General features: G+C 40.6%; 2 protein-coding genes across 3 annotated transcripts in view; one reads left to right on the forward strand and one right to left on the reverse strand.

Moving 5' to 3' along the window:
• Positions 1 to 18,528: 18,528 nt before the first annotated feature.
• On the forward strand, positions 18,529 to 82,901 carry vopp1b (VOPP1 WW domain binding protein b). Of its 2 annotated transcripts, XM_030079926.1 has the most exons (6): positions 18,529 to 18,639; positions 22,653 to 22,798; positions 53,532 to 53,590; positions 68,793 to 68,870; positions 74,447 to 74,580; positions 80,614 to 80,816. In XM_030079926.1, exons 2-6 carry the CDS (start codon positions 22,748 to 22,750, stop codon positions 80,814 to 80,816), a joined length of 525 nt encoding a protein of 174 aa, XP_029935786.1. In that variant the 5' UTR covers positions 18,529 to 18,639; positions 22,653 to 22,747. The 2 variants fall into 2 exon arrangements, with proteins under 2 accessions (XP_029935786.1, XP_029935787.1); XM_030079927.1 differs by lacking the exon at positions 18,529 to 18,639 and having other exon boundaries at positions 22,551 to 22,798; positions 80,614 to 82,901.
• An 11,852-nt stretch (positions 82,902 to 94,753) lies between these two features.
• lancl2 (LanC lantibiotic synthetase component C-like 2 (bacterial)) overlaps positions 94,754 to 144,179 on the reverse strand; it is a 53,877-nt gene continuing 4,451 nt past the window's right edge. The window contains exons 3-10 of the mRNA XM_030079515.1: positions 137,354 to 137,471; positions 134,425 to 134,632; positions 133,087 to 133,234; positions 116,970 to 117,116; positions 112,753 to 112,935; positions 100,423 to 100,599; positions 100,013 to 100,085; positions 94,754 to 97,826 (exon numbers count right to left, since the gene is read on the reverse strand). Of these exons, the coding sequence (XP_029935375.1) occupies positions 97,750 to 97,826; positions 100,013 to 100,085; positions 100,423 to 100,599; positions 112,753 to 112,935; positions 116,970 to 117,116; positions 133,087 to 133,234; positions 134,425 to 134,632; positions 137,354 to 137,471 (1,131 nt within the window). The 3' untranslated portion in view covers positions 94,754 to 97,749. The remainder of the gene's footprint in view (positions 97,827 to 100,012; positions 100,086 to 100,422; positions 100,600 to 112,752; positions 112,936 to 116,969; positions 117,117 to 133,086; positions 133,235 to 134,424; positions 134,633 to 137,353; positions 137,472 to 144,179) is intronic.

Below are 144,179 nucleotides of genomic sequence, written 5' to 3' on the forward strand. Positions count from 1 at the left end.
TCCTGGAAACCAAACCAGAGGTTAAGAGAGTAACATCCAAACTTGGAAACGGGCATAACTGAGGATCAGTGGTCTAAAATACTTAAAAATATGTTGGACAATAAAGCCTTGCCCCCTTCTTGGACTTTTTGATGTACCCTCTCAGGATATTACACTGACAAAAGTACAGCTAAATAGCATTGCCTATTGAGCCCTCTTGGCAAGGCGGCTCATAATTCTGAATTGGAAGAGTGATACCCCCCCCTCATTTGGCGGGTGGATTTGTCAGGTCATGTATTTTCTCAAAATAGAAAAAATAAGGTATACACTGCGGGGATCAACTGCACAATTTAATGTAGTCTGGCAGCCATTTATCTCCCATGTGGAATGTTCAACTATGCTTCTTGTGTTAAAATGAGTACCTTATTGAATATGCAATTTATCCTATAAACTGGTGTTTTTTCTCTTCTGTTTGATTTTTCTTCTGTTTGTTTTGTCTTGTTTCTTTAATTTCATTGTATCTACTTCCTTATATTTAATATATGTAATATCGATCTTAAAATCCTAATAAAATAATAATAATAACTAGAGGATATAAAGTTTCTGAAGAAACTTTGATGTGCTTGCCTTGCGAGCGCCTAGACATGTGTAAAGCGCCAGCCCTATGCTGTTTGTGGGTTGTGTAGTGTTGTTGCTCTTGCCCAGGTGGGGAGTTGAACCCTGGTCTCCTGCATGGCAGGCAGAGACACTATCCACCGTGCTACTGGGGCTTGTGTGGGCGGAGCCAGAAATGAGGCTCTATGAAACACACAGCATGAGTGATAGTGCTGCTTCTGTGAAAAATCACCTAAAAGTAGTGGTCAAACAAATGCTTTCTTCTCAATAATAGTAAGTCCGAGCAGAAAATAAAATGTACCATGAGAAAGGCAAGGCTTTGGGCTTTCAAACAGTGTCAAAATTATTTCCCAACTCCCAAAAATTCCCCCCCCCTAGAGCGAGTTGAAAAAGTGTGTCTTTCTGCTTCTCTCCCGAGACTTTGCATTCCAGATATAATGGGAGTCTATGGGGGAGAGAGCTGGCACTCCTGCCTCGTTAAGGGTCACAGTTTAAAAAGTTGAAGATACTTTGCTTTTGTATTTACATTTTTCAAAGCAGAACTAGTTTTCCTACTACTTTCCAAAAAATTATGCATGTGGAGTGAAAATTGTGGCCAGGAGAGCAAGTTAAAGACAAAAGTTTTAGGCGAATTTTAAGGGCTGCTCCACTCTAGCCCTCAGGAATGCCACTCTAGCTCACGCAATACACACTCATTCAAAAGTCAGAGGCGGCTCAAAAATAACTCCAAACTTAAACTGTGTTTTATGGCAAACTAAAGCAGACATGAAAAATTGAAGATGACACACATAAAGTTGAAGGTCTGCTGAGTCATTTAAGCTTTGAATGGAGTCTGTGGGCCAAAGAATGAGGGAGCTGTGAGGCTTTGAAAATGCATGAGTGTCTGCCGATTTCCCATTCTTTTTCTATGAGGGCAAAATCGTGATTTAAATCGTGAATTATGAAAAATTGCAAAGTCTGATCGGTTTGAAAATTGACACACCTCTTCATCTCCACAAGATGCACATTTTTTGTATTTGATGCGTGGACGCAGGTCAAAAGCTCTGAGCCCTGGAGCCTTCTGAAGTTTTGGCCATTCATTTCGGATGGCTAGAATTTTCAGGAAAATTGGAATTTTGAGAATTCCATGAGTGGGATTCCTTATAAAAGTAATAGCACACCTCTCCCAATGGGGCCCCACATTTTCCCAATTCATTGTGTGGGCCTAAAACCAAAGCTGTAGGAGGAGTAGCGCGTCGAAAACGTGCAGAATAATAAACTATAATAATAATAAAAACTAGACTTTATAAAGTTTCTGAAGAAACTTTGATGTGCTTGCCTTGCGAGCGCCTGGACATGCGCTAAATCAGCAGCCCTGTGCTGTTTGTGGGCTGTGTAGTGTTGTGGCTCTTGCCCAGGCGGGGAGTTGAACCCTGGTCTCCTGCATGGCAGGCAGAGACACTATCCACTGTGCCACTGGGGCTTGTGTGGGCGGAGCCAGAAATGAGGCTCTATGAAGCACACAGCATGAGTGACAGTGCTGCTTCTGTGAAAAATCACCTAAACATAGTGGTCAAACTACTGCTTTGTTCTCAATGACAGTAAGTCCGAGCAGAAAATAAAAGGTATCATGAGAAAGGCAAGGCTTTGGGCTTTCAAACTGTGTGAAAATTATTTTCCAACTCCCAAAAATGCCCACCTTAGAGCGAGTTGGAAAAGTGTGTCCTTCTGCTTCTCTCCTGAGACTTTGCATTCCAGATATAATGGGAGTCTATGGGGGAGAGAGCTGGCACTCCTGCCTCGTTAAGGGTCACAGTTTAAAAAGTTGAAGCTACTTTGCTTTTGTATTTGCATTTTTCAAAGCACAACTATTTTTCCTACTACTTTCCAAAAAATTATGCATGTGGAGTGAAAATTGTGGCCAGGAGAGCAAGTTTAAGACAAAAGTTTTAGGCGAATTTTCAGTGCTGCTCCACTCTAGCCCTCAGGAATGCCACTCTAGCTCACTCCATTAGTGTGTATTGCGTTTGGAATTCCGACTTCAAACTGGAATTGCAGAAAAACGGAAAGTCTGATCGGTTTGAAAATCGAAACACTGATTCTTCTCCACAAGACGCACGTTTTTCGTATTTGGTGCGTGGACGCAGGTCCAAAGCTCTGGGTCCTGGAGCCGTCCAAACTTTTGCCAATTCATTTCCTATGGCCGAAATTTTCCACAAAAATTGGAATTTTGAGAATTCCGTGGGTCGGATTCCTTATAAAAGTAATAGCACACTTCTCCCAATGGGGCCGCACATTTTCCCAATTCATTGTGTGGGTCTAAAATGAAAGCTGTAGGAGGAGTAGCGCGCCGAAGGATTTGCAGAAAAATAAACTATAATAAAAAGAAAAACTAGAGGATAGAAAGTTTCTGAAGAAACTTTAATGTGCTTGCCTTGCGCATGTCGGGTTACACGCAACATCACCAGAGCCTGTCTACTGTATTAGAGTTTCTCTGATATCACGCGCCTCAGCTTCAAAACAAACTGCTGCGTGCTGCTCTCTCTCTCTCTCTCTCTCTCTCTCTCTCTCTCTCTCTCTCTCTCTCTCTCTCTGTCTCTCCTCGCCGCTCTACACACATCCGTGATACTCAAAGACACGCGGTGGTTATGTCATGCACAAGCACATGCACGGTCGGGCACGCGAACGTGGATACGACGTAAATCATGCAGTCCTCCTCCCTCCGCAAAATCGTTTAATGCGAACGGCGGCATTGCGCAATCAATAATCAACCGATAATAACAATCAACCAGATCTGACAGGTGCGCCGCGCACACAGACTGACATATAGTGTAGCACACTTGCAAAGGACGACGCTTACAAGGGCGTTGTGGTCGAGACGAGTTTACTCTCCATCTGTCAATCATACATAACAAGACACACACATTGCAGCCTGGTTCATAACCGCACGTGCAGCTCTTCTGATGATTACAGCCGAATGTAAAGAGCACGAACACAACAGGGGATCAACATAAAAACAAAGGCGACCGTCATGTGCACTGTGCTACGACATCAAGTAAAGGGGGCAGACTATATTAGTTACATTTTGCACTCCATAATAATAAACATCACCCACCGTCTGTTGACGTTAGCTCCGGGTCGCGGGAGCAAGCTAAGGGTAATTAGCGCTTAGCGAGCGAGCTAGCCATAACAGTTAGCTTACTCACGTCATCAAATAAATAATATATTTCCTTCGTGAGTCTCTTTGATATGTCTCGCTACCCCACTCACATACACTATTTCACACACACACATTTCCATGAAACTAAACAGTCTGCTTACCTGTCAATCATACATCACAGAAGACGCACACATTGCAGCCTGGTTCATATCGGACGCAGCTCTTCTGACGATTACAGCCGAATGTAGCCGAGCACGGCGTCTGGACGGACTGTAATTCTTGTCTTAGCGTGCCCTCTTGTGATAAGAAGTGGTATCACCACAATAGACAGTTCTCCCTTTCCCACAATGCACACTGAAGGTATGTCCCACAATAACAGGTATTTCTTATTATGAATCAAAAATAAAAATAAAAAATAAATGGGGGCTCCGGCTGTCAGTTGGACACAGACGGAGGAAGTTACCTCTGAAACTGTCAAGGTAAATAAACACCCCTTAAATGAAACAAAACGTCTGTTAATTAAAAGGAAGACATGATGAATGTATGTGTGTATTTCAATGTGACGTGCATACCGGGGGCAGTCGCGCTGGAGCGCGTTTGGGCTTGATAATGTGAGTGCAGGCCAGCAGCGGACTGGGGAGGGGGGAGAGAGGGCGGGACACAGCCACGAAAATGTAGTTTTCAAATTGATTCGTAAATAACTTCAAATATACAATTAACCTTGCTCTTGTGTTGATTTCATGGTAACACCCCCGGTGTTAGGCTCAGTTTTGACCCGTGTTTTAAATCAGCCATAAAATACCAACAAAAAACAATTATTTTTCATCCAATGTGTTTCTTATCTCTTGGTTACCTTGTTAGGCTTCCTTATACATGAAAAGATTGGTTTTAATAGTTTTATAGTGCCCCTTTGTGGGCCTTTGTTTTGACACCATAACCCTTGCTTTCAATATTAAAAAATTCCCCAAAAAAATCCCAAGAGAATTATATAGATAAATAAAAGGTTGTTATGCTACCTGACTATTACTGAGGGATATTAGAACACATCTCAAAAATGTTCCTAATTTTGTTTTTATTATTATTTTAATATTATTAACTATAATAACATCTATTTTGTATATATTTACAGGGCTGCCAGTAGAGGGAGCTCACGCTCTTTGGATGTAAATGTAGATACAGTCACTGATCTCCAAGACTGGAGATCAGTAGAGTGGGTGAAGACTGGAGATAAGAATCACATTCCAGCAGATTTATTTATTTATTTATTTATTTATTTATTTATTTAACTACCGTAAATCAGTCACAGTCACACAAATAGGCTCCATATTTTTTCTTATCTTGATGCAGAATTAGTGTTGAAAGTTGAAAGTTCATAAGCAGCCAAATGTTGCCAAAAGCAGGCCAATTTTGAAGTAGACGCCCAACGTGATTGTTCCCTGCCCAACAGAATTAAAAATAGCCCAATCTGCCAATCCTGGCAGGAGGAGAATTGAACTCCGCTCTCCAGCACGAGAGGCTGGAGAGGTTACCGCTGCGCTACTGGAGCTCAGGGGGGCGGGGCCCGAAATTAGTTTCTATGAGGCAGACAGCAGCAATGACAATGGAACTGGTGACAAGATCGCCGAAAACCACGGGTCAAACTACCGCATCTTTCTCCGCGATAGTAAGTCCGAGCAGAAAATGGATTGCACCACGAGAATCGTAAGGCTTTGAGCTTTTAAACCATGGTTTAATTTTTTTCCAACTCCCGAAAATGCCAGAGAAATGGCGAGTAGAAGACGTGTGTGTTTATGCTTTTCTGCCGCGACTTTGCTTTGCCGATATAATGGGACTGAATGGGGGAGCGAGCTGGGACTCCCGCCTCGTTAAGACTCGAAATGAAAAAAGTTGACGCTACTTTGCTTTTGTCTTTACATTTTTCAAAGCACAACTGTTTTTCCTACAATTCGATCCCAAATTTATGCATGTTGAGTGAAAATTGTGGCCAGTACAGCAAGTTTAAGACAAAGGTTTCAGGCGAATTTTCATGGCTGCCTCGCTCTAGGTGCTCAGGCACGTCGCTCTACTTTCCTACGTACCATTTTGAGCCTTGGCCATTAATTTTATTTCGTCGACTTCAAACTGGAATTGCGAAAAAACGGAACGTCGGATCGATTTGAAAATTCGCAAGCAGCTTCTTCTCCATAAGACGCACATTTTTCTAATTTGGTGTGTGGACCTAGGTCCAAAGCTCTGGGCGGTGGAGCCTTCGAAAGTTTTGCCCATTCATTTCCTATGGGCGAAATTTTCGGGAAAATGGGAATTGCGCAAATTCCGTACGTCGGATTCCTTATAAAAGTAATAGCACACTTCTCCCAATGGGGCCGCACATTTTCCCAATTCATTGTGTGGGCCTAAAATCAAAGCTGTAGGAGGAGTAGCGCGCCAAAATATTTGCAGAATAATAATAATAACTAGAAGATAGAAAGTTTCTGAAGAAACTTTAATGTGCTTGCCTTGCGCATGTTGGGTTACACGCAACATCACCAGAGCCTGTCTACTGTATTAGAGTTTCTCTGATATCACGCGCCTCAGCTTCAAAACAAACTGCTGCGTGCTGCGCTCTCTCTCTCTCTCTCTCTCTCTCTCTCTCTCTCTCTCTCTCTCTCTCTCTCTCTCTCTCTCTCTCTCCTCGCCGCTCTACACACATCCGTGATACTCAAAGACACGCGGTGGTTATGTCATGCACATGCACGGTCGGGCACGCGAACGTGGATACGACGTAAATCATGCAGTCCTCCTCCCTCCGCAAAATCGTTTGATGCGAACGGCGGCATTGCGCAATCAATAATCAACCGATAATAATAATCAACCAGATCTGACAGGTGCGCCGCGCACACAGACTGTCATATAGTGTAGCACACTTGCAAAGGACGACGCTTACAAGGGCGTTGTGGTCGAGACGAGTTTACTCTCCATCTGTCAATCATACATAACAAGACACACACATTGCAGCCTGGTTCATAACCGCACGTGCAGCTCTTCTGATGATTACAGCCGAATGTAAAGAGCACGAACACAACAGGGGATCAACATAAAAACAAAGGCGACCGTCATGTGCACTGTGCTACGACATCAAGTAAAGGGGGCAGACTATATTAGTTACATTTTGCACTCCATAATAATAAACATCACCCACCGTCTGCTGACGTTAGCTCCGGATCGCGGGAGCAAGCTAAGGGTAATTAGCGCTTAGCGAGCGAGCTAGCCATAACAGTTAGCTTACTCACGTCATCAAATAAATAATATATTTCCTTCGTGAGTCTCTTTGATATGTCTCGCTACCCCACTCACATACACTATTTCACACACACACATTTCCATTAATCTAAACAGTCTGCTTACCTGTCAATCATACATCACAGAAGACGCACACATTGCAGCCTGGTTCATATCGGACGCAGCTCTTCTGACGATTACAGCCGAATGTAGCCGAGCACGGCGTCTGGACGGACTGTAATTCTTGTCTTAGCGTGCCCTCTTGTGATAAGAACTGGTATCACCACAATAGACAGTTCTCCCTTTACCACAACTGAAGGTAAGTCCCACAATAACAGGTATTTCTTATTATGAATCAAAAATAAAAATAAAAACTAAAAAATAAATGGGGGCTCCGGCTGTCAGTTGGACACAGACGGAGGAAGTTACCTCTGAAACTGTCAAGGTAAATAAACACCCCTTAAATGAAACAAAACGTCTGTTAGTTAAAAGGAAGACATGATGAATGTATGTGTGTATTTCAATGTGACGTGCATATCGGGGGCAGTCGCGCTGGAGCGCGTTTGGGCTTGATAATGTGAGTGCAGGCCAGCAGGGGACTGGGGAGGGGGGAGAGAGGGCGGGACACAGCCACGAAAATGTAGTTTTCAAATTGATTCGTAAATAACTTCAAATATACAATTAACCTTGCTCTTGTGTTGATTTCATGGTAACACCCCCGGTGTTAGGCTCAGTTTTGACCCGTGTTTTAAATCAGCCATAAAATACCAACAAAAAACAATTATTTTTCATCCAATGTGTTTCTTATCTCTTGGTTACCTTGTTACTTCCAAAAAAAATCCCAAGAGAATTATATAGATAAATAAAAGGTTGTTATGCTACCTGACTATTACTGAGGGATATTAGAACACATCTAAAAAATTTTCATAATTTTTTTTTATTATTATTTTAATATCATTAACTATAATAACATCTATTTTGTATATATTTACAGGGCTGCCAGTAGAGGGAGCTCACGCTCTTTGGATGTAAATGTAGATACAGTCACAAACAGAGTTAAGACTGGAGATCAGTAGAGTGGGTGAAGACTGGAGATAAGTATCACATTCCAGCATATTTATTTATTTATTCATGTATTTATTTATTGAACTACCGTAAATCAGTCACAGTCACACAAATAGGCTCCATATTTTTTCTTACCTTGATGCAGAATTAGTGTTGAAAGTTGAAAGTTCATAAGCAGCCAAATGTTGCCAAAAGCAGGCCAATTTTGAAGTAGACGCCCAACGTGATTGTTCCCTGCCCAACAGAATTAAAAATAGCCCAATCTGCCAATCCTGGCAGGAGGAGAATTGAACTCCGCTCTCCACAATGAGAGGTAGAAAGCTTACCGCTGCGCTACCGGAGCTCATGGGGGCGGAGCCCGAAATTACTGTCTATGAAGCAGACAGGAGCAATGACACTGGTACTGGTGACAAGATCGCCGAAAACCACGGGTCAAACTACCGCATCTTTCTCCGCGATAGTAAGTCCGAGCAGAAAATGGATTGCACCACGAGAATCGTAAGGCTTTGAGCTTTTAAACCATGGTTTAATTATTTTCCAACTCCCGAAAATGCCAGAGAAACGGCGAGTAGAATACGTGTGTGTTCCTGCTTTTCTGCCGCGACTTTGCTTTGCCGATATAATGGGACTGAATGGGGGAGAGAGCTGGGACTCCCGCCTCGTTAAGAGTCGAAATGAAAAAAGTTGAAGCTATTTTGCTTTTGTCTTTACATTTTTCAAAGCACAACTATTTTTCCTACAATTTGATCCCAAATTTATGCATGTTGAGTGAAAATTGTGGCCAGCACAGCAAGTTTAAGACAAAGGTTTCAGGCGATTTTTCAGGGCTGCCTCGCTCTAGGTGCTCAGGCACGTCGCTCTACTTTCCTACGTACCACTTTGAGCCTCGGCCATTAGTTGTATTTCGTGAGCTGTTTTTCGTGAATTGCGAAAAAACGGAATGTCAGATTGGTTTGAAAATTCGCAAGCAGCTTCTTCTCCACATGATGCACATTTTTCTAATTTGGTGCGTGGACGTAGGTCAAAAGCTCTGCGCTCTGGAGCCTTTCAAAGTTTTTGCCCATTCATTTGAATGGGCCAAAAATTTGCTACAAAAATCGTCATTTTGAGAAATCCATAAGTCGGATTCCTTATAAAAGCAATAGCACACTTCTCCCAATCGGGCCGCACATTTTCCCAATTCATTGTATGGGCCTAAAACCAAAGCTGTAGGAGGAGTAGCGCGCCAAAGTTTGTCCAGAATAAAAATAATAATAATAATAATAACTAGAGGATAGAAAGTTTCTGAAGAAACTTTAATGTGCTTGCCTTGCGCATGTCGGGTTACACGCAACATCACCAGAGCCTGTCTACTGTATTAGAGTTTCTCTGATATCACGCGCCTCAGCTTCAAAACAAACTGCTGCGTGCTGCTCTCTCTCTCTCTCTCTCTCTCTCTCTCTCTCTCTGTCTCTCCTCGCCGCTCTACACACATCCGTGATACTCAAAGACACGCGGTGGTTATGTCATGCACAAGCACATGCACGGTCGGGCACGCGAACGTGGATACTACGTAAATCATGCAGTCCTCCTCCCTCCGCAAAATCGTTTAATGCAAACGGCGGCATTGCGCAATCAATAATCAACCGATAATAATAATCAACCAGATCTGACAGGTGCGCCGCGCACACAGACTGTCATATAGTGTAGCACACTTGCAAAGGACGACGCTTACAAGGGCGTTGTGGTCGAGACGAGTTTACTCTCCATCTGTCAATCATACATAACAAGACACACACATTGCAGCCTAGTTCATAACCGCACGTGCAGCTCTTCTGATGATTACAGCCGAATGTAAAGAGCACGAACACAACAGGGGATCAACATAAAAACAAAGGCGACCGTCATGTGCACTGTGCTACGACATCAAGTAAAGGGGGCAGACTATATTAGTTACATTTTGCACTCCATAATAATAAACATCACCCACCGTCCGTTGACGTTAGCTCCGGGTCGCGGGAGCTAACTAACGGTAATTAGCGCTTAGCGAGCGAGCTAGCCATAACAGTTAGCTTGAATAAATAATATATGTCCTTCGTGAGTCTCTTTGATATGTCTCGCTACCCCACTCACATACACTATTTCACACACGCACATTTCCGTTAATCTAAACAGTCTGCTTACCTGTCAATCATACATCACAGAAGACGCACACGTTTCAGCCTGGTTGATAACTGAATGCTGAACTCTTCTGACGATTACAGCCGAATGTAGCCGAGCACGACGTCTGGACGGACTGTAATTCTTGTCTTAGCGTGCCCTCTTGTGATAAGAAGTGGTATCACCACAATAGACAGTTCTCCCTTTATCACAATGCACAAGGTAAGTCCCACAATAACATGTATTTCTTATTATGAATCAAAAATAAAAATAAAAAATAAATGGGGGCTCCGGCTGTCAGTTGGACAAAGACGGAGGAAGTTACCTCTGAAACTGTCAAGGTAAATAAACACCCCTTAAATGAAACAAAACGTCTGTTAGTTAAAAGGAAGACATGATGAATGTATGTGTGTATTTCAATGTGACGTGCATACCGAGGGCAGTCGCGCTGGAGCGCGTTTGGGCTTGATAATGTGAGTGCAGGCCAGCAGGGGACTGGGGAGGGGGGAGAGAGGGCGGGACACAGCCACGAAAATGTAGTTTTCAAATTGATTCGTAAATAACTTCAAATATACAATTAACCTTGCTCTTGTGTTGATTTCATGGTAACACCCCCGGTGTTAGGCTCAGTTTTGACCCGTGTTTTAAATCAGCCATAAAATACCAACAAAAAACAATTATTTTTCATCCAATGTGTTTCTTATCTCTTGGTTACCTTGTTAGGCTTCCTTATCCATGAAAAGATTGGTTTTAATAGTTTTATAGTGCCCCTTTGTGGGCCTTTGTTTTGACACCATAACCCTTGCTTTCAATATTAAAAAATTCCCCAAAAAAATCCCAAGAGAATTATATAGATAAATAAAAGGTTGTTATGCTACCTGACTATTACTGAGGGATATTAGAACACATCTCAAAAATGTTCCTAAATTCTTTTTTATTATTATTTTAATATTATTAACTATAATAACATCTATTTTGTATATATTTACAGGGCTGCCAGTAGAGGGAGCTCACGCTCTTTGGATGTAAATGTAGATACAGTCACTGATCTCCAAGACTGGAGATCAGTAGAGTGGGTGAAGACTGGAGATAAGTATCACATTCCAGCATATTTATTTATTTATTCATTTATTTATTCATTTAACTACCGTAAATCAGTCACAGTCACACAAATAGGCTCCATATTATTTCTTACCTTGATGCAGAATTAGTGTTGAAAGTTGAAAGTTCATAAGCAGCCAAATGTTGCCAAAAGCAGCCCAATTTTGAAGTAGACGCCCAACGTGATTGTTCCCTGCCCAACGGAATTAAAAATAGCCCAATCTGCCAATCCTGGCAGGAGGAGAATTGAACTCCGCTCTCCAGCACGAGAGGCTGGAGAGGTTACCGCTGCGCTACTGGAGCTCATGGGGGCGGAGCCCGAAATTACTGTCTATGAAGCAGACAGGAGCAATGACACTGGTACTGGTGACAAGATCGCCGAAAACCACGGGTCAAACTACCGCATCTTTCTCCGCGATAGTAAGTCCCAGAAAATGGATTGCACCACGAGAATCGTAAGGCTTTGAGCTTTTAAACCATGGTTTAATTATTTTCCAACTCCCGAAAATGCCCGAGAAATGGCGAGTAGAATACGTGTGTGTTTATGCTTTTCTGCCGCGACTTTGCTTTGCCGATATAATGGGACTGAATGGGGGAGAGAGCTGGGACTCCCGCCTCGTTAAGAGTCGAAATGAAAAAAGTTGAAGGTACTTTGCTTTTGTCTTTACATTTTTCAAAGCACAACTATTTTTCCTACAATTTGATCCCAAATTTATGCATGTGGAGTGAAAATTGTGGCCAGTACAGCAAGTTTGAGACAAAATTTTCAGGCGATTTTTCAGGGCTGCTTCACTCTAAGTGTGACGTCACTCACTCTAGCTCTCTCCATTAGTGTGTATTGCGTCAACTTCGAACCGGAATTGCGTAAAAACGGAATGTCGGATCGGTTTGAAAATTCGCAGGTAGCTTCCTCTCTCAAAGACGCCAATTTTTCTAATTTGGTGTGTGGACCTAGGTCAAAAGCTCTGCTCTGTGGAGCCTCGGGAAGTTTTGCCCATTCATTCGAATGGGCCAAATTTGCCACAAAAATTGGAATTTTGGGAATTCCAGATGTTGGATTCCTTATAAAAGTAATAGCACACTTCTCCCAATGGGGCCGCACATTTTCCCAATTCATTGTGTGGGCCTAAAATGAAAGCTGTAGGAGGAGTAGCGCGCCGAAGAAATTTGCAGAAAAATAAAATATAATAATAATAATAAAAATAATAAAACACAACAATAAGATGTGTTGCCTTTCCAAGGCAAGCACATAATAAAAAGAATAAATATGCACAACAATAAGATGTGTTGCCTTTCCAAGGCAAGCACATAATAATAAGTATGCAAGATAATAAGATGTGTTGCCTTTTCAAGGCAAGCACATAATAATAAGTATGCAGGATTTTAAGATGTGTTGCCTTTTCAAGGCAAGCACATAATAATGATAATAAAATATGTATTTAATTTTAAAGTGGATCAGTTGATGACTCAAATTTCTGGATGGAAAGGCAACCCCTTCTCCCATCCATTGCTGCTATAAGGGATGAAAAATCTATATGCCAAATATGTGTTATCCCTGTGGTTGAAGTTGTGTTACCCAAGAAAGTTTTGTGAGATGCATTACATTTTTGAATTCTGAGTAATGTAATACTTTGATTAATAAGTGAGTGGTATGGAACTTTAATGTCAAAAGTGACTGCTAAAGCCATTATAGAGGATCTGAGTTGTAAATACATAACAAAAGAGCTACCTAAAAAGATCTTGAAATGGTCTTAAGCTTTTGCTATCTCTAGTATCACCCAATCAGTGAATACCACTAATCCTCCTAAGAGATGTTTGCAGAATATTAAAGCAGTGAAATTACCGCAGACTGTTGGTTTTATTGGTTTTATTCCACAGAATCCTGTGGAATGTTAAATCATTACATCTTTTTTGCATGCTCCCTTAATCTGGAAGTGGAAGTGGCTGAACACAAATGTATTTCCTTGGCTTCCTTGTGGTATCACCCTAAATATACTGTAACCTAAGGATGGGAGAGAGTGGAAAATTTGCTTTTCATGTGACGTGGTTAAAGTGTTATGATATTAATGGATGGTCTTTATGGCCAATTTGGAATAAATTATTCACAGCAGGGGGTGAAACTCTTGTGATGTGTGTTTGGCAGTGTCAAAAATATTATTAAGCTGGATCAATTTCAAAGGGATAAGGACATCACAGTACTTAATGAGCTAAACTGCAGTCTGGCTTGAGCCATTCATGTTTTTGAAGTATTTGCTGCTGGATTATGTTCTGAGGAATAATTTTGACAGAGGAATTGACTTAGGTTCTAGACACAGCCTTTTTACCAACGTGGCAGTGGTTGACATTGTATAAGCTGTTGTCTCTTTCCTTGTCTTGATCCGAACTTATATTTGAGACGTCTTTTGTCCCTTTGCTCTCAATCCAGCTGATATATACAGTTTGCATGCACATATACATATGTTTACTATAACATATTTATTAAAATATATTAAAGTATACATTTGTGTCCTGTTACTGGACTTGTTCCTTCCCTATCCCTTCGTAAATATCTGTGTGCATGTGCATCAGTAAAAAGCAATTATCAACTGAAAAATATTAATGTTGCCATTTTTCAGAAACATTTTCTTCTGGATTCTGTTCAGTTTATTTATTAGGCCTATAAGGACAAGTCAGGTAAAAATGTGAATCCTACTGATATTTGTCTTTTATTAAAACTCACCCTGCCTTTAGGAGCTGCTAACCCATGCAAAAGAATGTCATTAGAATGGCCTTCAGTGCAGAGTTACAGACTCCCATGATGTTGATTCAGAGACTTTTCAGTCCTGATAAGAAAACACTGAATAATCATCATTTCATAAACATTGGCAAGACCAAATTTAAAGATATTGGATATCAACAAAAAATAATGCCAGCATCTTCAATTAAAAACAATATTGGTGCTGTTCTTTCGAAAAAAATAAAAAACCCTTATTGGTCTAACCTTAGTTGAAATGGCTCAATGGATAAGATAGTGAAGGCAGAGAATCATGTAGGAGTGACAAGAAGAAAGATTGTAGAGAGGAAACAAGACAGAGGAATGGAGGAATTTTAATGGCTTTCATAGCCCGCTATGAATGCCATTAGGAGCCATTACCAGAGGAACACTTCAGACAGGTCCTATCCAATAAGTAGCTGTTACCACACAGACACAGTAATAGCGGAGAGGGAGGGAGGGAGGGAGGGAGGGGGAGGGAGAGAGAGAGAGAGAGATAACTAGTTACATGTAATTAAATTACACAATAAATGTGATTGCAATTTGCTGCAGTTACTGAGAAAAAAAAGTAATTTAATCACAGCTACTAATCAAAATGCTGGTGATTACAACGGTGTTACATCTGAATATATTCTTTTTGGTAAAGAGCTTCTTTGTAGAAAAGTGTGACAGTATATCAGGGCCATTGTAGGGGGAAAATGTCGCTGAAAGACTGCCGCTTCATCATATTTTCGAATAGGTTGGCTGGGACAAAATAAACCAAGTTAACTTTCGGTTTTGAATGACTGTTTTTTTTTTTTACAGATGCTGTTTGAGCTGTCATAATACGACGGATTTTTAGGGTCACATTGAGCATAAAAAATATTTTTTGAGATTTCCAGAATAAAGCCGTAATATTACGAGAATAAAGTCGTAATATTACGAGAAAAGAAGTCATAATATTACGAGAAAAGAAGTCGTAATTTTACAAGAAAAAAGTTGAAATTTTACGAGATTAAAGTCGTAATTATGAGTAAAGGATATCCGACAATGGAAGTTAAACAGGCGAGAGCACAGGCAGCCTCTTTGGCGACCACCGTCTCCGGTGTTGTGCCCGGCCACACAATTAGTCGGTGGGCTGAAGGACGCTATCTGCTTTCGTTTTGAAATGATCGATCCTCAGTGATAGGTTTTTTATCAAGTTTTTATGAAAATGGAGCTTATGTTTGATAAGCTACTCGCTATGGAATGCTATACTGCAAACCAATCAACAACAAGTTCCGGTGTCAACTGACTTGAAGTCTGCCAATGAGATTTGTCCAAATAGGAAGTAAATACGGCTACAGAAGCGAGGATACTGCTGTCTGGTAAGGTTTAAATATCTTTTTAAATCCTTAATTTCATGTTAAGGCAATACTCAATATGCTAAATCTTTGTAGTCACTACTGGACACCCGCACAAACAACTTTCATCGTATTTAAATAGCCTACTATTAACGATAGCATGCTAGCACGATAGCATGCTAGCATGTTGTAACACCAGAATGTAAATTAGGCTCTTTGGTTTGTAGCTCTGTGGAATCAAACTCTGGACATGTTTGTAATCCAGACAAAACCCAAGACTGTATTACAGCAAAGTTAGTTTTATCCTCATTTATGTAAGTGACCAGACAAGACAGAGACTGAACGGCGTTTTAGGTGCTTGAAAACGCAAACTTTTGAAACCGGGTTCCAGAGTGGAATTTTTTGATAACGCTGCTCTCCCCGTCGCCGTGTAAACTGGCAATACGCAATTCTTGTGAAAACGATGATGACATGGCCCCACTTCTCACGTGACTATGACGTTTTTAGCCATGCGCGAACAGGGTGGACTATCGAGCTGTTTGTGCGCAGGCGCACGGTGCTACTCTGTGGTGTTACATTGCAAAGTTCACCGCCACCTACTGGCCTGGCATGCACACTACAGCATTTTCAGTTGTTTTTGCGGATCCGTGTGAACAAGGATCGTCCTCACAGCGTAAACATGGAACTTTTTAAAAACGCAAAGGAATGAGTTTTCCGTTTTCATCAGAACTGTTGTCGTGTAAACGGGGCCTTAGTTTAGACAGTTGCTTTTTTAATTTGCCCATAGGCCAAAAAAAACATGCCTACACATAGGCTTAGTTTGAAATATCACAAAGACATGTCTGTGCATGATAGCCCGTTCATTTTGCATGTACATCTCCCTTCCACACATAGTGTTTTTTACAGGAGCAGTACACAAGCTCCAAGATGCCAACAGGGGCTGGGGGTAGTGTCATCCAGTCAATCCCAAAGAAGTCTCCTTCAATCTTCCAGCCATGGGCCGTTGGCGGGGGTATATCTGGCTGACTCTGCAAGCACCTCCTGTATATGGCTGCCTGGTTGTTTGCCTGCTGAGAGTGTTTCCCTAAGGCATCCCTGTTTGGTGGGAGACTTCTGTCTGTGCACTTTCCACCCTTGAACATTTGACCTCTTGCATAGTAGACATCTCTACAGCCTTTCAGGTCACAGAGGGCACATGTAGGCTAAAAGCTTCAGTTGCTTCATACAGTTCTGTTGTGGGTTGAAAAGATGTTCCCAGCATCCTTAATGTGACACAGTTGTTCTTCGTTGTCACCACAAAACAAGAACTTAGACCACTGTTTGGGTATTTTCTGTTCAGCTGAATATATTGCATATTTAAGTAAAACTATGCAAGCATCATCTGCAGAATGTACTTAAGAGTCCCTGATACCTACAAAACAGAGTATAAAGAATGCAGAAGGATGTCAGTTGACTACAATATATTCAGCTGAACAGAAAATACCCAAACAATGGTCTAAGTTCTTTTCTTATGGTGACAACAAAGAACAACTGCAACAGTTTCTTGTTGTTTACATTTTTGTGTTTTTAATTTGTTTTGTTCTTGCACTCTTATGTAAAGTACTTTGAATTGCATTGTGTATGAAATGTGCTATACAAATAAATTTGCCTTGCCTTGCCTTACCTATTATTAAGTCATGCTTCTGAACAAATCAAGTTACACACCAAAAGCTTACAAACTCATCAGTTTATGGTCTATTATAAATAAATGACAAAAATTAATCTTGAATATTAGAACAATATGAGAAGATTACATATAAAAATCACAGCACTGGTGATTTTAAGCACCTGCAAAAGAATTTACAGTCTGGTTATACAATTATATTTTTCAACACAATCTCCCCCATGAAGCTGATTGGAAAACTGAACACTCTGGGCATCAGTACCACTCTCTGCAACTGGATACTGGACTTCCTCACAAACAGACCCCAGTCAGTTCGGATTGGCAGTCTCTCCTCCTCCACTCTAGTGCTCAACACCGGAGCGAAAAAAGGAGGCAAAGACACACAACCCTGTCTACATCAATGGAGCTGAGGTGGAGCAAGTGAGCAGTTTTAAGTTCCTGGGAATCAACATAACAGAGTACTTGTCATGGACTTCACATATCTCTGCCCTGGTTAAAAAAGCTCAGAAACGGCTGTATTTCTTAAGGAAACTTAAGAAAGCAAAATTCCCACGCCAAGTTCTTGTCAACTTCTACAAAGGAGCGATTGAAAGCATCCTGACTGGAAACATCACAAACTGGCATGGGATGTGCACGGCCCAGCAGGAAGACCCTGCAACGAGTGATTAAAACTGTCCAAAACATCATTGGCACCCATCTACCAAGCATCAGTGATATCGGGGAGGTGAGGTGCCTGCGCAGAGCCAAAAGGATCCTTAAAGAAAACACCCACCCCAGCCACAGCCTGTTCACCCTGCTGCCATCAGGCAAAAGATACAGAAGTATCCGCTGCCGTACCACCAGACTACAGAGCAGCTTCTTCCCTCAGGCTGTGAGACTACTTAATGCACCATCTGCACTCCTCCATGTTTAATAATTTTATTTTCTATACAATCAATTAATCAATCAAGAGGGAACCACACTTTAATTTCATTATTCAACCTGTTGTATAATGACCAATAAACTTCCTTGTGTCCTTGTATATTACATAAACGTATTGATGATGATGATGATGATTCTATAGCCTACCATATATATGAACGCAGTTGTTCGTTCTGACCACAGACTGTAGGAATTTGACACAAGAATTAAATAAGACGAGCTATCAGTCTGCTTCCTCCCGGTTAGCATGTTTACATTGGGGTTGTTGGAGCCAAATGCTTGATTTATGTTTGGATGAATGTTTTATTTATTTATTTATTTATTTATTTATTTTTGGTTTACTGTTATTATTTGCCTGATTAATTATGAGATACGGACAGGAAATATTCTGGTTTGAATTATTGGTTGAATTGATGGTAATTATAATGTTGTGAAATTATGGGTAATTTTGGTGGCTGGCGTGTCTTTGTATTATTGATGCCTGTTCTCACCTCCGCCTCCTCTTTGTAGACAGGTGACTGCAGCACCTGTGATATATTAGGGTTGGCTATTGGGGCCGGGCAGTCTCTCGGTTTCAGGCACGCAGCCATACGGTTTTAGACCGCTACTAAGCGTTGTTTTTTGTCGTTGTTTTTTGTCGTTGTTTTTAATCAGAAGATTTGATCTGTCTGTCACTCCAGCTGCGGTAAGAAGTCTTACGTTTTTGATCTGTCTGTCACTCACGCAGCGATAAGAAGTCTAAGTTTTTTTTTGAAAATAAATATCTCGAACCAGAGGAAAAGTGTCTGGATTTTATGGCCATTTAAAAACAATAGCGCTGTAGCGCGTCTGACACGGAGGCGTGTAACCGAGAAGCAAGAGCGTCTTTTATAAGAAAAGATTGCGCTTACAGGGGTCCTACTAGCGCCGTGCGCCATTGGTTCATATTCTCAAAGCTACAATCAGATTGGTTCGTCAGCTTCAGTTGTCCCGCAACTTGCCTGAGCAGAGCGACAAATAAAAGTCAAGTTTGTCAAAATCAAACCAGAGTGATTTTGCTCATTGAGTGAACCTAGGTTTCCTGATATATCTCTCCTGAAATAGAGACAAGAATGACTTTATTCTCGTAAATTAACGCCGTTTTAATATTACGACTTTATTCTCGTAAATTTACGACTTTATTCTCGTAAATTTACAATTTTATTCTCATAATATTACGACTTTAATCTCAAAATCTCGGATTTTTTTTTTCTCAGTGTGGCCCTAATCCTCCTTCGTAGTCATAAACCTCTAGTGGTCAGAAATTGCTTACTGCAGCCTTAAACATTTTCTTTCCTGTTTACATCAATGCATTCCTGAGTTGATATTTTTTCTATCATTCTCTTCTTCTCAAGACTGGTGTGTCAGGCTTTGGATTTTGTGGGGGGAGACTTAGTGACCTCCTGAACATGTTCCTGAAAGTTCTTGAGTTTTAGGAAAACGCCTACAGGATTTCCTAAGGTTGTCCATCATCACTTTTTAACAAGGACTGATATTGCTGCCCAAGGGCCTTTATGTAGTAATCACAGGTATGGTACTTTATGCTGACTATAACTACTATAGGCTAGTACTAGTGGCTAGTGGTTTTGAACGTTTGGGCTATTTCCTACAATTTACCCATATTTTACATCACAACAAACCATTTTCCAAAATATGTGTGGGGTAATAAAGATTTCACAGTGTATAATCAAAATGCCTCTATTAATATGCATGAATTTTTGGTTGAGGCACCCACCCTATAATATTCTGCTTCTGTGGCTAACAATGTTGTTGAATGGTGTATGTGTAAACCAAATGCTACTTTTAGGAAAACTAATGACACCATCTTTATTATGGTGATGGAATACCAGTGAGAATACAGTTTGCAGTCTCTGAAAGTTCAATTTCATATTGTAGTGGAATGAATGGAAACCAATGGCTGGATGAGGTAGGAAAAATGATATTGCAGGGCCTGAAATTGGCTGCGGGATTGCGGGATTCACGCACATTATCACTGATTCCCGCAAATTCCGATCTGATAATGCGAGCAATTCCCGCACACAATTACAGCGATGTGTAATAATGTTAAATGAACGTTGCATCGGAGCTGAATGCATAACATTGATCAGACTTCTGCTCGCCATAACACAAAACAAAGAAGAGTCCAGACTAACGCAAAACAAAGAAGAAGACGTCCAGACTTGGCGGGCTCTCTCTCTCCTCTCATTCACAAAGCTAAGCCTCCCTCTGCTGTCGCAGCGTCGCCCTCGCTAGCAAACGAGTAGTTGCCAGATTTTATTTATGGGATTCAATGCTGTTAACTGGAAGAGAATGCAAACATGGACGAGACGAAATCAATACCCTTAAACACTGACTGTGACGAAATTAACACGCGTTTATTTTTTGTTGACGAAAAAAGACGAGACGAAATCTACTTCATTAACTAAAAACTTAATAAAATGCGTCTTTCCTTTTTCGTCATAGACGTTTAAATTACAATCCAAAAAGCGCATTCATTGGATGCGCGTTAGTTTTTCTCCTCCTGCACTGCTGTGTGGTCATGCCAGTGTGTGTGTGTGTGTGTGTGGTTGAGCTGCACTCCCTTCTCCGGGTGCAGCTCCGGCTCCGCCTCCCACGATGGGCGGCGGTCCGCTCGTCCTTCTCCAGGGTGCAGCTCGGGCTCCGGCTCCTGCTTCCACGATGGGCGGGGGTCCCACAAATCTTCCATCTGAAAGAGAAAGCACAAAGAGTGAGTTTGGTCCCACACTGATCCAACAAGTAGGGGGCAGTAAGGCGCGAGCCCGTCGGTTCAGCCCGGACAGTGAAGCCCGTCGGCTGAGCCCGGACACTGCGCCCAACAAGCCCGCAGGTTTGTCGGTTCAGTGTGGAACAAAATTCTACACAACTCAAGGTCTATTTATGACCTCTGCTAATGTGATGTGTCACCCTGTGACGTCAAAGAGAGAACAAAGTATAATTTAATTCAATTTTCATTTACAAATGTGATGTTTGGTTGATGACGTCACAATGGCTTGAGACGGTGTGATGTCACAAAGAGAAAGAGAGACAGATGGTAATGATGCCGATGATGATGATGATGAATGACGGAGTTGCACCTCAGAGAAGGGAGTGCAGCTCAGTTCTCTCTCTCTCTCTCTCTCTCTCTCTCTCTCTCTCTCTCTCTCTCTCTCTGTGTGTGTGTGTTTTAGTCTATGTTATCACATGCATACTACTGCTCATTCATTGGTAGCTGAATTGTTAGGTCTGTTTGATAAGTAATTTACATTTTCAAATAATAATAATTTAACATATTGTTAAATTTTAAAAAAGCCAACATGATGCAGGTCAAAGACTAAAAAAGACTTGACTAAAACTAGACTAAAATACTTTGTAATTTAGTTGACTAAAACTAGACTAAAATGCCAAGACTGTTTGTCGACTAAAATGTGACTACACAAAAAAGAATACAAGTTGACTAAATATGACTAAAACTAATAAGGGCATTTGACACAAGACTCAGACTAAACTAAACTAAATTGAAAAATAGCCGACAAAATTAACACTGACAAGTTGTGCACCTAGATCCACTGGGTTCTCAGCCAACGGGCAGGCCATTTTCAAGAGAACTGATTGGTCAGTAGGTGGGGCTTTTCTACCTGCTGAGCTCTTATCCTGAACTTAACCTGCTCCAGAGCAGGTTAGGTGTTCAGCGTATGTTACCACGGCAACGTAGCCCTATAAAAAGTAAGCCACCTTTATGGTACACAAAAGCCAGGGTTAAGCCTGAAGTTAGCTCGCTAAGCCCAAATCCAGCTTTATGGTACAGGCCTCTGAAGGGGAAACTGCTCCGAAAAAAAAACAACAACAGAAGAAAGGACGAGCAGAGGCGCTAATGGTGGTGCCAGTGAACCCGAAAATGACCCAAATCCTCCGGATCCTCAAAAAGGTAGCGGCGGTAACAACAACAAAAACAAGCAGAACCTGGCAGCAGGTGCTTTGCCATCGTGGATGCAGACGCTACAGCTCCAGAGGCAGAAATACCTGAAATTGAAATTGTACTGTACTTTATGATAACTGTCCTACGCATATACTTATATACTTGTATACATATACTTTTCAAAAAATTTATGTTATGGTAACTATGTAAATTATTAAAACCATGGGTCAGAGAAAACCATGGTTTTACTCTCTGCCATAGTGAACCATGGTTTATTTTCATAAGCAAGCAAGCTGGCTAGCTCTTTATGTTGCCTTTTTCTGTCATATTAAATGTTATACTGCCACCTAGCGATGATAAATAGTCTAGATAGTAGCAGTACACATATCATTATAGATAACTGCACTGATCAGGGCCAGGGAATGCGTGTCGCCATTGGTCCTCACAAGATACAAACGTATATAGCGTGTGTGTGTGTGTGTGTGTGTGTGTGTGTGTGTGTGTGTGTGTGTGTGTGTGTGTGTGTGTGTGTGTGTGTGTGTGTGTGCGCGCGCGGGCGCGCGCGCCTGTGTGAAAAGAGGCGTGGAATAAGCCAACACCACAAGCTAATGCAGCTCCCTATCATGCCATTCATCTCTGTCTGTGGGCCGGTCTGACACTCGGGCTGCTTTCATCGCTCCTGTCATCCAAGGGACTCGCTGTTGGACAGGCTGGAGCTGATCTCTGGGTGTCATTATCTGAATCACCTTTTGGTTGACTTCCAGCAGCGGGATGAAACCCACATAGTGACAAAGGAGCTTCTCCTCCACGTCTTCTTTTCCTACACCAGCGGAGGTTTTACTCTCCTACAGGCGGAGATATGAGGAATCCACTGGCCGGCATAGCCCTGACATTCTGGCTATTTCTGGAGGTGAGCGGCACCGAATATTACCGGCTACTCAGTATTATTAGTATTGTTCGTAGGCCTAGTACCTCGTCAGATATAGTATCAGCGAGAGCCTCTTGGCGTAACACAGTGCCATTTCACAAATGTAAAATGTCCAAGTCATTTGTAAAGACAATCAGTCGTGTGGTTGGGGTTTCTCCTCTGTCTGCCAGCAGGCTGCCTGTTATGTAGCGCCGATGCCTTTCGGTATCATATGGAGAGAGTGTATCGCCAAATGCTATTCGACAATCGGCTAGTTTTAGCTTTCCTTGCTTATTGGCGAGGGCACACACATCGCACAGCGTAAATGGAGACAGTTATCAAATAGATGGGATCATGTAATAACTTCGGCATATAAACCCTCCAATCTAGCAACACTTTATTTTAATAAAAACCCAACTTTTTAAGAAATGGTTCGCGCTGCCCTGTACCGCCCACCACACTGTATTTTACTGTACAGAGCTGAGAAATAACAGGTGAACTAAATCGAAAAGTAGAGACAGGCTTTGCTATTGTTTGCTTAATAAATAATAAGTATACCGAATTTAAGAGTGTATCCCGATGGTTCAGTGAGAAGCTTGAGTCCTGTGTGGACTTTGGCCGGTCACATTTAATCGCCATGTTTTCAAATGGAGTTTGGTGTGCGGATTCCACACAATAGAGAGCGGCACATACCGGGGCTACCTGTACTGCTGAGCTCCTTTGTCTTTGTGACCAGACTCCAGTAACTATATTTTCTAGGTTAGGCTACTAGGCCTATAGACTGCTGCACACATGGTATAGATGGAAGGCTGAATACACACACATTTGTGGACTGTAAGCTCCACTCCTTTTTCTTTGTCTCACTATGCTCTCATTTTGCACAGCTTCACATTTTAGTTACTGCAGTTCCTTAACTGAGGGTTGTATTAGTTATATTTTATTACACCTCCCCAGTTGCTGCTCATATTGATAATTTGTTTTCCAATGCTGTGTTATTAATTTCATCAGTCAATCAATTTTCTCCATGTTTTCTAGTATTTTGTCTTTATACCTCAAACTGTGCAGTATATTTTGTGGTGGAACCTATAGATGCAATACAGTAATATGCTTGGGCTGCAGGTACCTTATTGCAGAGTAGGATATGTATTTAGTTTCCTTCAACTTCTCATACATTTTGGACATGTGTTCTTGGCCTCTGAAATCATTTCCAGCAGGTGGGATGGAAATGATTTGCATGTTGTTAAGGATTTATTGATCACGTGAGGTGGACTAGGGCAGGACAATGAGAGGCAGTGTTATTTTACTGTTTTCTTATGGTACAAAACATTGTGGTCACATCTCCCCTCTCTTTCCATGTTTCTCCTTGTAGTCCAGGACCTCTGGCACCCATGGCTATTCATGTGTTAATGATTCGCAATCGCAAGAACATCCATTCTGAATATGGGTTGCCCACTAGTAATAAAGCCCCTAGCCCTGGTACTAATACTGACCAGCTGTGCAACAGTAGGGTTCTGTGATATGGCTTGGCTGACATCAATAATTTTGGGTTTGAAATTGCTTTTTTTTTTTTTTTTTTTTGTTGAACTGGAAAGATGACAGTATTAATAATAATGAAAAAAACTTTTAGAATTTTATTCTGGCCATTCAATTCAATTTTATATAGATAGCATCAAATCATAACAGAAGTTACCTCAAGGTGCTTTACAGAAACCCAACAGATATTGGCCAATCCCATGAACCAAAATCTTCCCCAAGAGCAGGCACAGGGCGACAGCAAAAAGTCACTGTGGAAAGGTTTCTGAAACAGCATGTTGGACCCTAAAACTCTCCATTTGCACCAGGATACTACTAATAGGTCAACTGCCAACATTCTGTTACTTCTACTACTGCTACTGCTACTAGTAATAATAATAATAATGATACTATACATGTTAATGCTTGCATGTCTTGAAAATATAGAATCTGATCAAAATGTCTCATTAATATCAATTCAGGTTAGGCCTCCTGTAGACAACAGGTGCAACATTATCAACCCCACATGTAAATGTGGGGTTGATAATGTAACACTTTTGCCCAGCGAAGTTCATAGTAGCACCTGAGGGTGAGCGTGACACCTCTGTCTGACATCTGAGAGGCCCAAATGGGAATTGTGGGCAGATGTTGCATTCGGTTGTCATGGGAGACGTAGTTTTATCTTTGAATCTCCTGGGTTTCAGTTGGCTGTTTTCATCTTCAGTCTGCTTTTGCAATTTTTCTCTGTATGCAAGCATGCATGCACACACACACTTGTGTTGAACTTGACTTAATTGATAGGAGAAGGCAATCAGCAGGTTCTGTGTGGACAATGTTCTTTTTTCCTTTGCCGATTCAATCAGAGGGAAGTGCCGTTGAGTGGTTTCAATTTTACAATCAAAAGAAAATATACATAACTTAGATTTTATCATGTCTTGAAAATATAAAATCACCCAACAACTCTGACTGACATCAAATGGTACATCTGTACATCTGTTGTAACAGATCATAAATAATGTCAAGCCTAACTAAAGAGATTGAACAAGACAATTGCAGACAAAACGTGACTTAGAATATCAGATGAAATGGTGTAAACTATTCAGTCAGTGTATTCGGGAACAAAAAACACAGGGAGCTCCTCGACTGAAATGCAAACAGGGAATAAAGTGAACAACTCCTGCACCTGTGCCACATGCCCAATTAGCACACCTGTGCCTGTTTCCAGAGTGTGAACTCCACTTCTGACAGTTTGAGTAGACAAAGCCTTTGAAGACTCCTACTGATAATATTTCTGGAGTGAAGCTGTCTATATTTTGTCTATATTCATTTTTTAAAATTTGTATGCATAAAATTCCTCTGTATTCATGGATGAATGGCTGGAAAATCCTCTGAAACGGCATTTAGAAAATGGGACACTAAAACGATCAAGTTCACAACAATAATAATTAAAATGTGTGTACAGAATCTGATTAAAATGTTTTGTCAGAATCAGTTCATGTTAAGGTGTTCTCATAGACACCAAGTGGAGTCTCTATCTGTTCTACAATAAATATATAATGTGACTGGACTGTATCTCATATTCAATAAAAGTCCAACACCAGCTCCATATATTACTACTTTGATCTCTCCCCCACATCTTATCTTTCTCATCTTAATTTGTCTCTTTGTAAATGAAATGCTGCCTGCTCTGTTCCTCTAAAGCCAAGCAACCCCAGAAAATCAGTTGTAAAATCAATCCATGGGAAGCATGTTATCATCTTCTGGACAGAGAGCTGCATCATTCTGTGATTTAGTGAAGAAATTAGAGGAGAAGATGAATACATTAGGTGAGAGAGAGCAAGAAAACTCCCTATGTCTCCCTTGTAATAGCTGTTCCAGTTTGGTCAGTATAGCTTTATTCCCCATACCTTATGTTTTAAAGGGATAGGAAACTAAAATATGTAATTTCTCATTAAAATAGTTTTTATTGTCATCTCAGGGTATAGAAAACCAGGAAAAAAATAATGAAAAGAAAAATCATGAAAGTGAGAACCTGAAGTCCTTTCTATGCAGAGTGAGGTCTATCAGTTGACTTTTACTGATTCAAACCTGCAGTTCTGCTGGGGAATAAAAGCCACTTTAACACTTGAGTGTTTCCTATCCAGCAGGGATAGGGGAAAAAAAAAACAATTCACTGGATCAATGGATTTTTTTTTTTTATTACTGAATCAATTTAAAGTAAATAAAATGGAATCATATGAAATTAGATGACCTAAGAAATGGTTGGTACCAAGCATGTCATGCTAGACTGTCATCAAGGGAGCTAAATATTGTTCCAAATATTGTTCCAAAGTTCCATTTTGGTGAGGAAAAAACTGGCATGGCCATTTTCAGCGGGATCCCTTGACCTCTGACCTCCAGCTGTCTGAATGAAAATGGGTTCTCTGGGCAGCCATGGCTCTCCCCTTTGCACACATGCCCACCTTCTGCTAATCCCATGCAGTTTGGGCCACAAACCCTGCAGTCCAAAAGTGTTCTTTTGGCCTGTTGTAAAATGTTGTGTTTGTGCAGACTGGGGCCTAAACAGTGTTGGAGTTGCATCAGTTGGGTTTGACTGGAAAGCTGAGACTCTTGTGGATTCAATGAGCCACATTTGATTCATGTGTGATGATGTTAGCCCCCATAGCAGCCATTTCATTGACATAAAACCATTTTTTGAAACTTGACGTCACTGTATAAAATGACCTGATGTGACCTTAAGGATGATCACAATCTCATGAAACTTATCACCCACAAACTAGAGCATCATCCAAAAAACAATAATCTCAATAAATCATAATATGGAATTGCAGTACTTTTAGAATTGCAATACATATCGAATTGGCACCCATGTCATCCCAGCCCTACAAACTAGGGCTGCTGTAGTGGCTAACCTTGCAGAGTGTGTACCATGTATCAATGCTAAGTCCTTACCATAGCCTATCAGCCTGAGTTGGATTTCAAGCCAAGCCCTTGGCCGCATGTCATCCCCTCTCTATCTCCTTTCTCTCCTGTCTCTCTCCACTGCCATGACTTAATAAACGAGAAATGCCAAAAAAGAAAATTAAAATAAGTGTGGATCCAATCCATGACTTCTTCATGTTTTTATTCCTCCCACCCTCATTTTATTGACAGCAAGTGAGCTTGTAACAGTCTGGGTTCATGTTTCTTGGTTGAGGTAGCTTGGAGAGTGTGCAGGAAGGAGATAAGCAAAAGCCCCTGAGTTGAGAGGCGAAAGAATGGCCAATCAGGCATCTCACACAGATTCCAGTCAAAATCTACCTGCAGGAATGAGAGTAGTTCAACACTTCTGGAATCATCACGTCGAAAATGTGGGCATTGCAATTCATGAGAGCCGGATCCAGGCTAGTTTTAACTGGGTTTACCATCTCTTTTGGAAGTTTGACCTGTTGGTCACCTTAACCAATATGTGATGGGATCACATCACAATCACTGATCTTGGCTATTACTATTAACAATGACACTAGAGCATTAACCCAGTTTCTTGTAGTGGCAAGTGGCTTTCAGCCTCTTTTCAGCCTCTACAGGAGCTGTAAGCAGAAGGTACTGGAAGACTATTAGAGTTCTTTCTCCCTTCAGCCTTTATATGGACATATTGTTTAATGGTAATACTTTACATTGGCCTTAATTCAATTTACTAATCTTTGCACACAATAATGACCTGCTCTGCAAGTACTTAAGGACAGGTTTGGTGTTGTTAAAGGTAGGCTGTATTTCTTATTTCTCTACCACCGTGCATGTTCGGAAACACTACAGACTGCATTAAAGATGTAACGCTTAAAATCGGGCTCCAGTTGAACTATATGGAGCAATTAAGCCATCTGCAAAGTAGTGCTGGAAAACACCCATAAATGTTCTTTTTGGATTCCAAACAGTCTTCAGTCCATTAGCCTTGCTGCTACAGGCTGTGTCTCCTCTCCTCTATCTCTCTGCTTCTTTCTCCTTGCTCTCCTCATCCATCTGTTATGGTTCCAAACTGTTGTATTCAGGCCTAAATGAGGGCAGCCAACAAAATCAAAATAGTCCTCATTGATTTCAAATTGTGGAACATAGGCATTCATTGTCAGTTGTTTTATGTAAAAAAGAAAAGATAAAAAGGTGAAAGTTCTCTGGTCTGCTGCCCTTGCATTTCTTTAAAAAGAAGCCCCCCTAGTCTACAAAACCCAGTTTATTAATTCAGTGATAGAGCCTTTTCATGAATTGCCTGCTATAACCACATAATGTGTTGTAATGTGTCATGAAGGACTGACGTCTGAGCATTCCAAATGCAAAACGGAACAGAAGATTTGCATTATAGCTCGGGGACATGGGTTGATAGCTTTACATCAACAGAACTCGAATTGAAGTAGAACAGACCTTCCTGCTCAAATCAACATTGCAGGATGGTCGGAGCAACGGCCATTTTTTGTGCAGCATTACCACTGCAAAGAACTGTGGCCGCTGGGGGTAATTATTGATGTTTATTTGTTACTAGCATATCGTTTTGGTTCAAGAGAGTGTGATGCACTTTACTGCCCTATACATGCGTTTTCACTAGCAACTAACCACAATTTTTTTGTACTTAGCAAAATGACCACAGCAAACAGTTCAATGTTCGTTCTTCCTGAGTCTGATTTATGCCCTCTCTCTCTCTGTCACCATCAAATAAAGCAGAGATGCCAAACTAATAGGCTAATCTTCGAGAAACTGACTTGTAGGGTAAAATAATTGAAAGTGATCGGATAATCATTTTGAGATGCGACTTCCTTCAAGTTCTGTCAGACTCAGATCAATGTAGACTGAGAAATCATGCAGCCAAGACTGAACCATCGACCCACCAGCATGTACATGTATGAGTTTAGCTGAGAAGATACAGGAGCATTACTTGTCAAAGTTGCAGAGGGCACAATATTACAATGGCATACTAGGGCCACTGCAGGGAGAAAAAACATTACGTAGCTGGGGGAGTGAGGGATAATATTCTGAGAAAAAAACTCAAAATTTCTGAAATTCATAATTCATAAATAAGTCATAAATGTATGAGAAAAAACTCACAAGTTTATGAGAAAAACACTTGATAATGCTGAGATTTTAAACTCACAAATTTATGCGAAAAAACTTTCTTCCGCTGTGGGATTCAGTCAAGGAAATCCTGGTGATTTGAGCCCAGAATCACAATCTTCTCCTCAGCATCTGGACTTTCAAGAGACATTGCTGTGACTTGGGCCCATTCAGAAGAAAACAATCTGGTGATTCTGGGCTAAAATCATTGCAAAGTAGAATTTGATGTGGTTATCAGCTGCAGGCCTGATACACAGCGAGCAGCAGCATCTGTGTGGCTGATCTAACCTTGCAGAGTCCAGCCATGTGGCTCCTTTATAAGTGTAAGAGTATAACAAATATAAATATGAGAAAAAGTGTTTTTCTCGCAAATTTGTGACTTTATAGTGTCAGAATTTTCAATTTTCAATTTTCTCATAAATTTGGGAGTTTCTTGCTTGTAAATTTACGACTTTAATCTTGGAAATTCAGAGTTAATGTTTTTTCTCCTTACAGTGGCTCCAGTACAGCAGCATACAATATAGAGAGAATGGAGGCTTTTACAGTTTAGCTGCTTTGTCATTCTGCCTGATACAGGCAGGTTAAGGGGATATGCTTGTAACACACACGCACACATGCGCACGTGCACACACACACACACACACACACACAAATATACACACACAGATATCTTGAGGGCACGACCACATTCCCTTCCAGGGGCGCTCTCTATATTTGATGCTTAGCAAAGCATCTTGGTGGATGAAACATACCATAGTGTTTTCAGTGGCTTCCTACTGGCTGATCTCTTCTGTATACACTGTTGTGTTACTGTCTATTTATATTGGCTAGTCTATCTTTTATAGCAATACAGCTGAATCAGAGCTCTATAGATACTTATTCTGTGTCTTATGGAAGAGGAGGTTTGCAGGTTCGGGCATTACGTGGCAGTAAATGCTGTTTCTTTTGACTGTAGGTGTAGTGCCTTCCTGGATATGTCTGTATATCCTAATGGTAACTGCTGCTGAAAAGGCTGCCGATTTCATTTTAGGAGTGGTATTGCTGTTTAAGGCAGAGGTTCTAGAGGTCATAGACATTTCACTGCTGAAGCACAATTTCTGATGGTCCTTTTTTATTATTGTTTATTTTCCAACAACATATTAGATCCTATGACAAATAGAAAATGCCCAACAACAAAGGGAAAGGCAGCAACTCTCCAGAATCCACTGCAGCAGATCGATTTAAAGAAAAAAAACAAAACAAAAACGATTTTATTGTTGAAAGACAACCTTGTAATGTTTAGGACACTGTGAAATGGACTCTTACTTCTACTTACTTGATTTTACACATTTCCTGTTGAAACAGGATGTTTGGGCGGGACATGATAGTGGGATCATTCACAAGTGCAAATCAACAGGACATGCAAAAATGGAACTCAGTAACAGCAATGCATAGCAAAAAGGCAAACTCCTGGTCACATGGCAGGTAACCAGGAAATGATGAACAGAACATCCATGTGTATGCTCTAATTGCAGCTTTTGCTGTGGATTTGTAGTGTTTTCAGTTCACTGAAACTTTTTTTTTTCACTATTTACTTAAATATACAAACTAAGATGACAGTATTTTGCCTTTGTCAATCACCCCTCCACAAACATTCTTTCCACTGCTATTTGCTGTATTTGTTTTGAGGCGAAATCATTAGGATTCAGATTTGGGGAAAAAGCGGGCGTGGCCTAAAACTGGAAGTGTTTTTTATCATCGGATTTTGACTATGAAGAAGTATAAAATGACTGAAATTCCTGTTTATTAAAACTATTAAAACTGACTAATGCTGATACTTAATGTTAGGCTCCCAATAAAGCCTGTTCATTACTAAACATGCAGACTGCAGCAGCGCAGGTTTAGGGAATCCACTCTAACCACTGTGCAACCATTCTGCACATCAAAGAAATATAGCTGTGAAAAAAAGCAGCAGAAATGACTTGTGTCTCTCGGTGAACTCCAGTCAGCGCTGCTGTCCTCATCGATTCTGCTGTGGATGACTGACAGTGGTGGCAGCCGTTCTAGTTTGAATTTGAGAACTTAAGAGCCAGTCACTTGCAGGAGGGTGTTTCCCTCATTCAAGTTGGGTTAAAAAAAATGTATCTTATGTGTACTCTATAAAGGCGAACTTTTAGAAAAAATGTACAGAAGAGTAATTTATTAATCAGAAAGCCATAATTTGTTACTTGCCAAATACGGGTTCGTGTTGGAGTGCATCCCTACAAGGCAGAACTGACTATGCAAGGCTTTAACACTTTAGATCAACCACTGAAACATCTGCATTCATGCTGGTTGTGATGCCACAATAAGAGTCCTAATATGTTGGCTAGGAATTGTGATATTGTGATTATAGCGTCATTCAAATTGATTTCTCTATTTGTAAATAGGATGTTTTTCCTGGTTGTTAGTTGACCCAGTATAAGATGGCTGTCTAATTAAAAAAAGGCTTACAATCAATATATAGACTAGGCAGGTTAAGTGAGGCAGTGGAAGACAATGTAATGGATGTGGGAGGCAGAGAGGAGTACATACTATGCACTATATTATCTGTTTCCATGCCGCTCTCCATGGTGCTGAATAAGCACACTGCCGGGGGCCAGATGAGTATACAGCCCAGTGCTCGGGTCAATAGCATACATGCTGTCTCTATAACTGGGTCATCAAAAAACTACACTACCACCACTTAGTCCTACTGTAAATCACTTCATTTCAGTAGGGTTTACATTGCTAGGTCATCACTTTTCATTCAGGCCCCGTTTTCACAGTCACAGCAGTTCATTCCAAATATAGCCAGTTGTGCAGTGTGCTTACATTTGTTTCAAAAAGACAAATTAAAATAGCCTGCCTATAGTAGCACATTTTAGAGTTGACATTCATAGCAGTGTGCATTTTCTAAATGTTTATTGTAAAAATGAAATTAGTGCCTGTTAGGATATTGTAAGTAACATATCCTCTTTACGCATTTATTCATGTGATAAAATATTTGTGTATCTGGAGGCTAGGGGTGTGCAACTGCCATCCTCTGTCCCACCTAAATGACACCTTTGTTAACAGTACTTCTACTTGGTAATAAGCCTTATCACCCTGCACATGGAAGGATTTGTCATTGGTTTTGTCTGTGTGGGACAGTGACAAAGAACAGCTATAAAATAATGCTCTTCCAGCTGTTTTCTTTCTTCATCAGCCCACTGCAGGGACAGATGAGGTTACAACACAACTCATAGTCCTGATTTTTACAAAGTATTTTCCTTTTCTTAAAAAAAAAGAAACAAATATGATTGTCTTGCATGTCAGCCTTAAGTTTCATCACTGACAGAAGATTTTCCAGTGAACAAATCTGTGCCAATTTATATTTGAAAGGCCAATTCCAGCAGATTTACAGACACACAGTTTTACAAATAGCTGTGTGTGGCAGGAGGTTAAAGGACCACACCTGTGATTTTGAATGTTTGGCTCATTTACTACAATTTGCCCACATTTTACATTGCAACATTTTGCAAATCATATGGGGATACTGAAGATTTCACAACATATAATCAAAATCCCTCGATTTTCGAATATGATTTTTTGGTTGAAACACCCACCTTATAATGTTTTGCTTTTGTGGGTAACAAAGTGATCATCATTCATAAACCATGGAACTGATAATTGGCTGTGTAAAGCAAACATTTCCCTGAGGACTACTTTCCCTGGTGGAGGGACCGTCTCTGTCCAATTTCAAGGCATCAAAACACAACAGTGCTGCTGTTTTCTGTTACAAAGGGAAGCAACTTAGATCCACATATTACAAAGACAAATAAGAGCCCCAAAGGTGAGGAGTTACTGTTGGGTTGCTTCTCACAATTAATCGGGGTGCTTACTACATTTAGATATTAGCCTATACTCGACTCTGCTGTCTTTAAAAAAATTAAAACTATTCTATAAGGCTTATAACTGCTAATTACTTTTTTTATGTACTATTTGTCCTTATCATACACATATCTAATTCTAGAGGTGCACTTTTCTTCTTCTTCTTCTTCTTTCTTATTGAGAGACTGTTTCACTCCGCCCAGTTTCAAGTCATCAAAACTCAACAGTGCTGCTGCTTTTACGAAAACTAATGTGGGCAACTTTATTACGGTGATGGAATACTAGTGTGAAGAAAGTCTGAAGTCTCTGAAAGTTCATTTTCATATCATAGACATACATTTTGCACTCAGTAGGCTAAACATGCAGATTAACTGGAACAATCCTTTAACATAGGAATTTACACATTTGTATTGATTTATGCAAAGCTATGCATATGCATACAAACCAACTTTTGAGCACACATACCTGCACACACAGGCCTGTGGTATTAGTGTAATACTCAGGGTTAATACCTTGCTAAACTGGACATGGCTTTTCTGACAGGATGGCAGCACTGTTTGTAATCCAAGCTTCCCGGGTGCTAAGAGGGAATCATGTAATGGGATTACAGGGGGAAGTAGAGGGTAGTGTCAGATATAGGTGAGCTAAACTGCTGCTTAGCCCAGCAAGCTTGACTGTCTTGCTAAATTTGAATTTGACTCTGTTGTTCCTGGAAGGCATTCAAAACTGCAAACCTTTCAGTCCAGCTTCTACGTTTCACACAGCCAATCAAATGATGTCTGTCATTAACAGTCAGTGCCTGCTTTATGCTGCATTTACACTATATGGGAACAACAAGAGACACATTCTTCCTGTTGAAAATGGCTGTTCACTCCATTTTTAGCTGATAAGCACTACTCTGGATAACTACTAATTGAGAACAGATGATTTTGGAAGGGACAGGATTTCTGATTTCCTAAGTTATCAACAATTAGCAAATAACTGAGGTCAGGTATGGGCAGCTTCTGTCTAAAGAAAACCTTTAGCACGGAATCTTGATTTGCTGCAAATTCAAAATGTTTGAATGCCTGGTCTCTTCCAATGTGGTGCTTTTAACCAGGTTTTAATCAGGGTTTATTTATGTAGCACTTTTCATACAAATACATCCTACACAAAATAAAAACTAAATAAAAGTAGTAATAAAATTAGCAAGATATGAAAAAGGAAAATAAATAAATAAAAACTCCAAACCGTAGATTAAAAGTAAATGAATGGTTCAGAGTGCAAGATAAAACAGTAGTAGGTACAGCCTGCATTAGGTGAGCTTGTCCAGCCTATTGCTGCTTAAAGGAATCTGCTGGATCGTGAACTGCAAAGAAAATGCCAAAGGGGCCATATTGTACAAACCTATTTTATCTTGCCCTTCTGAATGTGAGTATTTTGTCATTTTGTTTTATTGTTGAGAAAATACAAAAGCAAGCCTGTCCAATAAGGCAGCAAATCAGGGCAGTAGTCATCACAGAGTAAACAGCCGCAGAAAACAGCCTGTCCTTTACAATAGAATGACAGAAACAATCATGACAAAAGTGTTTTTTTCCTAAAGACTTTTATTTACTTATTTATTTATTTATTTTATTTATTTATTTTTTTTTTTTTTTACAAAAAACACAGGAAAATGTGTTAAATGGCTTAAAAAAGCAAAATACTTTTTTATTTATTTATTTACTATTAGTTGTGACTACAAATGCAGACTATGGCATAGACACTGGAGTTGAGGATCGAGCCACATATTTTGTCCAAACCTGACCCGAACCTGAGAGCATAGTAACCGAGCCCAACCCAAAACTGACAGGCATTCTTATTTTGTGTCCAAACCCGAGCCGAGCCCAAACCCGAACATTTACCACCTGAAATAGCCTATGCATTGCCCTCAGCGTTGTCACTTAAACTCCAGAACTATACAGGAAGTTGCCCAGAACAGATAATAGATTTGTCATTTTTATTTATTTTACACCAGAGTTTCACTAAAATAACGCTGACGTGACTGAACCAGACCCGAACCTGAACATAATTTCTAAATTTTTGTTTGAAACCAGCCCAACCCTCAGGTTGTCTATCCACACTGTAATAAAGACACTTAAGGTTTTGTGTGACAGTTTTCACGTTTTTCTGTGGTTAAGTACTTGTGATGTGGGAAAAGTAATTCGCATTTGCACCGAAATTTCTTAAAAATTAGCTTGAAACCTCAACACCTACTAACATACACACCAGAAAAGGAGAGTCATTCAAGATTTCTTTGGTTATGATATTGATTCTATATAGAACTGTAATAATTCACATATAAAAAACAGCCATACAACTTAGATGTGCAGGGTCAAATATTACTATAAACTACCAATTTGTGCCCCTAACAGAATTTTTTGCAGTTGCGTGTGATTATGATGCATGGGTGCCTTGATATAATTATTAAATACATTTGATGTTGATGTTTTTGAGTAGGGTGTTCACTACTAATGCATTTATTGTACGTGTGTTGATGTCAGACATCTTTGACTTGGCCAAAAATTATTTTCAGTATAATCCTTTCGGAAGTCTCACTTGGAAGTCTTAACAATTCAGCCCATTTTCACCCTGCCCAGTCAAATTTCAGTGATGGCCTGTCTGTTACCATCAGAATCAGAAATAGTCTATAGATCCCTTGTGGAAAATTGGGTCATTTGTGGTTGCTGAAATTCTCAAGAGAAGAATTAAGTACAAGAAATAGAAAAAATATATATATGAAAATATGTGCCTTGGAAATATGCAAAAAAGCATGTACATTATGTATAAATGTGTGCATGAATCCTACTTGTACGGTAATTGTAGTTGTGAAAAAAAATATGTTCATTATGTGCATTTAATCATGTGCATTAATCCTACAAAAAAAAAAAAAAAAAAAAAACAGATCCTGATATGCTAATGAACTGTTAACTGATTTAAAAGAAAAAAGTTCTGGATTCCAGCTTTAAATTCTAGTCAAGATCCCAAGGTTTGAAAAGCTATCCAATATGTCATGTTAAATTACTTGAGGGAAAAAAATCTGGAAAAAAAATGTCATGTCGGGTTTATTTCACTCTTTATACCTTTACTTTATACCTACTTAAAGGGATAGTTCACCCATTTTGAGAAAAAAAAAAACACTAACCCTCTAGCGGTTATGTAGGTTAGTAGCGGTGATGTGGTGGTTATATTTAAGAATGTTAGCTGGGGGGAAGTCCAGCTCAATGGCAGGAGGCTAACAGTTAGCATTTGGAGCATCCAGCCAGTATCCAGCACTCAGTAACAATGAGAGGAAGATAGCACCACTACTGTCCTACAGAACAGCTAGGGGGAAATATCAAATTTTTAAAAATTGGTGAACTATCCCTTTAAGGGATAAATTAGAGATCAAGATCTCTGTGGTGTAACTAAACAGAAATACCACTTTAATGTCACATTATTTTGCTACAATGTAATATGTAGTGTAGAGCAGCACTATAGAGCAGCTTACAATCTAACACTTGTTCAGCCGGTGCAGTAGCACTTTAATATGACATTTAATTTCTTGTGTGTAACCAAGTGGTTCAGCGCCCTCAAACTGATGCCATGTACAACCTTCAGTAGCACCATGAATTAGCCTTTACACCATCTGTCCTGTCCTGGCGACAGACTCTGTATGCCCCATGGCTTCCATTTATGTTCCTGTTTATCCCTGCCCCTCAAACAACAAAGAGAAGTTTAGACCTTGATTTGACCTGCATAAGCCACCATACATCCACCCCCCCACCAGCAGCACCACCTCTCCATTCTAGACAGGCCTAGCTGTGTGTGCAGTCATCCGATTAATAAGCGATCTATTTCGAGGCTTGCAAGGATGCTGTTTCTGTGCCTGTAATTAAATTGTGATTGCATTTAGCAAGTGCTATAATGGCTGTATGATCAACATTTTATTAGCTTCAGCGAGCGTTCCGTCCCTTCAGAATCCAATTGAGGATTTGAAATTGAAATATGACCTGCACACTCAAAATGTTAACACTGTTATTTCACACTCAAACAACTGTTAAGATTATTGTTTGTGACCATTTTGTATTGATTACTCATAATATTTATATATTATTTTTACTGAATGTTTTTCCAGAGGCTTCTCCAATCTTCCATTAATACAGTTCAGTCAGTCAACTGTTGAAACATATTTTTTCTGTTTTTTATCATTCCCTGCAAACTCATTGAATTGAATCATATTCCACCGTTCAATTTCAATTTCAGCTCCACCACTCGCTGTTTTGTATGTTTATATTTTAAATCATAGTCTAAATCATAATTTAAATCATAGTATGGAATCAGGAAATGCACTGGTATGAGGCTGGCCCAGCAATCTATAGACATTATATTGATATCATGATATGTAGCTAGATATCATCTTGATTTTTGGATATAGTCATATTGTGATAAGGCATAAGTTTTGTCCTCCTGGTGTTGCATTACAGTAAGGCGATGTAATTTTCTGAACTTATTAGACTGTTAATCTTATCCACATTACAAATGACTGTTTATCACAAATCTTATTGTGTGAATATCTTGTGAAACCACCAGTAGTTATCTGTACGGTATTGTCACTGTATTTATATGGAGGTATTTGGTAAAAGATAATGTGATATTTGATTTTATCCATATCGTCCAGCCCCAGACTAGCTCTAGTTGCAATGCCATGTCAAGTTATCAGAGCAAACATGATAAAAACAAAATAATACAGAGTAATGCAAACATAATTAAGCAGTCAAAATCTATCAAATTCGTTAAGACAGCTGCATAAAGAATTTATTTGCTGAGAAATGAGACTCAATAATAAGACAGCACACAGGTATGTCTGGCTAAATGAAGTTCTTCCAACTTACCTCTTTATGTTTTGAAAAGTGTAAACAAATGTAAATAAGAAAATGTAAAATTGTTAAACAGCTTATGCCTAAATAGGCCTAAATTCTGAGTCCTTTTTGTGTGACCCCCTAGAATTTTTTCTCGTGGTTGCAGCATGGTTTTTGTAGAGGATTTTCAGCTGCAGCAATGCTACTGAGTACCAATAGCGACACTATAGAAATATGACAGGTGGCATTGCATTTGTGTGCTTCTGTGCTCTGTCGGCAAACCGCACATTGTTACTTTTCACTTTGAAGGTATGTCGAAGGTGTAGAAACAGGCTAGTTTTCATCTTTTGTACTGACAGGGGGTTCTATGTTAGATGACTTGGTGAAGGTAATACACAAACTCAGCTGACATAGCATACCAGGATACAGCAGCACTCGTGTTGTGTGTTGTTATTTCTGTAGAAAACACTGAATACTTGTAAATGGCCAGATTAGACATTGGAGGTGTAGCTGATATTTAGGACACTTAGGATGGGCCGCTTAGTTTGTGCCCTAAGCAAATAACTTCACCCAGATCTATGGACTTGGACCTAGGTGTGTGTGTGCACTAGCTTGGGGAAGGAGGTTTTATGCTATGGCTTTAGAGGCTTTTAGTGCTTTAATTGTTGCACCACTGGGAAGAGAGAGCTGAGTCCTAAACAGCTGTGACGAAAGTGATTGTACTCAACATAAATATGTCTGCTGTGTTTTAGTTACTTCCATTTCCAAGTTGCTAGCAGACTTCTTGTGTTTTGCAGATGTTGTATGTGCCATCTGGAATTATTTGTTACAGTAAAACTGCTGTCTAGTAGCTCTGGAATACTGTCAGCAAAAAAATCTGCACATTAATGAAAACATTGCTGGATTAAAGCTGTGAATTTCCGATCATGCAATGCACACAAGTATACAGAAAGATTTGATCAGTAACACGTACAGGAGAACCAATTAAGTAATTCTATGAAAACTGTTAAACGAAGCAATGTCCCTTCCTCCCCGGGGGAAGAGAGATGCAGCAGAAAGTGAGGACGTTCAGGATGTCCTGATAGTTCAGTTGGTAGAGTGCTTACCACATACCACTAAGTCCTCGTCACGGCGCCTCCAGTTTGATTTCAGCCGAGGCCCTTTGTCACTTTGCTGCATTTCTTTCTTTCTCTCTGCCCTGCCTTCCTGGCACTCTCCACTATACCTGTATAAAAAAGCAAGAAAAAAATCATCAAAAATCCTTTTGAGACAGTTTGAGATGCCCTGAGTCTTGTTCAGTCCATGAGTGAAAGAAACATAACTGCATTTTCAACAATGAAATACTTCCTCTGAAAACACTATTAAATGTCATAAATAATATTTGATAACACACAAAGTTAGTGTTGTCTAATAAATATGCTCTACATATGGTGCATTATAGTCTTTTTCTGGTAGTCTTTGTAATTCATACTATTACCAGCATAACTTTCATGTCCACCACTGCAGGTATGTATGGGAACGCAGGTTAGGCAGCAGCAGTGCATTATCGGACATGTCAGTATGTCTAATCTCATCATAAATCAGAGCAGCACCCTTCATCCAGACAGACGTGACCACAGAGGTCTGAGACAGACATGAAGATGATGCCAGCTCCAAAAGCCAGGATATGAATGAGCTTCCCTGAGGGATAGCCAATTTTTGAGCCCCCTTCCAGTGATTTCATGACCCCAGTCATTTTTGAAACTCTTCCTGAAAAGGTTAATCTTAAGAAGTGCTGTATGATTATCTGACCAATCACAGTGCAGCAGGTTAATAGGTTGTGCTAGCTGTCTGCAATTACTTGTTACTCCCATTTTACCATGTAAATCAATGATTTACCTGCTAGTCCTGTTTGAAATCACTGGAGGGGGCTTTAAATGGCATGGAGGAGACAGAAAATCGTGATTTAATATTTGCTTGGTGGACAAGAATGAATGCATGATCTTTCAGATACATAACAGTTTCTCTGCTGACTAGCAGGCTTTCATTTCAGTATACTGTTGAGGAGAATTCTGAGAAACATCAGGTAATTAGGTGAATAATGTTTCTTTTTGAGAGGGGCAACAAGATGGTCAAGTGAGGTCTCAGGAGATGAGATGAGCACGGCATCTAAGGTTTGTGGTTTTGCTGCAGTCAGAGCCACAAGTGGGGCAGTGTGCAGTGGGCAAAATGCTTTAAGAGGCAGTGGAGCTTGGGGGTTGAGATTGTCCAGAGCTTTGTGGTCAGCATTATTAAAAGTTGCACAGGGACTGCATAGTACCCAGTAAGGAATCAGTATTTGTTGACTGCTCCATGGCAATGACCTAGACGAAGCTGATATAGCTAGTCCAGGGTTTGCACTCTTTTGTTGGTTGCGCTAGACAAACAGGTGAAGACTTCTGAGGCTGCTGCAATCTTGCTGCTAGGATCAGATTTTGCATTAGATGTTGAGTAAAGGATCAGAGACCAATTGATGCCTGCCTTGGCTTGGTCAGTTCAGAATGTCAAGAACTGGGTTTCATTTGCCAGATTTCTCTCTGCATTACATATTTGAATGATTAGAGTTGCAACACAGACACGTGCTTGAGTGATGGGAGTGGCAACTTCTGGGGAGACATCCAGGCAAGCTTGGATGTCTGGCCAGTTCACTAAGGAATAGTCACGATCTGAGTCTGACATGGCAAATGCCAGAAAGATACAAACTAAGATAAACGACCACTTTGTAGGAAAGAACACAGCAAAGATCAGTATCAGCATTGGCAGCTCAATTGACACCGAGATTGATTGGGTCCCTCATGGGTGAGAAAGAAGTTGTTTAAACTCAGTCGATCAGACGATTTGAACCAAATGGGGCTGGCTTCTTAAAAATTTAAACTCATTTGATAACAGGTAGGGTGGAGGGATAACTCTGAATGAAGTAGAATCAAGGAGCTGTGCCGAACTGATAAGGCAGGGGCAGTAAATGAAACTGTATAGGAGATATTTGAAAATTAAAAAGGGCCATACCAGCCATTCTGCCTGTTTAGCATAATATCTAGGCAATAAAATGTTTTTACTCCTCCAATCTTTGCCCAAAGCAAGTGATGACATTTTAAAATTTTTCCTATCTTATATAAATTTTAAATAAATAAAACAAAATAGCCCCCAGGGAAACATTTGATATACACAGCCAGTTCTCAGTTCTGTGATATATGAATGCTGACGACTTTGTTAGTTGCAGAAGCAGATTTTGATTATACGTTGTGAAATCTCAAGTACATCTGCTTGATTTGCATAATGGTCTGCTGCTATGTAAAATGTAGGTAAATTATAATAAATGGGCCAAACCGTCAAAATCACTATTATGGTCCTTTAAGTAGTCTTCCTGATTGAACTTTTACTGTGCTTCATGCATTGATCAAAATTTCCTATTAGAATTAACTCAAGGGATGTTCATAGATAACAAATGTAGCACTGATTAATTCTATATTAAGTATGTAATCAGTCACTCTGCATCATGTAAATTGTATCAGAGATAGATGACACTCACTGGACTATATAAGACTTGAAAGAAATGATGAACATTGGCCTGATATATCAAAAAACAAATACATGGGACTAACTTCACTCAGGCAGAGTGAACAAAAAGTTTTGTCCCTGTGGGAAAGTTACACGCTTTAAACTAGCTTGAAACAATTTAGAAAGTCCTGCAGTGGAGCAAAGCGCTTTCAGTAATGACTGAGTTTCCACAGGGGAGCTTCATTTATCGACCCCTCTCCATTCATGATCACATCCATACTGCAACTTGAAAGGCAAAACACATCCTGGATCACCACAAACTGCTGGTTCTTTTAGGCTTAATATGCACTCTGGTCTGAAACCATTCACCCTCTGAATGTCCCCAAGCCAAAACCCATTTTGGCCACTTTTAAAGCAGGAAAGCAAAGACTGTGGTTGTGTAATGGTCATTTTTATCCCCGGGGAACACAGAAGGACATTTTCTTCCACTATCAGCGGTTCCACTGAGCCCCAATTACTGAAAGACAATGAACAGTACTGGACGGTGACCATTACTGACAGAGTGTTGGGGACTGAATAAAGACTAGGCCCAAACCAGTGTAAATGGATAAAGTCTAGTGTTGAAGTTCAAGCTGTGTCCTGCTCTTTCCTCACCACTTGTTCACGCAGTGTGTTGATGGTTTAGTTTTATAGATGTTTCTACAATAATGCACTTTAATTTGCTTCATTTTGCAAAATCATATATATGTTATGTTGATGAGACCGTCTCCATGAATTCTCACCATGGAGAAGACTTGGCATTGCCTATTAAAGGACCATACTAATGATTCTGCATATTTCATGTAATATCTACAAAATCTTCTGCCAAAGCTAGCTTTTAGCATATTTTCAAACTCCGATATCATTTCATCTTTTATCCTGCCAAACCAAATTATTATTCAACCAAAAATTCAAACTAAAAAATGGAGGGATGTTTGATTTTAAGTTGTGAAATCTTAAGTAGCCCCACATGATTTGCAAAATTATTTGTTTCAGTGTAAAATGTAGATTATTTGTGAGTTAATTGTAGTAAATGGGCCAAATGTTCATCACTGGTATGGGCCTGGAGATATAGTTTTGGATGTAACCACTATTTCTAAAGCTGCACACCTTATATGTAATCAACTAAATTACATCATCAGAGGTTGATGACACTGATTGGACAGTATCTGGTTTTTAATAAAGGGCCTCATATTTCTGCCTAGTAGTGAGATTAGAGACCAGAGAGGTAAAGTTACTGGAATATAGAAGATAGATGGATAAATGTACACAATATCTTGTTTAATAGTATAGACCATATTGACACAAGCATTTTATGTTGGTAATGAAGATGAATCTATAGCATTTTAATCAGTGGTGATAAGATTCTTTGATCTGTTCAGGTCCACTTTGTAATTTTAGGATAGTTAGGTCGGGTGGGTTTCTGTCTACAATTTGTGTGGTGCAGTTGATATTCCTGAGAAGCATGCAAATTGGCAAAACAGTTTACTGATCTAACACGTTTTGAGTTCACCTGAGGCAATGTGCTGGGAGGCTGTTTTTCTCACAGAGTGACCTTGGTTTTAACTCCCACTGTTGGCAGCTAAGCTGGGAGAGCTATCTGGTCAGACAGCCAGGCGGGCTACAGGGGTCATCATGCCTCTATCCTGCCATCTCTCTCTGTCTGTCTCTCTGTCTCTGTCTCTCTCTCTCTCTCTCTCTCTCTCTCTCTCACTGTCTCTCTCTATATTACACACACGCACACACACACTCACACTAACGCATACACATACACATACACACACAAACACACATGCCTCGTTTTTTCCCCCTCTCTGTTCCTGCTTTTACTTCTTAGCCAAAATTTCTCAGTATGGTCCCATTCTCCACCAGCAGCCTGACAAATAACCTATTGTGCTGCCATTTTGTGAGCCACCAAACAACCCGCACTACCATGCCAACCACTCTGCTCTCAAAGGAATAGAGGGCAGAGATTGGCAGAAATGTGGTGGGATTTTGTTGTGTGCACTTAAAAAGAAAAGAAAGTTAAAGCATCCCTTATTTTTGAACAGTGAAAGCTTGGCCAGAATAAAAGAGCGTCTATAGAGGTGCTTTGGTTCGACATAGAGTCACTACCCTAACCAATCATTTTGTTAAGTGAATGTTCGGATTCTTACCTGTATAGTGGTATTTGCTGCTACATGGGAGTGTGATACATCCAAGTCTGGTTCATTAACTCCTTCCCTGTCTTGAGAATGGGAGCTTCACCAGGAGTATACTTCTCCAAAATGTAAATAGATATAGACCGGAAAGACATGATTTTGAGGGGCAACATGAAACACAGCACACATTTGTTTTGGTGTAGTTACTACATTTCTCATTTCAGTCTCCTGGTTTCCAAAATGGTGGAACTATTTTCTGCCTTAGCACTGCCGCTTTATCACCCCATTTAGGTGAATATGTGGCCAGAAGGCCACTGCGTGGTGATACAGTGGCAGTGCTATGGCAGAAAATAGTTCCACCATTTTGGAAATTGGGATTAATAATTCATGACACTCATAAATCATTTGTAATGATATAAAAGTATGCACTTTGTGCTGTTGATCCCAAGTCAATTTTTTGGTGAAAGAGAGGCCATTTTGCTCAGTTTCAAGTCATCAAAACACAACAGTGCTGCTGCTTTTAGGAAATCTAATGTGGAGGACTAATGATGGAATAGTGGTGTGAAGAAAGTTTGAAGTCTCAGAGTTCATTTTCATATTATAGTGGAATGAATGGAAGCCAATGGCTGGATAAAAGAGAGGAGAAGGGAAAGGAATATATACATTTTGAAGATATTGAGCTAAACGTGCATGGTATGGTCCTTTAAACATTTTCCAGAGAGGTAATTCATTTAGGCAAAGCTAAAAGGCAGACCTTAAACATTACTCTATAGCAGTGTGGTTTTTTTAGCAGTGCATCCATTGCCTATGATTATATTAAGCTTAACCTATAACAAGGTAAATAAACTGTTCCTCCTACTTGGTAAAACTGCTAGAAGAGAGATCCACCAATGTGGATAGGGAAAACATTAGGCTACTGCATACAAGAGCTGAAAACTTACTTCTTGTTGTTTTGTTTTATCTGTCACAAGTGGATGTTGCATTGATGGCTCCTTCAGGATCAAAATTTTGCAAAACTGAATGTGTGCTAGGGAGTCAGGGTTGAGGGCATTACCATATAATTATGCATAAATGCTCCAGGGGAGGTCTGTAAATGCCATTTCAGATTATGTAGATTACGAACAAGTCAGATTTAGGTAAAAATTAATGAGAGGCCATGTCCTCAGTCGGTCATCAAACCCCACCCAGAGGACATTAAAAATGTTTTGTTTTTTTAAAAAGATCTACAGAGTGACAGTTTGAGTTCATCATACTGCAACGTTGCTGAGATCTGACATGAACTCAAATATGCTGGTCAAACAAATAGGCCTAAGCCTCATGGAATCTTACTGGTAGAAGAAGAAAATATGTCCAACCCACAGAATTTGAATTGGAGTAGAACAGATTTTCTTGGTCAAATCAAAATAGCAGGATGGTTTCAGCAGCGGTCATTTTTATGCGCATTGCTGCCGTTGTGATGAACTGTGGCCATAACTACCACTGTCCTCCAAATGGTGGTAACTAATGTTTACTTACTACTTGAAGCAAGCAGCCGCAGGACATCCTATCTTCTTGGTTTTGAACCCAGAGTGACACATTTCACTTACCAATTTAGTTGTGGGGCTGTGACATCCTTATTACTTCCAGAAATGCCCATGAGTCAACAGTCTCTCAGGTAGTTTATAACCACTAAAAACGTTGGAAAACCATGGAATCCACAGGGTTGGAATTCCAGGAAGTGTTTTCGGATGAGCAGGTCTTGTACTTCCATCCACGTCCATGTTCACCAGTAAGCTTTCAAAGGGGAGCGAAGGGTGGAGATGGGAAGGGCATGATGGTTATTTGAGTGTTTGCAATTCTGTAATCCTAAGTGTGACCAAAATCGTTCAATGTAATCAAATACATTTTTCCCCCCACTTTTTTAAAACGTAATTTAAACTCCTGAAAATTAAATGCGTTGTGAGGTTGCAAACCCTTCAGGTTCATTTGTGCCTTTACGTACAAAATAAATAGGCCTAAGACTGTTTCAAACAATTTAACCGTCACTGCCCACATACTTTGATGCGTCCCTTATGTTGCATGATGCATGGATGATAAGCAATAAATCCACAAGAGAGCAGCTCAGAGTCAAAAGTTTCTTACAACAAACATGGTAACGGTGGAGGAGGTCATAATAACGGACCTGCTGTAAGGTGCTGTTGTAGATGGCGGTGGTCTGTGAGGTCATTAAACACATCACAACATGTGGCTGGACAATACTTAGTGCTGGGCGGTATGACCAAAAATGTATATCAATGGTGTTTTTCAAAATTATAACGGTGTCACGGTATATAACGGTATTTTCTTTTTTTATGCACGACTGGGTGTTAAGCATATTTTCTAATGATTTAGAGAAGAATTGCTCCAGTAAATTAACTTAGAATGACCTATTTTACTGTCATGAGGAATGAATACTGGACATTAATGTCCACCGTAGTATTAATACAGGTTTACATGGCAACAAAAAATGATGGAAAGAGGTGGCACTCATGATTCTAATGAAGTGAAGGAATCAGAATGCATGACAGTTGCAGTCAAAATACAGAACCTTTTTATTATGCAAATGTAAGGTAACGGACTTTGCTTCAAGTTGTTGAGGTAGGTGTCACATTCAAACAAATAAATTTTAAAATAAAAGTATGCAACTTGCATTAGTAATAGTATTGCTCAAGCCCAGACACAGTACACAGTGTTCAAATATTGAAAATATATATATATATAAAAAAGTGCAACTTGGCTTGCAGGATTATCCTGTAGCATAGAACCAATATTCACCCATTTCAACTTTATGGACAAGCTTCATAAATAAGGCATCTCAGCCATTACAAATTTTGAGCAAGAAAAACCAGACGGTCCACAGCATCTGGTTTGAGTGCGGCTCTGTGGCATGTGACAATGTTGCCACCAGTGCTGAACACTCTCAGATGGAGCGCTGGTGGCAGGTATGCATAAGTACTGTCGAGCAAGCTTTGCGACACGGGGGAAATTTGCCTGATGGCATCTCCACCACTCCAAAGGGTCTGCATCACTGTCGACCTCTGTGTTCTGCAAGTAAGCTCTCAGCTCCATCTTGATGATTTCCTCCTCTGAGAGTGTGTTTCCGCTGCAGCCCATGCTGCTGGTGCTCTGCTTTTTGAAAAAGCTGGACAGTCTTTTTTCTTTTTTCCTCAGGCAGCGCAACAGTCCTTGCTGCTGCTGCAGCACCACAAGGCCCTGAGAGAGGGTCTTTCTGTTGATCATTCAGTGACTTGATTTCTTCTACTGGTCTGGAAATTACGTGTTCCACCTTTTCCTTCTCCATGTAGGTGGTTCTGAATCGTGGGTCAAGTAAAGATGCAATATCAAGTAGGTCTTCTGTGTCCGGATCTGAGTATTTCTCATTCAAGTAGGCTAGGGTGTTTCTCTTCACATCCTTGGTCAGTTCAGTGCTGTTGTCTTCCTCAGCAAGAATGGCTGTATTGAAGAGATGAAGTACTGGCTTGATGTAGGACATGCTGACATACTGCTCTCCAGACAAGGCATCTGTGAATTCCTGGAGTGGGCTCAACACCTGAGAGAGAGACAGAGAGAGATAATTGTCATTTCCATATCAACAAAATTAAAAAGTGCATCCATCCATGTAGAGTAGAAAAGGAAGAGAAAAAATAACCATGTTAAAAATAGATATGGCTATAAAACATAAGAGCACATAATAAAAGAAAAAAAAAAAAAAAACATCCACACACCTTGTTAACAGCCTTCAGGACATCCATATCTTGCCAACTGAAGACCAAGTGCCTTGATTTTCTGTCAGCCTTTAGAACCTGGCTGATGGCTCTCTCCTGCTCAAGTATTCTTTGTATCATCATCTGACGCGATCCCCACCTGGTCGGCGTCTCAGTTTTGAGCACATGCTTTGGAAGACCCAGACCCAGTTCATCCTGAGCCATGGCCACGTCCCTCCTTTTTTTCCACTAGTAAAAAAAGGAGCGACCTATTACAGATTCAAAATGTATAGCCCCCAAAATACTCAATACTCTGTGCTTCTGGTACAAGTTGGGGATTGCTGTGTGGCTGAAATATTTTCGACTGGGTAAAACATATCTGGGATCGAGCGTGTTGATCATCTCCTTGAACCCGTCTTTCTCAACAGTACTGAGCGGTACCATGTCTTTGGCTAAGTGGATGGTGATAGCGTTTGTAATTTCGCTCCACCGTTTGCTTTTTGGCTCGTAAGCAGTCCCTCTTGCAAACACGTCTTTGACGGACATCTGACTCGTCTTTTCTTTTTTAGTGCCACTGCCAACATTACCTAAAGACGTGGAGGACGCAGATCTGCATTCTTCATATTCTATGGCATGTTTGCGGCTGAGGTGGTGAAACAAATTACTCGTGTTGCCTCCAGCGGCTACAACTTTAGCCCGACAACATTTGAAAAAGACCGTCGTTTGATCTGTGTCGGATTTTTTGAAGCCGAAGAACTTCCAAACCGCCGACACAGCTCCTCTTTTTGGTAAAAGTTCTTCATTTTCTGCTTGTTCTCCAAACTCACTGACACTGCCTTGGTCCATTTTGTAGCTGTACCGGAGTCCCCACTGCTTACTGAGTGCAACTGCAAAAACAGTCCCCCCTCCAACGATGTCCCGTGGCGCTACTTTCCGTGTGCTGTTCCCAACGTTATGTACACTACACACACACACACAGACACACAGACACACACACACACCGCTATTGGGGTATCTGAAAAATTCATATCATGAAAAAATATAACACCGGTATTTGGTATGAACCGGTATACTGCCCAGCGCTAACAATACTTTTCTCTAATATTACCAATGACAGAAATTTCTTCTTCACATCTCGCTCATAGACCAGTTTCTCTTCAACTATTGGCTACTCTGCCCCCCGGTGGTACTGCTCCATTTCATCCATATTCGCAAGCTTCCTGAAAACGTGCACAAATACGGACAAAATGAACACAGAGTATGGACAGAAAGCTCTGTCCATATCCGTATTTAACACTGAGCATAAATGAGCCTTTAGACTTTCCATGCACTTAAAAATACATACATATATTTCCATGCCAGAGACTGACTCACTGTTTCCTGTTCTTGTTCTGCTCAGTGGCATAGCAGCTGGATTTCTAGAAGCTGAAAAGGTTGATTGAAAAAGATGAAACAGGCTAAGAAACCTGAAGAAAAAAAAGATACTATCATTGAAATTGCTCTGTTCTGCAACACAGAGCTCTGGAAGTGCCTTTGTCAAGAACACCACAGCTTGTCTTGTCACATTGTAAAAGGAAATGTTGGGTGTTGGTTAATGTAATCAAACACTTCTGTTTTACCTGCCTGAGACAATGATGTACCTGCCGATGAAACGCCAAGGTTGTGCGCAGAAAAATACTGCCGCTGCAGTACTTAACTTTCCGCAGCAGTGAATGTCATTTTTATCACCACTGGGAGTTAATTGAGTTCAGTGAGTAACGCAAGAAAGCAGTGAGCGTGAATGTCATTGCAATTTCATATCCATATCCACACGCCGCATGTTTTCATTTGCCAGGCGGCTCAGCTGAAGTGCTTATCTTTGAAACGATGTCTTGGCTTTAATGAAAAGCTCAGCTTGTAGCGATGCTGTATATGGTGTCTGCCACCCCAAGGCTAGGAACGGCCCTGCATATCTTCACTATGACTCAGTGCATTTCGTTTGCATTTCTCCCTCTGCTTTCAACTGCCTCTTTCTCTCTGCTATCTCACCTTGCCCCTCCTTTTCCCACTTTCTTCCCAGCGGCCTCGGCCTCTCTTCTACCCCTCTTTGTGGGGCACACATTGATAAAGCAGAAAATCTTCTCTCTACCACTACAAAGCAGGCTATGCTTTCACAGAAGGAGATAATTTCAAACACAGCTAATCAAAGATGCTCTTCAGCCAGCTGCTGAGCTAATGGTTAGCTGCTACGCTGGAGCTTTATCAATTATGAAGTGACAGCTGCCGCCATACCAACCCATTAATGGAAAAAGGAGGTTTTGCAGCAGCAATATGCAGGAGGAGCTCTGCTCAGTCTGCCACTGTGCATTTCATTACACACCAACTCCAGCCAGTTTCAAGTAGAACTATGAAAATTGTTCCTGATATGATGATGGAGAGCTTTATGCCTGCCATAGGATTTGATTGACAGAAACTTGGTGGCTGCGGTGGCAGCCAAAGTTTCAAAAAGGATATAAATCATATTATTATATCATGAGGTCTTTTTATCTCTTCTGTAGAACAATTATATGCTGAGTCATTGATCAAGAGTTATTATGTTATGCATAACACCAGGTGCTTGTACTGTACTCAGATTACTTTTCCCACTAACGAGGTAATGTAAGGGATTATGTTTTCAATTTTCAGTAACCACATTTCAGTTACTGTTCTAATAAAATTCTAATTACTTGCGTTACTTAACCATGGGACTTCAAGTGATTTATGGTAAATTGAGCACTTTAGTAACTACACCAATAAGCAATAGTATAATATTGCTTTGATATTGTCTACTGAAGTGGGCTGGATTGATACACTGCTGAGAAAAATGTGGCGACACATCAGAGAGATCATTTGCTATCATTCAGAAACAGTCCTGCTATGAATTCTCAGTGGGGAGAATGAGCTGAGGTGTAGGCCTAGTCTGGTGAGAGTTTTTTGTGCCTCCTGTCTGCTGGTTTAGGATTGGATTTGTTATACATCTTATTTATTATAATTTAATATGCTAAACTGATCATAGATCAGAACTTACTTGATTTGGTGTCCAGTGTTGCATTCTACCCCTGATAAGGAGTGACCTAGGTTTTAAAGAAAGTAAAGTAATTAGTAATCTAATTGCTTTTTAGAGAGAGATTAGTGAAGTAATGGGATTGCAATTTGTACAGAGTAATGAGTAACTTTATTATGCTTTTGGACTAACTTACCTGGTCAGAGAAGTCTGCCTTCAAGGCTTTCTATTTCTCTGTTTCCTCTGTATTTCTGCCAGAAGGTTTAGGGTTAGGTTAGACAGCATTTCTGGCAGAAAGCCCTTAGGGCAAACTTCTCCCATGTGCACCTTATCCAACACTGGCCAGGCGTGCCAAACTACAGCAACTGAGAATTACCAAAATACATCACATCTTCACCCCTGTTACAATAGATAACCTATGCAACAACAACTAAAATAATGAGTTTCTTGAATTTTGAACATTCTGTGCCCCTTTTTAAAATTCCTATCAATATACAGCTACACCTTTTTTTTTTTTTTTTTTTTTTTTAACCAACTATATGGTGTGGGTGGAATATCTCAAACCCTCAAACACTGTACTGGATTCTTCCATCCCATTTGGTTTGGGTTTGTCTTTAGCTTAGCCCAGAGATTCTGTTGTAGAATATCGGTGGTCAACGTGAACCTTAGTCCTACTGTCTCTTGATGATGAACCTGAGGCAGATGCTGCTGCAGAATGATAGAATGATATGTTTCAATCCCTTTTACAAGAACATCAACAGCTTGAAACTCTGTGCCAGTAGGTGAAATCTGGACTTCCCAGTGGTGCATCCGGGCAAGCACCACGTGACAACCTAGTAGGAGCTGTAGGCTTCTGTAGCAGTTGGTTGACATGTCTTTTTCATTTGGGGTCAGGAGTCTGTACACTGCAGGATATTGGTCACAGGAATTTACCGGTGTTCACTGCGGTGGTTTCTCAACAGCAGATTCAGATGGCATGGAGACTCTTAGCCTGCCGTTCCCTTCGTTTTGTTCCTCCTGTTGTTGTTGAACTGTATCCTTCACTGATTGTTGTTTCCGAGGGTCAAACGTTGTTCAATGGTCACTCTTAAGCAACAGATTGGCAGGTGATTAGGTGAGTAGTGGCATGTTGGTTGTTGCGATAAGTGAATCTCAGGAAACAGTGCAAACACTGTTCCTTGACCTCTCAGCAAGACCATTTGTTGCAGGATGGAGTGCAACTTTCAACATACTGCATGCTGCACACCATTTGCTCCTCCATCCTTTTTTGGTACTGGCACTATGGTAACTGCTTCCAAAACTCAAGCAGAGCATCCAAGTCAGCTTCCGCTTTGGGTTTGATAGCATATATGGCAGGGGTTTCCAAACCTTTTCATGCTAGGACCAATATGTAGAGGATTAATTATTGTGAGACCTAACAGTTATTTAACAGTAGTAAAGTAGTTAAGCTTTCAAAGCTTTGCTATTCATAACTGGAGGAATTTCTATATGTACTCTGTATTTATTTATAAAACATTGACTTACCTTGAATGTAAGCAAATCAATAAAAGAATATGTGTTGGACAACTTGTGTTATTTAAAATTTCTACTGAATCCAATGTTGCCACATGACAAGAATACACCTTCAGGTCCTTGACAGACTAAAAACCATAATCAGTATATGATTCACTAAACTTACGTGAAACATCATGGTCAGCAGTGTGTGATAGCATGGCATACACTGACAGTGTGTCTATGTTACATGATTAAAAACATTTTCATCCTCTGTTAATAAGGAAAGAATGCATTGGTGCAGCCTTCCTATGAGCCACCTGTCCCTGCTGAGAGCCACAAGTGTTTCTGTACCCATAGTTTGAAAGATCACTGGCCCATGGCACTGGTCTGGCTTTGATGAACTGCAGCTTGCAGCTTTCATGCTGCCTGGCCCATCACAGAATACCTCCTCCTGCTTGTCCAGGGTAGCCTGCAGGTCTCTGGAATATTGTGCTATCTGTTCAACTACTCTGCAACTCTGACCTTCTGCAGCCACATATGTCCTGCCATGGCAGGTGATGGAAAATGGAAGCTTCATAGTTTGGCCATCAGTCATTCCTTTTATTGCCGCTGGTTGTCCTTTGTATCCTGAACTCCGCATCAGTTTGCAGTGGGAGGTGCCTCGTGAATTTTCTATAGACTATTTTTTTGATTCAGTGTTCCTTCCAGCATGGCTTATGCCCAGTAGCCCTTTGAACGCTCATCCACACTTACTAATGTCATCTTATTTATGGTCAGTTGGTCCTCTGAGGAGTTACAAGCCTTTGTGGTTTTATGCTCAACTTTGCATTCATATCTCTTCTTTTTATGTTTTGATGATTTAGTCTTTTTGTTTCTGCATGCACACTCAACATTTTTTCCATGGCTATGGCAGTCCATATCTTTACACCAACACACAAAAGCAAGATGCCTTGACTTGCCTCAGTGAAAACATGGACCCTGTCCACTTTGCTTTCCACCACTGTCTTTGTGTACTCCCTATTATCTTCAACTGCTGGGCCTCCTTCAGGGTTATTTTATAATGATACTATTATTTATGGCATTTTCTAGAGTTAACTCACTCTCTGTGAGTAATATCTTTTGTGCTGCTTCCCTCCTCCGGCCACATACAGACTTGTCTCACAGCATGTCATTCAGTGCATCTTTAAATTCAGTGTTCAGCTAGTTTCCTTAATGTAGCAACAAACATAGTGATAGTTTCCCCCTCCTACTGGTTGAGTCTGTAAAGCCCGAATGTCTCTGTAAGGTAAAAAGTGCTTCCTTACTTCCATGATGTCTTTGTATGTTTGGTTGGCTGTAACAAATAATACAGCTAGTAGAGAGACTTTTGGTCCTATACACTTAGAAATGTAGGTACTATCAGTCTGTAGTTAATGGAACTACAGGCTGGGTACATGGTGTTTGTTTTAAATGATTAACATGATCTAATCCTCTCTATGACAGGTTGTTGAAGCCAAAAAGTACTGCTGGTATTTTGAGGGTGGATACCCCATCTATTTCATGTAAGTACCATCTCTTTCTCTCTCTTTCATTCTGTAACAATTTCCATCATCAACATTCAATTCTGTGCTCGTTGGGTAATCTCTGTCCCCCCCACCCTCCCTGTGCTCCTGGGTTTCAAAGAGTTAAATACACACCCCACTGTTGTTTTTTTTCTTCCTCCTTTCTCCTCTTCACCATACCTTAACAACCATGCCCTCCATCAGCTACAGTAGTTCATCACTATTTCCTTTGCCAATACTGGTTTGCTCTCTGGTGCCCTGCAATACAGCAAGGACACAAAATCACACTAATGCATTTCCAGCAACATCAGTGCTAAAAACTGCAGACCCCACCAAACACAGCACTGACTGCTATAATTGTACACTAGATATTTTCAGCTCGGTCATCCCTCTTAGCCAGAAATCAGGTTTTCAAGTCAGCTGAACAGTTTCTAAACATCTACCATGCTTAGTACTGACTAATTACACAAGTAATGGAATTACTGATTACGCAGTGGCAAGAATGGAGAAAGCCACTCAAACAGAAGGTAGGTGGCATCTATTCCACATCACTCAGAGTCAGCAGAGCAAGTGCTAGAAGAGACTGTGGTAAATAGTTGGTGTTTAAATTGCAAGCATAGATTTTATTTATCGTACTTATTTAACCTTTATTTAACCAGGTATGTCCCACTGAGAATGCAAGATCTTTTCTAAAAAGGGACCCCTGGACAGCAGCAGTTCCAAAATGACTCACAACGAACAAGAACATACAATATAAAACATACAAAACAAAACATATGTAATATATTTGGCTAAGAAGGAGCGCAGTTACAAAACTCCAGTGAAGTCTGCCTCCATACCTTTTACTATTTTATAAAAACCCAAAGCGAGATCATATGACGGAGCTGCAGATCAGTCCGCAGTTGGGTCCAGGCAGCAGGGGCAGAGGATCTGAAAGCTGTTTGCCAAGTTCAGTGTGAACCTTAGGAACAGTCATTAGTAGGGGGCCAGTGGAGCGCAGGCCATAAAGGCTGGTTAGAACTGAGATATGCCCACAGATGTAAGTGGGAGCAGGCCAGGAATGGACTTATAGATAGTTATAGATGAGGGTAACAGACCTTCATTGAGTTTTTCAGCACAATTCACCAGTGTAAGTCTGACATTAATTGTTTGTCTCCTTCTGTCATCATTGTTTGTCATGCTGCAGCATAGTTTTGCAGACACTGAGACAGAATTGAAGGTAAATGATGATTTATTGCCAGCCTGTGGTATGGTAGTGAGTTGGCTGGAGTTGATAGGTGATGAGGAATGGAGCTTCCAGGCTGAGCTCATGGGCAGGCGGTCCAGTGTGGAGAGGCAGTCTGGCTGGAGTGGCGGGGCTTAGCAAAGAGACACAAGGGCACGAGAAGGATTCTTAGCACAGGGAAAACACATGTTAAATGAAGGCACGAGGAGCAAACTGAATTAGAGTTAAACTCCTAGAATATTAACTCAAGTAGCAAAGTATTGAGCAGCTGAGAGAGTTACTACCTCGGTGGCAGAAAGAATAAGCTGGTGATACATGGAGGGAGTGCTGGGGTTATTATGCTGTAGGCTTGGTCTTAATGAGTTGATTGTAGGCAGGTGTGTAGGTGAAGCAGGAGCCACAGAGGGAGTGGGCCATGCCCACGTCACACGCACGCGCGCACACACACACACACACACACACAGCGAGAGAGAGAGAGAGAGAGAGACTAACAAGGCAGGAGGAAAATGGATAGACATAAGGAGAAAACTGAGGCCAGCCATGACAAGTTTTGGGCAAATGGGCTTTTTGACCAGCCAATGTTAATTCTTTCATCTTTTTTTTTTTTTTTTACATTTTTATAATATTTGTCATGATTGATTGATGGTTTGAATGCATATGAGTGCCAAATTCACATTTTTTGTGTTTTGTTTTGTGTTGTGTTGTTTTTTGTGCCCCAAAATGAGTAAAAATGTATTTAAAAAAAACATCATAAAAAATTACTATAAAATGACCAGAGAGTAAAAAAAAAACAACCTCAAAAGATAATAGAAGACCATTACCAAAGATTCCCACAAAAGTTCCAAAAAAGTAACAAATTACAAGAAACAAACAAACAAACAAACAAACCAAAAAAAAAAAAAAAAAAAAACCCACAGGCATTTCAAAGAGTTAATGTGAGACCGTGAACGGAAGATATTTCAAAATATTTGTAGACTGCTAACAGAGCTCTGGTGCAACTTTGCAAAGTGCAGTTGCTGGCTTTTCTTGAACAGTTGTAATTAACCTTTACAGCCTGACTTAATAAATGTTCTGGTATTTGGGTTCTGTGCTGTTCAAAACTGAATGGGATTGAGTGAACCTGAGAGGCAGGCTATATCACAAATATGGGTTAATAATGATGCATACATGTAACATAGTCAGAATTATTAAAGGGGTCAGATACATGAAATACTAAATCTACTCACCACCTAGCCTGATACTGGAACCTTTGGCCGTTTTGTCATCATCAAGGTTCAGATTAAAAGTCGGAGAGGATTATAAAATACTTTGAATCCCAGCTTCCAAAACAGGTGATACTTAACTTGTCTGATTTCACTGTGGTGGCAACATCATTCTCTTTCACAAACCTAATTTTGAACCATTCTCAGCATTCTTTGACCAGAACTTGAAAAGTTGATTCCCAGCTGGGAAAAATGGATACAACAGAGAAACTGAGGAGAGTGCAGTGGTCTGCCAAAGAGACAAAACTGTTGCTTTCAATTTGGACATCTCCTGAATCTCAGGAAAAGATGGGAGACTTCTAGACTAGAAAAAGTAAATTATCTCTAAATTGCTGAAGAGTTGGTGAAAGCTAAGTTTGTTAGAAGCCAGGACAAAAATAACCAAAAAAGAAAAAAAAAAGAAAAACTAGTGAAAAGTTGGGCTGGATGGGGTGATGGGGGGAGTATTATGAACTCCTTGACAACATGCTGGGTCACAGAGCAGCAAACCAGCAGACTGGGGCTGAATTCAGCCACAGCAATGCTGGAGTCAGTGGCCAACCACCATGATGCAATTGCTCCACTCCAAACTGGGGCAAACACAGACTGGTTTTCTAGTTAGCACTTTGGTTCCCAGAATCCTGAAAGGAAGCAGTTCAAGAACCAGAACTGTGCTGTCTGTCCAGAGCCATCCATCTCTGTCTTACACACAGACACATGTATACATACCTTGTTATTTTACTGCTGCTTTACAATGCAGATACCCTGGCACTCTCCATAGACTGATCAATCACAGCTTGTCACTGTTCTGCATGTCTGGCTCTGATTCAGCCAGGCTTGCCATTCAAAAGTGAACTTTTTAAAGTTGTGTTTGCGAAGCAGAAATAGGAATATAGAGTGATATTAAGATTGCTTGGAAGTTTATTATATGTAGGCCTAGCAAATATCAGAGGTGCTGGAGGCTCTGTGGTGATAAAAGAAACATGAACTAGGCTCTATACAGAACTCAAGTCAGGAACTAAATTACAGGAACCTTAGATTAGAGGGACACCTTGACTTCTAGTATTATAATCTTAAGAGTTTGTAATCTCACAATAAGTCTCAGCGGAGCTGTGCATCCTATCTCTGAGTTTAAAAGGGCATCTGGCACAGTTCCTCTCACCTGCTTTTCAATTTGTTTAGTTGCAATAAATACTTCTTAAGACTGGAGTATTTTATAACCAACCCGAAATTTCATCCACAGCAATGAGTGAACAGGTAATCGATTGTGATCTCCAGTCAAAGTAAATAAAGCTCTATCCTCTACCACCTGCAAGACAAGCAATACCTTAAATTCTTCTCTAAAACAATTTTCTAAACAACAGAGCTACAGTGTAATCAAGCACAGCTTTATGCTTTTGTGACACCGGTGCAAAACTGTCACAAAAAGGACTGATCCTACTGTTAAGTACACACATTCTAGAATCTCTTTAGAATCAATATCAGGGATATAATCTTCCATATTTCCAATTCTAGCATTTAAATCTCTGCAACTATAGATAGCACCCACTTCAAAAGGTTGACAAATCAGACTTAACAATTGACAAAAGAACAATGAAACTTCACTTCCCCAGGGTGAATTTTCAGGTGGGATGTAAATAACAGAATATAACAAAACAAATATTCAGATATCTTATGTTGAAATGATGAAAAGGCCTGTTGTGCCAAATTTTTAGATAATTTCAATCTTATATTCTTGAAACAAACTGGATCTTACTAACAACCCTATACCCCCGACGCTCGAAATTCCTTGACATGTTTTCCTAATTCAGCTAAACCATACATACCCCTCCAGATCAACGACATTTTCCTCTTGAAGATCAGTCTCTTTTAGGGAAATATCAGGATTAATTGACTGTATAATTGATATTCTGAGATCACGGTTTACTTAAGGCCATCCATTGATACTCCAGTGTAAAAGCGAAATATGTTCATGTTGGCCGTGCGAGTATGGAAATCTTCATAGTCTTCTCTCCTTTTGTTTCTTGTGTCATTTCGCCTCTTGCCGGTGGCTATCTCACTCCCGTGGCACTCCATCTGGATCTCATGTCTGTCCTGGTCCTCTATCTCGAGGCGGTCTTTTCGTATTTTACGGCTATTACAGTCTTTTCTCTGATTCTGCTCATACCGTCTCTCACTGCTGCATCAGTCATTTCCCAGCTTTGTTTCATTCCATTTTTCCAGATTCGCCCACTTCCTAATGAAGATAAAATCATCTTTCCGAGAGGGGATGTCCTCTTAGCAGTGTTTTAAAGTTCAGCCCAATCATCCAGTCAGTGTGAGATTTAGCTGAATGTAGAAAAACTTATAGATATCTGGAGTGGTCCCTCAGTTTATGCTTTTGGCAAAGAATAGCAATTTATTCCTCTGTGGATGCACACTGAACCTTCACCAGCTTTAGTCGTGCTGCATCCACAATTTGAGACTCATTCCCTAGGCCTTCCATGAACAGCTGCTTAATCTTAAAAGAAAATTTGCCCCATCTTCTGTTAGCAATCCAGCCACAAGTACAGGGTCACATCATGGTCAAATCTTATTTTGGGTCTTACAGCTGCTCCCTCAGAGCTTCACTTGATCTTCTCCAAAACCTGCATGCGTGATTATAGATGGCTATCATCAATATCAAGTGTTTCCTTCATTTCTCGGCCATATCATTCAAATTCTGACATCGCCACTGTGGGGTTTTCTTTTGCAGAGATGTGTTTATGTGGTCGATCTTGTCATTCATTTGTTTCTTAAATGCACTCTGCATGTCATTTTACAGTTAATCTTCTTTAATTCTTCAAACAGCTGTGCAGTGTCCTTGGTTTTCGCAGTCATCTCCTCTCCAGGGGCCAGATGTGTAAACGTTGCGTACGTGTAGGAACATATATACGCTATTTTCTGCACATAAATCGTTATTTATAAAAAAGAACATGCAGTGAGAATGTGCGTACCTTCCCACATACCTCACACCATGCATACACAGAGTTCTGGCTGCGGGCTGCTGGAGAAGTGGTAGAAAATAACATGAAAGGGTGAATTTATGCAATATTATCATTGTAACTTTATTACTTCAATATACTAAATGCCCTTAATATCCAGTTTCATTGTGTGTGTGTATGATTTTGTACAAACCTATTTGTTTTTTTTGTTTGTTTGTTTGTTTGTTTTAAATCATTATAATATTTTTGAGTGAGAATATGTCTGATTGCTGGGTGGATTGATTTGGAGGCACATGTGTGTCATTATGATGAGCTATAAACAGTCTGAGCCGTGTGGAATGACAGTGATGGCGGCTGTGGTGCTGTTAAAGGAGCATATTGTCCTTTTAGTTACCATGTCTAAAAAAATGAATGAGCGGCAAAAGGTATTTATATAGAAATGAACCAATTAGGAGTGTGTCAACCTTCACTGTGGAATTGTGTGCATGAGGCTCGTGCACATGCCAACAATTATAACAAAACTGAGATTTATAAACCAGAAGCATGCGTACACATGGCTTTATAAATCTGATGAAAAGAATGTGTGTGCATATTTCTGGCTATGTATGTACACACAGTTTTAGTCATGAATCTACACAAAGTTTTAGGCATCTGGCTCCTGGTGGTTTCTTGTCTGAACTATGGAGATGTCTTATATCTGATATTCAATTATTTTGGGCAGGCCACAGCACCCCTGTGGTACTGACTATTAACAAGACAGATACATTTAAAATTTACCCGGGCTAACCTCAACAACGCAAAAAGGCTTACAAAAAGAGGGCAAAAGCAATAGAAGGGCAAAATATAGATATATTTCAAACTTTTTTTGTGCTGGTGCGCTGGCGTTGCACACACCAGAAGCTGCCTCCACTGTAGAACTCCGTTACACCAAGAACTGATGAGAATGTAACAGAGCTCACAGCATATCTGTACCATTATATGAAATATTCCAGTTCTTTCCAGTCTCAGTTGCAAGATTGATATTCATATTTCTGTGTTTGATTCTAGACTCCAGCTGATACCCTCTCTTTTCACCCAGACCGACCACGGTACTCGAAAACAGCCTGTTTGCCAGGATGCTACTAACAGAAAGCTAGCAACATCAGCATGCTCGGAAATCAATACACCAGCACTGCTGAAAGCAACCAACCACAGAAATCATGTGCAGGCTGGCAGTATGTCAGCTGCAGTATGTGTGTGGTGTAGTGTGCGGATTATATTAACCTAAGCATGGGGATTATATGTAAAAGTAAAAAAAAAAAAAAAAAAAAACGGCAGCCCAGTGTATACCATTCCACTGCACTGTCTCTCATTTTCTCTGTTCTCATTTTATAAAATATGAGCACAGCAGGCAGCATTCCTAAATTAACACCTAGTATGCTTAAATATCTTGCTCACAACACTCCAGTTATTAATAACAGACCGCTATCTAATACTGATGAAGATTGTGACTGGCCAGGCATTGACCAATGATGGCCTTTGCAGACTAAACGTTCTTTGTTATGAAGTGAAATTAGGCGTGACAGGCTTTTGCAGTCACAAAGCTTTTCAGCTCTGTCTTTTCAAACATACAGTAAATGTAATTTATTTTTAATTGGATGAGACAGGGAACAAGAACGGATGTTTGAATTATAGATTATAGTCTTTGTTGATCAAAGAGCGCACACAGACGCATTTGTATATATATACATATATATAGATAGATAGATAGATAGATTTATCCACGTATACATGTGTCAAACTAAAACTGGGTATTAAATGTCAAGGTGTGAACAGTCAAAGTAAATCAGCTGAGCTCTGAAGAAACCATCAAGCTTCTCTGGACACGTGGTATTTCACTTTTTTTTTTTTTTTTTTTTTTTTTTTATAATTGGACAATGTGAAAATAGCCTTGTTTGGATTATTGATTATACATCACAACATGGCATCACAACATGGCATACATATACATGGCAACATAATCGTGCCCTCACCTTAACCCAAGTGCTTTTGGTGGCTAAAGGTAACAAAACTGGCCAAAATACTAAACAAATCCTAAAAAAAAGCCATTAAAAACTTCAAATTGATTGGTTCCATAAAAATACAAATTTTGATTATTGGGTCATTTTGGTACCAGTGATGAAGGTCGTTCTTTTTATTAAAAGACACAATTTTTGTTGCCAAGCTTGGTGTCCATATAAAGCCAGCACATTTGAAAGTTCTTCAGACACAAAAATGGCTAAAACAAGGAACCTAACACAGGAAACACGCCTGAAAAAAAGATTAAACTGTCAAGAATTTAGTTTTGTTCGTTTTTCTTGTAAACTATAAACAAAATATATATATATATAATTTGTAGTTGTTTGTATCTGTCTAATGCAGCCACACCTTTTGAAACACAAAAAAGATTTTTCCACAAATATTTCATGATAATATTTGAGATTGTGTAAAATTTTAAGGGTGTCCGAAAACTTTTTTCCACCACTGTACCAGGCATTTGGATTAGAAACATATTTGTGATACATCAGAAACATAATCTGTGACAAATTTGTTTTCCGCAAAGCGTGAGAATGTAGAATAGTTGTAGGGGAGCAAGATTGATTAGCAACATATTTGAAAGTATAAAAGGAAACTGAGGCACTCCATCTTCAGGTAAAAAAAAATTATAGTGAATTTTATACTGAATGTATTGGAATTTTTTACCTTAAGATGGAGTACCTCAGTTTCCTTTTTTCCTTGGTTGTCTGCACTTTTTACAAAGAGTATAGGACTTCCTTGGCTTATGTTTGAGATCTACTATTCACCTGCATAACTGAAGAGCACCTATAAAGTAAAAAGCCCTATAACATCCAAGTAGCGCTTCCTTTCTCTCTTTTTGTAAATATTTGAAAGTATGTCAGAAACAAATCCAATCCACAAACACGTTGCCTGCAGTTTAGTTGGATGCTTTTGTTCTGATTTCCATTATCTTTTAGGCATCTTTATATTCTTTTTTATTGTTTTATTGTGGGTTGTTTATTGTCAAGCACTTTGACTTGCATTTCACTGGATGAAAATGTGTTATTTACATATTTACATATGACAGAAAGCCTGTGTCGCTGACAGAAGACTGAAACCTGTCATACCTTGCTAGCTTGATATGGCTGTCAGTTCTGCCACATTCAATCTGTCAATCTGTTATTTTGCTATCACATCAAAACTGGAATTGTTTTTTTTTGTTTGTTTGTTTGTTTGTTTTATTTTGTTTTGTTTTTTTTCCTTTTTCCTTTTCAGTTTTTTAATTTGAAAAGGCAAAATTTTCATGAATGCTGCTGATCCTACAATAATGTATATGCCTTTTTTCTTCTTCAAAGCAGTTCACTACAAGTTTTAGAAAAATGAAATAAAATAAAAACAATAAAATAATGATATTATTTTGTGTCAGATAGTAACTCTGGAGAGACACCAGTATCATACTGGGTGGTAGGGCTCAACTGCAACATGTCTTTTTTTTTTTTTTTTTTTTTTTTAAATAAGGAACATCTGCTCACAATTTAAAAAATTTTGCAGCACTGAAGAAATGTAAGGGGCACAGTTACAAATTAAAAGAGTCAGGTTTTATTAATAAACAATGAAGTGACAGTTTGCATTTCAGTACTGAAGTGCAAACACTGTATTTCTTTTGCATTAGTGCACACAGCATTGTGTGCTTCTTTTAAATATTGTTTAACAGCCATTACAAATTCTGTATTAGCTTGGCCTCTTCAAAGTATTTCCCCTCCTGAATCCTCCTGGAGTTTCCAGCCTACTACTGACCAACACACTGATCACAACAGCAAACAAACAAACAAACCAGCCTACAGTCTGGCCATAATGGTTAGAGGAGAACTTTATTCACACAGGTGCTCTTGTTTGATTTTCTCAAACACAGATGGAACAAATCTGAGTGGAGCATGCATGAGGTCCATTATCTCGCCAAAAAGATTTTTTTAATTCATTTTTTTGTATTTATTTAACACAGAGGGGTAAAATAAAAGCTGCAAAAATGTCTACGTTAACACCACCAGCTTTACAAGTAAGGAATAACTGGCCAAAGGGGGGTGTGGCTGTGGGGGTGATTAAGTTTTGCTGAGTATCCAACATGTGGACTTTGCTTATTGTATTTGCCCAAATTGTATTCACCTCAAATGGATACGACATGATGCATTTGCAGTATTTGCAGTATATTCAAAAGCAAAGTGTTTATTTTACCCAGGACTGGACTAAAATGGATGCATTCATACTTATTATTACTCAAGGACCAATGTAAATAGGACCAACTACATACATAATTTTCCCCAGATGTAATTGCTGTACGGCTGAGCAGAATGTCAAACTTGTGCTGATATCACAATATAAAACAACACCAAATCTGCATCACAAAAGTAAAATATGCATATTTTGACAGCACACACAGTACAGTGACTGAATGAATCATCACACCAGCTTCACACGGTCCAGAACACATGTTGTGAAGCGCTCAACAAGCAACAATTATCTTTGACACAAAGTGAAGTGCAGCATTGTGCAGATTTCTTATTCCACTTACATCTCTTGCAAAAGTCTGCTGCACTCCAGCACATTCACGGCTGATCTGTGCATTGATTTCTGCACCCTCCCCACTGACTGCACCAGTGTCCCGTTTTGGGGTGAAGATGAAGGGATTAGCCTGACTGATATGTCACCAAGTTTTTGTATTCTCCCATAAACAGCCTCCAGTCAGCAAAGAATGGTGAAGCCTTCACCTTTCTGGAGTTATGAGCCATTTAGGGGACCAGTAAAAATGTCTATAAAACTCCCTGCAGGAACAAACTGCGGAAGGCTTTCCTTTTGGGATATTGTAGTTGCCTCAGCCCAGTCGCCAGGAAAAAATGTGGGCATTTTATATTTCTGCAAACCTAGGACATGTTGAAATGTCACGTTTTCAAGTTCTCTGATGTAGTATAAAGCCAGCAAAAACCCTCTGTCATAAGGGAGGTAGAATGAGGGATGGCACAACAACAGGACTTTGTCTCTGCACACTGGGGTTTGAGTCCCGTGTCAAGAACAGCCATTCATTTTGAGTGGCTAAAGTAGCTAACATCAGCAGTCACATGACATTGATGCAGGCTCCACCACATTGACTATAAGTCTCAGTATTGATATGCAACATGTTTTTGGATCAGAAATGATGACATTTCAACATATTTTGGTTTGCAGAAACGTAAAATGGCAACATTTTATTCTGGTGACTGGGTTCAGTTGACTCATTCGACTGATGGCCTTTGACTCTGAACATGGCAGCCGTCTGGAGGCTTTTTTACTTTCCATGTCTAATACAGTTGAACCCTGGCGTTGACCGCCTTGGTTCGGTTTATTTGGCTTGGTGAGAACACCCTAACTGAACCCTGATGCATCAAATGTTTGAACCAGAGACTGATTGAAGAAATGGTCTCAGGTCGGTGAACCTTGAAGCAGTTCATTTGAAGTGAGAAAGGTAATTGTACCAACACTTCTGACTGTAGGTTGAGAATGGAACTTATAACTTAATAAACTGAGCCTGTTTTAACAGTATTAAGCTATAGGCGTGTTTGTTGAAGCAGGATTATGCAGTTACCCATGATGGATAGAAAAAAATAATTTTAGGGGGGAACCTGAGCATAACACTCTAAACACTATACACAACAACATCAGAAAGCCCAACACAACCACATGGTCAGGTTGGGACCCAGGAAGGAGGCGGAGTGACAGGTTTCACACAGTCCAGTCTGTCCATCTGTCTCCCATCCAATCAGCAGTCACCACCTGTAACTCAACATACTAGGAACGGAAACACAGCCAGAGTGAGCAATCCCACTCGTAGGCAGGGAGGGTGAACAACAAAAACACATTCACATACAAATACAGATACAAATGACCATGGGTCGTAACAGCATAACATTCTCGATATGATGTGTTAATGGATTTCCCCCCTCAGTCAGTTATAAATAGCACTCTCATTAACATATCAGTCTTGTTGGCTGAGCTGCTGACTGTTATAGTTGGAAAAATGGAGCAGAAGTGAGAGTGAGATTCCTAAGAGTAGAGTAAGGTCAGTATGTAAATAGGTGTGAATAAAAGGAGACGATCCCTGAGATCTCCCTCTCCTCTCACTCTCTTGCCTGCTTTCTGAATGTCTTCCTCTCTTTGTTTATGTGTTTACTTGCTTCTATCTATCATTTTTTCGTTGTTGCTCTATAAAGGGAACTAGTATTTTGACATTAGCACCATCTGTCAGGGCTGATGAGTGTTTATGTCCTTTGTGATATGGCATTTGCTTTGTGTGTTTTTGAAAGTGAGAAACAGGGAAAAGGTTTGTCGGGGGAGAGGTCATGAAGTTTGGGGTCGACCCCCTCTCACAATCATTTCCCCTGTCATGACCATGACCACCAGGTGAATGCAACCAAACAGACGCTCTGTCAAATGCTGTTATGTTCAAGTTCACTGTCACCACATTCAGGTTGGGGCGTTCCAGACGTTTGGGGTCGACGTCTGACCATCTTTGGTTTTCGGTTTCAGTGGTCCTGTACGAGTGCAGTGCCTGCGTCGCCTCTGAACACCGAGCCTCAGAGTAATAAGGGCAAAACAGAAATGTCAGATTAATTCTGTGCCTTCAGTTATAATGTTTAGTTACATGAGGTCTGAATAAGAAAATGACTCATTTTGCAGTGATTTTATCGCTTGGCACCATGCGGTTTTAGTTGATTTGCTGACTAGTTCTCACCCGAGTGACCGTCTGTGTGACATTACTGCCTCCTCAGTCCTTCATCCATTGCTCCAATTTGTTTCCACTGCTGACTGTGTAAATCATTACCTCATTCAAAGAGCGTTCTCCTTCTTGTGTGTGGTGTTGGATGATGAACTGAACACATGCTAACAACATGAGAATGTTCAGTCCATCAGCAGGTGAAAATCTCTTGTTCACTGAACAGGACTGATTCAGTGAAGGAGGCTGATTCAACACAGAGCGACTCAGCTGCTTACCTTTCAGTTCAGTCCCAGCAAAACTGCTGCCTCCCACTCACACAAACTTAGAAGTTATGCAGAGATAATCCATTTTGTGAAATGTGTGACTTTTTGTGCACATTTGTTTGGAAGGAAAAAACAACTCGCCAGCTAAAGTCGCGCATCTTCTTGTTGAAAACTAAATGTAACTGGCTGTTATGGTATCTAGTTGTCAACTCCCAAGTGTCCCAGTGCGCTGTGGGGCCACTGAGTTGTTAAGTTTATTATGATGAGAGGAGAGAAACTAGCCACATGATAACTGACAGCAAAATGCAGTAGAGACTCACACTGAGCTGAAATAAAACATAAGTAAAGGAAACACTGGAATCCAAAGATTGCTTTGAAGATTTCCAAATCCTGTACAAACAACGCAAGGCAGTGACCTTCCACTGTAGTCGCTGAGAAGCCCATAGGGTTGCTGCTTGAACTTGGCTAGCTACAGTTGGAGAAATGTGGATAAAAAGCTGCTCAAGACATCTAGATATTTTCTTTGATGCAGCCATAAAACAGTGGCATCTTGTGGGACAGCATAGGTTTGAGCAAAGAGCAGTGAGAGATGAACTTTCTTTTGGAATCTGTTGCAAATCCCACTTCCTGCGCTTCAGAGATTTTGCATTGAGTTTTTTGGAAGAAATCCATGTATATTTAAAATGTCTTCAATCTGGTGGACATCCATTATGTAAAGGTGAATCCAGACTGTTGCAATTACTGTTACTTTTTAAATGCAGACCACCTCTATGAGCTGTAATGAAACTCAGTCACAGGATCACAATCAGCTGTGCTCCATTTGGACGTGCTGCTCGTCACTTCATACGTCGCAACAATGGCAGAGCAAAGGGATTAAAAGGAGTGTGGGCAGAGCTGCCAACAATAAATGAACCATTATTGGCTCTTTATCAAAGCCAAACTTAAAAATCATCTTTGTTCTTTTGCAGCATTATAATGGTAATCCAATGACAATATCAACATGATTAGAATAAGTGCTGATGCGTCAGGTCATTCAGAAAGTGAAGTTAATCCTACATGAATCAAAACTACAGCTAAAATTAGGTAGAGCCATTCATTTGTGTTCACTTCTCTTCTCAGTTCCCTAATTAGTATTTTATTTGACTTTTCAGAATGTGAGTGCAAATAAAGAGTGGTCCTTCACAGCTATCACACTGTGTGTCCTTGTTCACATGAGAGCATTCTTGAACTAACTAGTATGACCCTGTAAAGTAACAGCCTTAAGCTGTGTTTTTGAAGCCAACTTTCATCTCTTCCGTTTTATTTTTTTAGCTTTTCTTCCTCTGCAAAAGGCATATCCTCCCCTTGGTTCAGCTCTCTGCATTTAAATCGAAATCACCGTGGCCAACTATGGTTTCACTTCATAAGGCTCATAACAGTGCAGTGGAGCCAGGCTCATTTGAATTCCACCCATTTGTACACCATTACAGTCTGAAAACCCAGACAAGGGAAAGCAAGGCTTAGAAAATCATGATGAACTCATGAAGTGCTAGAGGAAGTTAAACCAGAGTGTGGAGGTCTCTTGTAGACCAGTGATTCTCCAAGTGGGGTTTTGGGGGTGGAGGGGTGGGGGGTACCCAGGGGACCATGTGGGAGGCCTCTGGCAAAATGAGGAAGAGTTGAATTGACTCTAATTCACTGGAAATTGCCCCAATCAGAGCATGTATAAAATTGAGAAATGTAATTCTGGGTTTCACTCTCCACAGCTACAGTGTAGACAGTTCTACAGTCCATACTAAAGTAAAAACAAAATTTGATCAAATGCAGGTCTATTTGGAGGTGCATCCTGTGATGAGATGTCCTGGTAAGGACTGATGCTCTTCATCACAGTCTAGTGAACTGCACTTTTTTTCTTTGATTTGTGTGTTTCTGTGGTTTCGTTGGGTTTAGGTGTGTAGTAGCAATACATTTTGGATGAAGCTGTCTGTCTGTCCTTTGTAGTAATGTCGAGTTGCTTTAAAGTTGAAAATGTTCATGGCAAAAAATTTCCATTATTCAATGGATAAAGTTCATGGATGAAGGTCTAAATCCTGTTTTAGAGGCACGTCCACCTAGACAAGAATAAAACTCTTAAAGAAACACTGGAAACTTATATAATTCAGTCAAATTTAAGGCCTGGGGTATTGACACAAAGTAGTGACATCTTCATTCCTAAAATATTGGTATTGGCCTTGAAAAATCCATATTAGTTTCACCCTAATTGGGAGTATGTAAGACAGAGGGGGGATGGAGAGGGAAAGGATGAATCAGAGAGAGATATGGGAAATATCACCAACATTTATTGACATGGGTGTTCATATCTTTTGTAGAATGGATGATATTGTATATCATATTTACTGGGTATGGGAGTTAACAGGAATTGCATTGTTTGGTTTAATACTCTTTGGAAGGTGTTTGGATCTCCTTGCTGTCAAGCCTCACAGTGCCGGCCGGACCCTTCAGTAAAGCATCATCTCAGGGTCGAGCTCTGCATGTGAACAATGCCGTCTGTAGGCTGAATACAAATGAGGGATTGTTAAAAATGAAATAAGCCTGTGAGCTGATGAGTGTGTATCAGCTCACAGTGCATGTGTGTGTTTGTAAAGGTGTGTACGTCACACTCCTTTATATGATGTATATGATTAACTAACATAATGTAAATGTTGGTTGCATTAAAAAGGAACATTATTCTGCAAATAAACAGGTGGATGTTTTTGTGTGTGTTCCAGATGCCGTTCCTATGAGGACTGCTGTGGGACACGCTGCTGTGTGAGAGCCCTGTCCATCCAGAGACTATGGTACTTCTGGTGAGTTCGGATTTCTACAGCTGCCTCTCCTGCAGGGGTGGGGGGAGTACAAAAAATATACAGCCCAAATACAGTGGGTTCTGTTACTTGTCCGCTATACTACTAAATACTAATCTGATTGGTTTTTCTGACCCAAAGCTAGCTTGCCTGGAGGTTTACCTTGTAATATTCACACATGGCACTTTGTTGGCCAGAAAATTGGCTCTAAGGCAGCGCTTCCTAACCCTCCTCTTAACCACAGCCCTAAGCACAACACCAGCCCGGGCGGCAGCACTGCTCTGCAGTCAACAGTGAGGGCAAAAAATACTGGAAGCAGCCGTATCCCGGATTCTTTCCTCCCCTTCATCCTCCTCTGATGACCAAACATAATTTAAGTCCAATGTTGTTTTTGGAAACGTGTCCATCACCTGGTCAGATCTAACCGTTGAATAAAAAGACGTAACAGTCGCTAACTCGTTGAATTACTGGGCTCTAACCATCTATTATCAAAAAATCCAAAACAGATGTGGAGGTTGTGCATCATCGATGCAGATGTTATGGATTATTGTTGTGGATCCCTTACACATAGTGACATTATGAACTTGACGTTCATAATGTCATGTGTGGGTTGGGAGTTTTGCGGTGGTGATGTCCATCTGTGGACTCATCATTCTGTGGTTGTTGTTGTAGGTGGTGCCTGTGTGTTTATCCTGTTCTACCTGCTCCTCCATGAGCTGGTGCAGTAGACTATGACACTATTCTAGTGTCATACACCTAAATATGGGATCCTGAATAAAACTGCAATGCTGAGCCCACCCTGCTGCAGCTCCGGCTTATAGGACCCTTCAGCTCCCAGCAGCGTTTACATGCAGTAAAAGGGTCATCCTGCCCCCTCATTGTTCAGCCAGTCACAAGGCACCAGCCACTTGGCGTTGGCCTGGCTTTCCAAACCTTGGTGAGTGTTCAGGAAAACACATAATTGTGACATCAGCTGAAAATAATAAATATTCAAGCCCAGTAATGGTCTCTTTCTTTCCATTCCTCTGCTGGATGTCTTCGTGTTCTGCTCCCTTGAAAGGTCCTTATGTGAGACCTTTGTGCTCTTCACACATCCATCACTGATTCAGAAACATATATCACTTTACCAAGATAAAGATAAAGATCATACTGATCTTTGACAAATGATCAGATATTTGCTGGTTAGTGTGGTTCAACTCTCATATAATGGAGGCTCCTTTCTGATCATAGTAAGTCATTATGGTTTTTTTTTGTTTTGTTTTTTTTTTTAAACTATTATTTTTATATCATATGTCTGACTAGAGAAATTCTGCCAGTGACATGGTGTGGTTTTTGTGGGTGCTGTATGTTGTTGTATGTATGTTGTATGTTGTTATGCATATTGTTCATCTCTCTCTCATCTCATCTCTGCGCCCTGTGTGATCTCATACGACAGGCCAAAAAATATCCAAGCTTCACGCAGCAATGTCCAAACATTACACACACATCCAAACATCACACACACGCACACACACACACACACACACACACACACACACACACACACACACACACACACACACACACACACACAAAGCTCCCAGTCATATTCAGAGCAACTTGTACCAGTTTTAGGAGATGTCATGATCACTGCTGACTTGTTTAATTAATCATTCACAATTTACAATGAATTATTAAAGAAGCAGTGATAGTATACAAGGGTGCAGGGATGACAAGAACATCCCAGCTTACTGTGTGGTTCATGGCACTCTTCAAATAAATCAGTAAATATAAAATAACAATAAAAAAAAAAGCCTTTGGGAGGAAAATGTTTTTCTACAAACTCACAAAAGCGATGGGCAGGGAAACCACTGCAGTGTGCAAAAAACATTTTATTACAGCCTCAAAATACGCAGCTTTCCCAGCATAAGAGGCTTCTGCAGAGACAACAAGAATGGCTTTAATCAAATGTTTACTGCACATTGCAATAGTTTCCCTCCCCGCTGTTTGTGTGGTTGCTTTTGGCCTTTTGGGGAACCCTGATTTCCACTTTTGGTATTCTACTTTCTACAAATTCCAAAATCTAATATGGTGAATGCTGTTGATGCAACAGGCAAATCTGAGTGTGGATAGCTTGATATGTGCAAGGAATTTCATTTGGCTACCAAGTTGTGGTGCAGGAGATATGACAGGATATCAGCATTTTTAAATTTAGCCGGTAATTGTCAACCACTTCTTACCCCCCTGGGCCGATCAGTGTAATTTTGGAAATGCCGGAGGTGCTGTGCATCAGTTGCTCATGTTTCATCAAAATCGGATCAATGGTGTCTGAGTCTGGCGATGTTGCATTTAACAGACCGAAGAACTAACGAATGGCGACAACCAATCCATAACCCCTCACACTGTCACCCCCACCATTAGATTAAAAAAAAAAAAAAAAAACTGCTCACTTTGCAATCCAGTGTAGCAAAAGCTTGCTCTCATACCCAAGAGCATATGCCTGTTGTAGAATCCTAAATGATGCATGAAATTGGCCCTCCATCAACAATTAATCCACACCAGCAAAGCAATTAGCCCTTAACAACCACTGAAGTTATGAGGGAAGGGGGTCGGGTACATTTTCCTTCATCATCCCATGCTTGTTGTTTTGCCGTCTTTGTGTTTCACATTTGTATTTTTAATTTGTCTGCATCTCTCCTCTGGTTGCTTTTATACTTCTCCTACACTCTCAGGCCAGTCTCATGGTAATTCATGCAATAGACACAAAACTTAATCTAGAGTTGTGGCCCTGACAGGGATTGTCCATTTCTTGGTGACTGTATTTCAAGAAAAAACTGTAACCTTGTAATTGAATATTTTTAACTCTTAAGAATTTGTATAAAACCAAACGGTCAACTAAAAATGAAGAATGAATAAATGAATGAATGAAAATCAAGGCCAAAAACCTGCAACCCACAACTACCAATATTTGGTAATATTTGCTGACTTTACCAAAAAAAAAAAAAAAAAAAAAAAAAAAAAGTTGGCAGCTGGGCCAGTCAACATAATGACCTTTCTCCAACCTTAACCATGACCTTTTTCTAACCTTAACTATGACCTCTCCTAACCTTAACCAAGTAGTAGTTGTTTGTTGAAGCCCACTTCCAAGTGGCCATGTATGACACAAAATAAATTTATCTGCATATGCATGTGAAAAGGAAAATTTATGTTCAGAGAAATTTCACAAACTGCTGTGAGACGCTGTTGACTGTCTGCAGATTTTGTGTGGCTCTGCCTTGTTTTCCGTCTCCTATTCTCTCTGGCTTTTCCCTCACTTTTTCTTATTCTCACCGACATGCTCCCTCTTTCTGTCATTCTTGTTCATGCCCCATTCTCATTCTCCCTCTCTTTCTCTTTCTCTTTCTGTCATTCTCCTGCTCTCTCTGGTCTCACTCCCTCCACCTCTCTGAATCAGATTGATGCTTCACCATGGAAACCAGTTTCACAAGCTCTCTGTTTTGACTGGAGTAGGTGTTTTGATGAGTTGCTTGTGTGTGTGTGTGTGTGTGTGTGTGTGTGTGTGTGTGTGTGCTGGCATTTCCTCCTCAAGTTTGCTTAGTTCATTTGGTATATTTCTTAAACTCTAAATAATTAAAATAAATGTCCTCTTACTTCCACAGTTCCATTGCATCTTATCAGTTAATACGCCAAATGTGGGCAATAGGCCAACATAAAATGAGATTAGATAAAACTTTAATGAACCCTGCTGGGAATCACTGCAGCAGTGAAAACAGAAATAATAATATAGCCATAAACGGCATTACACATAATGCAACTGTTTCAAGATTTTCAAGCGAAGCTTCAAGAGACGACTATATGGAAATGTATGGATGAAAATAGAGAAGAATATGTGTCCAGCAGAACTGAACAGAATGAGCCTAATGAAAAGAAGAAAAACATGGAACCCATGTACAAATAAATAAATTAATTAATTAACAGAGAAAATAAATTAGTAAAAAAAAAAAAAAATTACCAGACAGTAACCAGACAATAATAAATGAATTAACCCAAAAAATAGGGGAAAAAAAGCAAAAAATAAAAAAAAAAGAAGGAATTAACAAATGTTACCATAACAATACTTTTAAAAAAAAATTACAAAATAATTTTAATGTAAATATTATGTTTAAATATTTAAAATTAAATTGCAAGAAAAGGGCCATTAAATTATGTTGATTCCATCCTCAAAAGTGTCATTTTTTTGTGAGCAATGGTCTTCAAATACCTTGCTTACAGGACTAAAATTGTAAACAGTGCAAGACATCTTCTTCTGCTTTCTTCTTTTTGTTTTATTTACAGTATTTACTAATTTCCTGATCCTTGGAGTCTTTGCCGTTTTGTCTCCATCTTTGGAGCTAAGCTAATTCTCCATTTCAGAGAGGACTCCTCTTCCTTTTCTTGTAAGATTCTTCTGATTGGCTTGGCTGCCAGTTGCTGTCAAACTCTCCTGCGTTGCAGCAGGACTTGTATTCCTTCCTCTCTGTGTTACTAGCGATGCTCACAGTGGTGTTTTCTTAGTTGCATCAGAAAAACACAGATTCCAAATGAACAGGCAGGGTTTTTTGGGACATAGAATGCTTGTTTCATTCTGCATGAGGCAACTCAACATTTTACAACTTGTCGACATCATAACAAAAGGTTTTAGTTTTCTTGCAGAATCAGAATCAGAAATGCTTTACTGATTGGGCCAGCTGCAGTTGCTCAAAATCTCAACAGAAGAATTATATTAGAAGAAATAAAAAAAAGAAATTATAAATGTATAATATGGGCATTAGAAATCCATGAAAGTATGTGCATTATGTATAAAGAATGTGCTTCATGCATAAAGCTGTAACAAAAGTATGTGCATTATGTGCATTGTCTAAATACATGTTTTAGTCCAAACAGAAATAAGAAATTCAGTAAATGTTAAAAAAAAAAAAAAGTATACACCATATGTACACATGGTGATTGCACTGTTGAACTGTTGTCAAGTCCTACAGCTATAAATAAAGGTACAGTTAAATGGTTAAATAAAGAGTTAAACAGTGTTAGCAGTGGAGTGCTTCTGCGGTGGCAACATGAGGCATGGAAAAAAGCAGCCAACAACCAGACAAGTGATTATAACTCGTCCAAACCAGTTGGTTATGGAAGGGTTCAACTTAAAACCTAACTCAGCCCATCCAAAACAAACATGGTGGAAAAAGACATTCAGGGAAAAGTGCAAGGAGAGCGAGAGCAATGCAACACGCGGCCGTCCTGGTGGGCGCCTGCACGTAACAGTGATGGACACATAATCACATGCACACATTTTTGATCTACAGCATTTACATTTCCCCCGTATCAGGTGACATGTAAGTATATATTTGCTCCAAGCTGTAGCTGAAGGTGTGTTTCTGTGTGTGTTTGTGCTGCTGTGGGGCAGGTATGAGGCTGTCCCTCTGGCAGTAATTGTTGTGCCGGTGTCTCGGTGGCTGTGCTGGCCCGGCGCTGCTGTCTCTGTGGTGATGCTGGGTCGGTGAAGTGTCTCATGTCCTTGTGTTTGCAACAAGACAACACAAAGTGTGTCTCTGGTTCTTTGTCAGGTTGCTGCTGATGATGGGAGTGCTGTTCTGCTGTGGAGCCGGCTTCTTCATCCGCAGAAGGATGTACCCGTCCCCTCTGAGCGACGAGCCAGCCTTTAACGTGTCCTTCACCAGGCAGCCTGTCACCACGCCAGGTACCGCCAGCCTTCCCCTGTCCCGAGAGCTCACTTTAGGCCAGCACTCACACACTCCTATCCCCACGCCAAGGTTATTAGAGTCTGGCATTTTTCCATTAGTTGTTTTTTCTATTTTGTTTTGACTTTTTGTTTTGAATTTCACTTTAGTTTTAATTTGTTTTTAAAGTGGGTTTGCTAGTTTACTTTAGTTTTTTTTTTTTTTTTTTTTTTTTTTTTTTTTAATGCTTAGTGTTAGTTTTTATTAGTTTCAGTGTTAGTGTTAGTCTTTTTTCATAATTTGGGGTATTTGTCAGGGGCAACCATAAAAAAATCAGAAAAGGTATTGTGTAATAAAAATTCATCACACATAACACCATTTTAATCAGTGTATTCACTGAAGACAGAGGAACAACAAATAAACTGACAGAGATGAAAACGAAGACATTTTCTTTATAATTTTAGTTTATTTTAGTTAGTTATTTTAGTTTTTTGAATTATGATTTTTTTTTGTACAGCCTTATTTTCATTTTTATTTCATTTAACAAAAATGTTTTTCGTTCAAATAGTTTTCATTATTTAGTAAGTTTTCACTAATGATAATAACCTTGTTATATGCACATAAAAAGGCAATTGTAATGGGATGAAGGTAAAACTAACAGCTGATGATATATTCTGGTCTATTCTATTATATTCTGTTGGAGAGTAAACCCACCTAATATCAGTTTACCCACCTCTTTATTTGTAGACGTTTACCACCTTTGTTGGCTGATCTAAACCTTTAGGATCTAAATGCATTCATTTTCAGTGTATTGATGGTCATCTGACTTATGACCATCACTTTTTATTACCACACCTCTGTGTCAGTCACTGTGGCACTGTGGCACAAGGTAAAGTATCCATGTAGAATGGCACAGAGTCAAACTTAACAAGTGAGGAAACCAGTGGTGAGAGTGAAGGCTATGATTACAAACCTCCACTTGGAATCATTTCTACTGTAGTGAAATTCTACTGTTCCTCATTTTGCTGACGGCTCCCTGCTACCTCCTCAAGGACCCCTGAGGGCCCCTGCCACTTTGAGAGCCGCTTCCACTGACCATAGGAAACTACAGTGACTGTCTCCCAAATTAAGCTTAAGGGATCGAACTAAGGAGAGAAAAGGGAGGAGGCAGGCAGACTGAGAGAAAATCTATATCTGATGTTGTCATTTGACCATTTCATTTCATTATGCAAGACCATTAGCCACAGTCATCAATTTCTTGCTGCCACCTTATAGTTCCTTTGATTCTGAGACTGCCTGTTCTCTTTTGTTGCAGAAAAAGCTTTGCACATTGTAATCCAAGATCTTCCATATTTTATAGAGTTTAATCTCAACTGTTGCTTTTATCCTTTTAGTGCTATTGTCAAACCAGCATGAAAAATGTGATTAATACAATAATGGATAGTCAAGACTCCTGTAAGCACCATATTCTAATTATGAATATAATGTGTGATTATGCTCTTAGTTGGAGTAAATATAATCACAGTGTAAATTGCGCTGCTATTCCTAGAGATCAGTCAGAACGTTTCTTTAAGAGTGGTTTGACTGGCATTAGGAGACCTGTCAGGACACATGTACACCTTCAACACATTTAAAGTGTGATCTCTAGGACACTCTTACGTGTTGTGTTGTATAGGTGAGTCCACATGGTACTGAAATTTCCTCATTAGTGATCCTCCCCTAGGCTGTTCATCCACAATACTGTATTTTAGTGTCTCTGTTCTCTTTCATAGCACAGCAAAACAGCTCCCGAAATAACACTCTTAGCACCCAAATGACCACAAACAAAGTGGATTGTGACAACAAGGCCTGGTACCCATTTTTTGTGCAATTACAATTACTTTTGAAAGTACTATCAGGCTGTTTTTCCCTGGAACAAGGCTACAACATTGAAGTTTCCTGCAGACGCTATCTACTTTCCAGTTCAGCTAGGAAGATAACAAGAAAAGAGACATTTAATTTCCTCAACAAAAAAAAAAAAGTTGTTGTATTGGCATAATCTGCCTTCTTTGTATTTGTTCATGTGCTATTTTGGAAGCTGTTTTGGGAGCTCTACGTGTTATTTTAGGAGATGTTTTGTTGTACTAAGGAAGTGAATGGAGAGACACAAATACACCCACACGCCCAGGTAACTCAACAGCCCAACACTCTGCCAGAGTTTGATTTTGCCTGAAGAAGAGAACCTGAAGCCTGCTAACTACCTTCAGACTCAATCAGCAAATCAGCCAGTGTTAATGTTATGGGACTCACTGCTGCTAGGAGATAATGTAATTTAACTAGATTGCAAATCAGATGTCTTACAAGGCTGTCTCATTTACAACACAGTATGTTATTGTTTTATGTTATGTTCATATTTAGATACAGAATTATGATGATACAGAATTATATAAAAAAGTGAAAAATAGATAGTGCTTGGAAATTCCTAGCTGTAATCACTCATGGACTAGCCTGTCAGTCCAACAACTAGAAAATGCCACATTTTGCCCACTAAAATTAACAAAGTCTAATTTAATAGAAATGAAATACAATTAAAGAACCTGAAGTACTGGTGGTGAAGGTGATTGTGAGCCATCTACCTGAGTTCCTGCTCATCATTTTGTCACTAGCATGCTAAGACAGTAATACAGTAGATAAGTTGCAAAATCAGATAACTTTGGGGAAATAACAGAGTCTAACAATTCTGTTGCTGAGAACAGGATTAGCATCTTTTTAAAGACAGAGATGTGACGGTAAGGTGTATGATTAGGTAAAAAGTTATATTATCTGGTGGGTAACACAGGTAATTATAATTCTATTCTAAGTAAAGTCATTCCATCTCAGGATAGTAAGTTTGATTTCATTTCATTATTGCTATCTATTTTAGTGAAGAGAGAAAACATGGTAGACTGAGATATGTAAAATAATAAGTAGAGAAAAAAAGCCTCTTCAAATGAGAAGAGGAAAAAGTCAAAGTAGAGGAAGAAGAAGAGAAAGAAGGTGATGGAAGTGTAATAAGTGTACATAAGTGTGACTTGATGAAGCAAGCATTCAAATCCAGGATAAAATTGCAGAAATGTGCCATGGAGGCACTTCACACAGATTGTATCAACTTTCTGATTGTATCAGAAAGTTCCTCAAGAAAAAATAAATCTAATTTGAATTTGAATTCACAAAGCCTCTTAAGTCCATTACAGAACCTAAAGAAATTAATAAATATTTTAATGAACTGCTTAGGAAAATGTTGAATTTCTTTGTCACAGTTGTCAGTTACAGATTTCTTATGTAAGAAATCTGTTGTGTTATTGAATGAAATGCCACCTCCTCCTTTCATGCGGGGTTTCCTGCCTGCCTCTCAATTCTAATTCAAATGATCAAAACTTGAGTTCCCGTAATTTTCCTAAACTCTCAAACTTCAGTCTTGTGCATTTTCCGTCACTGTCTCTTCACAGTTCGACCTTAAAGGATTTTGCCTTCACTTCAAACTGCGGATTTTGGGGGAAAGTAGGTCAACCAATCAAAGCTCTCTGAGTGCTAATATGAAATGAATGGAATCTTTCCCTGTATCAGTCAGCCGAGCAGAAAATTGACTGGAGAGCTTCAGTAATAACCTGAATGCAAAACCCTGTTCTGCAGAGTGACTAGACACTAGAAAGGTGACCCGGAGGAGGAACTCACAACTAGTTTCTCTCTCTGATGAACTCAAATAAATAAAGCCGACACCACTGCCTGCTTGTTATATTCATTTTTGACATGTTGTCCTGGGACTTCAAAGGATGGAGACTTACATTCAGAACAGTGGAATATACCAAGCATTCAGATTATCCTTTAGTAGGGATAAAAGGAATATTTGAGGAACTCCCAGTAATGTAACTGTGTCAATGGTTGCTTAGAAAGACGGCAGCCCACTGTTTGACTGAAAAAGCCCTTTGAACTTGACTAAACTGTTAGCATGTTTGCACATACAGGTGGAGTAGTTTGTCACAAGGAAACATGATTTTTATGATGTAGTTGCTGTAATTTCACATATTTCCACAAACAGTTTGTTATTAATCGATGTATGTTAGCATACCGTATTTCACCAATTAATCGCCCGGGCGTTTAATATGCAAAATTGACTTGGACCCCGGGCGTTTAAAAGAACCAGGCGGCTATTCGCTGCAGACCTTTATTTATGTTTGCACCAGGATATTATCGTGATGACAGCTACTGTCCAACATATTTTCAGTCGGTTGATTTAAGATTACAGTACACCCTTTTGTTCTAACGTTAGCTAGCGCTCTTATTTTGACAGAAGGAACGGAAGTGCCGCACTGTTATTGTGCGGCTAACTGTTTACTTCTGCAAAAATAAGGTGAATAGCCTTATTTTGGGTTACCTACATATAATGCAAATAATCGCCCTGGCGGTTATTCGGGTGGGCGTTTAATATGCAAAATGGGTGCAGACCCCAGGCGATTATAAGAACCCGGCGGCTATTTGCGGCCGGGCGATTAATTGGTGAAATACGGTATTTAGAAGAAGCTAACCTGATGAAATTTCTCCAATTACGTCGCAACCTTAATGCTTGTACAGGTAGTTTTGTAAAGAGGGCAGAATTTCATTGAAATTTTGAACTCAAACAGTTCAAACAGCACCCACTTCAGAGTCAGTACCTCCTTCCATCCCTGGGAACTGGTCCCAGGTCCCATTAGGAAAAGTGCTCTCAAACATCTTTCCCAGTGGGAATTCCTTCTGGGAAACACGTACGATTTCTGAACCCCCAGTTGGCAGAGAAATTGTAATCGTTTATTTGATTACTCCCTTGTGCTATTTCATTTTGTGCATCACCAACTTTTTTATGTGAAACTTGGTTAAAAATGACCAAGTGGATCTCTCACACACACCCTGGTGGGAACTGTAAGGTTTAATCTGAGCACTTCCAAGTTCCCAAGACATCTGGAACACAAGGCAAGGTAGGCTAGCTGAGTCTTTTTGTGGAGGGGAAGCGAGCGTGCACAGCAGCCGTGCACGGTGTGTGCTCATAAGACATGACTGACTGAGGCGGCAGCACTTCCTCGAGGTGACTGGCTCTTTCATTCACACTGAACTGATTTTGACAAATCAGATTACAACCCCAAGAGCAGGCCAGAGGATCAAGCTTTTTCTTCACTGTGTTTAGTTTGTCTTGGACCCTCTGTGTATAATGGTGATTTTTATAAAACTGTGAGGGGAAAAGTACACCATTTTCAATGAAAAGGACTAGAGAGAAACACAAGAAAAATGCACTTCAAGAAAATCCAAGTGGAGGAGAACCTGCAAGTGCCTTTCAGCTCTAAGCCCTGAAGATGAGACAGAGTGACAAAGAGCACAGCGCCAGCAAACTGACCGACTGAGATGGTGCTCAAAGAGTTGAGAGAATTGAAATGGGACAATGCCGAAAGGGTGAAAGTTAAAAAAGAGGGTATTAATTAATCCCACCAAAGCACTGATGAGGCTGAGGGATGGGTGACAGAACGTGGAGGAGACTAATATAGAGTGAAACTGAAACTGGCAGGGGGAACATGACAGAAAGGTTGAGACGAAAGAACAAAAGCTTTTATAGTGAAAGAAGAGTCTTTGAAGCTCTTAGTGCAAGTTGAGTCAGGATGATTCCTTTCCTTTCCTTCTCTTACTTTCCCTTACAATTCTTACCTTTCCATTCCTTCCTTTCCTCCCCTTTCCATTCCTACCCTTCCCTTCCTTTTCTTACCTGCCCTGCCTTTTCATTTCCTCCCTTTCCCTTCCTCTTACTTTCCTGTGCTTCCTTTCCTTGTCTGTCCTTCCCTTCCCTTCCTGTCCTTTCCTTTCCTTCTCTGTCCTTTCCTTACCTTCCCTTAAATTCCCATCTTTTCCTTTCCTTTCCTTTCCTTTCTTTTCCTTTCCTTTCAGTTTTTACCTTTCCTTTTCGTTTCCTCCCTTTCCTTTTTGTTTCCTCCCTCTCCCTTCTTTTTCCTTTCCTTTCCCCATCTGTCATCTGTTTGATTGAGTAGTAATTCCTTTTCTCTCCTCCCCTTCAGTTTCCCAGCAACCAGGAAGTATGCAGGGCTTTGGCGTCAACGGGATGACAGGCGACCAAGGTGTTGCCATGACAACCCCCGCATACTCAGCACAGCCTGGCTCCGCCCATATGATGATGGGCTCGTACCCTCCACCTCCATCCTACTGCAACCACCCACCGCCGCCCTACGAACAGCTGTTCCGCAACACCGACAAGAAGTGACGTCGAACGCAGCCGCGAGGAAGCGTGTAGAGGTAGCTAACCAGGCTGACAATCAACAGGGCAAGAGTGAGGAGAGCAAGACGGCGACGGGTGGCTGAATTTTCTGGAAAGTCGTCATTCAGAGGAGGGAAGAGGAAACGGCAGCAACTGTTTGAAACTGCTTTTCACCTTCTGGATGGTGGACTTGGAAAAAAAAAAATAGACGCAATCTCTTGTCCTGTGGAACAGACCAAGACTACATCAACAAGCAGAGTCCAAACACACACTCACACTCACTGACACACTCACACACACTTGCCTTTTATGGAGCGCTTTATTTTCTCTCTTTTCATATGGATCTACCTGTATACACTGACCATGCCAGCCTTGGACTGAGGACCTGCGACTATGGACCTTGGCACCTCAAGATTTTGGATCCAACTTTGAAATAAAAATGCATTCACTGTTGCTTTCTACTTTTACAATACAGCTATAGCAACTCATGTTTCAATAACTGTACATAATGTGATAAAAAAAAAATGCAGTTAAAGCTCATAATGTAATATGATGCTGGAAAATTAACTTCTGTTCAGATGTGTCTGTAGGTGTCAAAAAAAAAAAAAACATTAGGTATAGCACAAAAAATACATTTGGTAACAAATTAGATTACAAACTATTTTCTTTTTCTGTAAAAATTGCAAGTTTTATTTATGAAGTAATAATCTACAAAATATATAACTTGTTGCATCATTTGACTAAAGCTGATAATAATAGTAATACTTACTATTATCACTAGCAGTTGTAGTAGTTGTTCTTCATTTAATTTATATTTCTACACAAAAGTTAAAAGTCCATAGCAAAAGTAAAAAGAAAGATGAATTCTGTAAAATAAAAACAGCATTGGTGAAAATGATCATTACTATTGAGATAAAAAAAATATTAGATTTAGTAAAGTCCAATTGTGTAGACGATGTTTTGTACAAAGGGTTTTAAAAGTGATTTCAAGGATGATGATTTATTTTGTGTTCCGCATTTTACTACCACATGAGCTCTTTATTCGATTCTGATTTGTTATTATATTTTTATTACAATATGTGCAGTTATTGCACATATTGCATATGTGCAGTGTGAGTTGCTAGAGTAGTCCGACTTTGAAAACCTTACTCTTTTCCCCCATTCTGCTGCGATGAAGTCTGTATCTCACCTGTGACATTACAGACAGCCCGGTTACATCGTCTACGCACGGAATGCAAATGCACAGGCTGACGTCAGGGCTCACGTTCCATCTGTTCCATCTGTTGCACTGTCACATGATTGAGATAGGGGCACTGAGTGAAATATGCTAGTAAAGAGCAACTGCACGTGTAGAAGAAGACATCATTTCTTATGTTCCTATATAAACAAATGGCGTTGGTGGCAGATTTTGAAGACAATATGTCAGAATTGATTTGTATCGTCTTTTCTGCAAAACTCTTGGGCAGTGAGCATCATGTAAAGCACACATTCCTCCACTATTTTAAGCCATTTTTAAACCTCCTCTCTAGCATGGTATCGCCTTTGTAGAAAAAAAGTATGTAAAAGTTCAGACTGGACCTACAGGAATGTGTGTAGAATGTAGGGATGCACCAGTCTGCCTGTTTTCAGTCCCAGTCTGATTCTGATAGCTGGACTTGGGGTATCGACTGGACACTGAGAACCAATCAGATACCAGAGCTCTTTTCTCTTGCTTATTATTATTAGTAGTGGTAGTAGTATTGTTGTTGTTTTTTATATTATGTGCAAGGTTACTTTAGGCTGTTGTAAAGCACACAAAGCTTCTTTCTGAAAGAGCTAAATCCTTAAAAATGCATTAAATTGAAATGTATTCCAAAGCAATTTATTCAAACTGTAGGTTCAAATAAGTAATGTAGGCTTCACGTATGAGCAGGTGTAGGAATGCAGATTGCTATGGCAACTCCTTTAATCTTTTGAAAATTAAAAAAAAAAAAAAATCAAGTGCACAGATGCATTATCAGCTACTAGTAGAGGTCGCCCTCAGTAATGACCACCACAACCTAATTTTCTAATTTGACTGCAGTTCCGGCACACACCACTGTGGCGCTGTGCGTCCACAATGCATCCAGGAAGGCGCTGTCAAAGAAGAAGACAACCTCTGTGTTCACGAGCCGCAGCCAGGCCAGACGGCATTGTGTGTGTGTGTGTCTGTTGTGTATCAGAGTGTGGATCGGTAACGTCTGATATCTGATCTGTGAACTGTGTGGATCAACACCTGATATGGATATTAGTATTGGTGCATCCCAAGTGCTATAGAAGCAAACAGCTGACGTAGGACAAGCACATTCTAATGCATCTCATTTTCCTTGCGTAGACCATGTAACGAGCCTAAGATGACGTGAAATAGGCATGTACGTGTATATACATATATGTATATATATATATATATATTACACCCACCTTTTATTGTGTATTTGTTACTGTGCACATGCAGCTCCAGGTGTCTGCAGTTGGTTCATGTTAGTGGATTGTAGTAAATGATCATGATCAAGGCCAAGTGAACTATGCACGTCGCCACCTCTGTTCATTGGTTTGAAATGATTCACTGATTTACCCTTTAGTTGTGGGACCCAGAGTGGGAGGTAGTGGGGAATATATTTGTGTTTGTGTGTGTGTGTGAGAGAGAGAGAGAGAAGAGAGAGAGATTTAATAATTTCCTTTGACAACATGATGATTGTAAAATGACAGATAAAAACTCAATGGGATATTCATCCCTCCAGTGGGAAGAAAAAGAAATGTCAATCTCTGCGCTTCATTCAAGCATGACAACACACGCACGCACGCACACACGCACACACACACACACGTTTGGCCTGTATTTACACACCTTGTTTTCAGCATGAGTTTCAACGTTAAATCCATCTCGGGTTCAGCTGAAATGAGTTTTTGAAGGCCAGTATCAGTGCTGGTATTTTGGACTGAAGCTGATCATTTAATTTGTAACGGTCAGATGCCAATATCTTGACATCTGACCTTTTCATGACACCCGCCTCCTCCCCCTGAAAGTGTGAAGCATTCAGTGTTGAGTTCTTTTCTTGTCAGGGAGGAAATGTCTCTGATAGGGCATTTAGACAGTGCCACACTAAAGCCCTCCACTGTTGGACGAGACTGATCAGATCAATTATTTTTTTTTAATAAAGAGCAGCTCTGGCTTGATATATGAGCAAATTACACTATCTGTTTCACCCTGTGCTGCAATAATACTTAGATGGTGTAGAGGTAGTTTAAAGGCGCCCGCCGACTTCCAGTGAAGTCACCGTTGAAGGATTCCGACAATTTCCTGCCCCTGACATGGTGCACGATGCTGCCTGTTGCATGATGCTGGTGCCGGCTGAAAGAGAGACTGTGAGAAGACTGTGGGAGAGCTTAAAGACCCCATGGAATGGACTCTTACTTTCTTGATTTGATGTATTTCCTGCTGAAACAGGAGCCCTGCGTTCCAAATTGCATACTTATACTTTTTACTTTTAGTATGTACTGCAGCTGCCCTTACAAAGTATGTAGTTTAGTATGTACTGGGACATACTAATTCTTTTTTTCCCTACTAAATAGTATGGTAGTGTGGGTATTGGAACGCAGGGGAGGTTTGGGTGGAACATGGTGCAGGGAAGGATCATTCACTGGTACAAACCAACAGGGTATCAGTTTGGGTGAGAAATACAATTTTATTTGAAGGGGCAGGTGGATGAGAGAGGATGTTTAAAGTATTGTGAAGGTTTTATTGCTTGAAATTTTGATTTACGCCCACCAGTGCAAGATGATGGCACTATTTAAGGAACTTTGTTTTACAGGAAGTAGCCATCATGTCAAGTCATTTCATGGGGACTTTAAGGGACCATACCAACCATGACCAGTAAGTAATTTAGATTTTTAAACCTGAATTGAACTGATAACTGTCTGTGTAAAGCAAACGGTTCTCCTGGAACTACTTTCCCTTGCAGAGGAAGCGTGTCACTCTGCACAATTTCAAGTCATCATAACAAAACAGTGATGGAATACTGTCAATCAATCAATTAATCTTTATTTACATAGCGTCAAATCACAACAGAAGTTATCTCATGACGTTTTACAGGTAGAGCAGGTAAAGACCACGCTCTACACTGGTACTGGTGTGGAGAAAGTCTTTGATAGTTCATTTTCATATTGTGAAATGAATGGAAACCAATGGCTGGATAAAAGGGAGGGAAAATGATATCAAACTTCTAAAATACAACTGAAATGATAAGTATTTACATTTTGTAGATATGATGTAAAATCACTGGTTGACCATGGGACGTGTGAAGCTGCTACACACAGTTTGGTCCTTCTCTCGGGGAATGAGTGACTTAACCTGTCATAGAGCGCTGATCTCACAAGTACATTTTTCTTTGACTTGTGAAGCCCTCTGGCCACGCCCCGCCCGAGGCTTTATTAGTCCCTTGAGGAACTCTTACAGGCTTAGGTGACCAAGACAGCCAGAAGCTCCAGTGCTCTCATTGGGAAAACAGGAACAAAGTGGATTTTCCTTGTGGCAGCATGCTAACAGACCCTTTGTTTCACTTTGGTGCTCTCACACGATGAATATGGTTTGTCTGATTGGGCCAGGTAGCTAGTGACTGACAGACGGTTGATCCAATGGCCTGCAGTGTATTTTTGTAAAGGCTTGCTGCCACTGGTCCTTCTCTAGATGGTTTGAACCCAACAGGCTCGATTGTGTTTCATGGAGTGAACAAAATCAGCGTGGCTGTGCCGGGCTATCTCTGGCTGTAATGGGCTATAATGAATCACTTGGCAGCCACGCAGTGTTTTGAGTCTTTGTGACATTAAAAGGCAGTGCGACGGTGCCTTGGCTTTAAGTCTGTGAGCGCCTTAAAGACGTAGCTGTACTCGTCCTGTAGCCTAGTTTCCCCCAGACCTCCGTCCCATCGGCACTCAACCAGCACCTTAGAACAGAGAGATGTGCCTCCCCTCCCCCTGGACCACCACGGGACCTTATTATGGAAAAATTATGGACTGTAGACAGCGGCAAGAGACAAATGTTTTTTTATCCTGTTTGAATGGTACGTTGAATTACACATACACATAATGTTTGTCAAAAAGGTTTCTGTTTTGAAAAACTAAGCATAAAAAATAGTGTGGTACCGTTTAATACTCCATCTCTCATCTCGCACAGTATACATCACCAGCATCAACATGGCCGTCACGATGGCACGTTCCACCTCGTTCTTCCAGAATGAGGGAAAAGTATTAAAAGAGAAGATTGTGGAATTGTGGAGAGATAAAGTTGTGACATCACTAAAGCCACTTCTGGGTGTGTCGTCTTTCTAACAAATTTTTCACAGTCTTATACAAACTGCAACTTTCTTGACTAGTAAAATAATCTTTTAAACTGACAAACGTGTTATTCATGATGCAATTCAAACAGGATCCAAAAATGATTAGTCTCTCACCGTTGACTACCAAATCTATTTTTTTCTGAAATAGAGTTCCATGGTGGTCCAGCAGAAGGGGAGGGGCTCTATAGGCACACCGTCCTTGACTTGTAGAGAGCAGAGTGCGGATCAGACCGCTTTTTTTTTTCTGAGCCCGACCTGAGACAGGAGCATAGTAACTGAGCCCAACCTGAACCTGACAGGCACTCTTTTCTGTGTCTGAACCGACCAGGACCCCAGCCCCAGATTTTGCTTGTCCTCCATCGCTTAGTTACATTTACCGCCTGAAACAGCCTACCTGGAGTTTCACTAAAATAAGGAAGACATGACTGACCCCGATGGGCTCAGGTCGAGTATCCACGCTCTAATACAGAGGTCTTTCAGGGGACATGGCGCCCCCTGGAGGTCCTCATTTTGTGGACAACAGTGGATGTACAAAAAAGGGTTGTGTCTGTAAACTTAAGTCTCAACAGGACCTGGTTCATTTCTTTTCTGTTGTGACTGATAAAGTAACTGATTACTTCACTAGAAACCCAGATTTTTAATCTCAGTGGGATTTTCCTGATCAAATAAAATAAAACAAACATTTTCACCGCTACGGCATCTGCTCTGTTGTGTGTTCAGAAAATGTTAGCTTGCTGGCTAGCCAGCAGCATCTGCTATCACACTGTTTTACTGACACATCTGATTTGCATGCTAGCTGCTATGTAGCATTGCTAGTAGCTTGTAGTCACATGTTAAAACTGGTTGCTTTGCTAAATTAGCCTGCTGGCTAGTTAGTTAGCTACTAGTGTGGTGAGGTGAACTGAGCTGATCTTGTCAGACTACAAACAGTTTACTGTCACAGTAACCTACCCTTGGAAACAAATTTAGCTCATGAAACTATTCATTTCTGCCGGAAACGTTACAAACTGACCTTCATCCACGTGAGCAGTGTTTTTCCAGTCAGGCTGCCTCTCATGTCCTGCTTAGATGTTGAGTATGTGACCCCTGATGACCTCCATGGCGGCATCACACTGTAGTTGGTGAGAGATTTGTGGCACAGCTTTCAAGTATTGGCATTTGTTGTTTCTGTTCATTACTTATGGCGGCTGTTCAGTTTTATATGATTTACTTGATCAAAACCAGCTTTTCTCTGTTATTTTCCTTGTGCTGCTCTCAGAACACGTTAAGCAGTATTTCACTGTGAAAGTGCACATACCGCTTTAAAGGTGACTGAAGGCCGGTGCAGGGGGGCTGCAGCCTGCTGGGCTCCCGTGTTACAAGAGGAACACGACTATTGGAATGAGCCCTTACAACAATGAAGTCATTCACTTTTGTTCTCTGGCTGTCAGATATTGTGGGTCAACAGCACACAGACATTTTCTGTTTCATCATGTTAAACTATGCAACAGATGTTAGACAGACCATTTGTGCAGAGTATCAGCGTCTTAATCCATATGTTCTCTTTCTCTATCTGCTGTTTTATCCTGTCTGTTTCTCCCTCTGCAGCTCTCCTCAATTTCATTTCCTTTTAACATAAAAAAGTTCATTATCCATCTGTGAAATATGTAAATAAACATCACTTCTGATAAAATGTGATTTTAACTGATTCATTTACTTGAAGTCGACAGTTTTATGCCCACAGTTAATGATGCTGGCAACCAGTTCATTGCACCCAGCAAGAATTGTTTTGTTTTCATAATTTGACCCAGCTCCATATGTTTGACAACCACAAAACTGCCAGTTGCTCTCCACTTGCAACTCAAAAATCCCAAACTTTGTTGCCAATATCTAGGGTTTTCTCATTTGGACGATGTATTAGTAGTGACTAACTTGTTTCAGTGGGTTAGTGAGACACATGGACGAGCTGCAAAGTCATTTGGAGAAGGTAAACTCAGGCCTCATCCACATGGCCACAATCTTTTTTGGCCTCCTTTGCACACAAAACCTGAGAGCAGCCTCTAGCCTGTGGAGGCTTTCCAGAGGCCCTCAGGATGCTGACAGCTCATCGGGATGTTGGGGCAGAGACTTGACCATGGGAGCTGGAGGAGGACAGGACTATCAATAAACTCCCCACCTCCAGGAGAGAGGGTGCACATGACGCAAAATACAAACTATAAATGAAGTCCAGCTATTCATTACATATAATAATACTATGAGATTTTGCTCAATGACCGTCATGCACAGATCTTATGTATCTTTGAATTTTGATGGGGATGGCTCCTTGTACAGAGAATTGCTTTTTATTCTTCTTAGCGTTGTCATCTCTCAGCTAAACCTGCTTGGCTCGTCCTCCAGCAGACCACAGGGCCGTGCTTTAAGCAGCTCTGACAGGCACCATGAGAGCAACTTGTCAGCTGTGGTTTGGAAACACAACACTCAGAGCTGGCCGCTCCTCCCTGGCCAAGCTAACCGCTGGCAGCCACTTTTCTTTTCCTTAGATGACGATGGAATGAAATGACCACCCAAAATGTTGCATCACCAGGTCAAAAAAAAATGTGTGCCACCAGCACCTTAATGTCCAACAGAAGAAACTCTGCACCGCTCTTCATCCCTCCTCCTCTCCCTCAGTGCTCACTAGTGGGTGAAAGCCAACCCCAGATTGACTCTCAGTGTGGGATGAGCTGAGCTTTGTTCGCTTGGCGTCTCTCCTCACTAGATTTCCATTTTTGCGTGCTCTGTGTCCAAAACTTTCGTAGCTTCCTATTGGATGTGCTGCTATTGATCTGGCACTGAGCGCTGCCATTGGCTGGGAGCCACACATCCACTGCCCGAAGGCTGACACTTTTTGAGTCCACCCATTGTTTGTTCGGAAGATCATTCTGCCTTTAAGTTCGTAGACCTGCTCTTCTCTCTTTTTCTGCCACTTTCTGCAGGTGTTTCTGCCTCCGGAGCCGCAGAGTCTGGATCTGTGCCACCTACTGCCCCTATGGACGCCCCCTTCTACACTTACTATTATTATTATTATTATATTATATCATTATTAATAATAATTAACCATAACCCTAACCTCAGCACTAATTATAATAATTATTATGTTCTCTATGTTCTCTTTCCTCCTGGTGCTAAACAAAAAAAACTGAACTGAACTGAATGTTCTTGGCAGATTACATATACCAGGAAATACAACATTAAGATGGGCTGAGACATTATTTAATTTAAAATCTTATTTTTTAAATGTGGAGAAATTAATTTGTAGCAGAGGGAAAGCAGCATCAGGATATACAGCAACGAAAAAACAATATTAGTATGAAAAAAGCAAATACTAAGCCTGCAATGCAATGCATTAACTTGGGATGGAATAAAAAAAAAAAAAAAACAGAGCATTACGAGAGTGGCAAAAATAGCAGTAGGAGAACATACTTCAGCATGGGAAAAAATTAAAAATGAATGAGATACAAAAATACACCAAAGATGTTTAAATATGTATATGCAGAGGGATATAAGTAAAAAAAAAAACAGAAAGATGTATGCAATATATAAAACTGGATTGTACAGTAGATCCCTCCTGGTCCTAACAAGCGACATTTTTTGACACTAAAATATTGCCTTTTCATCTCACATTTTCTACACAGTGGCATGTTAACGCACGCTACTGTTTGTCAGTTTGTTCCAAGTCTGACTCATCAAGAACTTTAAGTCCCCTTGATGACTAAAAAACTTTGAGAGAACATACAACCAAAGGCACTGGAAGCCTGGACGTGTGAAAAAGCACAAGGTGGGCGTAATTAAAGCTTATATAACATTCACACAAAGGTCTGTGCTGTGATTTTTCTTGCAAAGGAAGACACTTCTTATTAAAGCCCCCAACTACTGTACTCGTGATGTTTGAGTGGTGAGATTTTACTGATTCGCTTTAGAAGTAACAGCTACACTGCTCATTAAAACAAAGGATCTGAAGTGCATTCTGACCCTGGAACAACACTTCCGCCAGCATTCCTGTTCAAAATAAGGAGCAGCTGGCTTGCCTTTGCTCTGAAACTTCATTGGGTTGGACGTATTTTTTCATCTACCAATAAAAGTAGATGAGGCTGGGTTCTTCTGGGTTTTTGATGACACTGGTCAGACTTGTTTGACAGCATCAGAATGCCATGATTGGAGAGTTCTGTAGACATCATGTGCCCCACTCCTGCTTGTTGTGATGCTATTTGTGTTTTACAGCAAAGCAAGCACTGTCATGTCAAACCAAAAATCCAGCTACTTATTTGTTTTGAAGACTTGCAAAATGTTTTATATCATGAGTCTTTGTTACTTGTTGCTACCATCAGAATTCAGGCGGTCCGGGGATTCAGTCCATTGCTGTCGGAATCTGAAGTGACCAGATATGACATCACAGGTTCATGTTTAGTATAACCCAGTGCTTCTCAAACCAGTCCTAAAGTACCACCTGGGGCACATCCAGTCTGTAAACACTGGTGTGGTTTCCAGGTTGAACAGCATGGCAGAGAGCAGAGGCGTCGTATGGCTCCTACAGCCTGCTGTGTTACATACACATCTTGAACAATCAGAGTCACAATGGCTTTATTGGCACGATAACTTGTGTTGCCAAAGCACTCATAGCATCAAGAATTGACATGACATATGCAGAGTAATAAAATCACTACATTCATATATTAAAGGTTTACATATAAAGTGTGGAAAAAATATTTATACTAAAGCAGAACATCATAAAGACTGGGTGCTTTTAAAAGAGGGATGGGGATCCACATGCCATGGAAGGCCAGGGGTCAGCATGTTTCCAGTCCAACCAAAAAAAGTGAGCTTATCAGTGAAAGCAGCTGCTGCCTTTGGATGGACTGAACACCTGCAGACTCTTGGCCATCCTTGACACATGGTTCCCCACCCCTGATTTAACAGAGTACTTATGAATTTGTGATACTGATATATTAATGCTGATTGGTTGAAACAGATCTATCTGAGCAGGCTGTGGATGAAAGTGTGTGACCCTTATCTGGTTCAGGTATGCAAGAGAGAGTGGGAGCCAAAACATGCAGGACAGGTGGTTCTTGAGAACCACTGGCATAACCCATATCATATTTGATCAGAAATGCAAGGTTGAACGCTTATTAGTCTTTGACCAACTTTAAACTCAAAACCAGGACCTCTTTGTTAAAAAATCGAGGATATCTCTGTACTTTGCTCCATTTAGCTTTCCCTCAACCCTGACCAGTCTCCCAGTCCCTGCTGCTGAAAAACAGCCCCACAGCCTGATGCTGCCACCACCATGCTTCACTGTTGAGATGGTATTGGTCAGGTGATGAGCGGTGCCTGGTTTCCTCCAGACATAACATTTGGCATTGAGGCCAAACAGTTCAATCTTGGTTTCATTAGACCAGAGAATCTTGTTTCTCACAGCCTTAGAGTCCTCCAGGTGCTTTTTTTTTTTTTTTTTTTGGCAAACTACATCTTTCATGTGTTTGCACTGAGCTGAGGCTTCCATGTAGCCTCTCTGCCATGAAGCCCAGATCGGTGGAGGGTCACAGTGGTGGTTGTTCTTCTGGAACTTCATCCCATCTCCACGCAGGATCTCTGGAGCTCAGTCAGAGTGACCATCGGGTTCTTGGTAACCTTTCTTACTAAGGCCCTTCTGCCACGATTACTCAGTTTGGCTGGACAACCAGCTCTTGGAAGAGTCCTGGTTGTGCCTAGGGTGGCAAAGGGGCGGAAAATTGCTGGTAAATTTCCAGAAATTTTCCGGAAACTTTGCATGGGATAGTTAAGCTGGAGAATTTTGGAAATGCATGCGAACTTATACAAATTTAAACGACATTTTTGATTTATTTGTTGTTTTCTCATGCTTCTCAGTCCTCTGGCTTCTGCATTTTTCCTCAGTCCTTTACAGTTGATGCTAGATAAATGAATAGAAATCAGCTCGATGAACAGCTGAACATTCCTCAGTCAGCATGCTAAATGTATGATCATAGAAAACTGGTTAGCAGAAGGCTCAAGAAACAGCATCACAGTTTAGCTGGCTAGCACCATGATAGTTTCAGGTTTTCCTTTTTAATAAATTTGCAAAAAAAAAAAAAAAAATCTAAAATTCTGTTTGTACTTTGTCATTATAGGGTACTGAGTATAGATTAATTGTGGTGTTTATTTGGTAATGTGCACCCGTTTTTTTTTTTTTTTTTTTTTTTAATCTGAGAAAAGGTTAACTCAGGAATTTAACTAAAATAGGTGCAACCTATAAAACCTAAGAGAGATCAAACTAGGAATTGAGACTGGTCTCATCTAATCTAACCTAAACTAGTCTAATCTATTCTGATGTACTCTAACTGGGGTTCTAACAACAGTGAGAGATATACTTACCTGCGGTTACCTTCAGAAATATTTCTGGGATTTGTTTCTGGTCATTGTACATTGTATTCTCATTTGTGTGTGTTTGAGTAAAGTGTTGGCTTTTGTATTTAAAGTCCTGGTCTCTGATCAACTTATTACTCTTACTTACCGCTCCCACTGAACCTAGATCTGGCCTAGCAACATGCAAGTGTTACAAGTGCAAACGCTGTAGTTGGGCTAGTCTCCTCCTTAACTGGGTTAGGATTAGATGACTGAGGACTGATTAGACTGATTAGAGGACTGATTTGAATTGACTTGAAGACACAATTCCTGGGTTAGACCTTGATTCAAGCACACTCTGATCAAAAACCGTGAGAACAAGGCAAAACCGAATATGCTAGTTTGTAACACTGGCAACATATCATAATATAATGATGACTGAACTCTGGACATGAATATAGCTGGTGATAATATTATCCAAAATGTTTCAGGGGAACCTTCTAAAGTAAGTAAGTGAGTACACTTTATTAATCCCACAAGGGGAAATTCTGAAAATGTCAAACTGGGCTCCTAGGGGAGCACAACATGGCATTAGCAAAAAAACACACCCCAGCACAATAAGCACATAATAAACAACATGACTCAAGACATTGCACATGTGGAAGGGGGGAGGGATTTGGGAAGGGGGAGATGTCCAGCACAGACGAGGGCCGTATGCAGCCACTATGGTGCTCCGCACCCACAAACTGCACTGAAAACGGGAAGGAGAGGGGGTGGGGGGCCAACGAGGCGTTGAATTTCAAGGAATGCGTGCATATGTGTCCTTGTGTATGTGTGTGCGTAAGTCCAGGACCATCTTCCCCACACAGACTACACAATGGCCCTGCCGTCTGATAAGATGACACCCCCGGCCGTTGCCCGGGAGACGGCCTCGTGTGTCCTGAACAGAGATGAAGTTCCCGGGTGGAGGGTGATGGGGAGGGAGTGGGGGAGAGCGGCTGTCTGCATAAACATCCAGGAGAAACTGAAGATAGCGGCCTTCCAAGGTCACTGGGGCGCCGAATTGTGGATAAGGTGATTGTTTTGGTCAGGCTGACTCTGCAATTTCCATCAGCCTTGAGTCTCTGTGGTTCTCTTGGTGATTCCGAATAATTTCAAATTATGGCACATTTCCTCAGTGTCGAGCTTCCAACTTCTCCAAGTTGTTACCCATCTGGTGTAAAAGTCCAGGAATTTCTTCCTGCTTGCGTTCCTGCAAACGTTCCGGCGGGCCATGCGGGCTCTCCTTTGCCCAGTTTTTTTGTAGAGAAAATTTGATCAACTGCATTGAGAGACCAGCTGATCAGATCCATTGTTGTAGATTTTCGGAGAGAAATGCAGAGAGAGGCTCCGAAAGACAGCGCAAGACAAGACAGAGAGCAGAGCAGGGCAGATAAGGGCAGGAGGGAGCTAGAGAAAAAGCGTTCTCCTTCGTTGAGAGCAGGAAGAAGACTAAACTAGCGGTGATCGACCTTTTTGATGTGGGAACCCTTAAAATGAACTCTTACATATTTCACAGCACAAAAGGGAAAGAGAAAAATGAGATATATTTGTGAGTTAGAGATCCTGACCCGACCGCCAGGTTAAGGACCACTAGTCTTAACGAAAATTTTTAATACGTCTACAATAACTGATTTAGCAAAAACATCCAGAATACAAAACATTTGCAGGGTTAGATCTGGGATGTTTTGAATAGTGAAAAGGTCTTGACCGCTTCATTTCTAATAGCTTTTAATAACACCCTGCACAGTCACCTTTGATATCTAATTATATGCCACACCAATTTACACTGTGCTATTTTTTGTAATCTGTGCTCCAGGGTGAGCCTGTTAATCAAAAATATGTCTGTAGTGCCCCTGGGTGGCATAAGCCTCCATGATAATCAGTTTATGTAAAAAAATTTTGGCAAAGCACAGAACACTGGAACAAAAGTGGGAATATCAAGTTTATTTTCCACCAAGAGCAAAGCAACATGAAAGCCATTGTGAAAATACAATCAACTCTACTTGGACAGAGCGAGTTATGCCTGCTGCAGTTGGTTCATGGATGATCCTGAATTCATAAGGATGATTTTGGATATGGGCGCTCAGTTAAACAAGCAAATGCTGCTGCTCTTCCTTTCTTCGTGTGACGTTGCACAAATTACTTTGAACTTAGTATTTACATATGAAGAAACCAACCAAACAAGACAAGTTGTTGTATTCATTCTTTAATTCCAACGATATCAAACCTTGCATGAAATTGTTACTTGAGTTTTGTAAGCGTTGGCTAGCTGTGAAGCAGGTAAGAAGAATGTTTAAGACATTTTAACACCTTTACATTGCTGCTCTGCTGAAGCCTAGGAGTTTGGGGGAGGGGACCCACATTCATAACGTGGCACCGTTTGGCCTGAAGGAAAAGGTCTTCGGCTTTCTGCTTTTTGACTTCTGTCCTCACTGCTGTGACTGAGTCACAAATAACAACCAAACAACTCACAAACAAGTCCAGACTAAAGTTTCATGTGACTACACATACAGAGTTGGGTGAACACACCGGCTTAACGGAACACGCACTGACAGATGGACACATAAACATATTTCCAGGCTGTTATCACATGTGACATTATCCTCATGCAGTGACGAACATGACAAGAATCCAACAAGTGCGGAAGGATTTTATGTGCATTCATGTGCACTGAAGATTATTGACCGCCCCTCCCAATGTCCCAGTGTTTTGTATGGACCACACAAAAACAAAACAGAAGAATGAATTTTACAATGTGGAGATTAATCTCAGAATTAATTGTGTGTGTGTGTGTGTGTGTGTAAGTCCCTACATCATATTTACCATATTTACAAGTTTCTGAGTCAGAAACTGGGAAATATCAGTGTTGCCAGGGTTTCTGAGTTGTTGCTTGTTAAGGTTTGCAATGGCGTCTATGTTTTCATGTTGCTAGGTTACCCGATATTTGCAACCAGAGAACTCAAACGCCAGTCAAGTCGTACCCAGGACTCCCAAAGTCGGAAATACGAGCTTCTGACTTTGCACTTGACGGCAGGACACGTCTGGCACAGAAATCGGAAATCCAGGTACAAAAAAACCCAGACAAAGTAATGTCATAACTTGTGGAAAAATATATCCGATGTGTGCATGAATGCAACATTAGTGGGTGAGGCTAGGAGGAGAAGTGAGTGATAGTTGGGTCACATCAAATGGAGAGGGAAGATGGGTTAAAAAACAAACAAACAAAAAAGCAGTATTAGTAGTGTAGGGAAATGATGGTGACGGGTTGGATTCCACTGACAGCTTTTCAAGGCAAATGCCAATATTTTCAGACTGAAGCTGCAGAAAGTTTGAATTTTGCACCAGTTACGGGTGGTCACTAGTGATCCTGTGTAATCACTGTTCTTGGGTCACGATTTGATTTAAAATAGATTTTCCCTCATCATCAACATAATTGCCACATGGTGGTGGGGGGTGGGGGTGGGGGGACAGCGGAGCCAATGCGTGCTGCTAGAAACAAGCTACCAAGCTGGCTTGATCACTTCAGTGGATCTGTAAATGATGCAAACAAGCTGTTTGAAGGACAAATGTAGAAACATTTCACAGCACAGAGGGAAGTTTGTTTTCATATTATAAATGAAACATTTCAATTCATCAGGCACTTGTGACATTATGGGAAAACATCTTCTGCCTTTTCGTTTCGGTTAGCTAGAAAAAACAGCTTGTAGCTTTGCCAGCACCAGTACACACAGTAGCAACCTGGCTAGTTAGCCGGGATCTCTAATGTCCATTGGTAGACGACAGCCTAAAACATGGGCAGGCAGATCACCTCTGCTCTTATGGCGCTTTCCACTGAACTTGGAACAAGGAGAACTTGTTCCTTTGTGGAAAAGTGCAAAGGAACACCAGGTAAGTCTGGACTCAAAGTTGGAATTTCAGAGAAGATCAGAAAGCTCCGAGTTTGCCATATGGTGTTGCAACAAAACGGCAGACAGCTATAAACATGTCTAAATTTAATCTAGTGTTGTCTGCAGTCTTATTTTACAGTGGTATAGATTCATAGCAGTGTATATTCTTTTAAATTGATGAACGGACCTAGCACCAGCAGAGAAGGTGACTAGCTGTAAGTAGCCTCGCTAACGTTAAAAAGCGCAGGCATTTCCTATCATCATTAGTGAGTCATTTGCTGTAAGTGGACAGATGGTTTGCTATCCTCCTGCAGGTGTCCATGTCATTTGTAATGGAACTGGGATTGTAAATATACAATTTACAAAGTTCTGGTTTGATACTTTAAATTGCTCAATGTGTCTGCTTCAGAGACCAAAACAAAAACGGTGTCAAGCTGGTTTTTCACTTGTTTATCAGTGAAAGTGATGATTGAGAAACTTGTTCCCGCTGTGACAAATGCCTGGAAAATTGAAATAATTTACAGTTTCTACCTAACAGCACACCAGAGGAAATTAGACGCTATGAGGCACCAAGAGCCGTTACGACAAACATGCAGAGGCGTAGAAATACTAAAACAGCTTCAGTTTCACGTCTCAAACAAACACACACACATACAGACAGACACACACACACACACACACACACGCACACGCACACGCACACGCACACACACACACACACACGTCCGCCCGCCCGCCCTCTTCCTGGCCTGGATGCTACAGTATTAAAGGCTGAGGGCTTGGGGTGTGGGGTTTTTTGCGTCCATGCCACCTGGCAATACATTTTGATGGGTTAGGAGGGCTTGGGGGACTGGGGTCCATGTCCCCACCGCTCCACAGAGAGAACAGGGGCCCCTCCATTGGGATACCCAGAAGCTTTGCCACTCTTCATATAACAGGCCCAATGCAGAGGAAACTGTCCATCTCCAACGATGAGAAATATCCATCATCTTCTTAGATCCACTATCCACGTCTGATTGGCCTGCTTGTTTTATTTTTAGTAGTTAACAACTTCCAGACTTTTTTTTTTTTCTTTTGGTATGTCTTTGTTCAATCTGTAGAACAAATCAAATGTTTACACAAATAACCAAGCAGTTCAGTCTGTTTAGTTCCAGCTTTCATTTAGTCATGACTCACTGTGGCCAAGGTTGAAAGCTATAACACAGATACAACGTTGTCCAGCAGTCTTACAACATTTTGTCCTTTTCCCCCTCAGCATCCTCAGTCCAATCAGCCCCGGTGCTCCAAAGCGTAGGCAGCTCAAAGTTGAAAGGCAGGGAAACAGGAATCTTCAGGCTTTGCAATCTCTGACAGGTAGTGGATAGCGCCTGCCATACCTGAGAGGAGAAACATCTGTCAACATCTGCCAAAGACTGAAAAAGGGATGGAGGCTTCCACTGATTTCTCTGACTACCAATACAATTCTAAGTCCTGTGCCACATGACCCAACAATAGAGAGTGGGTATCTGACCTGAGCCCGTTGGGACTCAGGAGCCCGTTAAGCCCATAGGGACCCGACAGGTCAGGCAGTGTTCAGACAAAAATTTAGACGTTATGTTCGGGTACGTCAGCGTTATTTTAGTGAAAAACGCTGAACCTACTGGCTGTTCTGGGCAAATTCCTGTGTAGTGCTGGAGTTTATGTGACGACACTGAAGGCAACATGGAGGCTATTTCAGGCAGTACTAAGAAGTACTAAGCTTTGAGATGAGTAAAGTGACTGTGAGAAAGTGTCCTGTACACTGGTTAGACTGAGAGGAGCGGGAGGTCCACCCTGGACCCGCTCAGCTCTCCTTCATCCACACTGTTGTCAGCTTGCCAACCTGGAACTTCACTCATGGTTCAGCTCGCTATGCCTCACCTAACTCCCTCATCTGTCATCCATGTTTTCCAACTCAGGGTCTGTGAAGAACAGGTAACCAGTGCATGTGCTGTCTTCTTTTGCCGTTTGTTTTTGGTCTCACTGCTCCCACACAACGATTCAGCCCGCATCGTTTTATTTTTTGGTTTAAAGGGACGTTGTTTTAGTTTTGTTGCAGCGTGAGTTTGTGTGGGCCCTTAGCTAGCAGCTTTATAATAATCAAAAGGTAATACATGTAAGTGTTGTCAAGTATTTTATTATCTGGATTTTATTTTAAAATTACTTCAAATATTTGTGTTTACATTTACTAAATTTATTATTTGAATTTAAAGTAGTGTGTGTGTCAATTACAGTTTACTGAAGTGTAATTTGAGTTTGAAACAGTAAAAAAAAAAAAAACCAGTTAAAAAGGTAAAAAGTAATTAGAACATAATTCTTAGTAGGATTTAAAAAGTGATGAAAATACATATTCCTGCTAAGTGGAGGCACCCTCATTATTCAAAATTCATCAACTGTGTGACCCCAGTTACACAGTTGATAAGTACATAGCTACGTTGGACGGATGTTACACATGCAAAATCTGGGGCTTGGGTCAGGTTCATACACAAAAAAAAACAAAAACAGAATGCCTGTTGGGTTCAGGTTAGGCTCGGTTACTACGCCCCTGTGCCGGATCGGCAGCCCAATCTGCACTCCACCCGACAATAAAGACATGTCGCATACAGACATTAACAGCTAGGTTTCCATCCCTGCATTTTATACAAGATGTAGGAAATGACTAAAAGAACAGTGAAAATGGCAACATTTGAAAAATTCCTCAGTATTCCAAAAAGCTTGAAGCCTGCTTGAGGCGGATTTCTTTTGTTGATAAAAAAATGTGTGTTATAAGTGCAATGAAAAAGACAATGCAGCTGCTTGATGAAAGGGAGATTCCTGAATGTGTCTGAAAAGGGGCTTTGTTGGTCAAAAAAGTTTATTAGTTGATTTATTTATTTTAATTATCCTGCTTGCTCCCATAATGTGCCCATCATGGTTATGTGACCATTAGTTGGCAGTTTGATGATCTGATGAATATCAGTATATTTGTCTTAGATGAAAAGGGATAAATATTAAACAACACTAAAATACAATAAAAGTTTTCCCAATACTACTTCAGTTAATTCATCAGTCTAGGTATAGTTCTAGATAAGCTCCATTTCTCTGGTGATCATGCACTTTGGGTCGGGTCAGCAGTTCCTATCAGCCTTCATCTAATTTTTTAGCCCCAGTTTTTGGGGGAGGAAAAATGAAAAACAGCTACTTTGGTTTAACTGCTATGATAACACCAGCGAATGCTCTTCCACGTCTGTCTAGTCGATGGCTCCTTTCCACTCAGTGGAATACACTACTGTTTTATCCCCAATGTTGTCTTTAATTCCTCCATCAAAGCTAAATGAAAGGTCTCTCCAATTTAGACAAGATGAAATTACTCGTGTTCTGCTATGTAACTGGCCTTTGATGAAGAACAGGAAGTGGTGGCAAATGCAATTTTCATGCAAAAAAAAAAAAAAAAAAAATTATGGGCCAGCTATTACATCGATCGAACAGACTAGACAGAGGAAGGCAGTGAAAATGTCAAGACAAGTTTTAAATCCTGCTTAAGAATTGAATAAATATTTGGTACCTTCAAAGAGAGAGTAGGGTCTGTCTGGGATGCGACAGCCATGGGTCCCGTAGTCCAAACACCACTCAGCAAACTGGAAGAAGGTAAAATTACCAGCTTTATTTGTACAGCAGGTATTATGCAAGCGTTGAATTATTACATCATATTTGTAATGATGGCAAGTGTTAGGGTTAAGGGCAAATACAACCTGAAGTATCTTTTTTTTCTGGTCCTTTTTAACTATATGCAAAGCACCTTGAAGCACTTTGTGTAGGAATCATGCTATACAAAAAAAACTCTTTACCTGGTTAAAGTTTGTGAAAAAAGTGTAATAAACCAAATTGCATCCACTCAGCAATAACAGGACAAGATCACATTTCTAATAAAAGGGCAATATTTACCCCGAAGGTTGGGGTAACCCTTGTTCATACCTTGCAGGCGCGGTACAGGTATTTCTTTTCCTGGGTGAGCTGGTAGAGGGACAGGAATGCGTAGCCATTGCCTGCAGTACCGTGGCAGATACCATAGCCTTTCCTCAGCAGGCCACGCTGCCAGATCACCTCACCACATTCTACAGCATCCTTCAGGTATTTCTCATCCTTAAACACCTATGAAGACACAACAAAGGAGGATGAGGATTCCAATATAAGAGAAACAGCAGCTCAAAAAATGGAGGACATAGTGACATTGCCACGTTTGGAGGCCTGTGTTGTTAGTAAGGGAACTAAATACTAAATTTGTAACAGAGAGAAGACATTTAGACCACAGTTAATTCTTCGCACAGAAACTAAATTACGCAAATACAATACTTGGCTTATTTTACAGTGATCACTTGGTAACACATGAAGGAGCTCATGCAAACTCTGTAACTTTCTGTCAGCTTTGTTAGTAAAGCGATCTCGGGCTTGTTGCCTGCCCCAATTCTAGGCTGCTGTTCTGCTCTGTTCAGAAGTTTACCTGTGTAGAAAATAGGGGAAAAAAAGAAAACTGAAGAGAGATTGAACTGAGCTCCAAAGCAGAGCAAGCTTAGATCTAGAACACAGGAAGTAGCAATTGGTCTGTAAATGTTTTTGAATCTTTGTTTCTGGGTTAGATTAGGACTTAAAACTGTAGCCTGGCTTTGTTGTGCCTAAGCACTTTCAGCTTTCACTCTGAGTTTCGATAGGTGGGTCAGCTGATGTGGGACGTGCACACTATTTGTTCCTTTATTCTGGAAATCTGAAAGGGGCAGGTTCAGCCTTATTAACGAGCTGTGACTAGGCATAGCTGTGGCATTTTCTGGTATTTAAACACACAGCTGCACTGCGGCGTCAGCAGAAGTGTCAGCCTTTATGTCAGCCTTTCATGGGTAAAGACCTGCGGGCCTGCTTGTGCGAATCCACTGAGCAAGGACACCGATAAACTATTGGTATTTATTCTCTTCATCATGGCTTCTTGTTCACCATGAGCTACCATTACATCCCTATCATTCAGGGAAACTGCAAAAAATGCATCAGTCACAAAAGACAGCACAAGCCTGAGAACGTCCTCTCTCTCAGGAAAGCCTTTGCTACTTCCTGTTTGCTCGTTTGACTTATGAAACTTTCAATCTGCTGTAAGTAAGACAGAACTTATCAAAGCACTAGTAAACCTACATAACATTCAGGTACTATCCCTCACCAGAAGCTGGGTCCATCCAGAAAACAGCCACACCAGCTGTGCTTTCAGCTGACTCTACTTTCTCCCACACACCGCACTCCAAGGGGTGTGGTGTTGGTACAGGTGCACTCATTTCCACAGACTGGAAATTTACTAAGCTTTCTCCCCTATGCAATAACTCATCCTTTGAATACCATGCAATCATGGTCACCACTCCCACTAAACTAATTGTAGTTGTCATATATCACCCACCAGGGCAAATGGGGAACTCTGCAGTCGAACTAGACATGCTACTCTCACCAATTCCTGAAGATGACATCCCACTCATTGTCATGGGGGACATGCATTTCAACCCTCAAGCAGCTGACTTCCTTTCACTTCTGTCCTCATTTGACCTTACACAGGCCTCCATCACTCCTGTGCCTCACCAGTGTCATCAGAGAGCATCGGGCAGGACTCAGAGCATGTGAGAGGAAATGGTGCAAATCCAGAGATCCTGCTGACCTCAGTAATTATCAGACTCTCCTATTGGCATTTTCTTCTCAGCTAAAAAGTGCCAAAACCACTTACCAGGAGAAAATCAGTAACACCAAAGACATTCGGAAATTATTTTCAGCTATTAACATATTCCTCAACCGTCTGCTGCCACCACCATCAACTCTGCTCACTGCAGACCACTCTGCATCCTTCTTTACCGATAAGGTTTCTGCCACCAGTGATCAGTTTTCTGAGCCTGACCAACTCAGTATGCAGCTGCCAGCTAATAGGCCCTAATTCCTCTCATTTACCATTGTCACCAAGGAGCAAGTCTCCAAACTTATACTCGACTCTCAACCTACTATCTGTCCACTCGACCCTATACCCAAGTTACCCTGCTGCTAAAGAAACCTACACTCATCTCTGGTTTGAAATTAAAGGCCAGTTTCAATCCTGTCCTTTCTGTCCTTCAGCCAGAGGTGCCGGTCTTTCCTGTCCTACTTCTGCTTAACCTATCAGCTACCTTTGACACAGTTAACCACCAGACCCTCCTCTCTGCACACGCTGAGCTTGACGTCTCAGAACCTGCCCTCTGGTTGAGTCATACCTCTCTGAGAGATCCTTCAGAGTATCATGGAAAGGTCAAGTGTCTAAATCCTACTGCTTGCCCACAGGGGTACCTCAAGGGTACCCCCCGGTCCCCTTCTCTTTTCAATGTACACCTCCTCTCTTGGTGCAGTCATCCGCTCAAATGGCTTTTCATACCACTCTTATGCTGACGATACCCAGCTCCTCCATCCAGCCAGACGACCCCACAGTCTCCACAAGAATATCTCGGCAAGGATGAAGGAATGCCACCTTCAGCTAAACTCCGTCAAAGACTGAGCTTCTCATCTTCCCAGCCAGTCCCTCTGTACAACAACAGATCAGTATCCAACTGGATTCTACACAGCTCATTCCTACAAAATCTGCCAAAAACTTCGGAGTCATAATTGATCACCAACTGACCTTTAAGGAAAATGTGGCATCCGTGGCTTGCTCATGACAATTTGCCCTGTACAAAATCAGAAAAATCAGACCATACCTTTCTGAACATGCAGCACAACTCCTGGTACTTATTACTGGCAGGGCTCCTAACAGGCATACTCAAGTCTCAGCAGATGATCAAGAATGCGGCAGTGCCTCTGATATATAACCAGCCAAAAACTGCACGTCATTCCACTGTTAATATCCCTCCACTGGCTCCCAGTTACTGCTCGCATCAAGTTCAAGTCCTTGACACTTGCCTACAAAGCAGCAACCAAAACTCCTCCTACCTACCTGGACTCCCTCTTTGAGGTTTACACTCCCTCCCATCTACTTTGCTCTGCCATGGATTGGCACCTGGTGCTCCCAGCACAACAAGCCTAAATCACAAGCTAGACTTTTCTTCTCTGTGGTTCCTCAGTGTTGGAACGAGCTACCAAACTCCATCTCATCCACAGACTTGCTCTGTCTTTATGAGAAAGCTAAAAACCCAGCTCTTTAAGGAACACCCTCTCACCTAATGCACTGTGTAATCCCCCATATAATAATAAAAATGCTTTCTTCTATGCTTTCTTCCCTCCTCTATGCACTTCATGCACTCTATACATTACCTTGCACTGCCTTGTAGAACTGCCTTGTAGCACCTATATCCTTTTGACCAGAACCAGAGCTTTATGGAACTTGATGTCATTGTTCTCTCCTGAATAGATCTTTGCTTGTGATGTATAAAAATCTCATATGTACCTCTCTTTGAATAAAAGCATCTGCCAAATGTGAATTGTAATTGTAATTGAAGAGTAGAAAATAGGTTCTGTAAACTAAACACTAGGCTCAGGAGATGAAAACTGCATAGGGTTCTGTAGTAAATGTGTGTTTCTGGCATCATGGCTGGTATATTTATCTACTATATCATTATAGTATCTCTACCATGTTTTTACTAAACGAAAAGCCATAATGGGTAATTCACTGACTTAACAGTTTCCCCAAGAATTTTTTCTTACAATGACAGCAAAATCTGGTTAGTGTATTTTCAGCAGCAGTGCTACTGAACAAGGACAGAAATACTACAAGACTACTACAGCAACACTACAGGTGGCAGTGTGTGTACACGTAGGTCTTGCTCTTTTCTCGACCACATATTGCTTGTCATCTTGATCATGAGGGTACATCTTGATAAACCTGAAAAATGTTCTTACCCTAGTGGGCCACCACATTAAGAAACATTGACTAAACTCCCTGCTAAAAGTGAAACCTATCCATTAACCAATTGAAAGTGAAACCTAACTGCAAATTCCATATGATGTGTTGATCGACCAATCCCATTGCTATTTAAAGAATTCTGCATAATCACTAGCAGGGCTTTAAATATGAGGATTGTTGTTTTGAGGGTGCCTGAGCACCAAGCACCAAACTGAAAAATTTTCAATTTCAAAAAGTTAACTTTTTAGGAAGTAAGAAATACTGGTTATTGGTATAGACAGTCATGCATTTCTGACATTAAGCTGGTTTAACTTGACTCTTAAGTCATGAAATAGTGCGAATAGTGCGAAAAAGTGTGAACATGGCAAAGAGAAGAAGCAGAAGCAAAGAAAAATATCAAACCTGGGTAAAATAGTGACTCAGTGTATGCAAAAACATGATTGCTGCTTTAGGTCTTGCAAGGTATACGCCCGCTTTGGAGTTTGTGTAGTTGCCTAGTCAGCTGAACACACCTCATTTGATATTTAATACCTCGAGATGTTTAAGGCAATGTCTCTGGGACAGCAATGTCCCATGGGTGACAGTGTCTAAATGCTGTTTCAGAGGCTTTTCCACCATGACAATAATAATAAAAAAAAAACATTCTGAGGGTAGTACACAGCACGTCATTTCTGGCAGGAAAATGGTCAGATTAAAAATAAATAAATAAATAAATAAATCGCAAAATGTCAGCTACTGGCAGCCATAACCTATTAAAGATTATTAACAGCCTCTGTCTGATTATCACTCAGTGCTAACATACAGAAATGAATTTTTTAAATTGTCTGGACAGCATATCTTTTCTTTCCCAGGAGAAAAGATTAAAGGTGAGTCTACATAAATGGGCCTAATATTCCTATGAGCCCAGACCTCATTAGTAGGTAACAAGTCTAATCCATCTTAAAGGGTTGTTGGTACATATAAAAAACCTCAAGGATAACCACGTCTGAAATCCCTCATATAACAAAGACGTGTGAACACAGACCTGACAGCTTGACTGTAGAGTTCTCGAAGGTGACCATACCAGCCATGTGTTGTCCCTATTAGCTTCCAAAAAAAAAACAAAAACTAAACAGTACTCGTACAAGGCCAGCCGCTTGAATACTATATACTGTAAAATGTAACTAAATATCTGAGTCCCACATCAAAACAGTCCTGAAGCATCAGGTTATGTAACTAAGCTATCATACTATCATAACCCCCCTTTGCTGAAAGATTACATGAACCTCTGACACTTTTTACAGTGTTTTTGTCATGCGAATGCATTGGGCAGCTCTTCCCTGTTCTGCCTGCTTGAGAGAAACAGGCTCCTCCAGCCTGCGGGCTGCTGCTGCAATGAATGTTAGTCACTGTGAAGAGATAGTTTTCCTGTCACAACAGGGGACAGCGGCAGCGAACATGTATCTGTTACCGGTTGCTGCGAAAGCTGAGACACATACAGTGACGAAATGATGTGCGTCTCTTTTCAGCTCTAGCCAGTGGAAAAGCAAACCAGTTCATACAACTACAGTAGAGGTTACACCCACTCACAACCACTTGTTCATCCAATTGGAAACATTCATTCACCCACACTAAGACAGCCCAACCCATTATAATCTACCCCTTGTCATTAATAGTCCCATCTGTTCATTCAGTGAGCAACAGAGTCCAGTACACAGTGTAGAGGCAAGTCTATCCAAGTCGTGATCTTTAGCACACCCAAGCCTACATTTGGCTAAATCTTAAAAGGACACTTGACCCATACTGCATCCCGAATGCAATACATTTTTGTATCACTTATTCACCATGTGCTGGCTTCAATCCTTGATGAAGAAATAAAATGGGGTCCATAATTTTACAACTTTACAATTTTACAAAGGTTGTAAAATTGTAAAATTATGGACCTAATTTTTTCCCCATTGGATCAGAGATGGTTGGCGTTTCTGGAATATAGGTTTACCATGAAGGCTTGCGAGTAAAGCCTTCTTCATCAGACAGGTACTGAAGGCAGCACCCTGTGAGTACTTGATACAAAGACAATGCATAATCGTCTAACTATTCTTTTTTTTTTTTTTTTTTTTAAATAAACCTACAAGTTGAGTTACTTGAAAGTTGTTCCTGTTTAATGGTGTCTGGTACACAGTTCATGTGACAAGTGAATGCTGCTTAATTTAGGTTGTTTAATAATATGGGTTAGGATCTCACAAATGAGTCTCAACTGCATTACTATGCAGCTCAATGCATTTGAGACCAGAGCTGAGGGTTGCATGTTCCCAAGTGTTTAACCTACTATCTGTTAGCTGTGCTGCTTCACAGACACATTAATTAGATAGCACCACAGGTAGTCGTCTACCTAGGCTAGCAGAAGACAAGAGCCATCTGTCTTGTAGAATTCATTTGCTGCATAGTACCAATTTTGCAACATGCTTGGTGGGTGAAAAACACAATTTTGTCTTATAAAATAACCTGCCTGAAATTTTAACCAGTGGAATCAGAGTGGGCTGAAATGTCATTGCCAATAGGTAACAAGATCAGGCAAATATAAAGTAAAAGAGAGAATTTTGAACAGTGATGCATCGATGTATTGATCGAACGTCAGTAGTGGCCGATATTCACCTTGTTGACTGACCTTGCTGACTGCTGATTGACCAGAGTTTATCGCATTAAATGACCAGCTTCTCTATTGTGGAAGACATGGGGTTTTGAAGCCTGATGGAATACTGATGAATTGCTGTCATCAATATTTTGCTGACATCTGTCTCCCCAAAATCTACAACCTTGGTGCAACACAAATTCATGAGCCACTGGCCCGTGACATCCCTTACCATCAGTTGTATAACTACCCATCCCATCAGTTGTATAACTGATAGATGCAGCTGGGATACCAGCCCTATGCACATGCTTAGGCTCACAGCACACTGGAAAGACCAAGATTTTAACTCGGTAAAAGCAGTGTTGCACACAGATCACAGGCTCATTATCTGCATCTGCTGTCTCAAAGGCATTTGAGAAAATGTTTGAAACATTTTCAAATTGCGCATGCTGTAGTGAGACATAAAGCTATGACAGACAGTGTTCTGAGTAGTTTCGTACTAGTTTTGCACACCGTGCAGCTGGCTGTCCATGATGACATGCTGAGCCAGCGGAGCATCTCGGACATGGTCGCGATAGGCATAAAGACTGTCAGAGACTTGAAACACTCCTCCTTGCCTACTCACACAAGCAGGCTGTGCAGATCCAACAAGAGGTTGCCACTCAGTGGAATAGTACATTCCATATGATGGAAAGACTTCTGGAACAAAAGTACACATCTGCTACTCACACCAAAGACTATGACCTCTCCACAACCCTCACTGCACACCAGTGGGGATTAGTTGAAAACTTTATCACACTTCTCTCTCCATTTAAACAACTGACAAGAGAAGTCAGCTCATCAGAGGCATCGGCTGCCGATGTAATGCCCTCTGTAAGCCCTGAGGTGTCTTTTAAGCCAGGAGGCCAACTAAGACCATGGTGTTAAAACAACAGACCGCAGTAGTAGAGGCTATAAATAAATGCTTTGATCAAAGCGAGTCAAAGCCCATTTTCTGCATCACAACCTCACTGGATGCCAGACAAACTGCTCATTTTATGAGGATGTTTAAGTGATAATTCGGAATCTTACCCATATTTGCTGGTTCATGTGGTGCTATAGAAGCCAACTGACTGAAAGACCAATTAAATGGTGATCAAACAGACAAGCGTTGTTGTGCATCCCTCAGAACAGTTTTTCAGCTTCGTGTCGCTGCTCAAAATCATGTTGTTTTCTGTTCTGTATAAAGTTTATTCATTTTGGAGTAGCACACTCTTGATGAAGCTGTTGTTGGTGCGACAGGGAGGGATTTAATGGACCAAAGTTGGTGGATGTATTACACTAGCATTAACCAGCAAATAACACTACGTGGGTTAGAATGTGAAAGATCAGTTTAAGCAATGTGAACCAGCAACAACTAACGTGTAACTGGTGGATAGGCCTGCTGTCGGTGTTGGACATGAGATGCACAGAAGAGAGAGCTGATCAGCCACAGAGCAAGAGGGCACCAACGGACGGGACACGGTCCACTCTGCATGACACATCTGAGGCGATTGTTGAAGACAATGGACCACAATGGTCAAGGCATCACAGCACTGGATGATTTCCTTGCAGAGAATTCCCAGAAATGAGAGCACACTTAGATATTGGAGAAATAAATAATCACCTCAATAATCAGTGGTTTCCCAGCACTTGCACAGATGGCATGCAAATACGTTCTCCATGGAGCAGCATGCACAGTGAGCGGCAGTTCAGCTCTGCATCTCACATCTTGGATAAGAAGAGAAAGACGCTGAGCCGCAACAAGGCAGAGATGCTTGTCTTTGAAAAGAAAAAAATACATCTTACTAAAAGACGGGAGTGAAGTGCTGATGATGTTTTGAAATTATCATTACTTAATTACTTAACTAATTATTATAAGAGGAAGCCCACTGACTTTTCCTGAGAGGCCAGTGTTTGTTTTGGAGGCTTTTGCCCAATGGAAACACAAGAACCTTGTGGTCTGTATGAAAAACACAAGAAGTGAAAGTTAGCTCTATTGATGTTTGTAGTTTATGTCTGTATGTCTGTCTGTCTAAATTTATTTATTGTATATTTAATTTTTTATTGCTTTTCTAATCTTTTACATTTATGATTAATTACATTTAATTTCACAAAAACAATGTTTTTGTTGGGCTATGGATGTACTGAAAAATTCCTCATTGAGTAAATAGTTGTACAGTGGCCTTTTAAAACTGCTATTTTTCACAAAAAGAATCTTTGTCGTGAAAGAATATTATATTAAAGGTTTCATAAAATTGCATGATTAAATTTCTGCTCATTCAAAGACAGTATAATGAGGGGCTGAAACACTTTAAAATGGTTCAGTTATTAATTTATTTATTTATTTTGAATGAAGATTGCTTGAAAATTAGTAGCAGATCAAACAAAGAGAAAAATTGCTATCAGTATCAGCCAAACTGTAAATTAAAATATTGGTAGGTATCAGCCCAGAATTTCACAATTGGTAGGTCCCTAATTCTGAAGAATTCAGTCCTTTCTGTATCGCTAATAGATTTTGAAAGTGTCTTGAAACACTTCTGTAATGAAATAGCATAAGGGTTGAAATATATCACATTTTCAAAACAGGTGAACTATCCCTTTTACATTGTGGCACTTTTCTGTGTCTATCTACTATGAGGATGCTGCAGTATTTTGCTGAAAGTACATTATTTTAATGCATGGTGTCCTTCACAAGCATGTGTTGGCCACCTTTGCAGCAAATTTGTTGTGTGTTGTAAAATTAGTGGGACAGCAATAAGCATTGGTTTTCATTGTACTCTTATTGTGCTTTATAACAAAGTCTTCAAATACCCCATGCAGTACTAAAATGTCTCTGCATTAGGGAGAAGAATGGGAGTGCCAAAATAGCAACGCATTAGCTGCCAAGTGGCTCACTAATGGGCCAAGAAAGGAAGAATTTACCCTACAATGCATTTCTGTGATGTGTGGAGAGCAGTGTGCGTGTGTGTGTGTGTGTGTGTATGTGTGTGTGTGTATGTGTGTGTATGTGTGTGTGTGTGTGTGTGTGTGTGTGTGCATGTGTATACACAGCAAGGTATGACTAAAGACATCTTGTGTTTTATCAGGGGAAGAGGAGAAAGCAGTGGAACATGGAATGCATATTTGCTTCCGAGCTTTGTCACTTTCCCAAAATGTTCCAGTCTGCTCTCATGTCTGTCTTAGCCTGCAGTCATGTCATTAGCAGATGTAATGAAGTGTGCATTTTATAATGTGGAACACTTACACTGCTGTCTGTTGGGAGAGAAAATGCACCGACACACATTCACATTCTGTTTAACCACAAGAACAGGAAACCCTGCCGTCCTAAAGCATCAATGCATATTGGCCTGTGTGTGTACATTTGAGTTCCTCATTCCTCCTGCACATGTCAACATCCAAGGCAGTCACATTAGTGTGGCCACACTGACTTGCTGTCATCGTTTTAAAAAGGGAACTGTGTTGTTTAAATGCAGTGAAGAGTTCTCGTAGCAATGCATGTGCTCATGAGCCTCACCACAGGGTGCCGCTGTTGTTAATGTGTATTTGATAACATAGGGAGGCTGCATAAGACTGGGATATATTCCATCATGCCACAGTGTCACACACACAAAAATCACGGGGTCTAAAGGTATCACAGTTCAATTTAGCGCTTTTTGTAGACCTTTTCAAGATTTTTTTTTTTGGCATTTCTGCTTTATTTGACAGTCACAGTGGAGAGAGAGAGGATGACATGCAGCAAATGACCTGAGATCGGATTCAAACCCAGGACGCTGCGATCAGGACTCAGCCTTAATCAATTTAACACAATTTTCTGATTTTTGGGGAAAATATTGTTTTCTTACTCAAATGAGCACTGCAGGTAAAGGTAAGTACTATATACTATTAGGTCATGACTGTCAATGATCCCGTTTTTCCCGGGAAACTCCCGTATTTTACCCATCCATCCCGCCGTCCTCCCGTTTAGATGATTTTCCCGTAAACCTCCCGTATTTCCCCTCCGGCCCGGCAGGTGGCAGTACAGCGCGGCAGCACCCCAATTACGCTTGAACATAGTCGCGAGATTCAAAACATCACCATGACAACACCACAACTGGTAGTGTGAGCCTGCCGGAGGCGAGTGAGAGCCCACTCACACTGGCAAGTTTGGTCCGTGCCCAAGCACGTTTGCCCCTATAATCCGGATTATTTGACCAGTGCAATCGCTCCGTTCCGTGCTGGAATACAGTAGGCTACACTTCCCCCGCTCTGGCATGTCATGTAAAACAATTTAAGACATCCTGAAAAATGCAGAGAAACTGCATATATATATTTTTTAGACACTGACTTCATCCTCTATACCCTGAATAATGTACAGTTGCCCAACTATGTGAGTGCAGGGTGGCTGAAAAGCCCCAGGGAAAACTCCCTCAAACAAAATATCTGGGATGTACTGTCCTGCTCATCCTGGAAGGTCATCCAGCTGCAGATGAGATGGCTAGATGCTGCGTGTCACTTCCATCTAGACTACCTGTTCAGGATACCCTGCTGTTTCTGTTGTTGTCTGCTGTCCCAGTTTGTCCCTATCCCCCTGTCTCTGTCTCTTTGTCTCTCTCTCTCCCCTCCCCACCCAACCGGTAGAGGTAGATGACCGCCCGCCCTGAGTCTGGTTCTACCTGAGGGTTCTTCCCATTAAAGGGGAGTTTTACCTTGCCACTGTCACCAAGAGCATGCTCAGGAGGGAATCTGTTGGGTTTCTTTGTTTTCCTTTCTACTGTAATTCATAGAGCGTGGTCTTTACCTACTCTACCTGTAAAGCGTCATGAGATAACTTCTCTTTGATTTGACGCTATATAAATAAAGATTGATTGATTGATTGATTGATTGATTGATTGATTGATTGATTGATGTCATATACCATGATTCAAGACATTTCAGACATCCTCAGGGTATCATTTCCTAACCAGTGGACAGGGAGGTGATAGGCTCCCACATCCTCTGACTTGAATCCTCCATTTTGCTTTCGGTGGATCTTTGATGGAAATTGTTTCTTTTATGAAACTCTTCACTCAGCATCTACTGCAGCAGGTTAGGGATGCCTGCACAGCTGCTGATTCAGGTAAAGAAACATGGCACTCAGTTTGCTCTCTAGTAGTGATGTAGTCCTTTGGTAAAAACTGTCAATCCAGATGGTATTCCATTTGTTCAAAACTGATGGTGGTCCTTCAGTGTGAGTGCAAACCTTGGTCAGTTAATTTCGGACTCAACACCGGACAACACCAGTTACAAACAGAAAGCTCTAAAACTGAACTTGAGATTTCACTCTTTTAAAACAAGGGGATTTTTCTGGTAATTTTGGGCTAATTTGCTAATAATTTGCTTTGCCTTTTTACTATGTTTTGCTAATTTTCTGGTCAGATTCTTGAAAGTTTTTTGCTTTTTCTCCTATTTTCAAGTAATTTTTTACAACTTGCATTTCTTCCTGTTTTTGAAAGAAATCAAGTAAATTTGCTTAGGTTTCGAAGGGTCAGATAAAAGCGAACTCAGTTGATTTCTTTCAAAAACATGGAGAAACTGAAGCAAATTAGCACAAAATTAGTAAACAAACTTACAATAAAATTATTATTAGTAGTAGTAGTAGTATTAGAATTATTAGTATGTCACTGTTAACGTATTGACTACAACTTACAAACTCAGTTCAGCACATGCTGTGAATGAGTCAAAGATTTTCCACTCAACAGTCCAGATTTTTTGGACATCTTGTACTGTAAAATGTGAGTCATGCAATACAAAGCGTATGCCAGTCTCTCACCTTATGAGCCATGATGAGCATATGGATGACACCAGGGGCTCCATGGCACCAGTGAACCAGTCGGTCAGTCTCGTTGCTCAGGGATGACGGGTAGTTGCCTGAACGAAACTTCTTGTGGCGGACGTAGTCGATGCTCGGACGAATTGCCTCTGCCAGAATGTCAGGATGTACCTTTGCTCCTGGCTGGAGGAAGAGAGTCACACTGATTTCAGTTTCATTACTGCTGGTCATTTGTTCATTTTTAGAATATTGCTTAAACTGATACAACACTGCTTTGGCAACACAGGCTTCTTGTTGTCATGTGAAAAAAATAAATATGAACAAGAATTGGCCAGAGAAAAAAAGAAGAAATTAGAAATAAGGTTGAAAATACACAGACCAGTCCAAAATAATGGGTAGAGCACAGGGTCAGCTTCTCCACAAGCAAACCTCAAAAACAAAGCAGCAACTTTAAATGGCTTAAACGGTCTCAACACCACAGATTGTTTGAATTAATTATTCATTTCCATTTGGTAGGATTTCAATGTTTTAATGAGAATATCAGTGCACGGAAAGATGGACACAATGTTGCTAAGTGCATGTGAACACGCGTGCGCAAACACAAAAAGAAACCACTAAACTGATTGCACATTCACAAACACTAAGGCCAGAAATGTACTGGAGGTGCAAAGAAACTTCAACTTCCATATTCATCAACTGGTTTAAATTTCACCAACTGCCAACCCTCTGCAATAGATGTCTGCAAATGAGAAAGTGATGCCTGTAGTGGATAAAGCATAGATGTTGTCATTTGCAGGCATCTGTTGCAGGTATTCGATTTAGTTAAACTGTTAATCTGCAAAGATTCTATGTTTTTGTCTCCATCTGCAGTGTTACACGTTCATTGCAGCAATGTTTTTCCAGTGCACTTCACCAAGATCACCTGTCAATCAAAAATGTATTATGCCATCTTTTTATTTGGATTTTCTGCTGGTGAAGTTTGAGTTGCTGTTGGTACTAGATTTTCATGCTAACTGCTGAGCTCTTCCTCCATTTATTCCAAACAAACAATTTATGGAACAACATTTCTTTTAAAAAAAAAAAAAAAAAAAAAAAAGACCATACCAGTGTTTTTGAATGTTCTGCAAATCAAACTGAATCACATAAGACTTCACAACATATAATAAAATTCCTCCCTTTTGAAATTTTAATTTTGGGTTGAAATCCCCACTTTATACTGTTCTGCAACAAAGCCATCATACAGCCATCATTCATAAACCATGAAACTGATAATTGGCTGTGGAAAGCAAACTTTTCCTATGGAAGGACCGTTTCACTCAGCCCGATTTCAAGTCATCATCTTTAAGGAAAACTAATGACTTTATTACAGTGATGGAATACTGGTGTGAAGAAAGCTTTAAGTATCTGAAAGTTCTTTTTCATATCGTTGTAGACTGAATGGAAACCAGTGGCTGGGTAAAAGGGAGAAAAAATGATAATGGAGTTCAGAAATGTGACTGCTAGATGCCTGATGAAAAGTTGATACATTTTGCAGATATTATCTTAAGCATCAAATCACTGGTATGGTGCTTTAAACGTAACTTCCTATGTGCATTAAAAAGGACCCCAAGCAAAAATTTCCACTTTACCTGGCTGACCGTCTCACTAGGTAAAAAGATACGATGAACTTCTAAACTACATACTCAAATTTTGGTTTGTTGTTGTCCCTTAATTCAACTCAACGTATTATTTTATGAGCCATAAATAAGCTTCTGTCCTGGATTTAGGGCTCAACCAGCCCCACCTCATCCGCTGATGGGTGTGCTGTTTAAAATATGGTGGAGGAGCAGCCAGTCATAACACAGAAAACCTCTGGGGTGCCTCCAAAATTACCTGTGGTAGAGCAAGATCAACAAACAAAAGTTGGTATTGACACTAAGGGAAGGAAGAACCCACCAAACCAAGGGAATGTGGCCTGATGCCTGTGTAACTGGATGTGTCACCTCACTACTCACTACTCAGCCCCAGACTGTGCACAGCTGAGTCTGATAAAAGCAAGACCCAAAGTTATATAACCATGTTTCCAGTATATACACAGTTATCCACCCTACCATTATGTTTGCTGCTTTGTTGGAAGATTATAGGGGACAATATCAAAATTATTATTTAAACTTGAAAATGTATTTCCACAATAGTAGTTTCTACATATGTAGAAACATATATAGTTTAAATAAATAATTGTAAGGCTGATTTGAGTTAAAGGAAAAGCAAATGTCCTGATAGGTATTACCAATATCTCTTCTGTCAACTATATATCTTTTAATCAATTACTTGTTTAAAAGAATAAAAAAGACTGGTGACAAAAAATCTTAATTCAAATTTGAAAATAAAAATGCAGTGTAAGAAATGAAACCAGATTTTCCATTTTTGCCTTCATTTAGTCACAATTAAACCTAAAACTCAATGATCCATTTCCATTTGAATTTTGTCATCTTTGTAAGAGCATTCACACTCCCCCAAGGAAGATTCCTGTTGATTGTATTTTCCCTGTCACCTGCCCCCTAGCGCCACCTTCAGGCCAAACATTTGACTTGTACACAATGGGCCCTATCTTGTGCCACCCGCTAACCGCTGCCACTACCCGCTACCCGCAAATTGCGGATTTAGGAACTTCCGCTATCCCTAAACGGTATCTTGCGCCACCCGGTACCCACTATCCGCCACCCGCTACCACACTGATTGGTTTAACTGGCGTAACGCCCAAAACACGCCTATGCATAATATAGCGGGTAGTGCAGGTGTTTTGCGGATAGCGGGAGGTGCGCAAGATAGCAACTTTTACGGGGGAACGCCTCTTCCTAAATCCTAAATCCGCAAATAGCGGGTTTAGGGAGTCTGGCGCAAGATAGGGCCCAATGTATCTCTAAAATAACAGATGGATTGCCAAGTACTTTGCTGAACGTACTCGTGCTTTCCAGCGAATGAACCCCATTACCTTTGGTGTCACCATCATCTTATCTCTAGCAAACCAAGCACACTACCATCTCCACTGAAGCTTCTTTGGCTACTTTTTGGGGTCTGTGTGTGTGTGTGTGTGTGTGTGTGTGTGTGTGTGTGTGAGAGAGAGAGAGAGAGAGAGAGAGTGTGAGTGAGTGTGTGAGTGTGTTTGAAACCAGCCAACACTTTACTATTGATCAGTATGAGAAATGGATCTGGGCTGAGTATCACTACAGCTGGCATTGCTGTTTACATGCTGAATGTTTAACAGCTTCTCATGCATTATTCCTGAGGCTAGATTCCCCCTAATATTTCTCTAGGGTGGATGACTGGTGCGGCCTTGGCAGTGATCACCGAGGCTGGCTTTGGATCAGCTCAGGCTGTGGTGGACTGGGTTTATGAATTGCAGATAGGACTATGATAGATGGGATTTCTGGAATACATCATACACCCACTGCCCATCAAGTATAATACCTGTTTAAGCCTGACCATCAGACCATCACTCCTCTCACCTGCAAGTGCATGCTATATGTCTGCCAGCAAATTTAAATTGGATCCATCCATCCATAGATCAGTCCACAGATGTATATCTGCACACCCATCTAAATGTGCCACAACCCCAACTATTAGTACATCCTTCCATATATCAAGTGATTCACTGGGCCATCTATTCTTCATCAAGCCTTGGTTGCTCTCCTCCTCAAATACACCACAGAATGTATAGTAGTGTGCCCACCAGGCAACACATATCCATTAGGGATAGGAATTGAAAGGGACCCCCGTTATCAGATACACTTCAGAACACTTTGTACCAATTCCACAAGTATTGTGATTCATGCCGGGCCACAGCACAATCTCATATACATCCATGGGACCAACACATTTTGATTTGCTTTGTGCACCAAATGAATGTAACAAGTATGTGACAGTGAAAACTTGCAGGGCTCCATCTCAATAAAAAGCATCCAGCTGTATCTACAAGGCAGAAAGCTGGATCTAACTAAAACTGGTTGAAGATACTGCTGTAGAGAGCAGAGTATGGCTGAAGTGATGCTTTCTGTCCATAATGTGCTTTAGCCCTTGGAAATTTTGGCATGTATCAAATATTTGAATATTTGCTAAGCAAGAAAATGGACCCATGAACATTTATCAATATCACTACCACTCGCAGATCACATCCATCACAACCATCCGTCCATCCAGTCACCAGTGGAACCACCCAGTCCTCCTCCCTTTCTTACCTGCATGAGCATGTAGTAGATGCCAGCCAGGCCGTGGGCAGCACCAACATACTGTTTCTTGTGCCATTCATACAGCAGTGGGCAGCGTTCTGTCTTCTTCTGCTCTGCTGACAGGTTCTTCCCAGACTCTACGATAGCCGTCACCACCTGAGGACAGGAGATAAGAGGCTTGTTGAAGGGTCTGAATATGTGTGTTTAATATCTGGAATTCAGAGCCACACATTTGTGTGGGTCTGCTGACAATTTGAAGAACCATAGTTACCCTGACTTGTAGAAATCAGGTAGGAACTGCTATGCCTTGCACTTTCAGATCATTTATGAACTATTTCTTTTTTTTTCTCACATTTTCTGCCATCATAATTCTCAAATTTTCGAGTAGGCCCAAAATTGTTAAAAAAAAAAAAAAAAAAAAAAGAATAGTTTATGCGTCAACTGTCTTCTTCGTATTTTCCCTTGTTTTCCACACAAGTGTTTAGGCTCAAAAACATGTAATGCATATGCATTAAAGTTTGATTTTTTTTTTTTTGTCTGTTTGTTTGTTTTGTTTTGTTATATACAGTAAATTACAACTTCAACTACTACTACTACTTCAATAGTTTTTGCAGCTTTTCCCAACTCCAAAATACATAATTCTTTGATGTTCTGCTAATGCAAACAATGTGTTTTCCATTTTAAGGCCTAGATTTCATTTGCTTTCTCCACAAAATGGAATACAGAGGACCTCACTGTTGTGTTTAAACAATGTCACAATGATGTCAGTGTTCTGAGATGCGTCGTGGTAGAATAATGAATGCCGCTGTCTGCTGCAACAGCTACCAAGCACAACTGTCTTTGCATCAAAAACTTTAAAGATTTCATACTATATTTCAAATATTTTCGTAGCTGTCTCTTAAGTACAACAAATTAATATAGATTTACACTTAGCTACATAATTTAGACACAAAATGATCTGATGCACTGCATGTCACCTAGGTAAGCTGTGTGCCTGTGGGCTCCAGCAGCTTGGATGATTCAGTTATGTGACAGCTAGAATACTGTGCCTACCACTGCCACAGTCGCTCTCCTCCACTCACAAACTATTATGTCTTTGTAGTAGCATCTTTTCTGACAATCCCTCAAAAACTGAAGCACATAAGAGGCAAGACATATCTCTATAGCTTAGTTGTGGGGTGCTGTCAACTGGCTATACAAATCGATGCAACATAATATTTCCAGGCCACTCAACAGCTCTGATAACACAATTAGTTTCTCTCAAATTTTTCTGACCCAACAACTCATGTTGATTGATATCTTTATTTATCTATTTGTATGCAGATTTCATGTTTTATATCGCGAAGCTGCTAGACATACTATGCTGTGAACAGTGCTTACGGTCTCGGTCAATATGTAAATACTGCTTAAGTAGCATCTTCAGCTCATTACCAAGAATTTCATAGAATTAGGGAAGTTAATCCAATGAAAAGGCAAGAGATTAAATGTTAATTCACTTTTAAAACAGCCAAAAGCCAAGCATTCCAGATAGTAAATTAAAAACAACGTATATATGTTCTTTTTTTTATTTTACTTGATTTAAGTTCAAACAACCCAGGGCAGTCAAGCCAGACTGTTTGTAATTGCTTTACACCAGGAAAGCTAACCTTGGGCAAGTCACTCTTTTACTGTTCAGAACAGTCAATGAGAGGCTGTATTTCTCTCTGAAGTTCCAATGTATCACTTCCTGAGTGGAGAAGATTTCCCAGTGATGACCATACCAGCAGCAGAGTTTATGCTGGATGAACAGGGAAGTCTGGTGGGGATGGGACACTGCTCTCTGTTGTAGCCGCACTGTGATATAAGCTAATAAGACGGATGGATCTTTACAAAAAATCGTACACAGTGCATCACACTACAACAGCCCTCTTCATGAAGAGGGCTGTGTGCATTCAGCACACAAAAGCAGTTCAGATAATAATACGTAAAATGTGAAAGCGTATGTGTGCATACATATGTCAGAGTTAAGTTGAGGTGTGTCAGTGCTGAGATAATGTGACATATATTGTACAAAATATGTCAAAGTCTACAGGATGGATTACCATGAAATTTGGTGAGCAAATTCATGCTCCTGAGGGGATGAACCCTGTCAATTTTAGTGACCTCATGACCTTTCCTCTAATGCTACCATTAGTTCAAAATATCAACTTTGCACACAAGATATAATGAAATGTATTGACTAGATTGCCATGATATTTTAAGTGCATTCAAGGAAGACTGATTGTGATGACTGTATGACCTTTCCTCTAGTGCCACCCACAGCCACCAGATACAACATATCTCTAAAATGTAATGGATGACTTGCTGAGTAATTTGCTGAGAATATCCGTGCTTGACTGGGTTAGGGTTAGATTTTGCACAAACGATCACAAAAGTATTAAGCAGATTCTGCGGTAGGAATGTATTCAATCACCGTCTGTGGCCAATTCTGAGAAAACACTCAAAAAAAGTTAATTCTCACAAAGCCATTGGCTCAGACGGCATCTCAGGGCAGTTAGCCTTTGCTTATACACTTCATGGTTGGTGCTTCATACAATGGAAAAGGAAACAAAAGACAATTCCTGAACTTCATGGGCTCTGGTAAGTCCCAGGTTATGGAAAATTCTGGGTTACCCTGGTAGTCAAGAGGGCCATAAAGAAGGCCCATAAAATCATCAAAGACCGCAGCCTACCCAGTTACAAACTGTTCTCTTTGCTCCTGTATGGTTATTGGGTCAGAACAACAGGGGACAGACCAATAGGTTCAACTTCAGGTCCAGGCCATAAGAATCTTGAAATGGCTTTTATTTTCCCCACACACATATATTCTGACACACCTGACAAGCTTGAACTGTCTTTATCTCTAATTTTCTATATTCTGTCTGTATTTTCTCCTTCTGTCAATTCATCTAGAGTCAGAGATGTTGAGTTTCATATTCATTCACATTAACAAATACATTTTGACATAGAATACTGTCTATATTCTTTATACTGTCTTTAGTGCTAAAAGTCCATTCTTTGACTGCTACACTGTTTAGAGGAGCCAGCAAAATAAGCCTTTCCTTGTCCAGATTAACAGATGAACTTGAAACTGAAAGCAGCAAAGACTACCATCACATCACTGACAGCCAAAAGGCCCGCAAGAAATGAAGCTTCCTTTCTGCTGGCATGACTGTTAATAAAGTCAGTTTGTTCTACTTAAGGTCGCTTCCTTTGGTCCAGACTTACAGGTTGTTTGATACCTTGGTACTTTCTTTGGTTCAGTTGGCTTTAACACAGCTCAAAGAAAAGCAGACCTTGGCATGTAAACCACATGCGCTTGCTCATTATTGGTCAGAGAAGAACATGCGTAAAGAGACTCTTTTCCGGAGTGTCACCATATCAGCCATCTTTAGATAAACCATCAACAAACCCAAGGACTGCAAAGGGAAATTAGCCTGTATGGCTGTCTGGCACATTTACATGATAGACCCAAGTGCTCATGTTCATTAATGTGCATTGTAGAAAGCAGAAAACCAGCAGCCAGTAAAGCAACAAAGGACATGTATGTAATTGTATGAGCCTTAACATTTATGAGAGCCATCCACCTTTTGTCTGCACATCAAAGGAAGATCAAAGAGTGTGGGAAGAGTGAGATTAACAGAATGCAGTAAAGTATAAGTTCTTTTCTGAACCCACAGCTGGCAGCATTGGTGCAGTTAACTTTCTCACTTCAAATTAACGGCTCTAGAGTTCATTTGGAACTTACCAAGACCAGTTCTTTCACCCAGACTCTGGTTTGAATATTTGGGGCCAATCCCAATTCACCCCTTAACCCTACCACCTGCCCCTACCCGTCTGTTTTGTGCGTTCACGCATAGGGGTATGAATGTCCCAATTCTTGTTGAGGCGGAGGGGCAGGGTGGAGTGCTAGGGCTATATAGCCCTCCAAACGGAGTTTTTTCAGAGGCACACTCCAAAGCGAGTGCCAAAGCGAGAAATCTCCCACACTTCTCACACAATTAACACAAAAATCAATAAAGTCAGCGACTGTTTGTTTGACATTACACCACTACACCAGCTGGCTAGCCTGTTGTGTGGCTAACGTTGGGCTAAATAGAACAAAACTTGTTTACGGTCTATCATTCATACCTCAAGCTGATTCACCGGCGCTCCCAGGTGTCGAATTAAACAATAAGCCCCGAGAAGCCGTGGGTTACAGTGATTTTACAACGGCTGAGGGGCGTTCTTATCAGCGTCACGGCGCGCAGCGGAGACATCTTACTTTCTTCCAATTCGCTATTGACAACGGCAAAAAGATGCCAATAGCCCACGCAAGAGAGATGACCACAGCTGAAGACGTCATTTTGAGATTGAGATTTCCCGGCAAAAAAAAACGTCGCGTCTGTTTACAACGTCACTGATGACTAATGATGACGTTTCCGGGGATGAAGGGTTGTCCCATTTCATAGGGGAGTATTTCAACCCCTACCCCTTGTACCTTTGTTGCAAGGGGCAAGTGGCACTCGAAAAAGAGGGGTAGGGGTAGGGGTAGGGGTGAAAATAAGAAATGGGATTGGCCCTTGGTGTGCACCGGGGTTTGGTTAGGGCATTCTCACCAACCCTAATGTTAATACTATTGTAAAGGCTAACACAAACTAATCAGCTGTCCTCTTCCTGTGTGTTGGTTGAGGCCCCTCTATTGTGGCAGAGGTCAGTCCTACAAAATCTGTGAAAAAACATAGCTTTTTTTCTATAGCCATTATGCAATGCTATCAACAATGTATCTGATGATGATACAATAAGGCAAATATTCTAAAGATAGCAGCTCCAAGTGCACACAAGCAGGGGTCACACTGGTCATTAAAATGTAAATAAGTGACCAGAGACAATGAGTCTGACCATGTAGATGCAAACAAATGCATGATAAAAATGTTTCCCTATCCACACACATCAGAGCCTTACAAAATGGGGAAAAAGTGAAAATGTAACAGAGGACCATGCAAGCCCTTGGAGTAGCAGAATAGCTGAGAAGGTCAGCACTTGAATTTGATGATAACAAGAACAGTGTGGCCTTGAAAACTGCAAGGCTGAGACAGAGCCCTCATGTTTGCCGGTGGCCTTGGTCCCCTCCTAGTAATTTGAATGAGGGTCATGAGGTTACTGGAAGGGGACTTTAAAAGGGCACATGGTGTACCCCTGGTCATGTGAATGGCAAGGACAGAGTGCACTGCTGTAATGGAGAGCACAGACTTTTGTGGTCGGGTCTTGATATGTGCTTGTGAACTGACGTGTGTGAAAAAGCAAAAGAGGTCCATGGTTCTCCCCGTTTTACTGCAATGATTTACATCTATGATGAACCCTCTCTCAATATATGTGTAAGATCAACCAACATTACTGTAAACTGTGCCGAAGAAGCCACAAAGCTGACCAAAACATTGACAATTAAACCTTTTCAACTCAGTTTTCAATTAATTTTGGAACAAAACCTTCCCATCCACTGGAATACATGTGACTTACTGCTTGTGTCTGCTATAGGCCACCATAACTCAAGGGGACAAGCAGATTGCAGGCTGCGGGCTATGCCAGAGATCTGATTAGGGGGTGATTATTTTAGCCTTTATTGATGGTGCAATTCTAACTAACTCACCAAATACAGGTAGACAAAGGTAACAGCTGACACTGTTTTAGCCTGCTCTTTTAGGATACTCTACTTTCTAAAAAAATCTTTTTTTTTTCTTTTTTTTTTTTTTTACAGTGTAACTCTCCTTAATACTGTATATTCAATCTTAAATCAACATAACCACATCATCATAAGGGATCTGAATACAGGTTGTAGGAGTGTCCAGGTGGAAATGTGCGTATCACGTCTCAATGCCAAGTCCTGAGCTCAGCAGTCTGACTGTGATTGCAGCCTGAGCCCTTTGCTGCATGAATCCCCCACCCACCCACCCCCCTCCTTTGTTGTTGTTGTTTTTGTGTGTCGCTCTGCTGTTGCCATCAAATCAAGCCCCCACCCCCTGTGTGGCTGCTAACATTTGGGCATCCACCAGTACTGTGGCAGTTGACCAAAGAGTTAATTTGCCACCCTGTGCATGTTGCTGACTACAACAGACTGCAGCAGAGAGTTGACTGTTGGCTGGTTTTATTGGTCAGATTGTAGGCTTCTGTTTTTACTGGCCATATTATGCATTTATGTGGTGAGGGTGGGGCTTGATTCGAGTCAGCAGTTTTTGTTGTCCCCATTCGAGACAGATGGAAAAAGGAACAGCGTGCTCTGAAGCAGTGACCCTTCCCCCATGACAGGGCACATTTCCAGCCATCCTGTCACTCCTATAGATCTGTATTGATATCTACCTACATCCTTCCCTGCATCTTTTTTGTCTCCAGCTGCTAGTCCTCGCTCAACATACATTTTGCAGGACAGCATTAAATCATTAATTAAACACATTCACATTAGCCTTCCTAGGCTACCCTATACATTTCAGTGATGTCCTCTAGCCTGCGTTCAAACAGGCACCACCCACTCACCCAGACTAGCCCTGGTAAGCTGTCAGCTGTCTCTCCCAAAGTAACACCAATGTAATTTAGTGGGAAGTCATTTGTTTGCAGCATAAATTAATCACCACCACTGTGAACCAACTGGAGCCTGAGGGTTTTAGCACCAAGAGGATGAAGGACTAAGATGACCGCCAGCCTTGACTGGCCTGCCAGAAACACACACACACACACACACACACACACACACACACACACACACACACACACACACACACACACACACACGTACACACACACACACACACACACACACACACACACACACACACACACACACACACACACACACACACACTAAAAACAAAACAAAACAAAATAACAAATGAAAAAACTAATACTCCATTTGCATCTGCAGAAGACTGCAGTTTGAAAACAAAATCTGGGAAGTGGAGGCTTGACACAGATACTGAGATGCTAAGAAAACCAAAGTGATTTGACTAGCACCATATGCTGACTGAAGCAGCAGCAGGGCCTTGGAGAGCAGCCGACCCATGTGGCCTCACACCCATAGTCCATTTTGAAAGAGATTTACAGTAGGGTTTGTGGGGTCGATACTGGCTTTTTCCAAAGGATCGGACGTGGGTTAGTGTTGTCCACCTCTGACATGATGGATATGACACAATTTGACTGATTACATATTTAACATAGGACTAATCAATACTACACAGGTTGTCTAGGGGAAGCTCTGAAATAAACTGAATTCAAACAATTTAATTTTTAATCAGGTTCCACAAGTATGTATGAATATGCTAATTATTGCCATCATTACCTCAGCTTTCAGAGGAGAGTTTTAGTGTCCCATAGTGTACATGCTGTTAGAGAGGCTTCTCCATCTTGAAAATAATACCATTCAGCTGGAAATATTTTGATTTTTTTTTTGGTAATATAAGGCATGAAATTTCAAGGTGCTGAATATGACTCTGCATGCCTACAGATATGTAGGACAGGCTCGTGTGGGGCAATAAATTGATTAATTCATATTTATGTTTCAGCTATTTTTATATTTATAAATTGTTGCAACAAATGGCTAAATCATCAAACAAGCTCTAATTCACTACACAGAGCCTGCATGCCCAGAAATGTATGCAGGAATCACTTGTCACATGCCCACAAAGATTCCAATCAGTTAGTAGAAGTTGTAAGTGAAAAATAAGAAAAATCAAGATTAAAATCGTAAAAGTCTGCCACATCAGCCACATCATCCACACTAATCAATTGTTACAAAATGAATCCCGCACACTGTCTAACTTGCAATATTACAATTATTACAAATAAACAATAAATGCCAAGTGAACACAGCATATCAGTGTAATCAGTTGTTTGGCTTTTTAGTTTTATTTTGACAGGGTGGGAGTGTGCTAGGTGTGGTCTCTTAGCCCATATGACTGGCAAAAGAGGCACTTGCAGACAGACTTATCTAACATGGGCAAAACACATGTTATCATTATTAATGTAGACATACTGGAAAGCACACACATGCACACAATATTTCATTTTGCCCAAGTTTGAGCTGTCACATAGCAGAAACACCTTGGTATAACTCTAACACTGCATAAGCAACTTGCTGGTTGTTTATGGTAGGAAAAAAAAAAAAAAAACAATCCTGAAAAACAAAATCCTCAGCTGAAGCATTTTCTCTTTGCTATCTGAGCTTTCATGTCCCAGAGCTGCCAGTCAGAGAAGAAAAGCTCATATTCATAGAGACATCCCAGGCAGAAAATGATGTGTAATAGTCTAAGCAAAAACAGACACACACACACACACACACACACACACACACACACACACACACAAACACAAACAGAGGAGAGTTGCAGGGTGAAAACTAAATCTGTCAGGAAAGCTTGCAATAAAGAAAGTCAAAGTAAGGAGTCTGACAACTCCACAGACCAAGCAGGGAGCAAAACCAAGCAAGGAGGCCAACAAGCTGAGAAATAAAACCTAGGAGGAAACTCTGAACCACACCCTGGAGCAAAGCCACCTTGTGGCTGTGTGGGTGACAGGAATTTCAATTCAAAGGCCTGATCTAAGGTTTAATTTAATATATAAAGGTCCGATTTAATTATTGGTAGAAAGGAGGAGGGGGTCTTCCCATTGATCATTAAGGGTCAACAAATTGAGACTGAGGGCCCTATCTTGCGCCAGACTCCCTAAACCCGCTATTTGCGGATTTAGGATTTAGGAAGAGGCGTTCCCCCGTAAAAGTTGCTATCCTGTGCACCTCCCGCTATCCGCAAAACACCTCCGCTACCCGCTATATTATGCATAGGTGTGTTTTGGGCGTTACGCCAGTTAAACCAATCAGTGTGCCAGGTGCCATTGCCTTTAAGGGCAGGATGCGCTATCCTAAATCCTAAATCCTAAACCCGCGATGGAGAGAGGGAGGTAGATTTTCTCAGGGCTTCTACTGAGGCTAAAGCAAGTTGGCTTTATATATATATATATATATATATATATATATATATATATATATGATATATTATATTATAGGCGAGTTAATTCGGGAGGTGGAGCCACATGTGTCCAAGTGGACGTGTCACAAGGTTGTACTGATTGAGTAAAATCCCCGGGTCACACCACACACACACAAGAGGCAGAGGGGGAACTATGTGTAAACTAATTTATTGACAAGGTAGATTGGGCAAATAAAATATTAAAAATAAAAATATAGCACAGCTGCTGGCTTATGATAAAACAATAAAACGTGCTGGTGTAAGTGTCCAGTTAAAACAGTCTTTCCTCTAAACAGTCTATGTGAGTAATATACTCAGTCCATTCCGGCGGCGTCCCGGTATCAGTCCGACCGTGTGTGTGGTGAGGCTCCGTCGGGGCGCGCATTGAAGCCGCCTGGGCGCGCTCTCCCAACAGCCCAAACTTTAGGGCTAGCGGATAGCGGGTGGTCAGGACCACCCGCTATCCGCTATCCCTAAAGTGTGTGCGCAAGATAGCAACTTTAGGGATAGCACATGGAACACGCCCACGAACACACCTCCAGGCGCAAATGACGGAGTCGGCATAACGGATAGCGGGTAGCGGGTGGCGCAAGATACCGTTTAGGGATAGCGGAAGCTCCTAAATCCGCAATTTGCGGGTAGCGGGTAGTGGCAGCGGATAGCGGGTGGCACAAGATAGGGCCCTGAGAGTCCTATAAGTTCCTTGGCATCAGGGATAGGAATCAGCAGGGACCTCCTGATACTTGGTGCCGATTTGATATGTACTGTGATTCTGTAATTATTGCAATTCTGTAAGTACTGAGTCTAAATTTGGATTATGAAGCATCACAAAGCCAGGTGCCATAATTTTTTCTTGCTGTCTTTAATCCTTGTGATGATATGCATGATTTCCTTCTCAAAAAAGAAAAAATAAAGGCAAAATATTTATTCAGGATGAGAAAGGTGATATAAAAATCATCAAAGAAAAACAATCACAATTCTGAATGGCAATAGAAATAGAGCAAATAAACTGATTTAAAGGGAGGCTATGTCGATGGCAGGACCTCACCTCACATGAAGTGACACTTCAGAAACATGTGAAGGTCAAGTTGCAGATGGTCTCCATTACATGGTGTTTTTAATGGTCTGAGGTTCATTCAGTGGCAGCTTAGTGAAGCCTCAGTGGTCTGCTGCCACATTTCACAAGAAAAAAAAAAATGAATCAGTGACTTACTGAAGTGTTGTGGCAATCGTGTTCAAATAAATCTGCTCAATAGCCACAAACTGCAACTTTTTCACTCTGTTTCTTGTAATGTTATAGTGTTCAAAAGGTTGGTTATTGTTCATTCATTGCATGATAGCTGTGGTTTTCTGCTGCAGTTTCCTAAGCAAAATGTTGTAGTCGGGTAAACGAGGTACTTGGAGTTCAGTTTAGTTCAGAATACTTTATTAGTCACAGAGGGCAATTCATTTCTATAGTCTATCCCTTTCATGTAAACAAAAAATAAATAAATAAGTACATTAGCAGCAGCAGCCAGACATCAACATCCACATCAACAACAACATCAACATACCAGTGACAAGTGCACAGGTCAACAGGTTAGAGCATCAGAAACCAGACCTCAGTGTGTAGGATAAAGATAAAGCAGAATCCCATGGTGGTGTGGAGCGTTGTTTCTGATATCTGCAGTTGGCCTGATAGCAGAGTTCATGAATTAATTTGTGTAGCGATGTGTTTTCTGTGCAGGTGCATAGTCACACCTGAGTCAGAAATCAGGGAAAAGGGGCACTGAAGACAAAAAAGTTAGGAAACCAACTACCTTACTGAACCACAAAGGAGGTCCTTTGCTCCAGCAGCGGTGAAATATTTTAACACTTTTAGCTCTTTAATCATGTTTTAAATGGCCTTTAATAGTTTTTACTTAAAACAAAATTCCCCAGTAGTGATTCATTCAGTAATCTATCAATCCACTGAATAGTGATGCAGTTGTGCAGGAATAGGAAGCTTTAAACTAGTTTTATTCCTTTATTAGCTCTACAAAAACTCCTATTCAGTATGTGAAGACAACGCTGGGTGTATGTCAGCCACTACTGCTGCCTTCTCAGTAGGCCATCCTGCTAGTGTGTGTGTGTGTGTGTGTGTGTGTGTGCGCGCACGGGCATGCACATCTCTGCCTGGCACTTTACCAAAAGGGGCCAGCTGTCCCTGCAGTTTCCTGAAACACTGATTGCAGAAGTGTTTGTGCATGTGTGTGCACTTCAGTAAATATTCAAAAAAACAGAGTGGAGGGATTATTACCCACTCTGCGCGTCTGTGTCGTCTACCCTGGTGCTACTCAACCCCCCGTCCCTGCTTAATGAACAGCATCTGCTGACAACACTGGTCTTACAGAGAAAAATGTCGCCTGTCATTTCAAGATGCTTCCTACAGGAGACAGCAGTGGCAAAGCTGGAACACACACACACGTACACATATAGACATACGTATGGCTGTAATTGTATGTTTACAGGGATGGGCAGTATGGACAGAATCAAATATCACAATGTCTCTGAGCATATGCATCCAAGAAACAATGTTCAGCCATTCTGGTGTAGAACAGGAGCAGGAACCTTTTGTTAATTAGTTTAAAAACCTTTATTCTTCTATGGCAGCACAGAGAATTAAAAAACAACCGGTTTCAACCTGTACAGGCCTTCTCCAGGGTTTGAAATGAGAGCTATAAGTTTTGTATTATTGCATTAATTTGGGGTATTTTTTCCCCTCTTCCTGCACAATTTGTCTGATTGTTATGAGACCTTTCTTTTATTATGTCCTTTCATTTTGTGCAAATAAACAAAAATCTAAAATCAGGCACCTCAGCTGGACCCTATTTAGTATATGTCATGAGCCCAGGGCATGTCTTACTGTTCACTGAGAAATGACACATGACAAACTTACAAACATTGAAAACATCAGCAGAAGGGGTTGAAAACAGGCACCCAATAGCTCTCCGCATAAGAGATATTCTTTCAACGCCATTTTGGTTATTCTGGTTGTGAACCTCTTGCCCTGCAAACTCATGCCATGTTTTTTGTTGTATGTACTATATCACCAACAGCCTTGAATGGACAGTGTGTCTCTCAGTGCTGCTTTGCCAGTCTAGGGTAAAGAATGAATACAGGGATGTGGAAGGTGTGACTTATAGTGGAATGACACAAAAGGTTATGCTTACAATATTCTTGGAACAATGTATTGAAAGTTTGGTTTTGTTTTGTTTTACATTTTGGGGTCTTCAGTTCTATTAATAATATATTTTTAGTATTTAGCATATGTAGGGCCCTATCTTGTGCCACCCGCTATCCGCTGCCACTACCCGCTACCCGCAAATTGCGGATTTAGGAGCTTCCGCTATCCCTAAACGGTATCTTGCGCCCACGCTACCCGCTATCCATTATGCCGACTCCGTCATTTGCGCCTGGAGGTGTGTCCGTGGGCGTGTTTCATGCGCTATCCCTAAAGTTGCTATCTTGCGCACAAACTTTAGGGAAAGCGGATAGCAGGTGGTCCTGACCACCTGCTATCAGTTTTAACCCTAACCCTAACAGTTTGGGCTGTTGGGAGAGCGCGCCCAGGCGGCTTCAATGCGCGCCCCGACGGAGCCTCACCACGCACACGGTCGGACTGATACCGGGACGCCGCCGGAATGGACTGAGTATATTACTCATATAGACTGTTTAGAGGAAAGACTGTTTTAATTGGACACTATCGCCAGCACGTTTTATTGTTTTATCATAAGCCAGCAGCTGTGCTATATTTTTATTTTTAATATTTTATTTGCCCAGTCTACCTTGTCAATAAATTAGTTTACACATAGTTCCACCTCTGCCTCTTGTGTGTGTGTGGTGTGACCCGGGGATTTTACTCAATCAGTACAACCTTGTGACACGTCCACTTGGACACATGTGGCTCCACCTCCCGAATTAACTCGCCTATGATATAATATATCATATGTATATAAAGCCAACTTGCTTTAGCCTCAGTAGAAGCCCTGAGAAAATCTACCTCCCTCTCTCCATCGCGGGTTTAGGATTTAGGATTTAGGATAGCGCATCCTGCCCTTAAAGGCAATGGCACCTGGCACACTGATTGGTTTAACTGGCGTAACGCCCAAAACACGCCTATGCATGATATAGCGGGTAGCGCAAGTGTTTTGCGGATAGCGGGAGGTGCACAAGATAGCAACTTTTACGAGGGAACGCCTCTTCCTAAATCCTAAATCCGCAAATAGCGGGTTTAGGGAGTCTGGTGCAAGATAGGGCCCGTAGAATCTGTAGTTATCAGAGAGCCAAATCTATAAAAATGCTACCTGAAATTGAATATAAAACCAATTTGTCAGCCATAACTAAAAAATCAGACTGTTTCTGACTGAACGTAGCTCCATAAAGCTGAGACTGTAAGACCACGACCAACATCATGGTCTCAACACAAAGTCAAGCTTTTAGCAACAGAGAAAGTGAGAGCTCAAAGGGTACAAGCACTGTTACATCATTCTCGTTGCTGTTCAGCACAGTTAGACCACAACAAGCAGGCTAGCTAATTAGCAGCGGCTGGCTAACCTGAGGTAACAAATGGGATAAAGCTGAGAATGAGAGTGGACAAGAGGAAGTTAGTAATGGCTGTGCTTGCTGCTTGTGGGGAGCAGGGTGATGAGTGTGTTCTGAGACAGAGGATGTGGCTGCACTTTTCAAAATATGTGGCTGCACTATTTTCAGAGGCTGAGATGACTGGGCACAAAAACATAAGTAGATTTAAGATTTTCCAACAGTTTGGGATATTAGCTCTATATGTCCCAGGATACAACAGATTTCTGTAAAAAAAAAAAAAAAGAAGAAGAAAGAAAGAAAGAAAAAAGAAAAAAGAAAAAGAAATCCAAACACAGGATCAGTAGATTTATAAGCTGTCTCCAGTAACAGTCTGTCTATATATAGGCAGCAAGCACAGGCCATTACTAGAAATTTTATGATCCCTGTAAACGCACTTAATGCCTGGCTCATGCATCACTTGTTCCAATTTCTCCATTTGCCTATAATCCTTGATGCATAACCCTTATGTCCATTCTGTTCTATTGTACCTATAAGCATTCTAATAGCTCCTATCTAATCCTGCTGTCTTTCCACACATCATCATCAGTATGTCTACTTTCCTCAGATGCAAGGTCTGGGAGGACCACAGAGCTTGAAGAGTGTAGAACAGATACTGTATTGTTTGCCGTGGTCATTTGGCTAATACAAAATAAAACAGCGATTACATTTCTTTTACCATGGTGACAAGTCTCACTTGCTTGAGAACTGTGCAGATATGTTTTTCTGTGTTAATGAAAAGCATAAATTACCAGAATTACTGAATTTGTTCCTGCTGTGTTACACAAGTGATTAGACAAAACTCATCTGAAATCTGACATTAACATCAAGGTGCTAATTTTAACGATCTAAGCACACAATCTGAAGAGCATGGCACCACTGCATTCAAGGTGTGTCCAAGTCCACTTCTGCTATTTCAACTGCAGAAAAAAAGGCTGGTTGTGCCAGGTGCACGGTTCAAAAGGGTTGTACTTAGTTATTAATCATGTGTAATCATGTCATCAGGTGTGTTTTGGGTGTAACCTGCAGTAAACCAATCTGAGTGCCAACTCCCATTCCCTTTAAAAGCCAGGTGTGCTTGCAACTTGGCAGATACATTTGCTGTTTACACAACGTGGGCGCTGGACAGGCAAATGACAACTGCACCAGTTGGAAACTAGTAAAGACACTTGCATAAAAATTGCGGCGCTTTGCGCTGGGTGGAAGATGGGATCCAAGGTGTATAAGTGTTTGTTAATGGCTAACAGACACCAGTTTAAATGCAAGACATCTTTGCCATGGTTCTTGCTGAGTCAGCGACTCACCTGAAGTTGATTTACATGGAATCTAGCCCAGTACCGTGGCAGTGGTGCACATTAAAATGTCCACCCCTCTGACCATCCTGGTATGTTGATTTGAACAGGAGAAACCATTCAAAAAACCATAGACTAATTTGAATGGTGAAATTCTGGGTCATTCTGAACAAGAAGAGGATGACTGTCCCAGCATCTGTCTGTCCCATCGGTTTCTCCTAAAATCTTCCTCTCTAAATTGGGTACATGAATGTTGCACGTTTGCAAAAGCAGGGGAAACCTCTAGCCTCTAGTTTTGGGGATGAGTGGTGTTGAGATTAAGGCTCTGTTAGAAAGTACAGTGTTCTCTAGGCAAAGCAAACATGCACTACTGTTTAGAAATGTGCTTTTCCATTCAGCACTTCTTGTACTCTCAGAATATTCTCCACTAATAACTGCAGCCAAGACTCAGAAGCTAATATTTTAAGTACATTTGTTTGATCACTCATGACCATGTGGGTGTTTCCCCCAGACGAGTTCATGAGCTTTTGTCAAAATAATTGGTGGCAAAACTTTTAACACCTCAGAGTTTTCACCAAATTACTTTTTGCCAAAAGTAAGACAAACATTCTGCCAAAAAAATAAAAACAAAATAAAACTCTAGACATTCACAAGCAATGAGTCTGTTAGGGTATGGTTTTCAGCACAAATTGCACTCTATTCAGGCAATACTGTTGCCATGGTAGTGGAAATCAATAAGTGTTGTGGCCTAACCACAACCATGTCCACACCAAATACTGAAAGAAATCAGTCAATATTTGTAGCCTCAGGAACGTTAACAAGAAAATCTCTTGGGACGCAGCAGTGGATGTGTGACGACTGCAAACCCACAGTATCCATCACACTTTGTCTAGGGGATACAATGAGGCAAATCCACAGTCTCTCAATTAGTGAGGGTCCAGGCATGCTCCTGTTGCACCATTACTAAATGAAAATCTTGCCTAATGCAGCTTTAAACCATAACCCCTAGTGAATTTATCCTTTTAATTCACAGTCCTGCCTGTGTTCGAGTGAGACAACAGCGGAATCTTGTTCTCCCTCTAAGAAATACTGTTGGTTTAATTATACAGGACAGCTCCCTCTCAGCAAGGTCTCAGCCTGATCATCATGTGACCACACCTGAAGCTTAAGTCTGCTCGGTGTGAAAACATCTTGTGTGTGTGGCTGTGTGTGCATGAGTGTCACCTTGGCGATGGTGTCCTCGTCCACTGTGTTGGCTCCTATCTCCTTGTTGACGTACAGCAGGGCGTAGAGGTAGCCAGCCCGGCCATACAGCAGCTCATCCGGCAGCTCCGAGTCTGGACTCAGCACCGACCGCTGGAGCTGGAGGAGCCTGGGACAGTTGAGACAGAAGCAACACCTTGTTTTAGGACTAATAACCAGGTAGGATCATTCAAGTTTGGACTAGTGGTTCATACTCCAAAACACTACATTGGTCCTGACCTCGTACCTTTTAAATAGGGTGCAAGGGAGAAAAACATAATTTCACATACATTTCAGTTATACATTTCTTGGGCTCTAGCATTCGCCAATGTTTTTTGGGCTCCAGCCGCTGTTAACCAATACTTGCTTACTTACTGCTGGTATTTGCATCTATATGTTAACATAATTTAATGTCAACATGCATTTTGTTAGTTAAGCTTCTATGAACCCTGCTTTATTTCAGTCAACAAATCAACTTTCAAACAAAAAAATCTTCTACTGTCCAATGCCTAAAATAAAATGAACCCTTTCATGTTAAAACCAAGAAAAAAGCAACAAAAATAATTTCTGTACTCTTTTCATAGGCTAACCCTCATCATTACTAATAACAATGTTTTGTTTTTTGACTTACTGTACAATTTTAATTTAATTTGAATATATAATATTCATTATAAATATGTTTTTCTGTATTTGTTTTACTTTTTTTTTTTTTTTTTTTTGCTAATTTTCTGGCCATTTCCTTGTAATGCTTTACTAATTTTTTTGCTAAATATCTGAAAGTGTTATTGTCATTTAGCATAGATACATTTTTTATTTTTTGTATGTATTTATTCATTTGTTTGCTAATTTTATCAGTTGTCTTGGTAGAAAACAGAATAAACCTAAGCAGCTTAACTGAATGACTCATACATGCTTTCAGTGTCCATCTACTGTTTCTAAGACACATGGAAAAAAAATGATAGAACAATTTTACTCCATCAATTATCATGCTCTTCCATATGAAATCAAACATAAAAACACAAAACACAAATGATGAATATTAATGAATAATCGCTGTCTTAGTTCATGACCACTAGCTGTCACAGTTAGCTTTAGTTAGACTGCAGCTGAGTTCAGCTAAATATGCACATATATACTTGTGTAGAATGTTCACTTATTGGTTTTGTTTATTTTTAATCACTATAGATTAGGGTTCTACCAATGTGGCTTGTTGGAAGCAGTTCCTTTACAAACCAAAAATAAGTTGAGGCCCTCTCACAATGTTAGATGCAACATTAAAGGATTAGATGCTCACAACCTCAGCCCACCCACAACACCTACTTGGTCAGGCACTCCCTGCTGTCGGCAGTGTTGTTGAGCCTGTGGTGGACCACAGCACCCACTGCCAGAGGCCCAGCATCACCACATAGGAAAGTCACTTTGCGACCGTTCAGGTTCCTCAGGGTCCTCTTTACGTAGTCCAGCGCCCTCTGCAGGTGGGAGGCCTCATGGGTCACCCGGTGTAACTGGAGGTAAAGCAGGGCGATGCCTATAGAGAAAGCAGAGACAGAAGCTGTATAGTGGTAGTCTGCAAGCTTCACAAAGGTACAGTACATCTATGTAGGTTAGAATGGTAGACAAAACAAATCTGACTGCTGAAAACAATATGAAGATGAAAAAAAAATCTTAGTATGGGGCTCAGCATGAATTAGCTGACTTCTCACAGAAGAGCAAACCAAGAAACTGCAGCATTTTCAACACCTCTGAGACTGCAATGAGGACTGCTGTATGTAGCACATTTACAATTACTTCTCGGGCAAATTCAAATCCTTTTAGGACTTTTCAGGACATTAGCACCCAAAACTTGTTCTTAAAAGGTTATAATGATCATGAAATTTTAACTGATGACTCTCTGTAGAAATAACTGCAATTAACAATTTAATTTGAGCTTTACTGGCTCATTTTATGCCACAATTATAATGTAAGCTTAACAATAGCAAACATACAGCCACCTTTTTTATTGAAAAATTAAATCCATGTCGCTATTTTCAGTGCCTGCTGTCTGACATAATGTATCTTGAAAATGAAATGCCATGGTTCACTTCTAGGCCAACCTTAATTATCAAAAAAGGGTTTCAACATAATGCTGATTGATGTCCATAAAAGGTTGCTTATTTTTTTTAATATGCAATGGGGAAACACAAAGCCATGTTGCTATCCAAGCATTTTATTCACACATTGTGTGTGTGTGTGTGTGTATGCACATGCCTACATGCCTCAGTGGAGATCTCAGCACATACACGTATTTGTGTGAGTAAGCCTAGGTCTAATTTTGAATGATGGCATATGGCCAGAGAGAGAAAAATAACAAGCTCAGGTGGGAGACAAAAAAAAACATATCTTCAGCCCAACTGACGAAAATGCACTTGATCTGTATTCTGTTTGTTGTGACATCTCTAAAACTGGCTTCAAATCACCTTGATGCTGGATACAAATACGACTGTTGAACCTCAAAATTACTATAAGCAAAATGGAGGTGGGCAGCTCAAATAATCACAATCATGTGATGATGTAATAACTGTGGCGAGCCTATGAGAGGGTCAACACTTTTTGACCATGATCTGAAAAAGCAGCAGATTTGTTACTCGTCACCTTTGAAAATTAAGTGAAAAATGCTGCTGGTAACAGTGACTGTTTTTTTTAGCCAATGAACACTTTGAGTCCCTCCTGGACAACCAATGACATGTCTGCTGCTGTTGCTAATGCTTGATGAGTTGCCAAATTGTATTATTAATGCCTCCTGGTTGGATGGCCACACTGCATTTTTTTTCCCAGGTTCTTTGAGTTCATCATTTTTTCACTTTGTCCCTGTGTGAAAAGCCTTTGGCAGCTCCCAAAAAATAGCCTGTGCAGGGAAAAAATGTGCTTTTGTTAAAACCAAACCAACTATGTCTATTAATTCTTGGCATGGCCTAGTCATGCATTCAGAAACGCAATAAGCTGTGTGGCAAGATGCGTAGCAGTCCACACGTCTTAAGCATGACTACTACAGCTGGAATACACCAGGCACGGACATGCAGCATGGCTGCTGCAGCAGAACATGTTCAGTATATTAAACAAAATCTGCTACACTGACCATGGAAGCTGCATCTTCTTCGCAGATTCTGCAATGGTTTTTACTGGCTTTAACCAGCAAACTATTTCAACCTTACTCAGGGACAGGTCTTATCGACCAACAAGGAAGCAGTTACGTTTCAACTGCTGAAGCTAACTTCGAACAGTAATGAGCATTTCGACCAAAACTAAATTGGTTTTGAATCTAAAAAGTTGAAAAAATAGGAGGCCATGAAGTGGGAGCTTTGACGACTACAATAGTGAGTGAGCATTATTATATACAGTCAAAGATGGAGACGACAGGGGAATCAAAGTGTGTGCCATACGAGTGTGATAAGAGTGTTATGAAGTCCTTGATGGCATCCTGGGTCATAGAGCAGCAAATAGTCATCAAGAAGGGGTTAAAAAGGTTAGATGGCCTGACACATAATAACTTTTTTGATTTGACTGACTTTGACTCAGCTTTTGATTTAAGATTTATGATATTTGGCGGAAGCTCAACACAGCGGTAGGAAATGAAGAACTGTATTTAAAAATTTCCACAGAATTTAGAAGAGCTTGGCACTGGACATTGACATAGAAACAACGAATGAAACGAAGCAGGACTATGGGAGGAAAAAAGATTTTATGATGTACTTGATAATTTTCATGGTTGGTCCTACATATAGTGGAAAAATAGCAAAAAACAGTCCCTGAACATCACAGGTTCTGTAAAGTCCCAGGTTATGCAAAGTTCTGGATTACGCTTGGTTGCTGAAAATGGATGTATGTGTCAATAAAAGGTTTGACACATATATCCCTGCTACAGAATGCAAAAGTGAACAAATAAATTATTTTCATGCAAAGAGAGTAATGGCAGTTTCAGTTTACTGTCACACACAACTGAGACGATTAATTCTTCAAGTTTTAGGTTGGCTACCTTTGGCAATATATTGTGTGAATATGCTGTGTGTATTACATTTTGGAGGAAGGACTGATGACTGATTTTTAACCATAAAAAATGTCAAATTTAAAAACATTCATCACTCAAGCACAAAATATCTGGGAGGCAGATTGTACAGAGCAGGAAATATACAGCAAGCAGAGAGACAGAGAGGGACAGAGAGTCAAAAAATGTATTTCAGGAAAGCTCTCTGGCAGATGGAAGAAAGCAGACCTGTCCAGCCGGTGTATGTGGAGAAGTCGTGGGGATCTGCAGTCTTCAGGCCCTCCTCCATCTGCTGGAGGAGATCTTTGATCTTATTCTGTACCTTCCTCTGAAATGCAGCACTCACCTGTGGAGGAGGGAAAGTGAATTCATTAACCCCATCCAAGGCATCATAATACAATATTTACTTCAGAAAAATCAACCCTCAAATCACGTAATCTTTTGTGGACCAGCACCCCACTCCCTGAGATCCAGACGCCTTACTACCTTATGCCAGCATTAATTAAAACATGTCTGCCCTCACTGTAAAATCATACACGCACAATGAAATTGAATATTAAGGACACTTAGAATACTGAAATAATAAAATTGCAATAATAATGTCACATAGACTTAACCATCACAAAATATGCTGCCGTGGCTTATGTGCCCCCCTTTCGCTCATTGGAACTCTGTGTTAACATTCTATCATTAAAAACATACCACTAAATGCTAAATAACAGATTTGATGTTAAACTGGAGTGTTGGAATAATTACTATTAGTTTGGGAAGAAATCTGTGGGGAGAAAATATATAGTCTTAACATAGCTCGAGAAAAGAAGCCCTTGTGATTTGAGTCTGATGGACTGACACCAAAAAAATCAACTTCATTGTTGCTGCAGCAGAAATATCAACATGATGCGACATCAAATTGTCTATGTATGACAAATTTACTGTGGAAATTGGGAGACTACACCAAACAACACGGACATACATGCAAGATACATTACCAAAAAGAAGAAATTAATGAATTTTTCTATGAGCAAATTTAATGAGCAATTTACACAGGAAAAGCTACTGAAGGCAAAAAATACACTAAAACTAACAAAATTCAAATGACTAAATGTGACTAAAATTAAAATACATTTTAGTCGAGACTAAGACTAATCAAGTCAAACCAAATCAAATGAAAATTGGATGTCACTATTAACAGTGCACCCAAGCTTGCATTACATTGTTCATATGTGTCAAAACAGAGTGAAGAGATAAACTCCTACAAGCATGCTTGATATAAACGGAGCCTTACTATTTTAGTGGAATTAGAGTCAGCTTTCAGGCCAGATATAGTTTTTTGAAACCTAAATGATGCAAGACAGTTATACAACAGATTAAAAACATCTACAAACCCACAGTCCTAGCATAAGAGATATGAGCCATCAAAGAGATATTAATTTATAGTGTTCATTCAAATAAGTAGTATCAATCTGGTACAGGTCATATGAAGATAGGGCATTCTAAAGGAAAGAAAGAATTCTATGCCTTTGTGGGACAGCCCAGCTGCTCAGCTAGTAGAGAACAAACCATGTACCATTAAGGTCAAGTCCTTGTCACAGCAGGTGTGACTCCAGCTTGGGCTCTTTACTGCATGTCCTCTTTCCCTCCGCCTGTCTTTCCTGTCTCTCTCCACTGTGACTGTCAAATAAAGTTGAAATGCGGCCCCAAAAATTAAAGCCTCTCTGAAAACATAACTGATTTGATAGTAGTGATTTGCCTTTTGGAGCAAATTAAGAAAGCTCCTTCTCCACATTAACATGGAAACACTCGACTGGTGTTTTCAAATTTTCACACTTTGCAGACCATTTTTGAAAAGTTCAGTTTTCATGGGTGAGAAATGCCATCTCAGTGTGGATGAAAGGCTAAAACAGAGGGGAAAGAAGAAGCATTTTCAAATCTAAACAGCTTAGTGAGGACACGGCCTCATTTTTGATATTCAGGAGCAGCACCAGTCAGCCAGACTGAATCCCAGACTATTATGGCATTATCTGAATGCTAATGTCACTTGTACACTATGGTCTTCTGGCTAGTACTATGTTTTTTGGTATCTCTGCTTTTTATTTGACAGTGACAACAGAGAGAGACAGGAAAGGCAGGGGTGATAACATGCAGCAAAGGGTCCAGGCCAGATCCAAACCCAGGACACTGCGGCAAGGACTCAGCTCTGATACAGCCCTGATACAGCCCTAGGTAGGGGTGCCACAGTGGCACCCCTACCTAGTACTATGCTGCTACCAGTGACTTGATTCAGTGGCCAAAAAATGTGTTGAGAAAACCAAATGAAATGCATTTATCCTCCTTACTCCAGAAAGTCAGACTTGCCTCTCGCTGACCGCAGCAGAACTGGGAAGCTAAATCATTTCTCAGATATAGGCCAGTAGGTTATGACCCAAGCCCTTTATCACTGCAATTCATTTGAGGAAGCACACTGTCTATGTTAATTAGGTTATTTTCACAAGGCCCAAGGCTCCATCTATCCTTTCCAGATTTGTTCAACAGGGTAGGCCACCACTTGGCTTCAAAGCATTGCTTGATCATGGATGTGGAGTTAATTAATTCTCTGGGGACTTCATCTACATTCTGCCTATTGAATACACTGTATGCAGTAGGCCTAGGAAGCCCGCTGCAACAAAGCACCCAGAGAAATTACAGTGTCACTGAGTCATGGCAGCTCTGACTTGGCTCTTCCTTAAACAAACCTGGGGCCAGATGTACAAACACTGTACAGTACAGTGCACAGAAACATATATAAGCTATTTTCTAAACATATATCAGTATTTATAAAGAAGAACATGCGGTGAGAATGTGTACACCTTCCCACATACTTCACACCAGACGTGCACAGAGTTTTAGCTGCAAGCTGGTGGAGAAGTGGTAGAAAATAACATGAAAGTGGAAATTTATGTGACATTATTGTTGTCATTTTATTATTTCAATATTCTAAGTGTCCTTAATATCCAATTTCATTGTGCGTATTATTTTATACAAGCTTGAGTGAGAATAAGTGTTGCACTGTGTCACACATTATACAGAAGGATTAATAGGTGGATTGATTTGGTGGCAGATGTGATCAGTTAACAGTCATTATGATGAGCTACAAACAGGCTGATCCGTGTGGAATGACACTGATGGCGGCTGTGGTGCTGTCAGTCACCATATCTAAAAAAAAAAAAAAAAAAAAAAGAAGCAGCAACAGGTATTTGGTATGGAATGGGTCATGGAATGGGTATTGGTATGGGTGTGTCATTTATGGCTGATTGTGGGGGTGGGTATCAGGCTTGTGCATATGCAAACAATTACACAAAGATAAGATTTATAAAACAGAAGCACTCATATGCATGGCGTTATAAATCTGACGGAAGGAATGCATATACATATTTCTGGTTTTGTGCGTACACACAGTTTTAGTCATGAATCTACACAAAGTTTTATGCATCTGGCCCCTGGTTGGGAGTCTGAGACTACACAAAGCAAGTGGATTGTTTGTTGGGCTTGAGGTAAATTTCCTGCTGCCTGCCAAGCTGATACATTGCCAGAAGCAGCTTGAGAATTGGCTGAGATATAAATGAGATTTAAATTTGGCCCGGGAACTTTGCCGCAAAAAAATTGATGCCTTTAATTGATTTTAATATAGCCTATGTTAGACGTCATTTGCCTCTAGCACACTGGAGGTCATAATTCACCGCTCTTCTTTGACACTATATTAGACAGAATAATACGGTGGGACTTGAATTAAAAAAATATTTTCAATGTTGATAGATCTGTCTTAAACTAACTGTTTCAGTTCTATTATATGGCCTGGAAATTTTCAATTCTATGAAAAAAAAAACACTGCAGTCACTGAAAGCACAAAAATGTTACAAAACATGCAGTGTAGTCTGCGTTCTGCTCCAAATCAGATCCTACACTGGCATGACAGCTAAAAAAAAATCCTTTCTTGGTTCAGTTGAGTCCTAGCAGAACAGTCCTGAAAGCTAAAATATCAGGAGCCTGACCAAAGTCTGCCCTCTGTCCTGAAAGAGGGAGGACTGTCACCAAGCCAATCTGTACTCTCTGCTATGAGTCACTTCTACAGCCACCCAGGGACAGAGGGATGGATGGAAAGATAGATGAAGGGATGAAAATGGGTGGAAGGCAGAACAAGGCGGATACAGAGTCAAAGAGAGGATTGTTCAGAGATACAAAGAACAAAACTGGCTGCTAAAGAATGGGCTATTCAGAAATGCTGTCAAGGAGAAAGCCAAAGCTCAAGTGACACTTGAAAAGTGATAGGCCCACACATTCAAAGATAAACAGTTATTAAATGATGATAGCTGGGATGTGTGGCTCCCTGTACTGCTGCTGTTACTGCTCACTACTCATGATGCTAAAAAAATGAAAAGCTCAAAACATGTAAGAGCTTCCAACAGCCAAATCAAAGCACCGGATGGGACAGCTCTGATTTTGGTCCTGAATTCTGCCGTCACAATATGTCATAGGCACTGGGTGTGATTAACTTTTGGTGAATATCCAACACGAAGAACTGGCATATCTTGAAAATTGCATCGTGTTGGTGGAGGTGTCCTGCACAGAATGCTTTTTCTTGTTTTGGAATGTAATAGTGTTAACCTGTGTTTGTAAGGCTTGGCTTTGCCTTCAGTGCACCTAGGTAACTGACTAACTACAGGATATGAGGCAGAATATATAGTTGCACTGAAGATTCAATGGCAACAGTTTGTATTAGATTAGCATTAAAGGTCTGAGGTTGAATTTATTTTTTTATTCCTATTTGGAAAATGAAGGATAATTTGCTATTGATTTATTAAGTGTTAGCTAGTTTTTAGTAAATATTTGAAGGGAAAGTTTGTATTAGTTTCATGTTAAACTTTCAACACTTTTGTTGCAATTGTGTGTTGTTGCAAATGTAAATTAATCATAAGACATATTTTAGTATTTTGTCATATTGTAATGAATGGCATTTCCGCAAAAATCCCCTGAAACATTGACATATCATTGTATGTCACTGTAGTGAAAGAACTGGAATAAGAGAGGTTTGTGTGTGTGTGTGTGTGTGTGTGTGTGTGTGTGTGTGTGTGTGTGTGTGTGTGTGTGTGTGTGTGTAAAAGGTAGTGGTCTGCTGGGCTCTGATAATATGACAAGAGAGAGACAAAAGAAAAGAAAGAAGTGCAAAATTTGAAAAAAAAAATGCAAATTAACCTTTAATTAGATGTTTAATGATAGCAGCCCATTACACTGACTGAGGGGAAGCATTGACACACTATTACGAGTGACTCTGCCAAATTTCATGTCTCTGTCATGTGCCATCTTACGGGTAATTTGACAAACAGCAGAAGGAAAAGAAAAATAAGAAAACAGCACAAAAACCAGAATTTCAGCCCTGCAGACTTGAACTCCTAATAAGAAACAACCAGCAGATGACTCATTTATTAATCATGCTATGTGCTATTGCCCTTTATCAAAAGATGGTTTCACAACCTACCTTATAGTCCTCTACGGATTAAATGGCCTATTTGCAGTGGCCATGGAACTAATGTTCAGAAAGTAGGCCAAGCAGCAGTTCAAAATTCACTCAAAAATGAAGAACTAATGACTTTGGCCAGGCTGACGTACAGACTACTATTACACCAATGTTACAAGTTATTGCACTGTGACCGTAGCATAACAGAATTATAGCTGCTGCGCAGCAGTGGTTGGGGCCAGGCAATTTTAGACAATTCTGAGCAACAAGTGGAGAATAGGAAGATGAAAAGAAAGGTGGCATTTTAACGTGCATTTTGCATCAGTTGAGGCTTGAACTCACAATTTCTGGCATGAAGCACAAGGCTCTATCTCACTGAGTTAACTGGCAAGTGTCAATTCATGTGAGGCTTCACAAATTGACTAAGCCAGTCACATGATAGCAGCCGCCTATGCATGGAAAGACAGATTTCAAACCACTGTAAAAAAAAAAAAAAAAAAAAAAAAAAAAAAAAATCAGTCATCAAGACAAAAATCTGACAATGATGATCTGGCATGGGACTGGACCTTTGTGCAAAGTTTGGTGAGTTTTCCCACATGGGAATGTTGCACAAGCTGAGGCTTGAACTCACAATCTTTGACACTGAGGACTGGCCTCTATCTCACTGAGCTAAAATTTCACATTTAGTTTCACAAACTGACTGAGCCAATCACTGACCTGCAGGACAGCAGCCATCCATGCATGGAAAGGCAGATTTTAAACAGCTGTCAAAAATTCAGTTATTAAGACAAAAATCTGAAAATACACATATTGCATCTAGACAGCATGGGGATGTTGATCATTTGTTTTTAACAATGATTGATTTGCTCCATAAGTGAAAAACCGGTGTTTAAAAATGCCATTCTTGCATTGACTCCAATTGTTCACATGAGAGCAAAATTCAAAATGCTGTCAAAAATTCAGTTTTTGAGATACAGTTCTGAAATTTGCCACACGTCATCTACCAAGACTCCAAAATTTTGTCCATTTTTTCATGAACATTAAAGATTTATTTACCAAGGATTTGCAAGTGTATGTTTAGAATACCGTTTACAGTCAAACATTTTGATGCACTGTAGGCTCAATTTTTGATAAATCAAAAATCTGTGTGGATTGTTTGTGTTTGAGCAAAAATTGTGGGAGGAGATAGGTTTAACAAGTTTTACAGTTTTTGAAAAAAATAGAGTGATGGACTTCATAAATTGCAATAGGTTCAAGTGTACAAAGGATTCTTCAGAATTGGGGCTACATTTTGGTGAAAGTTGCAAAGCTGTAGCACATATGGTTGATTTGTTATGAATTTTCAAGGTTTTGAACTTTAGAGGCTCGCTATAGCGCCATCATCAGGACTATTGGCTTGAGTTTGCATCTGAGGTAATCTGTCATGGGACTGGACCTTTGTGCAAAATTTGGTGATTTTTCATGCATGAGAAGTAGGGCTTCCTCGGAAGAAAGAAAGAAAGAAAGGAAGAAGAAGAAGAAGAAGAAGAAGAAGAAGAAGAAGAAGAAGAAGAAGACGACGCA

This window comes from Myripristis murdjan, chromosome 20, assembly GCF_902150065.1.
Source record: "Myripristis murdjan chromosome 20, fMyrMur1.1, whole genome shotgun sequence".
NCBI classification, from domain to species: Eukaryota; Metazoa; Chordata; class Actinopteri; order Holocentriformes; family Holocentridae; genus Myripristis; species Myripristis murdjan.

Bases quoted from the DNA above. Each gene is read 5' to 3' on its own strand.
- vopp1b (XM_030079926.1), top strand. From the start codon at position 22,748: ATGAGGAATCCACTGGCCGGCATAGCCCTGACATTCTGGCTATTTCTG. The intron at 53,591-68,792 runs GTAAGTACCATC...TGTGTGTTCCAG, and splicing joins GGATACCCCATCTATTTCAT to ATGCCGTTCCTATGAGGACT. The intron at 74,581-80,613 runs GTACCGCCAGCC...CCTCCCCTTCAG, and splicing joins GCAGCCTGTCACCACGCCAG to TTTCCCAGCAACCAGGAAGT.